This window comes from Eubalaena glacialis, chromosome 9 (assembly GCF_028564815.1).
Source record: "Eubalaena glacialis isolate mEubGla1 chromosome 9, mEubGla1.1.hap2.+ XY, whole genome shotgun sequence".
Lineage (NCBI taxonomy): Eukaryota > Metazoa > Chordata > Mammalia > Artiodactyla > Balaenidae > Eubalaena > Eubalaena glacialis.
Genome location: NC_083724.1, coordinates 1268378 through 1381815, shown reverse-complemented (window position 1 = coordinate 1381815; position 113438 = coordinate 1268378). Strand labels below are relative to the sequence as shown.

The 113438-nt window shown below is 60.2% G+C and overlaps 4 protein-coding genes across 29 annotated transcripts; 1 reads left to right on the top strand and 3 right to left on the bottom strand.

Annotated features, from left to right (window-relative positions):
• Window positions 1–11580: 11580 nt before the first annotated feature.
• Window positions 11581–12157, bottom strand: NRARP (NOTCH regulated ankyrin repeat protein). Its single transcript, XM_061200838.1, has one exon. The coding sequence runs from the start codon at window positions 12098–12100 to the stop codon at window positions 11756–11758; it is 345 nt and encodes a 114-aa protein (XP_061056821.1). The 5' UTR covers window positions 12101–12157; the 3' UTR covers window positions 11581–11755.
• A 5464-nt stretch (window positions 12158–17621) lies between these two features.
• Window positions 17622–93614, bottom strand: EXD3 (exonuclease 3'-5' domain containing 3). Of its 24 annotated transcripts, XM_061199541.1 has the most exons (26): window positions 93482–93614; window positions 78347–78460; window positions 70495–70559; window positions 66157–66330; window positions 65638–65805; window positions 60687–60740; window positions 59472–59611; window positions 53818–53915; window positions 48068–48141; window positions 47924–47962; window positions 46204–46370; window positions 45680–45803; window positions 45187–45397; window positions 44963–45072; window positions 44281–44443; window positions 44035–44201; window positions 43353–43508; window positions 34061–34114; window positions 33714–33845; window positions 31701–31873; window positions 30566–30652; window positions 25751–25823; window positions 22176–22308; window positions 20078–20171; window positions 18310–18348; window positions 17965–18011 (listed from the first exon to the last, which is right to left on the bottom strand). In XM_061199541.1, the coding sequence occupies exons 2-24, from the start codon at window positions 78438–78440 to the stop codon at window positions 20086–20088; spliced, it is 2742 nt and encodes a 913-aa protein (XP_061055524.1). In that variant the 5' UTR covers window positions 78441–78460; window positions 93482–93614; the 3' UTR covers window positions 17965–18011; window positions 18310–18348; window positions 20078–20085. The 24 variants fall into 24 exon arrangements, 22 of the variants coding, with proteins under 22 accessions (XP_061055514.1, XP_061055516.1, XP_061055517.1 ...); XM_061199531.1 differs by lacking the exon at window positions 22176–22308 and having other exon boundaries at window positions 17622–18011; XM_061199533.1 differs by lacking the exon at window positions 22176–22308 and having other exon boundaries at window positions 17622–18011; window positions 31713–31873.
• Window positions 93615–93873: 259 nt separating this feature from the next.
• NOXA1 (NADPH oxidase activator 1) lies at window positions 93874–104053 on the top strand. 3 transcript variants are annotated; one of them, XM_061200836.1, is made up of 14 exons: window positions 93874–94336; window positions 96213–96295; window positions 97160–97268; window positions 98389–98523; window positions 99322–99429; window positions 100379–100438; window positions 100694–100737; window positions 101242–101374; window positions 102642–102681; window positions 102905–102963; window positions 103205–103359; window positions 103499–103610; window positions 103702–103816; window positions 103914–104053. In XM_061200836.1, exons 1-14 carry the CDS (start codon window positions 94160–94162, stop codon window positions 104000–104002), a joined length of 1419 nt encoding a protein of 472 aa, XP_061056819.1. In that variant the 5' UTR covers window positions 93874–94159; the 3' UTR covers window positions 104003–104053. The 3 variants fall into 3 exon arrangements, with proteins under 3 accessions (XP_061056819.1, XP_061056818.1, XP_061056820.1); XM_061200835.1 differs by lacking the exon at window positions 102905–102963 and having other exon boundaries at window positions 102490–102681; XM_061200837.1 differs by lacking the exon at window positions 102905–102963 and having other exon boundaries at window positions 94251–94336; window positions 97141–97268; window positions 102490–102681.
• A 493-nt stretch (window positions 104054–104546) lies between these two features.
• On the bottom strand, window positions 104547–108881 carry ENTPD8 (ectonucleoside triphosphate diphosphohydrolase 8). The gene is made up of 10 exons (XM_061200834.1): window positions 108781–108881; window positions 107316–107459; window positions 107115–107232; window positions 106375–106525; window positions 106089–106248; window positions 105771–106001; window positions 105432–105695; window positions 105152–105262; window positions 104810–104944; window positions 104547–104735 (listed from the first exon to the last, which is right to left on the bottom strand). Exons 2-10 carry the CDS (start codon window positions 107439–107441, stop codon window positions 104547–104549), a joined length of 1485 nt encoding a protein of 494 aa, XP_061056817.1. The 5' UTR covers window positions 107442–107459; window positions 108781–108881.
• Window positions 108882–113438: the final 4557 nt, after the last annotated feature.

Genomic DNA, 113438 nt, shown 5'->3' with positions numbered 1-113438 from the left:
GAATCAGTCATACATATACATATATCCCCCTTTTTTTAGATTTCCTTCCCATTTAGGTTACCACAGAGCATTGAGTAGACTTCCCTGTGCTATACTGTAGGTTCTCATTAGTTATCTATTTTATACATAGTAGTGTATATATGTCAGTCCCAATCTCCCAATTCATCCCACTCCCCCCAGATTAATTTTTTGCATGTGGATGTCCAGTTGCTCTAGGACCAGAATCTTGTGGATTTTTTATTTCATTTGTTGAGCTTTTTTTTAATATAAATTTATTTATTTATTTTATTTTTGGCTGCGTTGGGTCTTCGTTGCTGCGTGCGGGCTTTCTCTAGTTGCGGCGAGCAGGGGCAACTCTACGTTGAGGTGCACGGGCATCTCATCACGGTGGCTTCTTTTGTTGCGGAGCACAGGCTCTAGGTGTGCGGGCTTCAGTAGTCGTGGCTCACGGGCTCTGAGCGCAGGCTCAGTAGTTGTGGCGCGCGGGCTTAGTTGCTCCGTGGCATGTGGGATCTTCCCGGACCAGGGCTCGAACCTGTGTCCCCTGAATTGGCAGGCAGATTCTTAACGACTGCGCCACCAGGGAAGCCCTGTTGTGCTTTTTAACTCCAGATTTTTCCATTTGGTTATTTTTTGTCTTGCAATTCTTTATTACAAAAACCCATTATTTTCAGTCTTGAAAGTTTTAGAACCTAAGCATCTTCTCTTTCTGAAGAATTGAAATATTTGCAGACAAATATTTGTAGAAAGTGATGGAAGTCTACAAAAATATTTTGAAAATCCAAAGGAAAAGCCTCAGACTTGCCTCTGGAAACACCGGTGGCTGAGATGAAGGATTGCACAGCAAAGTGTAGAATGCCAGACTTGGGGCCAGCTCTTGCTGCACTATCAGAATGGATGCATCTTATTACATGATACAAGAATCAATCGAAGCCAAAATGACGGAGATTGAAGTGGAACCTATGACATATCTTGATCTTCCCACAAAAGTTCTTCACACAAATCCTATCATAAAAGATTACAGAACCAGAGGAAGGTCTTAGATTGTATGGCAATGGTTATAGAAGAACTGCAATTATCAGTGGGGCAGCTGCAGGCCTTTATGGGCAAAAGTACTCAGTGCTTCCAGAAGGGGTCAGTACAGCTTGGGAAGAGAAGCATCCAACAGCCAGATCCCTCACCGGCTTCAAACTTCCGGAGCTTCAGCTGCAAGCCCGCCCACCACATGTTGCTCTGGGTCTTGTCAGTGACCTTCTGCAGCTTTTCTGTTACAAGATGCTCTAGAGGAGAGGAATGGCAGACTTCCCAGTGCCTGGTGACTACCTGGCGTCTGAGCTGGGATTCTCCACCCTCTCGCCTTTGGAGGTGACTGGGTGGCTATAGGGTTCCTTAATTTTTTTCTAGAAGTGATGGGAACTGTCGACTTAAAAAAATGCACAATGTGAGAGTTGCGAGTTAAGTTTTATTTGGGGCAAAATGAGGACTGCAGCCCGGGAGACAGCATCCCAGATCGCTCTGAGAAACTGCTCCACGGAGGCAGGGGGAAGGTCAGCATATATGTGATTTGGGTGAAGGGGGAGTGCATGCAATCAAGCGCATATTTTTTGTAGAAGGTTTCTGCTAGTCTCGTGCGGGTTACTGCCGGTCATGCAGAGCAGACGTCGCCGTGAAGGATTTTAGTGCTTGTCTAGATATGAGGAGATACAAGAATTGGGCTCATAAGATTGTCTCCTGAAAATATCCATCTATCGGAAGACCTGTTCTGCCAGTTTTACCCAGAGCCCAGAGGGCCTCAATTCAGCTCTCCACCTGAACTCCTTTCAGGGGGTGTTGAAAGTCAGCAGCTGCAGCAACACATGACTTAACCCTTGTAGAGGTAGATGGCAAGTGCCAGTGGTGAGTGCCAATTTGTAGTTGACAGAACATTGTAGGAACACTTTTCCCAGGAATGTCCAAAATGCTTGGAACTTTTTTCGGAATTAACTTCAGAACCAGTGGCCCATTCTTTTGAATATCCTTCATGGTCAGAAGTCATCATCCTGTGAAGAAGTTTTGCAGGTTTTGAAATAATCCAAAGTCACTCAGGATAAGTCTGATAACACATTTGGGCATTTCAAGTTGTAAAGTTATGGGACTAACATTCCAGTGTGTCTCAAAGGTGGTTCCAGGTAGAAGAGTTTTGCATCACTGGGGTATATGCACCACTCCACAAGATGTCCAAATTGTGGAAACGCCGTATGCTCCGTGTCCTGATGTCCACTGTGTGCTGTAGCTTTTAGTTCCAAGCTGACATTCTGAGTCCCAGACCCATGGCAGGAAGGGACCAGGTGCCCTTTTTAACTCTTCTCTGTATTTGTTAATAATCTGCATTACAAATTGCAGATTATAACTACATAGTTATAAAAACCTATTTTTATTTTAAAGAGCTTTCAAAAATTGAGATATAATTCACATACCATACAGTGTGCACAATTCAGTGGCTTTTAGTATATTCACAGAGTTGTGCAACCATCTCTATAATCTAACTTTAGAACATTTTTGTCACATCAAAAAGAAACCCTGTGCTTCCCCATTATTCTTACCAACCCCACCCCCAGCCCTAGGCGGTTCATAACTGGATCATACAATATTTGTCCTTTTGTGTCTGGCAGCTTTTACTTAACATAATATTTTCAAGGTTAATTTTCAAGTACATATCAGTATTTCATTCCTTTTTATGGCTGAATAATATTCTATTGCATATATATCCCATATTTTGTTTATATCTTCATCAGCTGATGGACATTTCGGTTGTTACTACTTTCTGGTTATTATGAATAATGTTGCTATGAACTTTTGCATGCAACTTTTTTTTTTTTTGGCCGCACTGTGCAGCACGCAGGATCTTAGTTCCCTGACCAGGGATGGAACCCACGCCCCATCCAGTGGAAGGCGAAGTCTTAACCACTGGACCGCCAGAGAAGTCCCTGCATGCAGTTTTTTGTGTGGATGTATTTTTTTTTTTAATATCTATTTATTTAGTTTGGCTGCGCTGGGTCTTAGTTGCAGCACATGGGATCTTCGTTGCAGCATGTTAAGTTGTGGCATGAGGAATCTTTAGTTGCGGTATGCATGTGGGATCTAGTTCCCTGACCAGGGATAGAACCCAGGCCCCTTGCCCTGGACCACCAGGGAAGTCCCTGGATGTATGTTCTAATATCTCTTGGGTGTACACCTAAGCTTGGAAAAGAGTAATACACATGCTGGGTTATGTGGAAACTCTATTTTTTCTTTTCCTATAAATTTATTTATTTATTTATTCATTTTTGGCTGCATTGGGTCTTCGTTGCTGCACATGGGCTTTCTCTAGTTGCGGCGAGCGGGGGCTAGTCTTCGTGAGGTGCACGGGCTTCTCACTGCAGTGGCTTCTCTTGTTGCGGAGCACGGGCTCTAGGCACACGGGCTTCAGTAGTTGTGGTGCATGGGCTTCAGTAGTTGTGGCACGCAGGCTCAGTAGTTGTGGCTTGCGGGCTCTAGAGCGCAGGCTCAGTAGTTGTGGCGCATGGGCTTAGTTGCTCCGCGGCATGTGGGATCTTCCCGGACCAGGGCTCGAACCCGTGTCCCCTGCATTGGCAGGAGGATTCTTAACCACTGCGCCACCAGGAAAGTCTCTAAAGTTTCATTTTCTAAACGTTAATTTGATAAGATGATTTTCTAAAGACACTCTGGGGTCAAAGTCCCAGTTCTTAAGGATCAGTGCCCAGGAGAAGGGAATAGAGTGTTTTGGAAATGTAAGGGGTGGGTCTGTGCCCCCTTTCCCCTGGGCTCTCTGAGGTACCCTGTGCTGCCAGCACATTTACTGAGGATAATTCTGTCGACTGAAAAACTACCAGTGGAAACTATCCTGTGTTTTGTGTGGTATCAGCCAGATTTTTCTAGTGGGGGAAAAAAAAATCAGAAAAAAAAAAGACCTACCCCTCCCCCCAAAAGTAACTGCAACAACATGGGTGAGTCTGGCACTGAGGGCCAGAAAGCCAGGAAGTACAAACCACACCAGTCCTTTTATAGATAATCCTATGACCCGTGGTGATAGAAGTGGTCGGCGGTGACCTGGGACTCGGGGGCTAGAGGAGCCAGCTGAGTCGGGGTGCGGAAGAACTTTGGGGGCTGATGGAAATGCTGTATACTTTGGTTATGGTGTAGGTTCTGTGGGCATACACACCAGTCCATACTCATCACACTCTAAATGGCTGCATTTTATTGTATATAAATTATACTGCAGTAAAGTTGATTTTTAGGAATGTGAATGATAAACCTAATGATTTTCTTTCGACCTTGATTAAAACGAAAAGAAGCCATGCCCCAAAAGACATCTTGGGACACTTGAGAAGGAGAACTTTATTGACAAAATAACCTTGAGAATTCCAAGTCCTGGTTACTTATTACTTTGCTCCGAGATAAGGGAGAGGGAGGTTGGAGAGCCGGGAACGGGGAGCAGAGGGGCAAAGGCTGCCTTTCCTCTGTACCCAGTCCTGCTCTCGCCTCGCGCAGGGAGCAGCGGTGTCCCAAGTGCTTCCTGGGCCTTCCGTTTCCTGACGGCCACACAGCAGTGCCTTGTTCACCTAACCTGCAGCATCGTTTCCCGTGGAGAATGGCTCTGGGGCTCCTAGGGCTCAGCAGCATGTCTGCTGGACCCATCACTACACAGATGGGCTGTGCTCCCCCCCTTGTGTTTCTCGTGGGGCTGTGCACATATAATCGGTCAGGCCTGGGAGGTGTAAATCTCAGCGCAAACAAGCACCCAGGAGTGCTTCCGCTTTTCATTCTGTTCAGTCCATTGCTGGACAGTTTTAATTCTTAGAAAGTTCTTCAGCACAAACCTCCAAAGTTAGAGTGTAGAGTGTATTCCCGTCAGGGAAAACAAGGCAGAGCATAAGACACAGACAACTCTGCCTGACCACACGGCCTGGATGCTGCTGTCACCTGGGCAGGAACAGACCACCCCCAAATCTGCAGCTCTTCTTCCTCTATGGCCCCATTTTAAGCTGGGCACATCACTGAATAAAGACTACATTTCCCAGCCCCCCTTGCAATGAGGTTGGGCATGTGGCTATGTTTTAGCCAATGGGATGTGAGCAGATTTGGCAAAAACAGACTTCTAGGAAGTGTCCTGGAAGGAGGGGGCCCAGGCCCTAGTTCACCTCTTCCTCCTCACTGTTGGCTGGAATGTAGACTTGATGGCTGGACATGGGCTGCCATTTTGAGCCATGTGAATGAAAGGTCCACCCAGCAGAATAACAGCCTGTATCTTAATGCCACATACCAGCCCCGGACCACCTATTCTAACTTCAGTGATGAGAAATACATTCCATCTTGTTTACATGGCTGCTGTTCTGCATATTGTCATATCTCTTTGGAAAGTTTATGGGACAATTTGGGTTGGGCTCCCTTGGGGGTTCTTGTCCATAGGGTACCAACGAGGAGGCCCACAGACAGGCAGAGGTGGATTTTATCCACCGGGGGGACACGTACTGGGGGTAAACCTGGTCTCCAGGCCCCATCTCTGAGCCAGGCAAGAGTTCAGACAGAGAGAGAATTCTTTTCCTTGCTCATGCCCAACACAGACACTTGCTGTGGAATGGGGGATGGGGTGGGGAGATGGCTGGCAGACTCTGCAATTCCAGTGGCAGCCTCATCTGACCATCAGAGCCTTGCCCGCCACCCTCTGCTGAGGCTCCAGGCTCTTCGGGGTGATCTGGAAGCACCCCACTGCTGGTCCTGATGGTTCTGACGGATGTGGTCTGTGTCTTGAAGTGAGTCACGTGGTGGCCATGTCCACAGGGCTGTGACACATCCTGTGTCCTGCTGATCATCCACTCTTTGTGACTCCGGGGCCCTGAAATGTCCTCCCTTCCCCTTTTGACCAAATGGGAGAATAGTGCGCCACGGCCAATCGCTCCATGAGCACCGTGATGGGGTCACTTCCCAGGCCCTGGTTTGGTTCACCTTCCGGGGCCTGCAGAAGCCAGGAGCCACTATGGGTTGTAAAACCAAGAATGTGGCCCGCTGGCCAGCTCTACAAAGATCAAGTCATTGGCCACTGCAGTCGCTGACCTACAGTGTACCCTGAAAGGGATTCAGGAGGAAAGACAGGATGAGGCACTTTGTGATTTGGGAAAACAGGCTAAAACAGGCCCTTAAAGAGTTAGATATATTTCAGGAAAAATTTTAATGAACCCGGATTCTTGCATCTTTCCATACCTTCTACCGAGATGTGTGCTTGGCTGCACACAACCCCTGGCCCAGACTACACAGATCCTGGCCGCTCCCCCACCTCTTCAGAGCAGCCCCTCAGACCTACTGAGACGCTGTCTCCCAGGCTACAGTCCTCGGTAAGATCCGGAATAAAACTCAGCTCACGGCTCCTACGTTGTGCATGTTTAATGTCGGTCAACAGGTTCAACACAGCTGCCCCTTCCAGGGACACGCCCACCCTGCTCCAGGGCCCTCCCTGCCGGGCAGCGGGCCTCTGTGGCCGCCCTTCCGCAAGGTGACCCCAGTTCTGGCCCTGCCCCCTCCCCCAAGCCCCACAGATTGCCGGTGTTGTCACTGTAGCCACGACCGACCAGGGTCTGCTGGACATTTTCTCCCGTGGTCGCCCGAGTGAGACCTTGGCCCACCTGACTTGCTCTCAGCCTTTCCGGCTCTTTCCTCTGCGCAGCGCGCACCTTCGCCCCGCCTCGCACGGGACGGCCACCGCGTGAAGCGGACCCAGCTTCTCGGCCCGAGCTGGGCCCGAGCGCCCCCATCCGAAGCGCCTTCGCCTCCCTAACCCTAACCCCTCGCGCCGCGGCCCCGGCGCCCCGCGGCCGACCCCCCACGGGCCCCGGCCACCTTTCAGGAGACGACGTCGCGGGCTCCAGACACGCGAGGGTGCTGCGGGGCGGCGCGACCAGTAGGCCCGGGTCCGCAGCAGGCGGCGGCGGGGGTGGGGGGTGCGGGCGTCTGCGCTCAGCGAAGGGCCGGCGGGGGGTCTCGCCGCCCGGCCCCAGGGCCCCAGGGCGCAGTGCCCGCTGCATCCGCAGGGTGGCAGCACAGCCCGCACCGCGCGGTTCAGGGCCGGCGTCCTCGCCCGGGTCCGAACCCTGCCATCGGGCGCTGCTCGCCGTGCCCGTTCGTGGGAGTCCCGCCCCAGGCGGGGGGCGTCCCGGGCTCCGAGAGCCACGTTTCGGGGGCCCTCGTCCTCATCCCTCGTCGCCCCTAGGACGCCGGGTGGGCGGCGGTCAGGGTCCCCGTGTCCAGCTCGGGCCGCCTCCGCCCCTCCCCCGTCTCGCCGAGGCCCGGGGTCCTCGGGCGCCGCCTCCGGGAGGGGGGCAGCCCGCGCCCGCCCCAGCGTCCAACCACCCAGGCCGGGGGGCTGCGGGGGTGTCCGGCCCTCCGTCTCCGGCTCAGACCCCCGCCCGCGCGGGGCGCACCCAAGCCCCACGCGCAGCGGCGTCTGGTGGGCGGGGGGGTGGGCGGCCTCCGGAACGAGCCGCCCTCCAGGCCGCGACCCCAGAACAGAGATGACAGCTGGTCTCTACTCCTCGCACCCCTCGCTCGGCGAGTGGGTGCGCGGGGCGGGGGCGGCGGGGGCGGCGCCCTTTCCCAGCGCCCGCGAGTGGCCCCCGCCGGTTCTGAATGCAGAGATCGGGCCTCTGTGAGCGCCCGTCCCTCCCCTCTCTCGGCCGGGCCCCCACTGCCGAGCCCCCGGCCTCCCGACGCTGGTTTCCCCCTGCGGGTGCCCCCACCTCGTCCCCCCTCCCCCGCCGATCCCCCGCCGCCCCCCACCCCCTTCTCATTAGCATAGCAGCTGCTCGCCGAGCGGAACCCGCTCGCAGGAAAGGGCAGAGGCCTCGAGGATGAATGGGGCCCGCGGCTTTGGAGGGGGCGAGAGAAGAAAGACCGACAGACGGACGCGCCGAGGGACAGTCCGACGTACAGCCAAGCAGAAGAATGCGCCGGGCAGAGGGAGGGGCGTGTTGGCGGCGAGCGGGGGAGCCCAGGCCTGCCGAGGCGGAGTGGTGGGGGAGGGCGGCCTCCCTGAGACCCCGGAGCCCCGGGAGGGGCTGCGCTGGAGGCCTCGGGAGGAGAGGAGCCGTCGGTGATTCCCAGACTTCCCAGGGCCTGCACCCGTAGGCTCCGCGGCCTCAGGCTTTGTTTCCCAGTTGCACGCAGCGCCGGGCCTCCTTTCCTGTCCTCAAGGCCCGGGTGGACGCCGGCCTCCTCTCCGCAGGCTCCACTGCGACGTCAGGAGGCACTCGGCCTTCCGAAGGTCAGAACTGCAGGGCCGCGTCCCTGTGCCTGTGTGCGACCGGGGCTGTGCCTCCCTGTGCTGAGCCAGGGCCTTTGAGGGACAGAACCCAGAGGGCAGCCCCTTCCCTCTCCTCCTCCTAACCCGTCTCTTTGGCCCTTCGTTCTGGCCGGCTCTGTCCTGGCTCCCACGCCTGCTGGCTTTGGACATCACTCTTTCTGGCTGACCATTTTCCTGCATTTCCTGGTCTCTCTCTGGCATCCCTTCCAACAGTAAACACTTCCTGCGTCCGGCCGGGGTCAGGTCAGAGAGATGGACAGTTGGACAGGAGCTGCCAACACTCCTGGCCGGGGGGTGGGAGGTGGGGGAGAGTGGGGCGGGCCCTGCCCTTGCCCATTTGGTCTGTCCGCTTTCTCCATGGCAGCCACTCCAGGGGTTCCCAGAGGCCCAGCCCAGAGAGGGTCAGCTGCACCTTCTTTCTCACCCTGGCCACAAAGCGGGAGCCTGCACCCTCTGCTCATTTGTTTACAGCTTTGACCCCCTCTCCTGCGCGAGTGTCTGGGGTGGGAAGTGGAGATGAGGTCTGGCCCACCTGGGGTCCAGGTAGTGCCCAGGCCTCATGCCCCAACAGCGTCCAAGTTCTAGCACCTCCTCCTTTGGGGCCAGGCGCCCCCAGCACCCTCAGCCACTCCCCCTGAAGGCTCAGGTCAGGCCTTCCCCTGGGGGCTCATTTGCATCAAATATTCCACTCACCTCTGTGACGTCTAACCAAAGGGAGCTGGTCCATCTAGTGGGCCAGCTGGGGGTCAGTAAATGCTTGTGTAACCAACTGAAAATTCACTCGGAAAATCCTCAGGGCAGAACAGAGTTGGAGATGCAAAGTAGGAACAGGGTAAGGGCAATGCGTCTGTCTTCCGGTCTTGGGACAAAATGTAGCTGCACCCCCCTGAGGGGAAGCTTATACCCTCAGGCTTCTCACAGGGGGGTCTGGAAGCTTTACAGGAGAAAGTTATCTTGTAACTCTCGAGTCCCAGTAAAGTTAAAACTTCCTTGGCCCACTGGCTCTCCCAGTCTCCTCTGGGCAGGCTACTCTTGCCCCGGGTGGATGTCCTCCCCTGCACCCCCTCCCATGCAAGCTTCCGGGGTGGACCCAGAGTCGAACTCGGGGTCTGTGCTCTGGGGGAGTGGCTGCCTCATCTCCCAGGCACCACCAGGGACCGGAGCAGAGGAAGCCTTTTACTCATCAGAAGTTCCCCAAAATTTAAAAGATACCCTTTCTGTGCAGCAGGTGGTCCAGCAAAAACGCACAGTAGCAGGGAGCGGGGAGACAAGATGGGCCTGATCCCTCCTAAGACCCTTGGCATCTCAGGCTGGCTTTGGGAGGGGGGAGGGCGGGAAGAGCTTCAAGTAGAACTTTCCACGTGGAGGCCTTTGCCAGGGAGCAGAGGAAGCGGTTCTGGGCGCCCTCAGGTGCCCCACTCCCATGGCTGGAAGAAGGCAGGCGGGCCCTCACAAGTCCTGTGCGTGGCCACTGCGGTGCCTTTGAGCTGAGCCAAGAGGCAGCTTACCAGGCTCTGTCTTCAGGTGGAAACAAGCCAAGCGCTGCACAGCCGTCACCCGCAAACAGCATGTTGCAGCCTGACCCTCATCCCGGTGCCAAGCCCAAGAAGAACCAACAAACTTTTTTTAATATAAAAAGATCAATGAAAAATTTATTTATAAATTTTTCACGCTGGGCTACAAGTCTATATCGTACACTCAGGAATGTGCTGCAGACTTCATCCAGTTAAAAGTGATCACACCGGGACCCATACACAGCTTCCATGTAAGCCTAGACTGTCTTAACATTAATTAACATAATTAAAAAAGGTATTTGCATCTAGAAAAAATATACAGAAAAACTCCTTTTGGAGTAATCTGTGCCTCAGTTTCAATGTCTGCTTGTTTCACTGACATTATCAATATATTCTTCTCACACAAAGTTTTATAAAAAGCCACAGATGACTGCCCAAATCTGACCAGCCACGCACAAAGGGCCTCCACCCACCTGTGTCCTCAAGTGCTCCCCATTTTTGCACGAAGGGTCAGCAGCACTTCTACCCAGGGGAAGCCTCATTTAAATTTGAATAATTCAGCCTCCCTTTTATTTCTCAGGATCAAAACAACAAGGGGTGTGGGGTTGCATAGAAAATTGGAACCTCTGAGACCAGGAAGGGCGCCTTTCGGGACAGAAAGTGACGCAGAAGCACCGCCTCCGTCCGAGGTCCTCGCGCGGCCCCTCCCGGCGGCCCCTCCCCCGTGGCAGGATTTTCGGATTCGAATCGGGTCCTTGAAGCTCCGGGAGGCTGAAGAGGGGCAAAGCGGCCCTTCAGCTCACTCAGCAATTAGCACAAGAGATTCACAGTCTTATAGGCATTTTATAAAAATATAAATATGGGTACAGTTGCCTTCACAACGCTGGATACAACGCCCTTTAAAATTGGGTCTATAACCAAGATTCAAAAAATACACCTAAAACTTGGCTTAAAATATGTTAATATTTTATATTGTCATAAATGTTATGACATTTAATCGTGGCAAATCCATTTACTTTTTTTAAAAAAGTGTGCAATCGACTGTTAACTATAATAGAACTCACTAGAAAAGGCTTGATCCCCACCCCCCCATCACCGCCACACCCGAGCACCCAGGCTCCCGCGGAAGCTTTGCAAACCGGCAGGCTTGGGGGATGGTGGCCTCTCACCGGACAAGGCGGAGGGAGGCCTGGGGCTTCCAAAACTCACGCGGAATTGTGTGTGTGAGTGTGAGAGAGAGGAGGGAGGGGAGGGCGGGGAGGAGGGGAGAGAGGTGAGGGAGAGAAGCCGGAGGGAGACGGAGCAGCATGGGGAAACCATCAGGCTGGGCGGTATTTCAGTGCAACCAAGAAATGACAGACTCAAGTTTTTAGTTTTAAGACTAGAAAAAAAAAATGCATCTTCCCCCCCATAACCACATTGACCACGCGAAATATTTTCCAAACAAAAAAATCAGGCGCACAAACATCACCCACAAATATGCACACACGTGATAAATAGTTTAGAACCCCGGGAAGAGCAGAGCGTCGTCTCCGTCGCGCGTCGGCCACGGGTCCTTCCACCTTCAGGAGAACGTTTTGAGCGGAGGATCCGGTGTCTCGGGATTCCGAACTTGCTGGTAGCGAGACTCAAATTTCAAAGGGGCTGGAGCCCGCGCCCTGCCCCCACCCGCGCGGCGGCGGGCGGGGCCGTGGGAAGCGCTCCGGCCGGTCCCCGGCGGCCGCGGGGGGCGCCGACCCCGGGCCGCGGGCGGGCGGGCGGGCGCGGCTCCCGTGGGCACCGACTTGCGCGCCGGACTTGTGGTGGCCGCGGGCGCCGAGGGCCGGGCGCACACCGAGGTAGTTGGAGGGAAGGTACAGCAGGGAGGACACGCGCGGGGCCCGCGCACGGGTCGGGGTCCGGGCCGGCATCACCGGCCGCTGCCCGCGTACTTGGCCTTGGTGATGAGATAGAGCACGATGTCCTGGTGGCCGCCGAACGCGGCGATGTGCAGCGCGCTCCAGCCGTCCCGGTTGGCCAGGCGGATGTCGGCGCCGAACTTGACCAGCAGCTTCACGAGCTCCAGGTTGCCGTCGATGACCGACTGGTGCAGCGCCGTCTGGCCCTCGGGCCCGAACGAGTTCACGTTGAACTCGCAGTTGGTCATGTTCTGCAGCAGCGACTGCAGCTCCTGCGTGTTGCCCTTGCGCACGGCCTCCTGGAAGATGCGCTGCGTCTGCGGCGCCGAGCAGGTGGACAGCTCGGCCTGGCTCATGCTGCCGCCGGGCGCTGGCCGCAGGCCGGGCCGGGGCTCAGCGCGGGCGGCGGCTTCGGCGCGGGCCCCCGGCTGCCTCGGGGCGCGCCGCGGCGCATGGAGGGCGCGGCGCCCCCGGGCCCCGCACGCCGCCCCTAGGCGCTCCGGGCAATGGGGGCCAGGGGCCGCCGCCGCGGGACCCCCGCCACATCCAGCCGCGCCCGGCGGGCGGGCGACGGGGGCGGGCGCTGCGCTCGCGGGGCCGGCCGGGCCGGGGCGGCGGCGCCGCGCGCTCCCGGTCCTCGCTCGCTCCGGCTGCGGCTCCCACGCGGCCCCCACGCGCCTCCCCACGCGCCACTGCACTCGCCCGCCCGCCGGCCGCGCCTCGGCGACTTTTACCTCCTTTATATTTGCATAACAATAGGGCGCCCGTGACGCGCGCGCCGGCGGCCCGCCGATTGGGCGGCGCCCGCGTGGGGGCGGTGCCGGGGCGGGGCGTGTCGGGGGCGTGTCTGGGGGTGTGCAGCGCGGCAGGGGGCGCTGGTCGCCGGCCGCACGGGGCCAGGAGCCAGGTGGCCGTGTGTGTGTGTGTGTGTGTGTGTGTGTGTGTGTGTGTGTGTGTCGGGGGGGAGTCCGCGTCTCTACCGTCGTCCCGCCCACTCTCCCTCCGGCCACCCGGGGAATTCCAAGCTCCCTCCTGAGGACAGACCAGGCCCGGCCCAGGGCCGAGCGCGACCCCGAGGGGACCCGAGGGCGGCCTCCCCTGGGTGGGTCTTCGCGGGCATTTCAGACTCGGGGGGCCTGGGTAGAGACCCCGGGTCTCGCTCTGCTCTCCTGGAGCGCTGGCCACGGACCCTCAGCGTTCCCAGCACCCCGGGCGCTCGCGGTGACGAGACCCGCCAAGCCCGGCCCCGCGGGACGCATTTCCACGAGGCTGACACCCCCACGAAGAGCTCGGGCGTGCGACCTCAGCCACGCGGGGCCCTCCCGCTCGAGGTCGGCTCCCCTGGCGGCCCGGGTCACCCCGAGTTTGCTCCCTAACTTGACTGGCATGAGGAGCCAGGCAGGGCCTGGTTTCCGCCCTGCCCGGAGAAGAAGCGGGCCTGTGGGTGAGGAGGCCCAGGGCTGGGGGCGGTTTGGCAGTGGGGCTCCTCAGCGGGGGCCTGCCTCGCTCTCCTGGGCCACTCCCATCAGCACGAACGGGACCGGTAAGGCCTGGCCAGGTGAGCAGCCCCAGGGAAGGTGCCAATGCTGCTCTGAAAGAGAACTCTGAAATGACTCATTTCCAAACAGTAAACCCATCTTTTATGGACACTAACACTGCGGCCACATTTCCTCGTTAGGATTTAACAGTCTATAGCTCTGCCGTGGTCGTTGGAAATTAAGGAGGAATGAATCTCGGAGCAGTAGGCCTGGGGCAGGCACTGGAATTCTTTCAGAGGCTGCTGGCAATTCCCGGGGGGGGGCAGCTCAGGGCCGCAGCTGGGGAGACCACCCTGTTAGGCCTTGTTTGGGGACGACCTCGGTGGGTGTCTGCCCCATGCCCCTCAGGCCTCGAGACTCACATGGGTGAGCCCTCACCTTGCTCCGTGACCTGGGAGGAGTTGCAGCCAAACCGAAGGAAACGCGGGGCAAGACCTCAGGCCTGACCCTGGCTGACTCCCTCGGGGTCCTTGCAGTGGCCAGGGAGGCCCGCCCGGGCCCCTTGCTTAGGTCTTCCTGAGGCTGGTGCTCCAGCTACTCTGCTCAGACCTGCCCCCCCCCCCCCCGCCCCCATCCCCACCCCCGCCCCCAGGAGCTCTCCACTAGGCAGGTGGGTAAGCCCGGGGCTGTGCTTGGCCTGGCCGTGGGTGTGGCTGCGGTGCTGCTGCCGTTGGGAGCCCCTCCTTTGCCCCGCTCATCCTGTGGGGGCGTGTCCCTGGGCGCGGTAAGGGGGCCTGGATTAGTGGCTGCTGAACTGACCACCTTGCGGGTGGGGTCCCTGACCACCTCCCCAGCACCAGAGTCAAGGCTCAGAGGGAGGCCCAGCCGAGGCTGTCCTGGGCTCTGTGCACCCAGGCCCACGTTCACCTCCGGGCAGGGACCCTTGGAGTGGGGAGGTGTGACCCTGTGCAAGGCCATGACCTGCTGGGCAACCCGCCCCCGCCTGCCGCTCCCTGGAACAGCATGGAGGGGAGGGAGCTCTGAGGACGTGTCTGGGGCAGGACCTCCTTCCGGTCACGTCTGTGGTTTTTGTGTATCTGCCAGGGCCTGGCTGTGCCCAGGGCCGTCCCCAGAAGGTGTTAGGTTCACAGAGAAGCCCCAGCCCAGGTGGGCTGAGGCCCCCTGGCCTGGAGAAGAGCATCTGGAGACCCCGCTGGGTCTGGGAGCAGAGCCTGGGAGAAAAGTCCCATTGACACCCCTGGCGGGCATCAGACAAAGGGCCCCTGTGAGCTCAGTGTGGGAACGCGAGGCCGCCACCTCGAGCCATGAAATCGTCGGCTCGGTGCCCCTGGCAAGGACGGTGTGGCTGGAGCGGCCACAGGAGCGTAGCATGAGGTCGCTGCCCACCCCACCCTTGCTTCGGAGCATGGGTCAGACAGGTATAGCCCCGGCTACCACCTGAGCCTCCCCCTCAACCCGCTGCGCATTTGTGGGGCTGGGGTGATGGCCACTCTGTCCATGGGGAGCCGACGGAAGGCCCGTGGCTCCTGCTGCACCGTGGCTGAGGGTGATTGTGCTCGGGGTCGCTCTGGTCCACACCCCATGTGCCAGGAGCTGCCCTGTTCAAGGACAGGACAGGGAGAGGGACATGTGGGGCATGGGCTCCAGGAAGCACTTGCTCATGTTTGCTGAAGGACATGTCCAAAAGGAGGGCGTTTGTTCCAAATGCCTTGCGGGGGGAGGGGGGCGGGGGTAGGAGGCTCATCCCTGCCAGACCCAGTCCAGGGGCTCAGAGAAGCCCCCTCCCATGTGCGTGGCATTCCTTGGTGATGTGGTCACTTCCACAAACAGGCAAGGGCTTCACTGGCTCTGAAGGAGAAGCCCTCAACCTGGATCTGGGGGGACAGACCCAACCCTGACTACAAGGCTGGACCCCTGTCCTCCTGGGAGCTGGCCCAGGGGTGCCACCCTGGAAGGCCATGGTGGGCTGGAGTCCAGGGCTGGAGAGGGCTCCCTCCTCCCTCTGGGGACCCCTTTCCTTTAGAGGCTCAGAGCAGTGGGCGGTGGGACACACCCAGGGACCCAGGCTGGGAAGGTCTGGGAGGGGTGGCCGGGAGAGGACAGTGTGGAAGGGGCAATGGCCAGAGCTGGGCCGAGGCCTGTGGCCACCTTAAAGCGCTCGGCAGGGGTGGGAGGGTGAGCGGGCAGGCGGGCAGTGGGGGCGGGGCTTCCAGCTAATTCATTAAAATGTGTCGGGGAGCGTGGGAAAGAGGAGAGTGTTTCTTCCCAGCAGCCCAGACACCTGGTAGAAGGGCCGAAAGGATAGAGATCAAATAACAAACACTCAGCCCCGGGCCAGCGGCGGCCTGAGCGGAGGAAGGACGCCCGGGGCAGGAACTGCAGCAGACAATCGCTGCAGCGGCAGGCCTGGCACCGGGGCCACAGCCCACCCTGTCGGCCTGGCGTCTGACCCCTAGCCCAGAAAGGGGCCTGAAGCGGTCACGGGGCAAGGAAGGCACTTCCCGATGGGCCAGGACCAGGGTGGGGGCTGGGGCCTAGGATGGGCTGGCAGTGAGCGAGTGAGCCCGGAGGGTCCCCGGACAGGCGCAGCCGGTCTGGGCAGCAGAGGGTTGGGGAGGCGGGAAGCCCAGCTGGATGGGGCGGGCATGGCGTGAGGACCAGGTCCCGGTCAGCTGTCCTCTCCTCTCCCTAGAGGGCTGCGCAGGGGGGAAGGGCAGAGTGGAGCTGGGGCCGGACCTGCCTGGCGGGCCTGGAAGGACACGGGCCTCGTCTCCCTGAGCCTGTGGTCCTGGCCTCTCCCTGGCTCCGGCCTCTGTCTGTCCAGGGCCGGCTGCGACACCAGGGCCTCGGGTCACAGAAGAGTCTCCAGGATGCAGCTGGGCTGGGGAGCGGGGCCGGCACCCCCGGCTGCTTCCTCTTAACCCTACGGGGGGAAGGCGTGTGGACGGGGCTGCCGTCTCAGGACAGGACGTGCGGCCGGAGGTCCCGCTCTTGGAAGCAGCACCCCAGCCGCAGAGGGTCCCCGCCCCGGTGGGGGCCCGCTCACCCTGGCACCCCTGCCCGACCCTTCGGCTCAGTGGCCTCAGGGTGGAGGAAGGCTGGGGTGGCAGAGCTGGCCCTCGCACGCAGCCCACGTCCCTGGGCTGGCCTTCCTCTCTCCATCTGTGGGGCGACGCCCTGGCCCAGCAGGCCCCTGGGTTGCTGGGGAGCTGAGTGGGTCAATGCCTGGCACCCAGCGGGGGGCTGCACCCTCAGGGGCTCAGAGGCATTGGCCACCCTCGTGTGGTCAGGAACAGAGGGACGGGGCAGAGGCCGGCATGGCACTGCCCGTGCCCCGCGGGCCTGCAGATGTGCCCCGCCCTGGGGAGAGGCGGCACCCTCCCCGGCCCCCAGGCCCCGCCACTCCGAGGCTTCCGCCTGGCTCCTCAGCAAATCTGAGCTGGTTTCCGCCCCGGGGCAGGAAGGACAGGAAAGGGATGTGAGCCGGGGTGGGTGCGCATTCCTGGGGGTGAGCCAGGAGGAGGCAGGCGAGGGCAAGACGGGTCTGTGCCCAGGCCCTCTGCTCGCAGGAGCCCCGACCCGGCTCCACCGCCCGGCCCTGTGGGCCCTCTGGGTGTTGGCACTGGCTCTGAGCCTTAGTTTCCCTTTTGGGGAGGCGGCAGCAGCTACTTCCTGCCGTTGGGAGGATGGAGGCTCAAACGCACATGTGCTCGGGGCCCTCCAACACAGTGCCGACTGCTGGTCTCTCTCACGCGAGGAGCGCCTAGGGGCGGAGTGCAGGGCCCGGGGGCGCCGCGCCCTCCATGCGCCGCAGCGCGCCCCGAGGCAGCCGGGGGCCCCGCGCCGAAGCCGCCGCCCAGCCCTGAGCCTGTGTGAAGGAAAGAGGCCCTGTGGGGACATGGCCCAGCTGGGGCCTGTTCCCTAGGAAGGCCCCCCAGGACCCCCATCCGCGCTCACTGGAGTCTGAAGTGCCAGGAGGGTCTTGAGGGCGGCCCGCCTGGGCCCTGGGCCCGCTGCGGGGAGTGAGTGGTGCAGGGGCCGGCACGTACCGCCACAGCAAAGTGGGTGGACCACGCAGCACATGGGGCCCAGCCACCCATCCTGCACCCCTCCAGCCCCCCTCCAGCCCCGCTGAGCGCCAGCAGACTTGGGGAGCCCCCCCGGTGTGGCCCTTGGGCCTTTGCCCAGGCCGTTTCCTCCTCCAGGCATGCCTCCCGAATGCCTCCTTGCTGAGCTCTGGGCAGTTCTTGGCTCAGGGTCCAAGCCTCCTGACCGCGAGGAAAGCTCTGTCTTCCCGGGATGGCTGCGAGTGGCTGAGCGCGCTCGGGGGTGTGGGGTGAAACGGTAACCAGCAGAAGGAGTCCACGGCCACCACCCGTGCAGCTTTTCCACTTTATTGCCGGCTGCCTGGGCCCCCAGGGGTGACGCAGGCCATGGGGCCAGGGGCCCAGTCCTCAGGAGGGGCTGCCGGCCGGGCTGGGGGCTCGGCTCGGCTCGCGGGAGCCGGGGACACCTTCCAGAACCTCTCGGAAGTTCTCGGCGACTCGGCCCAGGTGGGAGCCCTCCCAGAAGACTTTGCCGCAGCCCGTGCAGCAGTAGAAATGCCGCAGCCCCGGCCTCCGCAGCACGCCTGCCGGGACCCCCGACAGCTGCAGTCGGGTGCCGTTGCCCAGTGTGGCTGGCACGCGGCTCTGCAGGTCCTCCTCCTCCAGCCAGCGGCAAGAGGGGTCGTAGGTGCAGCCCCCAGGGGCCTCCTCTGGGGCTGAGCCTGGACAGGCGGAGCAGCCACCCTGAGCCCCCGCCCTTAGGCATGCGGCCCCCGCCCCACTCTCTCCAGTGGCCCCTCCTTCCGTTTCCCTAGCCACCCCACCCCCTGCCTCTCCTACCCAGGGACCTCTGGGTCACAGGTGACTGACCCCTCTCTCTTCCCAGCCCTCCCTGACACTGCCCCCCAACCCCCCAGGGCACAGGGACCATCCCCTCAGAGTGGTCCCCTCTGCCCCATCCTGGGGTGGGTCCAGATGCCAGGGCCCCTTGTGTCCTTGGTGGGTGGTCCCAGGGCTCACCTGTCTCCCGTTCATCCTCAATTTGGGCGGCCTCGTCACCTGTCAATCAAGGATGTCAGGGTCTGTTCTAAGGATGCACTGGCAGCCCCAGCGCCCACAGGGCACCTTGAAGTGCCCAGCCTTTCCCCCACCCCCAGCAGAGAGGGCAAAGGGCAGGGGGCCAAGAAGCTCTGGCGCCAGCCCAGTCCCCTCCCATGGGAACTCACACCTTGGGAGGTTCGTGGGGCTCAAAGGTCCCTGGGAACCATGTTCTGGGCGTAAGATCGGCCGATTAGGGCACTTGGGGGCCTGAGAACCGGCGGGCAGGGTGGGGCGGGGGCGGCCCCTCGGTGGCGATGAGCAGATAAGCACACTGCCAAGGAGGGAGTTTCGCAACCAGCCAGCACCAGGTCGGTGGGCGGGCAGGGGCCCAAGGGACCGCTGGAGCTCAGGGTGTGGGAGAGACCCTGGGAGGCGGCCTCCTCCTGACCCTGCAAGAGGGCCCCACCTGCACTGAGGGCACGGTGTGACGGCCAGGGACACGGCCAGGCCGGCAGCAGCCAAGGGGCCAGTGCGGGATGGAGGCGGCGATGGCCGAGGAGCCCTGGCCAGCAGGTGGGAGAAGCGTCCCCCAGGCCCGTTGACCCTCGTAATTTGCTTGGCAAACATTTCTTTGCAGATGGTTCCAGATTAACTGCAGCCAGATCTGAATGGATGAGGCGCCCACCCCAGCCCTGCCGCCCCCGTGGAGCCCAGCGAGGCCGTGACCTCTGTCTGGCCTCCCTGCTTCGCCACAGCCTGTCTGGCCCCAGCCCTTACCTGCCAGCTCGTGAGGGCGCTGCCCAGGACAAGTGTGAGCCTCCGGGTGGGGTGTCGGGGGCTCGGCGGGGCTGGAGCCCGGGGGGGGCCCCTGTGGGGGGCACTGCTCATGCCCTGCCCCTCCCCCCAGCCTCCAGCACGTCCTGGCCATGCTGTGGAGAGCTGAGAGCTGCACAGGGCCGGACGCAGGCCGTCATGACAGCTCAACCACTACGTGGGTGGCCCCAAATCTCCGAGGGAGGCGGGAAGGACAGTGAGAAGACAGCACCCTGGAGGAGCACCAGCTGTGCACAGGGGCCTGGAGGCACCCTGGCCTCAGGCTCACCCCTTCGGCTGTCCCAAGATGCCCTTCGTAGCCACCCCATCCCGCCCTCCACGGAGGGAAACTGAGGCCGGGCCCCTGAATAGGACCTGCCCTGGTGGGGGCGGACAGCGGGGCTCGCCCTCCTTCCTGTGCACCCAGGCTCACCTACGTTCAGACCGCTACTTGGCGAGGCCAGCGATGCAGCTGTACGCAGGTGAACATGTGCGCTCTGCCCGTGTGTGTTCATCTGTGTGTGCACGTGACCGAGTGTGCACGGGCACGTGTGTGAGAGCGCATGTGCCAGTGAGCGTGTGTGTGTGTCTTCACGTGCAAGATACACGTATGCGTCCGTGTGCGGGTGCGCTCCACGTATGGGGCAGGGCGATTAAGCAGGGCCCACTGCAGAGAAAGCGGGGGACACTATCCCGGGGGCCCTGAGTGCCGGAGCTTCCCAGTCTCCTGGACCAGAGGCCTGCACACCACACAGAGGGGAGCAGAGGCCACAGCCCTCGTCCTGGCCCTGAACACTGTCTGTCCACCCCCACACCCCCACCCTGGCACTGGCACCTCCCTGGCCGTCCCCGGAGGTTAGCCCTGGGAGCACCCAGCAGCTGGGCCACTGCCCACAGACTCCACGGAGCCCTCTCCTGAGCGAGGCACACTCACCTGTACCGCTAGGGCCTTCTGGGTGGCCGCTGAGCCACACAAGCTGCTTCATTACATCCTTGGAGACCTTCAGGTACTGGTGACAGTTGCAAGCCTAGGGACGGAGGCGGTGTTGAGGCTGCGGAGGTGCTCTCCGTCCCTCCAGCCCCAGCCCTGTGTTCCTTGCAGCTCTGGGTCTGCCCAGGGGGTTTCACAGAGACGCACGACACCTCCCTTCCTCTTCTTGCAAGACCATGGGGCGCACCACCTCCTGGGAGCCCTCCCTGACTGCATGGGCTCCAAGTGGGCCCTGGGCAGCCTCTTCTAATTCCTAAGATGCTAGAGGTCTCTGCCATCACCCAGCTGTCCTCCCCAAATACAGAGCCAAGCCTGGGCCCCCTGGGATGGCTCAACATTGGTGGGGGATGCAGGCCCAGCGTCAAAGGGTCAGGGTGGGCGGCCCTAGAGCTGCTTTGACCCCTCAGCCCATTTTGGGGCATGCCAGGGCCATTTCAGTGTCCACGCTTCCTAATGACGCCTGCTGCCTGCCCTGCGCCAGGGGCTGGCATGGTCTGGCGGCTACTGGGCACCGAGTGTGTGAGGGGCAGAGGAGCAAAGCCATTTCCGCTTCCACGCAGAGTCTGGGTCGAGGACACGTAGCGGGCTCAGCCCCACCGACCTTACTGTCCCCGAGGGTGGGGGTGGGGCTTGTGGGGCCCATCCTGCCCTCGCAATGTGGCCACCCTGGGGCTGCTCCAAGACAACCATTGCCTGGTGGGGTGTCAGGTCTGGACATAGGATTCCCAGAGCGAGGCAAGGAGATGGGGTGGGGGGCCCGGGCGCCCACTGAAACCCAGCTCCCAGGCGGGTACATGCAGGTATCCTGTCACGGGAGGGGGGGTGAGCCTGTCCACGGGGAGGAGGGGCCGTGATGGGTGCTCAAGCGACGGCTCCGGGCCCCCTCGTCACCTGGTGAGCCCTGTCAGTGCCCTGGATGACAGAGCACCTGGGGTGGGTAGGAGGCGGTGGCCACGGGCTCCTGGAGCCACAGGCTTGGGGCGGGGAGAGGGCTCCTGCCCTGCCCCCCCCCACACCCTCTTCCCACGGCCTTCCATCACGGAGCCTGCTTTACCTGTGGCCTCACTGCTTGGCCTCCAGCATCACAACCCGGGGTGGCAGGGGGGTGGGCAGGCGCCAGATGGCAGGGCCGCCTCTGCTGGAAGGCTGGGGGGGGCGAGGCTGATCCTCATGCAGGACCCTCCCCTGGGTCTCTCTGGGGGGCCTCCCCCCACCGACCCCGGCCAGACTGTGGGCTGGCCTCGGGCACAGGGAGACCACTGTGGGCTTTGCCCTCCTGGTTGCAGGTCCAGGGGCTCTTGGGGCAGAAGTGAGGGCAGAGCCCCGGCTGCAGGTCAGGCCCGTGGTCACTCCAGGTCCAGCTGGGGAAGAAGCTGAGAAAAGGCGGGCTGTCTAGCCTCCGGCCGCTGCCCTGGGCTGCCTGCCACAGAGGCCCAGGCTCTCCCTGTCCAGGCCACCCGAGGGGACAGCACCAGCAGGTGTGGGAGGGACGGCTCAGCGGGAGGAGGTGGGGTGGGGTCCTCTGCAAGGGGTCCGCCAGCCTTCCCAGGACCGGCGCTGTGCGCGCCTGGGCGGGGCCGCCAGCTCAGGCTGAGTCAGCGCGCGCAGACAAACGCCCGGTGCTGTTGTCCGCGAGGGCCGGCCCCACCCTCGGGAAGCACCGGCGCTGGTTTTCCCACGGCCGCTGCCCACTGTCGGGTCTTGCTGTCACCCTGGCCCCCACCCCCACTCCCGGCTGGAAAAGCCAGTTCCGGGCCACCTGCCCACCCCGTCCTGTGGTCCCCATCTGTAGGAGGGCCTGGCACCCAGGGCCCCCTGTCCACCCCACGGCCCAGCAACCCTTGCCTGACCACCTGCTGTGGGTGGCTGCGGCCCCGCCCTTGTGGGGCTCGGAGCTGAGCACACGCCCATCACCCTCCCCACGCAAAGGGGGACGGAGCCTCTGACCTCCCATTGTGGAGAAGGGGCCTCCGAGGGGCTGAGTAGCTTGCTCACGGTCACACTTGGCTGGCCAGGACCCCACACCTGGCAGGGTCCTTACCCCGCCAGCCCCCAGCCGAGGGGATGCGTGCAGGTGGTGTCTGAGCCAGGTCCACTTCCTGCAGGGGGTGTGCAGACCCCAGCCTCGGATGCCAGCAGATCTGGGCAGACGGCAGTGGGGGGCGGTGGGCGCCCTGGACAGGCGGACAGTGTGGTCTTGTTGGTCCCGCCCAGTCTCCTTGTCCCCATCCAGCCTGGGAGCCTGGGGGCAGGGCGGGCCTCCACCCCCAGAGCCTGGCTGGGTGGGAGGGGCCAGGTGAGTCGGGCAGGAGGGGCTGGGAAGGTTCCTGCCTCCCCTGTCCCGGGGGTCCACCTGCATGCCTGGTTGCCACAGCTCCCAAGGGTGCTTGGGGCCAACGTCCACCGTGCCGCCCAACCCCAGGGCGTGAGGCTGCCTCTCCGGGGCTGGGATGCCAGCCGGGACTGGCCCAGGGGCCTGGTGGTCCGCCCTCTACGGCCTGTTCCCTTCCCCCAGGCCCGAGGAGGGCAGGAAAGGCCACTTCCCTGGGAGGCGCCCCCAGCCCTTCGCTGGGCTTGGGGGGTGTGCGAGCTGGCACCCTCCGTTCCTCTAAGACTGGGACTTGGGGAGGGGGAAGCTGGAGGGCTGAGGGGTCGGTTCCCAGGTGCTGGGAGCCATGCCCATGAGCAGGCCAGCTCTCAGCTCTGAGCCCAGGAATCCCACCCCCACCCATCACTCCCCCTGGGGAGTGACTGCCACCAGCGCAGCCAGAGCTGAGCAGAGGCGAGGTCACGGGGTCTGTCCTGAACTGTGTGTCCCCAGGCACGTCTGCTCCCACCAGCCGTGGACGCACACTTGCCGTGGTCCGTGGTGTCTGCTGTGCCACCAGGTAGTGGACGGCTGGTGCACCGATGTCGGGAGTGGGGAGAGGGCTGTCACAGGCAGGCCGGACTGGGCCACAGAGTGCGGTGGGAGGGGCCTTGCACACGCTCCTGCCCAGAGCCCACCAGCCCCTCCTAGGGCTGAGAGCAGCACCGTGCTAACTGCTTATAAACACCCTTGGACCCCCATCAGCCCCGGGCCTCCCCGAGTGGGGGGCTGAGGGGGGCGCGGTGGGAGATGGGCCACACCGGGGGCTGCCAGGGCACAGAGCGTGAGAGAGGACCAGTGGTCCCTAGGGGACAGGGCGGCAGGAAGTGGCCGTTCCAGGCTGGGAGCCTAGTGGAGGGACCCAATGCTGAGGAGGACCTGGGCAAGCCTCCCTGCCCAGCCAGCAGCCGGCCTGACCATGCTCCCTGGTAGGCCAGCCGCTCTCCCTGCCCTCAGGCCCACCACCCAGTGGGATGTGAGGTACGGTCAGTCTGGTACCCAGGCCCCAGGAGACCCCACAGGCAGGGAGGAAGGGGGCTTGGGCTGAGAAGCTGTGACACGCTCTAGAGTAGTGGCCCATTTCTTGCTCATTTAGAGCAAATTTACAGCAAAGCATAAAAGAGCAGAAGAAAATAAACATCATCCCCGTATGACCACTGGGCGAGAAAAGCCAGCATGGGCTGGCGGGGTCTCCGGCACCTTCCCGTACACACCTACACTCGGCAAGTGTCTCCTACTCGTGCCAGAGGAGCTGCAGGGCACCAGTGTCAGTTCCCAGGGCCCTATGGCCCATTTGGTCCCTGCCAGGCGCCACCCCCCTGCCCCACCCCTCCCCGGCCTTGCCTGAGGTCCTGAGACCGGTGCGTCCAGAGGCCTCCCTGGGCTGGCTTGTGCACCGTGACCCCCCCAGAGCTGCCCCAACAAATGGTGCAGGGCCAGGGACAAAGGGCTGGTATGAAAGACCCCCGGCCTGGGGGCGGGCCTGACACCTCGCGACAGGCAGACAGAGGCCATGGAGGAAGCAATTAGGCGCCGCCCTGGGTCCGCTCCACACCTCACTCTCCCACGCTGTCTGGCAGCACTTTGAGGGGTCCTGGGCCAGCTGCCCCCCAAGTGCCCGGGGGGTGGGGCTGTGAGCCTCCTGGATCAAGACAGGCTGGCCTGGCCCAGGAAGGCCCTGCTGGCCCTGGCACTGGGCTGGGGGCTGGGAGCACTGTGGCCCCTCCCGTCACAGCTGAGATCCCAGGCACTTGCAGGGTTCAACCCCCCACCTGCCAGCCAGGGGCACATGCTGGGGCAGCAGGACCAGGCCCCAGGACCCCGGGGAGGTGTGTCGTTGAGATGGGGCCTGCCTGGGAAGGTTTAAAATCCCAGCCAGTGCTCTTCTGACCTGTGAAGCAGGCTTGCGCCCCTCTGTCCCCACTGCTGGAGACCTAGGATGGCAGCCCTGCAGGGGCCCCGCTCTGTGCCCGCCCTGCCCCCAGGCCCAGGAAGGTCAGTTCCCACAGGCCCGGCCCCTCCCCCACCAGGCCATGGTCCATCCCCTTTGTGGGGCCGGGACAATGTCTCCGCAGACAGAGCGGGGGATGGGCCTCTGGCGCTGTCGGCCCCCTGGGGGGTCAGGGGCCACGGGTGCTGGGGCCTGCGGTGTGTGAGAGACCCTGACAGCGCCAGGTCTGGGCACACGCGTGTGCATTGGCACTCCGCAGGCGTGTGTCTCGGAAGCACCCAGGTCCTCGGGGTGCAAGAGCACCAGCTTTGGAGCAGCTGAGTGTGTCCACGTGTGGGCGTGAGTCAGGCGTGTGAACACGGAGCCTGTGTGACCCGGCATGTCACGTGAGGACACAGGGCCTGCGTGAGTGGATGTGCCTTTGAGTGCTCGCCCAGCAGCCTGCAGTGCCCCACACGTACGGTGGGGGGGGGGGGCGATCCGGAGGTGTGTTCCTGGGGTGGGAGGAGTCCTGATGGGGAGAGTCCGCCTCTCCAAGCAGATGGGGAGGGGACAGTGGCATCTGGGACAATGGGAGGAAAGCCACGTGCCCCGGGCAGAAAGATAAGCATGGTGTCCAAGGCGCAGTCTGGACAACACAAGGCCTGACTGAGGGGCACTGCCCGGCCAGGGTCACCCCGGTTAGGGACACAGGGGAGGGTCTGAGCCCCTCCCTCAGGCTCTCTGGGGCCGGCAGGCCTACAGCCCGGGAATCAGTCACTCCCTGCCCTGTGTGCCTTGATCCTCTCAAGCCTTCACCCCCTTCTTCTTCCAACTATGCCAGCCACAGCCCAGGGCCCACTTAGAACCTGGATGTGCAGACCTCACTGCATGGCGACAGCCGGACTGACAGCCCAGCTTAGGCCATCTAAGGCCTATCAGAATGAGACCCCACGTCCAGCTCACTTGGATGGGTCGGGGCCAATGTCCACCGAGGCAGGCAGAGGGGTGTGAGCCACTGGGCCTGGACAGGTGGCCAAGTCCTCCCCTCCTCCTCGCATCCTGGACTCTGACACAGGACAGTCACAGTCCCCCTCCAGGGGGGCCAGGGAGAACGCGGACCAATATGTGAATTCCAGATAAAACATGGGATTCTGCTTTGAAGTTCGCACTTATCAGGGGTCTGTCCTGGCATTTCCCAAGTCCGGCCCCCAGCCCTCCCAGGCTCTTAGAAGGAACAGAGGCAGTGAGAGAGCTGCACCGGAGGCCCCAGACCTGCTCCCACGGCAGGGAGACCCCGACGAGGGGCAGTGCTCACCGTCTCCAGGCAGGCATGGCCAGGACCCGCTAGCTCTCTCCGTGAGGTGAGGGTGGGTGGGTGGCCACGTGCCCTGGGTTAAATCAAACAGAATCTGGGCCAGAGGATGCTCTCTGGACCCAGGCCCTGGGGTGGCTCCCCATCCCCTTTGGCCCCTCAGCACCTCCCCCTAGGCAGCACATCCCCCTTGATGCCCATCCCTGGCAAGACACTGGGCAGCACACACCCCCTATCCATGGCAAGACTCTGGGCAGCACACAGCCCCCTCTCCGTGGCCCCCAGTTAGCTGGTTTTCCCCCTCCCCCCACCAACCACACCGCCACAGCCCCAGCACCCTCCTAGGCGGCACGTACACCTCCCCTGCGGCCCCTGAGCACCCCGCTGCGAGCACATAGCACCCCTCCCTCGAGCACACCCCCAGGCGGCACACAGCCCCCGCCCAGTGGTCCCGAAGACCCCCCCAGGTGGCCATACCCCTCCACCGTCCCCGATGAGCCCGGGAGGCGCCCCCTTCCCGGGGCTCCCGGGCACCCCCAGCGCGGCAGGCGCGAGCCGTTCCCAGACGGGGGAGGGGCGCGGGCCGTGAGAACCGCCGGCGGCGGGCGCGTGGGAAAGCGGGAGGAGGGGCGGCGCGGAGGGCGGGGCGCGCCTGGGAACGGCCCCCGCCCCCGCCGGCCTTTGAAAGGGCCACTCAGGGCGCCCGGCCCAGATTCAAAAGCAAACGGCCGCCCGCCCGCCAGCCTTCCCGCGCCGGCGGGGGCGGGGGCGGAGGACCTCGGCTGCCCAGGGCCGTGTGGGAGGGGGCGGGCGCCAGCCGGCGGAGAGAGGGGTGGCAGGCTGGGGAAGTCGGGGAGGGGCCGATGCGGTACGGGCTGGGGGCAGCCCTGGTTGTCCCCCTCCCACCGACAAGTGGAGCTGGGCCCTCAAACAGCAGGTGGCAGCCCTGCAGCCTGGGGTCTGTCACCCACTCACATCAGGCCTGCACAGGGGGCCAGGGGACAGTTCCTGCCCCCGTGCTCTCAGCCCAAGGAGAGGGGGGCTCCAAAGCACTTCTCCAAAGGGTGGTGGTATTCCCGGGATTGGGCTGGGGGCCTGGAGGAAGTGACATCTAAACTGGGGCTTGGCAGGCCTGGTGGAGAGAGTGGGTGCTCAGGTGCTGCAGGAGCTGGGGTGAGATGTGGGGTCTGGTGAGGTCAGGAGGGGCCGGTGTGGACAGCAGGCTGGAATGAGTCGGGGCGCTGGCAGTGTGGAGGGGTGGGCGCGGGGCTGAGCCCAGGGGCGAGCGTCCCCCGGCCCTTCCCCCTTCCTGCACCTTCCAGGGCCACTGAGTCAGGCCAAGCAGGAGAGGGCCCCCTCTTCTACTGCCACCTGCGCCTGGCGCAGTGCGTCTGCCGAGATGGGGGGAGGAAGAAGCAGTCCCTGCCCAGCCCAGCCCCCCACTTCCCGGGGGCCCCCGCAATGCACTCTCCCCCGCCACTCCCCCAGCTCCAGGGAGGAGAGCACCGTGCCTTCTCCGGAGGCCCTGCCCTACCCCTGGCTGGCTGGGGGCACACCTAGGCCCCCACCTGCCCAGGTATCCACCGGCCATGCTGCTCCCCTGTGGAGACCCCGTATCCCTGTGGAGACCTTCGGGGTCTGTGCTGGTCCCAGACATACCCGACGATGGGCTCTCAGCAGAGCTCCACCCACAGGGGCCCTGCTCAGGGTGGCGGGTGGGCGGAGAGCGGGGCTGCCTGGGAGGGGCTGGGAAGGGGGTGCCCCCACACCCCAGCCGGTCTGACTCCGTGTGGCTGGGGAGGGGCAGGTGGCCGGGTGGGAGTGGGGGTGACACATGCCTGCTCCTGCTGCTTGCCCACCCACAGGGCACCCGCTGCACTGGCCATCGATCCAAAGGCCCCTGCCCTGTTCGGACACAGATGCAGTAGTCACTGCCTGGCAGGCCCTACTCTGTCACCCTGAGGACCCTCCCCAAACCCAATCCACGGCTACCTGGGGCCTCCTCCAACTGCAGCCCTGACCCCAAGGCTGGTGAGCCCGTCCTGCCTGCTGCATCCGGGGCTGAGGGGACAGTGGGTCTGCAGAAGCGAGGCCTGCTATCCTGGGCCAGGCCCCCTGGCTTTGGAGCTGGCAGGTACTCAAAAGGAAGAAAAGGCCACCTCCCCTGCTAGATGCCAGCCTGGCTCCTGGGCCCGGTCATCCCTGCCACCGACCCCAGCAGCGGGGCGGGGGCGGGGGCTTTCCTGGAAGGGCTGCTTGGTTTCTGCGAAAGCAGCTGTGGGCAGTGTGCGAAAGAACACACAGGCGGGGCTGCTGCCAACAAAACCTTATCTACGGACCCTGAAGTCTGCATTTCATGTGATTTAGCTCGTGGGTTGTGATGTCTGACATCTGGGGGAGGGTGCGCCTCCGGCCCTTCCGCCAGCCCCAGCCCCGGCCACGGGACCCTCGGACTGAGATGGGTGCCCTCCCCCACCCACCCCACGGGCCTGGCTGGCATCGCCTGCCCCTCGCCCGGAAGGCAGGTCATCCACGCCCCGCCCTCCCTCCCCTTTCTTCTGAGCCCACTGAGCGGCGGGTATAGAGCTGGCCTTTGACACCTCTGGCCAGTGGCTCCTGCTGGCTCCGTGGCTGGGGCTCAGAGAGTGGCACTGACGTGGGCCAGGGGGGCACAGAGCAGAGGGATGGGAGACCCCAGACTTTGTGTTTTGGGTGTCCTCTTGCTGCCCAAGGTGTCTTACTGACCTTGGGCCTGAGAGGACAGAGCCGAGGGTGCCCACACGGTCTTTGCCCCTCCCTCCAGCTCCAAGAGGCCTGTCCTCTTTGGCCTGCACCAGCTCCCCCTGAGGCGTCACACTGGCCTGGCTTGGGGCCAGCGTCTTGGCCGTGGCTGTGGACTGTTCCCTCCATCCCGTGTATCTGTGCACCAGTGTGCCCGCCGTCCCACCCTGCACTGTGACCTGTCTGGGCTACACGCCTGTCCTCTGTCAGGCGAGTCTGCGTCCTCTGAGTTCTGACTTGAAGCATCTCGGCCCTTTTAAAAAGTGAACATCCATCAACATCCAGGAGGTACGTCCTGGGGGGGGGCCCAGACCGCACATGGGAGCACCTCTTAGAAGCACACGGTGAGGACCAGGGTCCAGAGGGGAGTGGCCCTGACCGCCGGGCCCCGGGGCACCTTCCCCACAGACAGACACAAAAGGAGCAAGGAGCTGGGTGCCTGGATGGGCGCCTGGTGTGAGCTGGGCTGGGGACTCAACACACCCGACCTCCCCGGGCGCTGACCAGCAGGTCCCTTGGCCCAGGTTGTTCCCAGGGCCTCATCACACATCTCGGACCACATGGGGGCCCCTGGTAGCCCTGCGGGAGGATGAGAGTCCCACGTGGGGCAGGCATGGTGGCAGACTACCAGACAGCTGGTGCCCAGGCAGCCCTGCGTCCGTGCGCGGGTGTGGGTACGGCTGTCACGCCAGCCCAGGATCCTTCCTAAAGAAGTGGGCCACCGGGAGCAGGGGTCCCCAGGCCAGTGCAGTCCAGGTCCTCAGTTCCCCCAAGAGCCATCTGGTGGGAACCAAGGCTGGGCTCTGGATGAGACCCAGAGGGGAGGGGTGGGACCGAGAGGAAGGCCCTGCAGGCTGTGGGGAGGGCCTCCTGGGGTGATCAGCTGGGCCCACCCTGCTGTCACCTCTGGGGAGCTATGCCGAGCTTGCCGATGGGGCCGACACCCCGGCTGGCATCCTGAGTCTGGAGGCATGCTGGGCCCCAACCCCTGATGAAACCTGTCTGGTAGCTCCCGCCACCCTCGAGGCCTGGGACAGGCCCCGCCTACGGCTGCAGGAGCCAGCGGCCCAGGGTCTCTGCCTGTGCAGGGTGGGGGCCGCTCCTCCTGCAGCCTCTGTGCCTGTGTGACCCTGGGGGCACCGAGTGTGGGAACGGGGCTGGGGGCCACGGAGCACAAAGGCCGGGGAGGGGCGGGGTCAGTGGCCGCTGCGCCTCTTCCTGTCTGTTCCTACGTCTGCAGTTGGCCATCAGGGTATAGGGAGGGTCTCCATGCTCGGGGACAGGCTGGGCATGGGTGCCCCGGCCGGCCCCTGGGTCTGGGAGGGCTCCGGGGCTCCCACCACTGCAGGCCCCCAAGTTGTGGGTGTGTGCGCTGGGGGGCCGCTGGCCAGGGGTCCCCCTCGCATGCCCAGGCCCCAAGAGCCCTCTGCCCACAGCCGTTCCCGTGCCAGAAATCAGCCTGGGCGGCCTCCTCCTCCCTCTTAGGGCCCCTGCCCAGCCCTGGGGTCTCCCGGGGGGGTCTGTCAGCCTGTTCCCGGGGCCCAGCCTCCCGTAACTGCAGGCTCCTCCCCCCCCTCACCCTCCCCTTCCTGGGGACCCCTGAGCTGGCTCTGCTGAGAGCTCCCTGAGGTGGGGTGACTGTCATCCTGCAGTGGCCTCCCCTCCCGGGGCCCACTTCTAAGGGCCGACGTCAATGGGGCCACGGCCCAATCCCCACCACAGCAGAGGGGGCCGGAGGGACAGAAAAATAGACGTTATGCCCGGCCACGCCTGGGCTCCTGCTTAGGGTTTTTTTTAAACTCAAATTTCTTTGATAAGATCCTTTCCCATGGTGGACAGCGCTGGGAATGTCCTCTTGGCGGACGTTCCCGATGGACAATCCCAGGCCCAAGTCGCCAACTTCGTGGGCCATGACCCTGCCCTCTACGAGAGACCCACTGCCCCTCGCCCACTGGGCCCCGGGGTGGGCGGGCGGGCCACCTCCCTGCGACAGGGGCCTCCCCCACGTGGCCGGGCACACAGTCCCTGCAGCCTCACTTGCTCTGGCCTCGCACCCCGACGAGCAGCCCCGAGAGCGGTCCGGCAGGCTCTGGGAACGCTTCGTGTGTCAAGTGGGTTTTCCCTCTGGGAACGGCACCAAAATAGCAGAAGGAAGGAAAAGAAAATGGAAACTCAGCCTGGCGGCGGGAGCTCTCCAGGGAGGCGCCCAGCTCTGGCCTGGGTAGGGGCAGCAGAGGCTCTGAGCCAGCGTCCAGGGTGCTCGGGCCCTCGGGGGCGCAGGACAGGACCCTGCCGGCTAAGCACAGCACGGAGGCGCTCTCTGGGTCAGTGCTAAGCGTGCCGGTCCCTGCTGGCTGCTGGCCAGCGCCCTTTGATGTCCCGATGGGCTTAGGAGCCACCGTGGCCCTGGCCGTGGCCTCTCAGGGCAGAACAGGGTCTGCAGCTGCACGGAGCTACTGGTCACTGGGCCTCAGGCCATCACCTGGGGGCATCTGTGCAGCCCCTCTTCTGGGCTTCTTGGGGTCCACCTGCGAGAGGGCCACTGGTTCCCCTGGGCCGGCCCCGAGGACAGCACCGCTCTGGCGCCGGACGGCGAGTAGGCGTAGCCAGCGTGCAGGGCCGGGCGGGCAGCCGTTCCCGGCCGCTGCTCAGGCTGAGCTTCTGAGGGGAGGCCGCGAGCACCGTGGCCGAGGGGCTCTGGGGGCAGGCGGGGGGAGCACAGCCCGAGGTGCCCAGCCCGGGTGCAGACACCGCTGCAAGTCGGCAGTGGGACTCCTCTACTCACCGTGACCAGCTGCACGGCCTGAGGACCACGGTGGGAACCAGTCCACTAACCCACAGCCAGCTGGGTCCTCCCACCCTGCCCCGGAGGCTTCTGTGGTGAGCGAGGCTGGGCTCAAATTCAGAAATCCTAGCTTCTCAGGGACCCCCTTCTCTGCCCGCCTGGCCCTGCCATGCCGGCCTTTTGGGGTCCCCGTGCACAGATGTAGATGTCCCCAAACAGCTGTCTGCCCCCCAGGGAGGGTCCTGCCCTGGGGCACACCCAACCTGCCTCGCTCTGGAGCTGAGCCCCGCTGGAGGCTGCCGGACAGCCACGGGCCTCAGAGGCTCCCCGGCCCTGGGACCCCCTTCCCGACTAAGGCCCACTGGGCGCTGATGCCCAGCCTCACACCTGGGCTCCCACCTGCCGCCCGTGTGGCCGCACACACAGGTCTCTGCCTGGCGCCTTGCCCCGCTCCCGGCAGCCCCGTGTGGCCGCTGGTGTGGCCGCTTCTGCTTCTGGGCCCCGAGCCGAGGACCCTGTCTCTGTCCTCCTCGCCAGCTGGGCACGTGTGGAACGCACATCTACCACAGAAGGACAGCGCTGGGCAGGGCCCCAGCTGGGCAGTGAGCCCCTTCCCCCCGCCCCAAGAGCTTGGTGTACCCCGGCGCGCCCTCCAGACCAGATTCCCGAGAGCCCAGACCCAGCACCTGCCGGGCCGCCGGCCAGGGGCTCAGACTAGAACCTAGGATCGCAGCCACACCCTTGAATCGTATCCTGGATCCTCTGCGCCTCGCCTTCGCCCCCCCCAACAAGCTGCCGCCACCCCTTACCTGGGCAGGTACGCCACCTGCTCCAGGTCTCCTGCCTCCCCGCCCTGCGGTTAGAATGCTGCAAATCTGTCCCGCCTACTGCGGCCTCCCTGGGCCCCGCTGCCCCCTCGGGACTGTCTCCTGTCCCGGGGGCAGTGGCTGGCCCCGCCAGGGTGCGGCTCTGTCTCTTGCCTTTGCACCAGCTCCACGCCCCGCCACGGGGTCCACGCGGGGGCAGGGCAGCGGCGGGGCACATGTGGGGTGAGGGCAGCGGGGCCCCGGATGCTCTTCCCGCCAAGGGCAGCAGCCGCCCTCTGCGCCTGGCCCTCGCTGCTCCCCAGCCAGTGGCTTCCCGCGGCACGAGTGGGGTTTTCCTCCTGGCTACCCAATCTCCGTTTTCTCAAGAAGACACCAGCCGAGGCTCTGAAAAGCTCAGGAAAATGCCCCCCCAGGCCCCGCCTGACGTCCTGGGGTCTTTACAACACTTGCAGCCTTGAGCAGGGACCCGGTACCGTCCTCCCGAGCTCCAGCCCAAGGGAAAGCACTTCCCGCCGCCCGGCTTGGCCACCGTCCATCCTGGCAGGGCAGGGGCCCAGCTTCTGCACAGACAGCACCCCAGGCCAGGCGGTGGGGGTCCAAGGACCTGAAAACAGGGGCTTCCCTCCCTCCTCCCTCCCTCCTCCCTCCCTCCCACTCTGCTGGGCGCCGGCCTGGGGGGGCTGTGCAGAAGTGCGGGGCCCGGCCGGCCTCCATGTGTACCCGGATGGGGGAAGCCAGGCTGAGCTGCCACCAAACAGCTGGGCTTGGGGAGCTGCTCCCAATGCAACATCGTCATGGCCTGAACTCCGGAATATTCTGGGAATAGCCAGCGCTCTGCACGGGGACCGGCCCTGGCCCTCCCTGCCCGCCGCACCCGTGCAGACCCCAACGCCGAGGGCAGCCATGCCCCAGCCTGGCAGGGCCGGGCCCAAAGGCCGCATCACCTCCCCTCAGCCGCACAGCTCAGGACAGGGCACCCAGGCCAGCAGGGGAGGGGAGGGGTGCCCCCTCCCTGGCTCCCAGGCCCCAGATTCCTCACGGATCTTAACCTTGGGTATGGCTGCCCCGACCTGGGGATTTCCTCAGCCAGACCTTTCTAGCCGTCAGGGTGGACCCAGCAGCAATCCGTGGCTCTGGACCTCGCCCTTGGAAAACGGGATCCGCCCCAGACAGAGGCACTTTGGTGGGTTCCCTGTATTCCCTCCAGGAGCCCCGTGGGAGGCCAGCCCTGGGCCAGGAGGACATTCCCAAGCCTGAGTGGACACCCGCCCTGAGCTGCCCGTTCAGTCTCAGCTGCCCACCTTGGCCATGCGGGCCCCGATGCTCTGCCACCTCTTGGCCACAGACTGCAGTGACCGCCCCCTCCCCCCCGCCGCCAAGCTCCCCCGTGCCGTGGGCATGGGCGTCTGGGGGTGGCGGAGAGGAGAAAACGCACAGACCAGGCAGTGGCCACTGCTCACATGAGCAGAAACGCCAAGGCCATCCCGCCACCGCCAGGGCCTCGCGGGCCTCACCTGTCAGAGCCTGGGCTTCCACACTGGCCCGGGGCCGGCAAGGGGCACGCAGCACCCACCTGGCAGCGGCTGAAGATGTCCGAGTGGGTGACACGCACGTTGAAATGCCTGATCACGGCCATGGCTTGCTGCCGGGCCTTGAGGGAGCAGTCCACCGAGAGGCAGCGCCCAGCCCCAACCTGGGCCCGGAGCTGTGGACACGTGCAGCCGTCGAGTGGTGGGCCAGAACCCAGAGCCCACCCAGGCCCCGCCTTCCCAGCTCCAGGCCGAGAGCCTCCACTCTGCCCAGGGTGGGGCAGTGGTGCCACTCAGCCCCCCTCCCACCGGCCCCACGGCAAGCAGACCCTGAGGTGTGGGCGGCTCAGGAAGTCGAGGCTCAGATGTGAGTCGTCTGTGGGGTCCTCACCTTGTGGTACGGCAGCCCTGAGGTCAGGATGATCCTTCCCTCCTGCCTGGCAACCTGTGCAGGAGGAAAAACTGGCAGGTGAGGGTGTCAGGCCAGCTCCTGGGGCTGGGGCTGCTTTTGCCCCCCTTTCGCCAGCCCCCGCCTCTCCCCGCCATGCCCCAGAGCTGTCTCCGCCTGGCACCTGAGTGGCCACCAGATTCCCGCAGCCTGAGGCCGGGCATCGCCTCCTGTTATAGATTTGGTCTCAGAATCATGCAGACACGTCACAGAATTGCAAACAAAATTAAATTTAAAAAGTAATCTCTAAAAACCCAAAGATGAAACAAGTGAACCACAAAGAGAGAAACATTCCAGATGACACGAAGCCACAGTGAATCGACCATGTATCTCTAGGGCTACAGACCCAAAATGAAAAATACCCGGCAGTAATACTATTGTTGGTGATAATAACATCAACATTGTGATTCTGAAATACCTGTGTGTGAATTGTAACATAAAACAGATGGGTAATGCTGGTGTGGTGAGTATTAGGATTTTCAGCTGAGAGGAAGGAGATTTGGATTAGAATTAAGGAGATCACAAAATAAACCCCAGATCTGAATGGAAAGCTTCAGATGTATGTTATATATATATTTGATGTATGATATATATTTAAAGGTATTTCATCACTCTGCCTACCGCAAAGGCCTAGAAACAAGAACCAACCCTGCAGCCACGGGCACCCTCACCCAGACTGATTTCTAGACAGGGTCCATGCTAAAGGGAACCAGTCCTTTTTGGAGAAATAGCTGATTCTAGATCTGAGGAGCTGGAGCATCTCCTTAGATCAGAAAGCAAAGAAGTTATCAAAAAGTCTACAAGCGTCATGTCAAAAGAACTCACGATGGAAGCCCCCATATGCCACGGCGGGGTACAGTATATATCAATGAGGTGACAACTGTGACGTGTCGAGCATGGTTCCTTAAAATTCATTAGTTATCTTTGGATAGTGTGAGGGGCCAACTCACCAACGTGAGAGCTGAACAGTGAAACTCGAAAGGAAATGTAGGGGAAAGTCATGACGTATTTGGAAATGATTTCTTGGCAATGGCACCAAAAACAAAGACAACACAATTAAAAATAGATAAATTGGACTTTGTGAAAATTAAAAACTTTTGTACATCATAGGACACTGTCAAGGAAGTGAAGAGATAACCCACAGAATCGTCAAAAATATCTGCAAATCATATATCTGATCAGGGATTAACATCCAGAAAATATAAAGAACTCCTACACCTCAAAAGCAGAAAGAGCAAATAATCCACTTAAAAAATGGGCAAGGAAGGGACCTGAAAAGACATTTCTCCAAAGACACACAAATGGCCAATATGCACATGTAAAGATGCTCAACATCATCAGTCATCAGGAAAATGCGAGGCAAACCACAATGAGATACCACTTCACATCCATTAGGATGGCTTTTATTTTATTTTTATAAAGGAGAATAAGTGTTGATGAGGACGTACAGCGATTGGGAGCCCTCATGAGTTGCTGGTGGGAATGTAAAATGGCGTGGTTGCTGTGTGAAACAGTGTTGCAGTTTCTCAAAAAATTAAACACAGAATTACCATATGATCCAGCAATTCCACTTCTGGGTATAGATCCAAAAGAACTGAAAGCAGAAACCTGAACAGATACTTGTACATCAAGGTACACAGTAGTAGCACTATTCACAATAGCCAAAAAGGTGGAAGCAACCCAAGTGTCCATCATCAGATGACAAAAACAAATACACACATATATGTACAATGGAATTTATTCAGCTTCAAAAAGGAAGTAAATTCTGACACATGCTACAGCATGGATGGACTTTGAGGACATTATGCTCAGTGAAATAAGCCAGACACAAAACGACAAACATTATGTGATTCCACTTATATGAGGTCCCTAGAGGAGTCAAATTCATAGAGACAAAAAGTAAAACAGTAGTTACCAGGGGCTGTGGGAGGGGGGAAAGGAGAATGGTTGTTTAAATGCATATAGAGTTTTTGTTTGAGATGATGAAAAAGTTCTGGATATAGATAGTGGTGATGGTTGCATACATTGTGAATGCACTTAATGCCACTGAATTGTACACTTAAATATGGTTAAAATGATCAATTTTATGTTATGTATATTTTACCACAATTAGAAAAAAAAGCAATAAGCAAGTGGTTACTTTGTAGTGGTAACAAATATGTATCTATGTGATGAATAAAAAACAAAATTAAAAACAAACACACACAACTGAAGTAAATATGAGGAAAGACCCAAACAAAAGGGCAGTCAAGAGTAAAACCAGGAGTGACAAGAACGGAAGGCAGACGTCCCAACAGCAATGACAGGTGCAAGAGACAGTGGACTCTTATCAGAGTTCTGTCAAGCTATAGCTATAAACCCTGCAACATTCTTTTTCAGAAGAGAGAGGAAACAGGGTTTTCAGGGAAAAATGGCCCCAATGAAAGGTCATAGCAAAGGAAGTTCTTTTAGTGAAAAAGAGCCTGCTTTTTCTTGGAGTGCATGTGCATGTCCATACATCATAAACTCTAAAAGGGACAGAATACATAAAACAGATATAATGATGTCTAATTTTTAGAACTAAGAAAAACCACAATGTGTTAAAAATACTGGAAAATAATAGCAGGTAAAATGGAAAGCAGGCAAGAAAGCTAAATTGACCTAAAATCCCTGGATTAATTTTAACTTTAGACATTGTTAACTCAGAAATAAATGTTAAAATTTCTAGGCCAATCACTAAAAGAACAGAAATAGAATTTATAACTTTCAAACTAATAGAGGAAAAAATAGAAACAAGGGTGAAAAAGACAAAAAAATACGAGAAATAAAGGGAAAAAATATCAGAAGAAGTAGGAGAAATAGAAAACACAAATTAGTATAGTACAACTAAACACAAATTATATCAGTAATTACAATAAATGTAAATGGATTAAACTAATTGGTTGAAAAGCAAAGACTGTCAGACTAGATTTTTAAAAATCCAGCTAGAAGCAGTTTATAAGTACAGTAATACACCTAATAAGAGCAAAGAAAGGTTGAAAGCAAAAGGGTGAGAAAAGGATATACAAATACTAACCAAAGAATGCTGGAGAAATGGTACTAATATTCGTTCAAATAGACTTTACTGCGAAGGGCAGTACTAGAGCCAAAGAGGTTCACCTCATAATTGTAAAAGATTTCACTGAACAGGAAGATATAAGAATTCTAAAAGTTGTATGCATGTGCACCTAATAACAACTTTAAAACATATTAAGCAAATATTGACATGACTACAAGGAGAACTTGGTGAACCCACTGTCGAGGTCTTTGATAGAAGCAGGCAGAAAAACAACCAAACGAGATACACAAGATTTGAGCAAACATTAAGTAAGCTTGACCTATTGAGCGTGTGAGAGCAAGAGAGGGAAATGAACATGGCTGGAGGAGACTGTGTCCTTTTAAAGTCCACATGGAACATTTATAAAAAGGATCATCTGCTTGACTACAAAGCAAGTCTTCACAAATATCTAAATCAGCAGTATACAGACTACAATTCAGTTAGGTTAGAAATTGATTTTTAAAAGATAACTAAAAACCTCCCAAACCCCAAGCTTTCTGAAACTGAAAAACAGCCTTTTAAAGAACTCAAGTCAAATAAGTAATTATAACAGACGCTCAAAAATTATTAGAACTAAAAAGTAATGAAAATACTACATATCAAAACGGATGGAATGCAGTGAAAATGTACTTCAAGAAAAATTTATTGCCTTGAATGTTTACATCATAAAATTTAAAAGGCTGAAAATTAAAGAGCTGAACACTCCACTTGGAAATAACCCCAAGCAAGCAAAAGGAAGGAAACTATAAAGATAAGAAGAGAAATTAATGAGACAAAAAACACAAGAATGCAATAGAAAGGATCAACAAAGCCAAATACTAGTTATTTGAAAAGTCTTAGTAAACTGACAAACCTCTGTGAGATCAGGAAAGAGGGGGAGCACAAGTGAGCAACAATCAGTATGAAGCTGACCACCTGCAGGTACCGTGGAGCTTTCACAGAGGAGCTGGACACCACCACGTACGTGAAACACTCTGTGAAATGGGCACATCCAGAAAAAGGTACGGACTACCAAGTGACTCAAGAAGATGCAGACAACTAAGTAGTCCTAAAACTATTAAATAAGAAAGAATCAGAGACTCCTGGAAACGCCTCCCCCCCGAAACACCAGGCTGAGGAGGCCTTGCAGGAAGTCAGCCAACATTTGAGAGGATAATCCAAATGTTACTCAAAGCAGCAGAAAGCACAGAGGAGGAAAAACTCCCCAGCTTGTTTATGAGGTGGAAGAGAAGATGGTGAGGAAGAGAAGTTCTGTGTCAGACACGGTCCTGGAGGCAGACCCAGCCACGTGACATGCTGGCTAGCCTGGGTCCAGACTGAAGAGGTTCGTCACGTGCACAGGTCACAGGGACGCTCTCAATAGCTGCAGAGAAAGCATCAGGTAGAATTCAGCTTCTTTCATGATGAAACGTGCAGCGGATATGGAGCCCGGAGAGCCTCCCCGGCCTGGTGTGGGGGCCTGGCAACCACCGTGGTTCATGGAGAAACATTCCCTGTCAAGTGAGAACTGAGACAGACGGCCACGGTCACCACCTAGTCAACCCCACCTTGGAGGCCTCGACCACTGGGACAGGATAAGGGAAAGAAATAAGACCCATACAGACTGGAGAGGAAGGAATGAAACCATCCTGTTTGCAGAAGATATGTCCACCAAGAGAACCCCAAGAACTGACAGTCAATTCAGTAGAATTTAGGAGACTTTTGCAAGGTTTCCAGATGTAAGATCAATGCTCAGGCAACTAAGAACTAAAAGTCCACTGTGGTTCTGTGTATCCGCAGAAAAGAAAGCAGCACCACACATCGTGGCAACAAAGCAGAAGGTTCCTGGGGTGAAACCTCATAGACGTGGCAGGGCTTCGTGGAGAGCTTACGAAACGTGCGTGGAACCCTCGGAGAAGAGCGAGACCAACACTCACGCACAGAGGACTCGACGTGATGACACGTCGCTGTCCCCACCCTGGCTCACAGTGTCAACGAGCTCCAAGCAAAGCCCACGGAGGGGCTGTTTCCAGACCATCACGGGAAGGCGGAGGCGGAGGGGGAGCGAGGTGGGGCTCCCCCGCAGATGCCAAGATGAACGGTGAGGCCAGAGGGAGGAGGATGGAGCGGCAGCAGGGTCCCCACACCATCCCCAGGTCCGGGGACTCGCTGGGAGGACTCAGCACACAAGCAGGGAAGGACAGAAAACAGAACCAGCTTACGGAAAGCACCTGGGCGAAGCGCAGAGGAAACCACTCAAGCCCCGGAGCCTGCCTGGTGGAGTCGGCCTGTGCTGAGTGCCCCCTGCGCCGGCCACCGCAACATGCGTCACCGGGCAGATGCATTAGTGACTCAGCACCCATGGTGTGCGCTGCGGTTCAGTCACCCAGGCACCCTCTGCAACCCGGAAGGGAAGCAGGCGTCCACGCAGACCACACTGTCTGGACAGCTGGGGCACAATGAGCCCCTCCCACCATGCGGGGAAAGTTTTCCATTAGCTGTTTACCGGCCGGACCAACTGTGCCAGCGGGCCTTCCCAGGCCAGGGTCAGGCCTGCTGCTTTCCGCCCGGGGTCCCTCACAGGACAGGGGCACAAGCAGCGAACGAGCGTGTGGAAGGATGCTCAGCTTCACTGATATTCGGAGGAAGGCGAGCGAAAGTGCAGCGAGATGTGACTTCCTGCCGACAAGACTGGCGAAATGGACGGTGAAGCAGCGACTGCGAGTGTAACCTGTGTTGTCATCCAGCGGCTCACGGGATGGAGCCCCGGGTGTGGTTCTGAGCTGCCTCAGCACCGCGGCCCCAGGACTGAGGGGCTCCCTCCTGGGCCCTCCCGGCCACTGGCCAGCCCCTCGGGCTCTCCTTCTGCAGGGCCTCCACGGGGAACCCCAGCCATGTTCCGAGGAGCTTGGCCACATCACACCATGGCCCACCAGTGACCTCTTTACCCCTGGAGATGGGTCCTCAGTGCCCTAAATCTATCAGATTAGCAGATCAGTCCCAGAAACCCCAGAACCACTCAGAGACCACTTCCTGGGGACTCTTCTGGATGCACTTCTCTCCGCACGTCTGTACCCGTCGGGGTCCCCAGAGCAGGAGAACCGCCCGGAGGCACACAGATTTACGGCGAGGAGCCAGCCGAGGACGCAGGCGGCGGCGGGGGGACCGTCGGGGCAGACTCTGTGCCACTGTCCGCCGCGGACTTGCTTCTCACTCTGGCTCCTGCCAGGGCGGCGGCCCGGACTGGCCACGTGCCCCCCAGCTTCTGCCCAGGCCACGCCCGGGGAAGCCACCACTGGACGCTGGCCTCTTCCTCCATCCGGACGGGCCGAGAACCTCCCCAGACATCACGCCCCGGCTGCTCTTTGCCGGACGGCTCTTCGCTCAGCGGACTCCGTCCCCTCACACTTGACCCCAAGCAGCAGGAGGACCAGGGCGCACCTCAGTGCGGCTTGGCTGGCGCCCCGGCTCATCCTTGAAAGGTCTACTCCCCGCCAGCGTGGACACAGTGCCCGGGCCTCTGCCCTGCGTGGCAGGACCCTACCCCCTTCCCTCACCAGCAGTGCTGCCTTTCTTTAAAAAATGTTTATGAGTGTTAACGGCGCTCATCAGAGAAGACAAAACCCACAGTATAGCCCTTCTATACGAAACAGCCAGTTCATCTACTCGGGGGGTCTGTATGGGGAAACGCATGATTGGGAAAGATCCAGGGAAGAGAAAATGTAAACGGCCAAAGGGACACAGCAGCTCCCACGGCTAGAGACGTCCTCTCCAGAAAATGCCCTCAGGGCTCCAGCCGCGCCCAAGACCATCACGGGTGTGAGATGTGCGCCCAAGACCATCACGGGTGTGAGATGTGCGCACAGTCGCCCCATGGCCCAGAATGCTGCACCACTCGCGGGTGACAGTAAACCGCCCCAGCCCCGCAGGGCGGGCGCTGAGGACGAGGCCCTGGGAGCTCCGACCACAAGGCTGAGGGGACAAGTTAAAAGCCTCACGGGAGATGTGGGTAAAGTCAGTCTGTAACGCAGGGGCTCGGCTGCAGCTCCATCCCCAGGAATAAGCACCTCGGTCCCCCTCCCATAGCCCCTGGGAGGGCCCTGGGCCTGTGGCCTCATGGGCTGCGATGTTGCGGGTTCCGAGGTCCGAACCCCCGGCTGCAGCCCACCCCCTGCTCGGCTTCGCCCTCTGCTCCGTGCGGGCCATTGCGACCCCAGCACTTCCCCAGCCTCTCCGGCGGCTCCATCTCCCGCGGCGGAGGCGTCATTACAGCAGCACTGCACTCCTGGCTCCCAAATCTACTGATTTTCTAACGTGGCCACGGACACTTAAGCATGAACTCACACCCAGCTCTGTGGGGTGGGAGCGGGCGGGCCCCAGGGGCTCACGCCCAGGACCCCCGGTGCTCCAGGGCCGGCGGCCCGGCTCTGGTGACAGACCCGCTTCCAGGCTCCTTCAGTGCCGCAGGATCCAGTCCCGGGGGCTGCTGGATGGAGGTCCGTCTCCTTGCCCTGCGGCCCACACCGAATCCTTCCTGTGCTTTGAGTCTGATGATTGCCTTCCGTTTCTGCTGTCAAGGGCTCACGTGATGACACTAGCTCCACCCGTATAATCCAAAGTCCTCCCTCCGGGGCGGGCCCCTTTGAGGTCAGCTGACAAGTAAATCACACCTGCAACTCCCTTGGGCCGCATCACGTAAAACTTCAGAGGGTAACGTGGGAGTGCGGGTGCAGACTAGGGGCCAAACCCTGCCTTCCGTCTGCTGGAGACCGGGGCACTCTCGGGGCCGGTTGGGAAGGCCCCTCCTCCCTGGGTCCCGTGACCACTGACGCCTGGTCTTCGGTCCTCGAGATGCCAGGCTGGCCCTCCTAGTCTTAGCCCCCGTAAGCTAGAAACAACCCTGGTTGGGGACAGAGAGGTTTCCGACAGGGACGGCGTCCAGAGCCACCCTAGGCACGACCACATCCTCCTCCCCTGGGCACCAGGACCAGGCGTCCGGAAGAGACGGCTGTGAGGGGCCAGGGCTGGGGAGAGTGGACATCCTCGCACGGACGTGGGGGCCGGCACGGAAGGCTCACGGCTTCCCCCTGAAGCCCCGGGCAGATCCCCTCTGCTCTTCCGGCCCCAGCTTCCTCATTACTGGGGGTGGGGGCCGCCGGGAGGACCCGGCTGGCAGTGCGGAGTGTGGAGGGAAGGGCCACTGCTGACGACGCCCCACGGCTCTGCAGTCCCAGGTCCCCCGGCCAGCTTTGTGCCCCGGCCACCCACCTGGTGAGCCTGGGGACCCCTTCCAGAAGAATGTGTTCGAATTCATAAAAGAAATCACATATTAAAAGTCCACGTTATGACCTGGCCACCTCTATGCTCTTTCACAGCTGCATGAGTCACAGCAGACGAGAGTGGAGACAGCCCGAGCGTCTATCAGCGGCCGGGTGGATGGATCCACTGCGGTCCATCCAATGGAACGTTATTTGGTAGTAACAAGGAGTGAAGCGCTGACAGATGCTACAACATAGCTGAGCCCGGAAGACATCACGCTTGTGAAAGAAGTCAGGCCCGAAAGGCCACGTGCACGAGTCCATTGACATGCAGTGTCCGCAACAGGCAGCTCCCCGGAGACAGAAGCCAGGCTGCCAGGCGCTGGGGAGGGGGCGCGGGGGACAACTTCACGGGTGACGAAAGTGGTTTAAAATTGACTGTGGTGATGGCTGCACAACTCTGGGAACGTACAATTGCACACTGTAAATTGTGCGGTGCGTAAATCATATCTCAGGAAACCTGGTAGAAAACGCTTACCAGCCACGTTCTAACCCCTGTATTCTGAGAGCCCTGCTGGGGTTTCTGCAGGGCCCTGGGGGTTCGTGCCTCCAGCGGTGGTGTGAGCATCTGCTTCTTGGAGGAGGGGAGGGCCTCACGGGCACACAGCGTTTCCAGGGGCCAACCGACAGCGAGGGGGCCAGGACTACCCGGAGTCTGCCTGCGTCAGGCCCCCCCCCCCCCAGAGGATCCTCAAGGGCTCCAGGCCTGCAGACCACAGGTGCCGGAGCCATAAACGTCTCCACCCCCGCAACCGGGGGGCCCTGCCCTCTGCCCCAGTGGCGCGGGAGTCCATGCAGCTGGGGCCCTGCGGCCACCCCAGACACTGCCCCCTCTGCCAGCGGACGCGGGAGGCCTGCTCACCTCGGCGGCCCTGCGGTGGTCCTCGCCGGTGGCCAGCACCAGCACGTCGATGCCCAGACAGCGGAGGCTCCGCGCCAGCCCCTGCAGCATGCTGTCACACACCACGCGGAAGGCCCTGGCCGGGACCTCGGGGGCCGCGTCCTCACCCGCGGGCACCTGCGACACAGCCCCGCTCAGCAGCCGTGGCCCGTCTGGCCCACCCTGGACCCGGTGGGGAGCGAGGGTCCCCAGGGCCGTGAGGTCAGCTCGTCCTGAGCAATGTGTACTCAGTGCAGAAAACAGCAGAAAAGCAGCAAACATGATACCAGGTCACCCACACTGGGCCCCAAGGGGGGCCGGCACACGTCTCCTGGAGGGGTGGTCGTGTGCACGCTGGAGCAGGGCCTGGGTCCCTGGGGCACACGGGGACACGGCCAGAGGCTGCCCTAGACCTTGGCAGGGGGCACGCCAGACCTGGTGTCAGGAGACCGTTGAGACCCCTCCTCCTTTAGGAAGCTAACCCACGGCTCTGCTCTCCTTCCTTCCCGGTGGAGGGTCCAGCGTGCGGGACGCAAGCCCTCTGGACGGCTCTCCCCGACACCCCACCCCCACCCTGGTCTCCAACCCTGTAAGGTCCCAGTTCTAAGGACAAGGATCTCCCCGTAGAAATCGTGATAAAGGAGCCCTGGGGGGCTTTGCCTACCTGCTGGGGCGAGGCCGAGGCCTTCTGCAGGGGCGGCAGCTCCCCAGCCCCCGCTCTCTCACCGCGTGCCAGCCTCAGGCTCCTGGCCAGGTCCCCCGACAGGTGGAAGCGGGCAGGCTCTCTGCACAGAGCCCAGTACACCTCCAGCAGGCAGTAGGCGTCAGCGGCTGGGACGGGCAAGGTCAGCCTCAGCCTCCAGCGTGGGGACGATCGGGGGTGCGGGGCAGGGGTGCGGGGGGCGCCCACCTGCGTAGACCAGCTGCCCCTCGCCCAGCGGCCGCCGGTCCCAGTTGGAAAGCTGCTGCATCTTGTCCAGGGGCTTGCCCAGCACCTGCTGCACCAGGAGGCTGAGGCCCCGTGGCCCTGCGGCCCCCTCCACGCCTGGGGCTGGCCTGTCTGCCACCCGCATCTGCAAGACAGCACCCCCATGGGGGTGAGGGGCCCGCCCCAGAGGGAGGACGGCCACCGCACGCGCCTTGGCCGCCCCACGAGGAGCCCTGGGGCAGGCCCTGCGTCCTCCATGGCGGACGGCGCCGCAGGACGAGAGCGCTGGCGGCCAAGGCAGGCTGTGTCAGGGTCTCGGGGCCTGCCCACTGGTCAGCTCTGAGGCCAATGCCTTAAGCCCCAAGGGTGTGTGCCGAGAGCTCCTGGGGTGGGGGGTGGTAGGCAGAGCCAGGCTCGTTCTGGGGAAGCGTGGGGATGTGTGGTGACACGCCCTTCCTGGGGGACCCTGTGCCCTGGGTCCCTGGTGACCTGTGGCCAGGAAGCAGGGCCGGGGCCAGCCCAGAAGGCACAGAGAGGCCGAGGACAAGTCCTGGCCCACAGATACCCCGCAAGCCTGAGGTGAGACCCCTGCCCCGGTATCGCTGTGCAGGCGGCTCAGCACAGCAGGGAACCCCCCCCCCCCAGTATCCCCCCCAGCGCTGACCTGCCTGTGCACCTGCAGCAGGTCCACGCTGCCCTGCAGCTGCTTCTCGGCCTGGGCCAGGGCCGGGCAGGAGGCACCCAAGCTCCGCAGGTCCCCTGCCATCCCATAACCTGTGGGCGGGGGCCGTCGCTGTGATGCGCACCCAAGGAAGGGGCCTTGGCCTCACCCTGACACCCTCCCCTGGGCACGCAGGGCTGTGGCGCGGGGCCGGGGGCTGTGCTCACCCAGCTTGGTGATGGAGGGGTCCGCGAGCAGCCGGGACACCAGCCGGGAGAAGGCCTGGGGCGCCTGCCCTCCTGCCGGACTTGAGAGCCGGGGCAGGTCCAGCAGGAACACGCGGCCCTCCACGGCCACCTGCATGAGCGACGCCCGGGGCCGGCCCCCAGCGCCGAACGAGGGCCTCCACTCCAGGTCCATGCCGACCACCCGGCCGGGCTGCAGACAGAGGGGCTGGCGTGAATGGCACAGCCAAAGACAGGGAGGAGGACACGCCAACCTGCCGGGCCGCCTGAGGGCTGAGGTCCAGGGGAGGCGGCCTCTGTGGGGAGAGCTGGACCGGCCCTGCGAGCGCCCACACACAAGGGGTCGAGCGCCATGCCGATGCTCAGGACTCAGGCCCAGAGTCCTTAAGCCAGGGTGCCCAGTGTGGACAGAGCCCCAGGAAGCCTTGGTGAGCAGCCCCCGGAGCCGGCTGCCCCACGGGAGTCAGGCACCCACCTGCAGGAGCTCCTCCTGGTGCCTGGCCAGGTCCTCCCACGAGGCCAGGAAGTGGAGGTGCTCCCTGGAGATGGGCAGCTGGTAGTAATCGTCCTTCCCGTCCTCCAGAGGGGCCTCGGCCGTCCTGGGGAGGAGCAGAGCTGCAGCACCACCCCCCCCACCAGGGCACCCCACAGCACAGCCCGGCCTGGCCCCAGGGGCAGGGGAGTGCTCAGGGCCCGCGCGTGGGCCGGGGTCTACGCGGTCTGCTCCCCACGCCTCTGCCCTCGCAGACTGCAGGCGGCCGGGTCCTCAGGCCCCTGGGAGTATCTGGCCGGATGAGGGATCTGGCCACGGGGTCTCGCTGGCACCCAAGGGGCAGACCCGCCTGCCTCCCGCTGTGTCTGCATTCTGCCTGAGCCCCTGCTCGGCTCTCCCGCGCTTCTGATTCCCAAACCACCAGCACGTATGACTCGTGGTCACTTTCGAGGGCGGGGGCCCAAGGACGTCCTCCTTGTGGGCCCTCCGAGCCTGGGGACGCTCACCTCTCCTGGATCCTGAGTTGGCGGAGCTCTGCGGCCACCGAGGCTGGGAGTCGCTCCTCGGGCAGCAGGAGGTCCAGGGCACACTGGGCGACCAGGGCCGCGTCGTCGTGAGACGCCAGCAGCTGCAGCAGCTGCTCCTGTAGCCCCTGGTCCTGCCCCACCAGGCCCTGGGGGACGGGATACGGGCGGCTCGCCTGGTCTGCCCCAAGGGGGTGGGCCCATCCAGGCAGCCCCCAGACCCAGATCTGCCCCTCAGACTGGCCCTGCATCCCCCCCTCGGACCCGGCCCTGACCCCGACTCAGACCTCGTCCTGACCTCCCCCCTCAGACTGGCCCTGACCCCGACTCAGACCTCGCCCTGACCTCCCCCCTCAGACCCGGCCCTGACCCTGACTCAGACCTCGTCCTGACCTCCCCCCTCGGCCCCGGCCCTGAGCCCTGCATAAGGAGGTGGCTGCCCTCTGAAGACCAGCAGTTCCTATGACTGAGACTCCGTGGTGACCGAGCTGCTTGAACCAAGATGCTGAGGGGCCTGGACGTGTCAGAGTGAAGGGTCGCCATCCTGAGCCCACGGCCCGTCCTGCTGCCCACTCCACCTCGGCCTTGCTCCGCACGCGCAAGCCCCCGCCCAGCACTGCGGCTCTGCCCACTGGCCTGCTCCCGGGCCTGGGGCCCGCACTGCCTCCCTGCGCATGGCCTGCCCCGGCCCTCACCACCAGCATCTCCCCTGCCCCTCCTCACCCCTGCCCCTGGGCGGCCGCTGTGCCGGGGAGGGTGAGGCCACGGAACACCCCTGCACCCACTGTGCCCTCGGGGAGGCAAGGCCCGGTGCGGGAGCAAGAGGCCCACGCGGCCCACAGGGGTCCCGACGGGGGTGGGGTGCCCGCGTCCGCGAGGTCACAGGTCGCTGTGGGCCCCACCCTCCTGGGGAGCCCCTGCTGGCCGGCAGGCGGGGCCACCTCCCCACACGTCTCTGTCCCCAGCAGCCTCAGGCCGTCCGTTTCCCGCAGGCCGCGGGTTCCCACGTGGACAATACGTGGAAGCCCCTCACATTCTTCAGGATGTCCGCTGCCCTTCCGGACGGCTCGGCCTTGGCACCCAGGAGGGACCGGCCTTCCGGTCCTTGCCTGGGGGTCCGCGTTCCTCTCCGGTGACTCACCACCCCGTGCCCGGTCACTCCGGGGGCGGCTCAGCACTGCCCTCCACTGGATGCCGCGCAGGCACCAGGCCCTGCGCGTGCGCTCAGGAGGGAGGGGACCCCCCCCCCATTCCACTGACCACGGCAGAGCTCCTGTGCGCACGGCACCCGGGACCCCCAGGAGCCCACCTTCCCCCCAGGCCGATTCACCTGGGGCTGGGGACCAGCTCTACACCTGCGATGACCCCGCTCCAGCTCTGGCCTGAGGACAGAGGCTGCAGGACGACACCGTTCTCACCACTATCCTCATGGAGTCGCAGTCCGGCCCTCCGCGTCCCCACATCACCCCAAGGGGCCCCTGCCTCTTTCTCGGGGTCTTCAGGCTCACCAGGCCTCGGGGCCCAGAGCCATGGCAAGCAGGGCACCTGAGGATGGTCTAGAATGTCCCCTTGGTGAGCCTCTCCTCATCCAGCGCCTGAGAGCTCTGTTCACAGGCGGTGGAGGAGTGTCCTGGACCCCCGGCCGCTCCGACCCTGACCCACGGCGGGGGGGTCCTCGCGCACTGGGACCCTCTGAACTCACCTGCACATGCTCGGCCCAGCTCTCCCGAGATACGCTTCTCTGCAAAAGTGGACACCAGCGCAAGCCTTTCTAGCGGCAGCCCCAGGAGCACAACAGCGGGCCTCGCTCGGAGCCCCTCTCCACCCCGGGCCCCAGTCCACACACCTCTACCAGCCGCTTGTAGCACAGATACCGCAGGGCGGCCAGGCGCTGCTGGGTGACGACGTTGGGACACAGGGCTGAAAGAGAGGGCGGGCTCTGGGCAGGGCTGGGACGGAGTGAGTACGGGATGGGGCAGGGATGGGGGCTCATGCGGCTCTGCCTGTCTTCCTCCTCCCCGCTGACCCCCACCCGCCCCACGGGCGGCCTCCATTCCACCTGCATCAGAGCGGCCCTCCCAGCCCTGAAGGAGGGTGCTCCGCCCCTGTGCAGCACCCCAGAGCCCCCCGTGCACCCTCCGCCCGCACCTGCTGGGCTACCATCCTCCCTCTGGGTCGCCCGGACGCCCACCTCTCAGGGTCTTCCTGCCTTGTCTCCAGGCAGCTGGTGCCTTTGCTTCCTGGCCCCCCGAGGACGTGAATTTCCCGAGGAAGGGGTGGTCTTGCTCATGTGTTCACCAACTATGCTTACCTGTTGGCCTCACCTTCATATTCTGTTCAGAGCCCAAGGGGGCCTGCGAAGGGCACCTCCTGCCCACCCACTTGGCTGCTGCTCCTCCCCCCTGGGGCCAGCTGTCCTTGCAGCCTGGCGGTCTGGGGGGATGCTGACCACAGAGCCTGCCCACCCGCACCTCCCAGTGGGGGCCCGGCCAGGACCCCATGCTCTCGGCCAGGACCACACAGCCAGCAAAGGGAGCACCCTTGCTACAAGAACGCCGTCCGAGCACACAGCGGTCAGGGCTGCCCAGAGGCCGGGGCCTGCCAGCCGCCCCTCAGCCTTCCCTCCCGCTTCCTGCCGAGGCAGGGACGCAAGACGAGAGGGCTCCAGACCCATGGACGTGCCCCACAGGCCGCTCGGGAGCCTGGACGAGACTGCAGCAGGGAGGATGAACGAGTTACTCAGGGCAGGAGGGGACGCTCAGGACAGAGACAAAGGTGCCGAAGCTGCTGCAGAAGCAAGTCTCAGTCGGATGGAGACAGACAGAAACCAGCTTTCCTGACATTTCTACAATGCTATGCATCATTTTGCCAATGAGATACTTTGTCAAAAGCCTATGGATACAGTATCGCATTGACAGAAGGCATTCAGGCCGCAGTCTGCACTGATGGTTCATCCAAACCCAAACATAAAGGAAAAGGCGCAGGTGGGTCAGGCCCAGCCACCTGCCCGAGGCTGCAAACTGGAAACGCAACCCGAATGTGCCCTGCTGACTCCGCCCAGACACTGGGGGCTCCACCAGGACCCAGGCCTGGGGAGGGCGGGCTGGGGGAGCTCAGGGCTGAGGGGTGAGCGGGCCCCACCCTGCATCGTGTCTGACTCTGTCCTCCCAAGGAGGGCATGGGGTCAGTCCACGTGGAGGCCCACGCCGCAATGGCGGATGCCCAGCGAGGACCACGGGGGGCGTTGGTGCCCCTCCCTCGGGGGGGGCAGTTTTTAGGACGCTGGGAACGCTGGCCTGTGTTGTCTGAAATTAGGAACTGCCAGGTCTACTGAGAAGAGGCAGCCCTGCCACCATGAGGCCTCCTGGCTGGGACAGGCCCCCGGAGCCAGCTGGGGGGCTACAGAAGGGGTCTGGCAGCACATACACCCTGGAGGGGGCCGGGTGGCACCTACCTCCCCAGCAGGGCTGCCGGCCGAGGCCCCCACGGAAAGAACCTGCCGCTGCCCTCCTGTCCGCACTCCTGGCCCTCCGCACGATCAGCAGGGAAGGCCCCACCTGCCCCGCGGGCTCTGGGCACTCAACTGCTCCAGCCTCGGGCCTGGCCGAGACCTGTGGGGTGGGATGGACCCTCCCCAGGCGGGCATGCCCTGTCGTGGGAGGCACCCAGCTTAGGCCAGCCTGAGGCCGCCAAAGGCTGCTCTGGCACCAGGCCTGGCCCACCATGGCCATGACGTGGCCCCTGAAGTCAAAGAAAGGTGTGACAGGGCTGCTGGATGGTGGGCAGCCCCCCACACAGCCCGCCCACCATGCCTGGTTCTGTGGGCCTCCTGCCCACCTCCTTCCCCGGCCCTCGAGGCTCTGGTCCGGGTCCTGGGTGGGCGGGGCCCTGCCTCAACCGACCACGACCAGCCTAGCGGGAGGCCCTGGCAGCCGGGGCCTGGATGTCCCCACCTCACGTTCCCACCGGGCAACGCTCCCAGAGCTCCCTGACTGGGTGCCCAGGGCAGGTGTGCAGGTGAGCCTGGAGGCCCCTGTGCCTGGGTCGGGGGTCCCTCCGGCCCAGTCCCTTGGCTTCAGCTCAGGGCCAGGTCCCCAGCTGCACGGCGGTGGCACTGCACTCCAGTCTTCCTGGCCCCTCAGAGCCCAGCACCCCCCAGCGGTCTGTGTCGCTGGGACCTTCCTCGGAGCTCCTGAGTCTAGAACTCACCCTCTGGGTTTTAATCAGCAGCCTGAGGGGGGCTGGCTCCTTCCTGCCCAGCCAGGCCTCTGAGGTGGGCTCCTGTGCCTCGGGTGGAGTGCCACCCCCCCCCCCCAACTGCCAGCACAGCCCGTGGCCCTGGCTCCCAGGGCCCTGATGCACCTGCGCCGCTGGCCTGGGTGGTCCCACCCCTCTTGCTTCTCCCTTCCGCGCACGTGGTGCCTCCAGAGGGGCTGAATCAAAACCTCTCAGTGGGGACTTCCCTGGTGGCACAGTGGTTAAGAATCCACCTGCCAATGCAGGGGACACGGGTTCAAGCCCTGATCCGGGAAGATCCCACATGCCGCGAAGCAACTAAGCCCGTGCGCCACAGCTACTGAGCCTGCGCTCTAGAACCCGTGTGCCACAACTACTGAAGCCTGCACGTCACAACTACTGAAGCCCGTGCACCTAGAGCCTGTGCTCCACAACAAGAGAAGCCACCGCAAGAAGCCCGCGCACTGCAATGAAGAGTAGCCCCCGCTCGCTGCAACTAGAGAAACCCTGTGCGCAGCAACGAAGACCCAACCCAGCCAAAAATAAATAAATACGTAAATTCCTTTCTGGAGGCAGAAAGCTTCATCAGATGATTTCTCAAGGTTGGCAGGTGCAAAGTTAGCCTGCAAGTAAGCGAGGCAGACAAACCAGACGAGGACCAGAGACAGTGCTGAAGTTTAGATACAGACCGTAACACAGCCAGGAGCACGGTACTCAGAGACAGAAAAGACAAAATCAGAAATGTCTTCAGGCAACGGGAAGCCATACAAAGGGAAACAGCGGATCTGAAAAAGAACCAAACTATAAATTCTAGGGCTGAAAATACAACAATCGAAATAGAAATATTGGATGGATTTCATAGTATGTTGGATACAGATAAAGAGAGAACTAGTAAAGTGAAAAGGACAGCAGAAGAATTACCAGGATTAGACAACACGGAAGAAAAGGGATGAAAAGTATGTAAGAAAGGTAAAACACATGGAAGATACGGGGACTCAATATACATTCAGAGTCCCAGGAAGAGAACAGAGAGAAGACAGGGGAAGGAGGCAATATCCGAAAGAGATAATGGCCGAAAAAATTCCAGAGCAGATTGAAGACACTGATCCACAGATTCAAAAGCCCAATAAATCCCAAGCAGGACAAATAAAAAGAAATCTATAACTAGGCTCCTCACAGTGAAACCGCAGAACACCAAAAACAAAGAGAAGAGCCTAAAGGTATCCAGAGAAAAAGAGAGATTGCTTTCAAAGGGGAGAAGTTAGATCTCTTCCCAACAACACATTTCAACCCAATCAAAGGACTGACATCATACCAAGCATGGTCCCTGATCACAATGAGATTAACAGACCACACCAGAAAGATAACCAAAAATGTCATAGCTTGGGAGTTAAAAACACACTTCTAGGGACTTCCCTGGTGGTGCAATGGTTAAGACTCCTCACTCCCAACGCAGGGGGCCCGGGTTCGATCCCTGGTCAGGGAACTAGATCCCACATGCACGCCGCAACTAAGAGTTTGCATGCCACAACTAGGAGTCTGCATGCCGCAACTAAGGAGCTCTCGAGCCTCAACTAAGGAGCCCATATGCAGCAACTAAGGAGCCAGCACAACCAAAAAAAAAAAAGAAACGAAACACACTTCTAGTTAGTTCATGGGTAAAAGAAAAAAATTATAATAGAAATTTAAAGTGTCTTGAGCTGGACAATAATAAAAATAATACATATTGAAACTTGGGGAATATATTCAAGAAGAAAGAAGGCTTAAGATTCAGTTTAGTGGGCTGAGCAGGGCATACAACAGACAGGATCAAAAAAACCAAAAGCAGGGCAATGAAAGCAAAAATCAACATATGTGCTACATCAAACAAAACCTTCTGCACAGCAAGGGAACAATCAACAAAATGAAAAGGCAACCTTTGGAGTGGGAGAAAATGTTTCCAAACCACGTACAGATAAGGGGTTAATATCCAAAATACATAAAGAACTCATAAAACTTAGTAGCAAAAACCGCCAAATAATCTGAATTAAAAAATAGGCAGGGGAACTGAAGAGATGTTTTCCCAAGGAAGACACACAGATGGCCAGCCGGCACATGAAAAGATGCTCAACATCACTAATCAGGGAAATGCAAATCAAAACCACAATGAGACATCACCTCACACCTGTCAGAATGGCCGTCATCCAAAAACCAACAAATAACAAATGCTGGCGAGGGTGTGGAGAAAAGGGAACCTTAGTACATTGTTGGTGGGAACGTAAATCACTGTAGCCACTCTGGAAAACACTGTAGAGGTTCCTCAAAAAATTAAAAATGGAACTACCATACGATCCAGCAATTCCACTTCTGGGTATTTATTCAAAAGCTATGAAATCACTCTCTCAAAGAGATACCTGCACCCCTACATTCACTGCAGCATCATCCACAACAGCCCAGACACGGAAACAACCTGAGTGTTCATCGACAGATGAGTGGACAAAGAAGCTGAGGTGTAAATGTAAAATGGAACATTACTCAGCCATAAAAAAGAAGGGGTTTTAGGAATACCTTATGACAGTACATTTTGAACCGTAAGTGAAATAGACAAACTCCCTGAAAAAAACCCACAGCTAACGAATCAATAGTCATGTTTCCACAATGAAAAGCAATCCAGGTTCACAGGCCATTTCCCCTCAACTTCTCAGGAAGAAAGAATTCCAATCTTAGACAAACACCCTCAGTGAAAAGAAAGGACAGGTCGTCATCCACTGCGTGTTCAGAGGCCAGCTTAACCTCGTACACAAAGCCAGAAACAGACATTTCAGGAAGGCGAAGTCTGAATCCAGCTTCAGTTGGCAAACGAGACCTAGCAGTCTACGTAAGTGGCAACACAACCCAGCAGAGATGGGGCCATGGCAGGGATCCAAGATTCGTTTAATGTTATATAGTCAATCAACCTAATCCACCCCACGAACAGACCAAAGGGGGAAAAGCATAGCATCAGCCCAACAGGTGCAAAAAGAGTATTTGATAAAATTCCACATCCGTTCCTGACCAACACTCTCACAGACCAGGAAGTGAGAAAAATTTCCACAGTCTCATAACGTGAAGCTATAAATCACTGTCAGTAAGACTGCTCCTCTGAGAGGGTGCCCGCGATCGCCGAGGGGGAGGGGGCAGGGAGCACGGTGTAGGCGCAGCCTCGGTGGTCCTCACCCACGGGGCCCAGACTCCCAGGGGCACCCCAGGTGGGCAGATGCTGAGGGGAAGCAGGGAGGAGACGGGAAGGGAGCTGGGGGTCGGTAGACCCTGGTCCGCCTGAACCCCCGGCGGCACCAGCCCGGCACCCGCCCCAGCGCAGGGCGTGGGGGCCCCACTCACCAGGGTCCAGGCCGTGCTGCGCCAGCAGCCGCAGGACCTGCCGACCCAGCGCTCTGGGGCTCAGCCTCTCCAGCCTCAAGGTCGTCTGCGGGTACCTTCTGCAGGAGAGAGACACGGCTCGTGCCCAGCACCGCTTTCTCTCGGTTAACGCATCTCAAGATTTTAACTTTCATCAATGTCATACGCGTGCACAGTTCAAAAGCCAAGTCTTCCTCCAAGGCTCAGAGAAAGGCAGCACGTCAGCACGCCCCTCCTGCCGCCAGTCACCCGCACGACAATTCTGAGGTGGTCTACATTTGCCCCACGTTTCCAAGAACCACCTTGTATTGTGGCCTCTCGATGATTCAGTTTTAGGTGTTCTGTACGATGTCTCACCACAGAAGGCTCCTCTCTCCAAACAACAGCATCCACGGTTCCAGTTAATTGGGCACAAGCTGCTTTTACAGTATTACGACGGTGCAAATATGACTGGCGGCTAAGCCACAGCCTCCTCTTCTCTGCGGGTTAATCCTTGCTGGTCTGATCGCCTCCTTAGCCTCCTGCCCTGCGGACAGAGCCCACGTCACCCTGCGCCCCTCTCCCCGCCGCTGGCTGCTCCCAGGCCCCTGTCCATCGCCGTCCCGGTGGCCCTGCACCTCTCCTGCCCCTAGGCCAGGGCAAAGTGGCTCTGCAGGCGCCTCCCAGGGGCGAGGCGTGGACCTGGAGATGGTGCCCTAGGCCTCACACTGGACTAGGTCTGGCTGGGCTGAAGCCTGCGCCGGCACGGCTCCTGAAACCGGTCTGATTCCTGCTCTTTCTGAGGGTTTAGGGTCCTGGTCCTCGGTGTGGGTCTCTCTCCATCCACCCAGGACTGGGTCTGGAGTGAATTCCTCCATGCTTTCCCTTCTTTCTTTCTGGAATTCCCATTATTTGGATGTTGGGTCTTCTTGACAGAATCTGCCATTTTTTTAAAAAAAACTTTCCTCTCTGCTTTTCCTTCTTTGTTAATTTATTTTGTATGACGTTGGGAAGATATCTTCAAGTTTATCTTCCAAACCTTTTATTGAGACTTTCATTCTGCCATCACGTTTTTAACTGACAAGTCTGTTCTGTATTCCAAAGGCGCCCTCTGTATAGCTGTGGCATTTATTTCAGACACAGAAACTCTCTACAGGCCTCAATTACAGCTTTCGTGTTTGTTTTTAAGTGCTTTTCAGCTTCCTCTAAGCTCCAGATAGGCTGGCCGAGGTCTCAGAGCCCTGGCTGTGTTCCCCTGCTCAGGGGGCTTTTTTGGGGGATAGAAATTGACAAACTGATTCTAAAATTCATATACAAATGCAAAGGGTCCAGAATAATAAAAACAACTTTGACATAGAAGAACAGCATTGGAGGGCTAACCCCGTCTGACTCAGGACTTACTATAAGGCTACGGTAGTCAAAACATGTGCCACAAACAGAGCAGTAGAAGAGGACAGAGAGACCCACACATATACGGACACCTGACAGAGGCACAAAGGCAACTCTGTGGGAAAGGACAGTCTTTCTTTTACAACAAATGCTGCTGGAACAATTAGACATCAGCTGTTAAAACAAAAAAAAGAACTTCAATCCACACCTAGCACCCCATATGAAAATTATCCAAAAATGGCCCATAGATGGAAATGTAAAACCTAAAATTATAAAACTTCTAGAAGTAAACAGGAGAAAATGTTTGTGCCCTTGAGTTAGGCAAAGATTTCTTAGCTATGATACTAAAAGCATGATGCAAAATTTTTTTTAATTTATAAACCGGACTTCAACAAATTAAGAACTTTTGTTCTTTGAAAGATCATTAAAAGAATGAGAAGATGCACCACAGGGTGAAACGTCTGCAAATAACATGTCTGATAAGGGCCTTTAACCCAGATTATATTTCTAAATCTCTCAAAACTTAGTAATGAAAACAGTCAACCTAATTAAAATTGTGTAGGGACTTCCCTGGTGGTGCACTGGTTAAACTGCGAGCTCCCAATGCAGGGGGCCTGGGTTCGATTCCTGGTCAGGGAACTAGATCCCACATGCATGCCGCAACTAAGAGTTTGCATGCCACAACTAAGGAGCCCGCCTGCCACAAATAAGACCGGTGCAACCAAATTAAATAAGTAAATAAAATATTAAAAAAAAAAAAGAAGTGTAAAAGATGGAGCAGCTAATTCACCAAAGAAGACACACAGATGGCAAATAAGCAAATGAAAATACACTTTACATCCTTAGTCATTAGGGACTGCAAATCAAAAGCACAAGAAGATACCACTCCATGCCCATTAGAACCGCGGACGTTACAGGCTGACCAGGCCGTGGGCCAGCGAGGATGCGGGGCTGGCGATTCTCGCCTGCTGCTGGAGGGAATGGGAAACGTGCAGCCGCCCTGGAAAACAGTTTGACGGTTTCTCAAAAAATTAATCCACACTCATCACATGACCCAGGCATCACACTCTAGGGTGTTCACCCAAGAGAAATGAAGGCACACGTCCACGCAAAGCCTTGGGCACGAATGTTCACAGCAGCGGTGTGTGTAACAGACAAAACCTGGAAACACCCAAATATCCATCGATGAGTGAATGGATAAGCAAAGCATGGTGCAGCTACACATGGCAACACCACTCAGCACGAAGAAATGAAATAATGTGGATGAATCTCAGAATAATTGTGCTGGGGGACAGAAGCCATACGACATAACTCCACTTACATAATGTACTAGAAAATGAAAAGGAATCTACAGTAACACAAAGCAGATCAGCGGTCCTCAGGGGATGGCGGGGGGATGTGCTCAGTACCTGGATTGCGGTGATGGTTTCGTGGACACATACATACGTCAAAAGTTACAAAATTACACACTCCGAACACAGAGTTCATTATATAGTAATCATACTTTAAGAGAACTTAGAGAAAAATGATGCTTGCTGTAGTTTTCTTTTTATTTTCAGTACTATCCTTTAACAGATGAAGGAAGTTTCCTTATATTTGTAGTTTGCTGGGAGTTTTTATCATAAATAAGGTTTGAATTTTTAAATTTTTATATACGTTGAGATGCTTGCATAGTTTTGTTATCTAATCTGTTGACAGGGTGAATGACAATGGATTTTTAAATGTTTTACCAACCTCGCGTTCCTTAAACAAATCCCACTAGATCATGGTGTATTAACTTTTGAAAAAATAGATTTTACTTTTTTTAGGGCAGTTTTAGGTTCACAGCAAAGCTGAGCAGAGCATGGAGGTTCCCCGTGTGGTGACACACCACACACATTGTCAGCATCCCCACCAGATGGTCCACTTGCCACAGTGATCAACCCACCTGGACACGTCATCCTCACCCACAGTCCATGGTTTACCTTGGGGTCACTCTTGGTGTCGTACAGTCTATGCGTTTTGACAAATGCCTAGGTACCCACGATTACAGTCAAATACAGAGTAGTTTCACTGCCCTAAGAATCCTCGGTGCTCTCCTATTTGTTCCTCCCTCCCCATAATCCCTGATCCTTTTATTGTCTCTATAGCTTGGCCTTTTCCAGAATGTCATGTAGCTGGAATCTCACAGCAGTAGCCTTTTCAGATTGGCTTCTCTCACTTTGTAATTTGCATCTCAGTTTCCTCCCTGTCTTTTCATGGCTTGATGGCTCATGTCTTTCTAGCTCTGAATAATATTCCATTGTCTGCATGGACCACAGTTTATTTATCCATCCAACTACTGGAGGACATCTTGGTTCCTTCCAAGTTTTGGCAACTATAAATAGAATTGCTATAAACACTCAAGTGCAGGTTTTTGTGTGGACAGAGGTTTTCAATGTCTTTGGGTAAATACCAAGGAGCGCAATGGCTTGGTCATATGGCAAGAATGTGTTTAGTTTTGTAAGAAAGCACTGAACTGTCCTTCAAAGTGGCTGCACCATTTTGCATTCCCACCAGCAGTGATGAGAGTTCTTGTTGCTTTACATCCTCGCCAGCATTTGGCGATGTCAGTGTTCTGGATTCTGTCCATTCTAATAGGGGTGTCATGATATCTCATTGTTTTAATTTGCATTTCCCCAAGGACATATGATGTAGAGCACCTTTTCATGTGCTTATTTGTCATTTGTGTATCTTCTCTGGTGAGGTATCTGGATCTTTGGTCCATTTTTAAAATCAGGTTGTTGGTTTTCTTTCTTTTTTTAAAAAATTTATTTATTTAATTTATTTATTTTTGGCTGCGTTGGGTCTTCGTTACTGCGCACGGGCTTTCTCCAGTTGCCGGGAGCGGGGGCTACTCTTTGTTGTGGTGTGCGGGCTTCTCACTGGGGTGGCTTCTCTTGTTGCGGAGCGCAGGCTCTAGGTGTGCGACTTCAGTAGTTGTGGCACGTGGGCTCTGTAGTTGTGGCACGAGGGCTCAGTAGTTGTGGCTCACGGGCTCTAGAGCGCAGGCTCAGTAGTTGTGGTGCTCCGCGGCACGTGGGATCTTCCCGGACCAGGGCTCGAACCCGTGTCCCCTGCATTGGCAGGTGGATTCTTAACCACTGCGCCACCAGGGAAGTCCCACAGACTCATGTATTTTTAAAAATCCAAGGTATTATGCTCTATTACCATGTTTTTATGCTCTATTATTGTTTTCATTCTCGGTCTACTCCCCAAGGAGCCTTTGTTCCTTTCAGTGGAGAATGGTATCTAGAAACCAAGATCTGGTTGCTAGGCGTGCTCACTGCTAGGGGATGTCATTGCTTCTGAGCCCTTTCAGAGCATAGCACGAGGACATTTAAAAAAATCATTAAATATGATTTAAAAAATCATTAAATATCCACAGTTAAATCTAACTCACGGGACCCTCCCACTCTCCACCCGTGTGTCTCCCCACTTCCCTGTCCGTGCACACTCTTGTTTGCTCCACCTACATTTCTCTCTCCTTTTTAATACATAATAAAAGCAATGGCAGCAACACAATGTGTGCCCGGCCTGCTGCTTTGTCCACTTCATAGGGTGTGAAGTCACAACAGCCCTTTGAGACAGAGTTAGTCCCATTTTAGGGACGAGGAAAACACCCAGCTCCAGGGGAGGGAGGGTCCAGGGAGGCCTGCCGCCAGAGCCCAAGGCCTGACTCTCAAGTGAGATGGTCCGGGCTGCAGGGCGCATGGACAGGGCACCCAGCCCCGCTGCCTGCTGAGGGACAGGTGCCCAAGGAGCCTTGGCAGTCCCAGCGCACGTCCCCTCAGCCACCCCAGGGAGGTGGGAGGAAGCCCTTCTCCTTCCAGATGCCCATGCTCAGGGGACGCCCTGGTGTCACACGCACACACACACACGTGGGCTCCCTGTTGGCATGCTGCCTCTCCTCTGTAACTGCTGGGATAGGGTTCACAGCAGGCGCTCCGCAAAGATTTATTACATGAAGGAAGAAACGAAGGAACCAGTGAATGGATAAGAGATATGACTTCCACGACTGCGTAAGGAAGGAGTCCCCGTGGAGAATTATTTGTGTTCATCTCAGAGCATTAAACTCTCTCACCCGGTGGCTGCCAGCCCAGCCTCTTGGCTCCCGAAGCAGGCCCCTTGCCGACCTGGCCGGGGCTCACCTGGCGAGGCGGTGTGGGGTGTGGGGTGACTTTCCCACGTGCCTGCTGCCCCTGCCAAGTCCCTGCCCCCACCCCACCCTGGGCCCCCATGGGGCTCACCTGGCGACAACTCTGATGTCAAAGCTGGGCTGGCACCAGGAGTCCATGAGGGCCAGCAGCCTCTGCTGGAGGTCGGGAAAGCCATCCACGTAGCGCTCCACAAGGTCTGCCTTGTCCTGGAGGAGCAGGGGAATGCACATCTACGGGGAAACACACCTTCAGGCCGCAGCTCCACCGCACCCAAGACGCCAGACTCACTTCCAACCCAGTGCAGGCAGTGGCCAGAGCATCAGAACCAAGGGGCCTGGAGGCTGGTCCACGCGACTTGCCTCCCCCGGGGAGCTTGGGGGCCCAACCGAGTGTCTGAAGACCTCGCGAAGCCCCACGCCCGGCTCACGGCCTGCGCCCCATGCTCGGGCCCCTGCACATACACACAGGCCCCGCTGCTCCCTGGGCCCCGTCGCTGGGGGGCTCTGTGGTCACCCCATCTCCATCGGGAAGGATGAGAGGCTCCAAGAGACAAGGGGGTTCCTGGAGGGGCCCCATCGTCCCCTTGTCTTCACCGAGCGGGGTGGGGTGGGCAGAATGGAGACCAACTACCGGCCATGGCCCTGCTGGCCCAGAAATGCCCGTCATGGGCAAGATGGCACCAGCACGTGGCCTGGCGCAAGCTTACAAGACCCCCAAGCTGCCTGAGCCCTCAGGGAGGCCCCGAGGGAGCCCCTGGCCGTGGTGTTGGGCACTGGGACATACTGGCCATTCCCCTTGAAAGAACCAGGTCTCGACCAAGCCCCCTCCGAGCGGCCCCTGCAGAAGACTCCTTCTCACCTGCCTTTCTCTCCCGCACGTGGTCGCGTAGGTCAGGCTGTCTGGAGCCCAGAGTGGACGGAGGCCCATCTGCCAAACCAGGGCTCCGGGTGGGCGGTCCTTATGGGAACCCTCATTCCTGAGAACCCTTCCAGCCACCCCAGAGCAGAGAAGGAACGCTTGGTGGGCTCCTGGTGATCGGCCACTTTCTGAGCACATTACACCAATGCCTGCTGACCACGCACAGGCCCTTGCTGGCCCCTCCCTTCCCCTACTCCTGGACCCTCCTCACATGATCAGGTAGTCACACGTGACCCCTGCCCTCCAGCGCCCTGGCCCCGCCGTGTGGGGAGCAAAGCTCACGGCTCAGTGGGAGGGACCGGAGGGACCCTCCCTACACCATGTTTCTGGAGGCCTGGACCTTACTCGAGCTGGAAGCTATGCAGTTTGCATGAGAACAACCCTTACCTTCTCAACATCAAGATCTGCCTGCAGCCGCAGCTTTGTCCCCAGCACGATGGCCTGGGAAACACAGAGGGACCGGATGACACTGGGCCTGGGGGGACAGGCGGTGCCACAGGTGGGGGGCTCCCGCCCTTCTGCAACCCCCACTCCCACCCTGTCACCGCCCAGTCGCTGCAGGCACAGCCACGGGGCCGGTCCAGTTCCAGCCATGTGGCCCCGGGCCAAGCGGCCGGAAATCAGGCAGCGCTCCAGCCCACAAGCCCCCTGTGCTGAGCCAGGCCCCGCACGCGGTGGGGCGGGTGGAATGAGCCCTGTGCCCTCCAGACTGGGGTGCGGCCTGGTTGGGGCCGCAAAGTGCGTGCTGAGCCAGGTGGTCTGGGTCCTGGCTTGCCGATGAGAGGGTGGAGGACGCAGAGGGAGGGGCAGAAGCCCCCATCACCTAGCCACGGGGCCTGGACACGGCGCACACCGCTCTCCCCACGTCTGCCCTTGCTGCCCCACGCCTCCCGGGAGCATCCCCTCCCACCATTCACGGGGCCCACAGCGAGGGCGGGTGCGACTCTGTGCGCCCGGGAGGCCTGAGGGACTGCGGCAGCTCTGACACGCCTTTCCACAAGCCACACCGCGTGCCCCAGTGACTAGGAGTCGTCGGACGGGGCAGGCTCGCTCCAGGTTCACGGCAGCGGGACCGGCGTGGTCGTGCATTGGGGGCACGCAGAGAGCTGCCCCAGGAGCCACAGAGCTCCTGGCTCTGAACCCCCTCACCCCCCCCAGGCAGCCCCTCAGATGGGGCAGTGGGCACGCTGAGAGGCCTGCCCTGCGCAGGGCGCGTGACCCCCCCCCCGCCGCCCCGACTCAGCAGAGGAAACGGTGCGGCCCTGGGCGCCCGCACGTAGCGCAGACCGCTCTGCTATTAATAATTTCCATACATCGTGCTCCCATTATGAGCAAAAATAACTAGCCGGGCAGCCCGGCCCCGCCCCCTGCAGCTCACAGAAGGCCCAAAATAGCGGCCTGGGAAAGGCTGCTCCGGTGGAGGCCTGGACCGCGCGGCGGGGGCGCGGGGCTGGGGGCCTCTCCCTGCGCGGCGCTGACCCAGCGCCCCGCGGCCTGGCCGGTGTCCAGGAGCTCAGCCTCGGCCAGGCCCCAGGGGGCCCAGGGCCAGGGGAAGGGGGGTGCAGGGCTTGGGCGAGGGGGATAAAGCAGAAATGGGGGAGGGGCTGGGGCGGGGCCAGGGAAGGAGCCAGGGTTGAGGAGAGGGTGCAGGGCTTGGGGGAGGGGCCCAGGGCTGTGGGCAGGGTGCAGGTGCCACCACGTGGGGACCTTCCTGGGCACCACTCCAGCCTCACAGGATGGCTCTGACCTCTTCTGGACGGGAAACCCCCGAGAAGTTGAGGGAGATCTGGACCCTCATGCGAGAAGGCCAGAGTGCACACACTGGCGGCCTCACACACTTTATTCAGAAACTGGGGCGGTCAGAACCCTGTCCCCAGTGTCCTGCATCTGCTGGACCCTTGCCTGGCTTCCAGGCTCCTGAAGGGCCAACATCTGGACCTGGGCTTGCTCTGGCCATGCCACGGTTGGAGAAGGGGCCGTGGGAGGGACGACTGGGGGCCTGGGACCCTCCCACCCTCCAGATCAGGCCCTGGGCAGTGACCTGGGAGAGGGGAGGGGGGGGCAGCGAGGTGAGCCCCTGCTTCTCACCACTCTGCTGGGCTGTCGGCCTCCATCATCTGAGGATCCAGCTCCTCAACAGGCCCCCCACCGTGCCCCCTTCCCCCCGCCCCGTGAGGGGTGCACAGCCCTGGTCACAGGACGACGCTGTCAGAGGGTTTGGGTCCCCTTCTCTTCTGCCTGCTTCCTCCAGGGCAGCCAGCCTCTATCCAGGCCAGGCTGGAGCCTCTGTGCACCCAGGCTGCCCTCTTTTGGCCAGGCAGCCTGCGTGGACACTGAGGGGTGTGGCCAGAGCATCCAGGGTTGGAAGGCCATGGACACCCCCAGGGACAGTCTGGGAAGTGTCCTCATCCTGCCCCTGCAGCCCTGGGGGGCTCTGTGGCCTGGAGGCTGGGGGTGCAGAAGACGAGGAGGGGGCCCGTCTGGCCTCACCCGGCCACGGGAGGGCGCCCTGACTCCATCGGGGGTGGCCACGGTCACCTGGCAGCAGAACCTCCTCCTCTAGGAAGCCCCCGGCCTGGACTCCACCTTGGATCTACTGGCCTGGCTGAGAACTGGACTCTGGTCACTTCTCAGTCTGAGCTTCTGCTGAGGGGCCAGCGGGCCAGGCTGCCCACGGCTCACCACCGGTCTCGCGGCCACGTGGGGGGGCCCCGTGGGCGCAGGAAGATCGCCTGCTGGCCCAGGTCCCTGCAACTGGCTCTAGACCCAGGCCGGGGAGCAGGCCCAATGGGAGGAGGCTAGTGGCCGGGACCTGCGGATGGACACTGCCCAGGGCTGGGCCCACCTGGCACCTTGCGGGCCTCCCTGACCTCCGCCCAGGAGGCTGAGAGCCAGCCACCGAGAAGAGGGCTGCGCTGCGGCCGGTTCAGGGCGGGGCTGCAGGGACCTCTGACCAGACGGACCCCAGAGCTGCCGTTTTGGGGGAAAGTAACTAAGAAGACCAGAGGGGCTGGGGCGGTGACAGCGGGAAGAGCCCTGCACTGACGCCCGACTGCCCGCTCGGCCAGCAGGGGGGCCGGGCAGGTGCCCAGACCCGGCGGCCGGGCCCCGGGACGGCCGACGGGCCTTCCATCCTCGGCGGCTCAGCGCGGGCCTGGAGCCAAGGGGCCTTTTTTTTTTTTTTTTTTTTTTAAAGCAAAGCTATCTTTTTACCTTGATAAGCTGTTTAAAAAATGTAAATAAAATAATGCAGCAGACAAAAGTAGGCATTCACGCGGCCGGGGCCAGCCGCCGCCCTCGACATGAAATATCGCAGCGCATTAAGTCGTGAGTCCCCGCTAATCCGAGCGGACAGGCCTGAAGGCGGCCCCTCGGCGGCGCGGCGGTGGGCACTGGAGCGTGTACTGCCTGCCGGGCTGCCCCGCTCGGGGACAATGGCCTTTCTTCGCACGAGGGGCCTGTGCGGGACAAGAGCCCCCTTTGTGTGCAAGTCTTGCCTCAGAGCGCGAGGGAGGCGCATTCGGCCGCCCAGACGCTCTTTGAAAGGCCTGAGCGTAACAGGAGACGCGACACACCAGCCCGCCTTCTGCCTCGGCGCCCGTTCAGCCCCGGCCGAGCCCCGAGCAGCCGGGCGCCCGGTCCCTGCGCCGCCACCGTGGCCGCGCGGCACGTCCTCCACCTGGGCCTGGGCCGCACACCTCTGTCCCGACGGGCCTCCTCACCGGGAAGAGGGCTCCTGCCTGGGTGCCGGCCGCACCCCACGCCTGTTGGCACCCTGGCGCCAGAATCTTTGGGCCCCACGAGGCAGCGGGGGAGGTGAGCCCGGAGCGAGCCTCTGGTCCCTGGGCGCTGGACTCATCACCCAGGGGGAGGGCACCTCTGAGCCGGGCGCTCGGGGCTGCCCCACCTCCCCTGCCCTGCGAGGTCATCGTGAATCTCACCTCTCGGGGCGCGAGGAGCCCCGGGCCCCCTGCGCCTGCAGCACAGCTCAGAGCTGTGCTGACAGCGCCTCCTCACTGCTCACGCGTGGGCCCCGCCGCTCCCGACCACACCCACAGACGGTTCATCCCCGGTGAACCTGGCCAGGCCCGGGGACACTGGGCCATGACCTCAGAGCTCCCTCTTCGTCTCAGAACCTTCTGGGCTTAAATGAGAACCAGTGCTGCTCACAAAGGAGACTCAGCAAACCCACCGAGCTTCCAAAAGCCCCCAAATTCCCACCCAGAGACCTGCAGCCACTAAGCCCCACGTTCGCCCTCCTGGCCCAGCCCTTCCCACGACAAGGGAGCAAAACGCCCTCCCCCTCGGGCGGCCCCCAACCCACACGCGTCGCACACACTGGGGACTCCTGACTGACGCGGCTGAGAATCTGTGCCCCAAGCGGGCACGATGCCCCACAACTGATCTTCTGAAAACCACAGGTGTGCCGGGGCCGGTCCCCGGGGTGGGAGCCAGCAGGGCCCTCGGGACGCAGACCCTCACAGTGTCACCACCACTGGCCCGACCCAGTCCGAGGGACCCAGCGAACAGGCAGGGGTGGGCACCACCCAGAGCGCAGCCCCCGGCTCTGGGGCAGGGCCGCACGACAGGTCCGGGAGGCCGAGGGCAGCCTACAGATGCCCGGACAGGTGCTTTGTTACCGACCAGGACTAGAGCACAGTGGCCAGTCCCCCAGCCTGGCGTGGTCGTGGCTTCAGGGTCCCCCACGCAGGGAGGGTCTGTCCTCATGGAGCGGCAGCTGGGCCCCAAGGGGCCTCGGCTCCCCGACCCCAGGCCAGGCCAACATGGGACCAAGTGACCTTGGGGGGAGTCTGGGCAGGGGCGGGAGAAGAGAGAAGCGGGCCCGGGGCACAGAGACTGCGGCTAGCTTCTCCCACACCCGCACTCCTCAGCCCCCCGAGAGCAATTCTGGGAGTTAACAAAGGAAGCTGGGCCTCAGCCACGCGGGCTTCTGGGCCAGAGCTGGGCGTCCCCACGCCACTGACCGAGGGGGAGAGGCCGGCGGGCACCTGGGGAGGAAGGGCCCTGAGCGCGTGGTGCAGACCAGGCAGGGTGTGGGGGGCTGTACCCAGCCTCTTTCTCAGTCGGTCAGCGTGAGGGGCTCCCAGGGCCTCCACGCCAGGCACGAACCTGACATGGTCCCCAGGGCGGCTGGTCCCCGAAACCCTGCACACCAGACCTGAGGCCCCCTGCAAGGCCCCCCATGCTGGAGGGCGGAGGGGACACTTCTGGGCTAGGCGCCTCGAGCCCCAGCCTGGCTCCCGCCCACCCCACTGACCCACGTGGAGGCTCGGCCCGTGGACGAGAGGCCCAGAGCCACAGGGACGGTCTCACTCACTTCTTTGAACTTGCCCTCCTGGTGCAGCCGGTGGACGTGAGCCAGCAGGGGGCTCCGGTCTGCGTCCTGCAGCTGGAAGATGCTGACCAGCGGCTCCACGAGGCCGGGGGGGCTCTCGGCGAGGAGCTTGACCGCACGGGCCTGCAGCTGCTTCAGCCCTGGGCTGCCCTGGAGGCCCCAGACCCAGCTTCAGTGGAGGCGGCAGCCGGAGTCGCGGGGCCTGACGCGGGCAGGGGGTTGGTGCTTGGGCAGGCCCAGTGCGGCCAGCACCTGCAGCTCAGAGCCAGTGGGTGGACGCTGTGGGTGGGCAGGGGCTGGTGGGCAGGGGCTGGCGGGCAGGGGCACAGGCAAGGAAGCTGAGGTCGGCCCGGCGTGTGGCTCTCGGGAGGCCGAGAGCCCCCGACCACCGTGGGCAACCTCCACAGGCCGCAGGGGCCCGGCCAGGTGCGCGTGGGAACCCCGTGCCGAAGCCTGGACGGGCTGGGAAGGGGCAGGCTGTGGGCCGCGGGCAGGGCTCACCCGGGCCGGCCCCGGGCACGGCTGTGCCTGCAAGCAGCGCTTCAGCTCGCGGGCGACCCAGGCCTCCAGGGAGGGGCCCTTCCCCCGCCAGCCCCGGCTGCCATCCAGCATGTCCAGGAGGGCGGCGAGCGGGTCCTCCAGGGCGGCGAACCCCCTCTGGGCTTCCTCCCGGAGCTGTGGAGACACAAGGCCTCGCTGTGGTGAGTCCTCCTGCCGGCCTCCCCGACCCGCACGGAGCCGCCCACACCTTCCTGGTCCGCTGCACCCAGGCCGGGCACAGGGACCGTCCAGGCCAATGGTCCTGCAAAGGCTGGTGCTTGCTCCCTAAGCCAGACCCTGCGCGGAGCTCCTCTGTGCCCTGACCACCCGCGTGGCACGCATGGGACATGGCGCTGGCCCTTCAGAGACGGTGACAGGTCAGCAGGGCCCAGCAAGCAACAGGAAATGGAAAAAAGGAAAAAACCCCAACTGAAAAATGCCTTTTGTTTACTTTTCTACCTCCTGTGCTGGGAATCTCTGGGAGACACGTAAAAGCCGAAAGACAGAGACAAGAACAGGTGTGCTCCCCAACACCCACGTCCAGGGGGACAACGTGCATTTCACCACCGTCTCCAGAGCAGCTGGGCGTCCTCTGTGTGACCAGCGGGGCCCTGTGCATGGCCAGCCCGCCACGCCCTGCCCGCTCCAGTGGTTCAGGTCACTGCAGCTCCCTTGACCGAGGACCTGCTGGGGTCCGGCGCAGGGTGGAGCTGCAGGCGTCAGGTGTGAGCTCAGGGGGCCGAAGCCCTCGCACCCAAGGGCCCTGTGGAAGGGGCTGCCCTCGCTGTGGCTGTTGGAACTCACCTGAGATGGCCTCAAACAGACCCTGAGGACAGCTGTCACCCTCCAGGACGGATGGGCAAGGCCACACACACCTCTCAGGGGTCTGAAGGGCACCAGCAGGGGGCCACGGTTCCCACAGAGCCTGGGGGCCACCATCCAGCATTGCCCGAGGAGGGGGCGGGGTCTCCATCAGCACCACACCCCCTGCTTGGGAAAAGGAAAGGTCTAGAAGGACCCAGCTCTGGCCTTTGGATTTGGATTTATTTCCACGTGTGCTCAGGAGGTTGGTCCTGGGGACGCCCCTGGGGACCTGGCCCTCAGCCACCGGAGGGAAGAAGCTGCACTAAGGTGAGCTTACAATGAAAAATGACAGGACACACAAGGAACAATTCACCATGAGTGATGACCACAAGCAGGGCGATTAAAGCTCTAAGAACAAAGAATAATAAGATATCGGTTTGGGAATGAAAATAGAATATAAATATGTCTAAAATTATAAAAGAAAAGAATAATCAAAACTAAGTAAAGAATAAGACGCAAGTGGCCCTGAGTGGTAGCTGCAGCCCTGGGGTGGACCTCACGCACCAGGGTTGGGCCCCAGGGGTTTACGTCTGGCCCCGTGCTACCCCTGCCCTTGGCGTGGTGGGCTCAGCGTCCATGTCGACGATCCTCCGGACCTCTGGCTCTGAGACCCTGGCTGACCTCCTCTCTCCCTCCCTCCTGCCCTCTGGTCTCCCCTCCATCTCCAGATTCCCTGTCCTCCCCTCCATCTCCAGATTCCCTGGCCTCCCCTCCATCTCCAGATTCCCTGTCCTCCCCTCCATCTCCAGATTCCCTGTCCTGTCCTCCATCTCCAGATTCCCTGACCTGTCCTCCATCTCCAGATTCCCTGTCCTCCCTCCCCTCCATCTCCAGATTCCCTGTCCTGTCCTCCATCTCCAGATTCCCTGTCCTCCCTCCCCTCCATCTCCAGATTCCCTGTCCTGTCCTCCATCTCCAGATTCCCTGTCCTCCCTCCCCTCCATCTCCAGATTCCCTGTCCTCCCCTCCATCTCCAGATTCCCTGTCCTGTCCTCCATCTCCAGATTCCCTGTCCTCCCTCCCCTCCATCTCCGGATCCCCTGTCCTCCCCTCCGTCTCCGGATCCCGTCCTCCCCTCCGTCTCCGGATCCCCTGTCCTCCCCTCCGTCTCCGGATCCCCTGTCCTGTCCTCCGTCTCCGGATCCCCTGTCCTCCCCTCCGTCTCCGGATCCCCTGTCCTCCCCTCCGTCTCCGGATCCCCTGTCCTCCCCTCCGTCTCCGGATCCCCTGTCCTGTCCTCCGTCTCCGGATCCCCTGTCCTCCCCTCCGTCTCCGGATCCCCTGTCCTGTCCTCCGTCTCCGGATCCCCTGTCCTCCCCTCCGTCTCCGGATCCCCTGTCCTGTCCTCCGTCTCCGGATCCCCTGTCCTCCCCTCCGTCTCCGGATCCCCTGTCCTGTCCTCCGTCTCCGGATCCCCTGTCCTGTCCTCCGTCTCCGGATCCCCTGTCCTGTCCTACGTCTCCGGATTCCCTATCCTGTCCTCCGTCTCCGGATCCCCTGTCCTGTCCTCCATCTCCAGATCCCCTGTCCTGTCCGGTCCCCGAAGGCTCCACGTGTTCTGCTGGGCTCCAGCTGGTCTCATGCGGCCGCCCCCCGGGTCCCTCTGCTGCTCCCTTGGCCCCCAGGACACCCTGGCTCATCTGCACCCTCGTCCTCAGGGCTCGAGCCACCGCATCTCCATCTGCTGGGCCCTTGGTTATCACAAATGTCCGAGCTTGGACACTCGGCAGCGTGGTGCCGGCTGCTCACAGGAACCCAGGACAAGCTCTGGTGAGCAAACGTGTGTCACCTCCAGGCGGGAGCTTTCGCCAAGTAGGGAACTCAGAGCATGTATATAACTAACCACAAAACAAGCCTGTCCTGTGCAAAAATCAAAACAGATGGACCGGGCTCCTTCACAGCCAGAAACAAACAGCTAACCGACGTCAAGACACAGCCCTGTGTTTCTTTGGAAATGAACAACAGGTTAGTCGAAGGAGACACAGTGAAAATCAGAAAACAAGAAGGACGATGGACTCCTACACATCAAACCGGTGACGAACAGAACTCAGGGGGAAGGTGCGGCGTTAAATGCAGCATCGGAAACCAAGACTCCTGGAAACCGATGACTTGGGCGTCCGGCTACCTGAAGGCTGAGATCAGCCCCAGGAAAGAGGCACAAGGCCGGGGGAGGGGCAGCGCTGCCGGGAGACTCGGGGGTCAGGAACCGGGAGGGACCTCCGGCCGAAACCGTGGTGACGTGGAGGAAGCGGACGCTTCCCAGAGAAACAAATCCAGAGACAGACACTCTGCCCAGGCACAACCATTAGGGAGACGACCCCCAGGCTTCATTTGCAGGTCCCCCCTCTCCCCGCACCACCCGCGCCCTGCTGCCCCCGGGGCAGCGCCCGGCTCGTCCTCAGGCTCTGCGGGCCGCTGGCTCCTGCCTTCAGTGCACAGGGATGGAGGGTCCTCTCCAGCCCAGCTCACAAGCCGGCTCACCGTGACACCAGGGCAGAGAACACAACCTCACAACAAGCCCACTCCCAACAGGAAGGCTGAACAGCACCGCAGCCCTGTTCCCTGAGTCTCACCCTCAAGCCACAGGGCACGAAACTGGAAAATCAAAGAACGTCTGGCTTTTGCAAAAACTCTGGATTCTCCAGCTGACGGCTAGAGATGGCCGCTCGCAGGCCTAAGCGCAGGCAGTGGACGGGCCGCTAACTGCCCAAGGCCCTGCAGCTCAGCCGTGCGGGGAGCCCAGGCCTGTCCAGAGAGAAGGCCGGCTGCCGGCCCTCCTCCACCACGAAGCGCTGTGGAAGCCTGGAGCTTACCTGCTCCGGACGCCCACCCGACCAGCCTGCCCCAGGTCTGGGCGCTCTGCCCACCCTCGGCGGGCAGCTGGAGGCCAGGCTGGCACGAGAGGATGGGGCCCTCTCCCTCCAGCCACGCGTGGTCCCCGCGGCCCGTCCTCCCCAGGAGCCAGGGCAGCCTCCCTCGCCCTTTCGCTGCCTCAAGGGAGCAAAGTGCAGGGAAGGAGCGGCCGAGGGCCAGTAACTGCACCACCTCCGGGGGCCACGAGGCAGAGTTGCCCTCCTGGCACAGGCCACGGCGGGACACGGTCTGGGCAGTGGCGGCTGCCACTGCAGGACCCCCAAGTGGCCGTGGAAGACCCTGGCAGCCTCCCCGCCAGAGCTCCTCCCGCCGGACCACACGCATCCCCCCCGCTGTCCAGACGGGCTGTCCTGCTGCCCCTCTGGGAGAGGGGGCGGCGGGCGAGGCCTGGCAGGTGCCCCGCGCTGCCCGGAAGCTGACGGTGGGCACAGGCCCTCCCTGCCTGCTCTGAGCGTCCAGCAGGCCTCGTCCCACGGCTCCAATCCCAGGCATTCCCCAGAACATTCGGACACGGCAGCCTGCCGAGGCTGGCGGCCAGGTGCCCGCACCCCGAGTGCTCACCTGTCCCAGCTCCCGAGTGGACCACAGCGTCTGCAGGGTCTGCAGGAACAGGAGCGGGTCCCGGCCTGAGGGGACAAGACAAGGGCCGAGGAGGGGCTGAGAGGCAGGCGGGGGCCAAGGCCTGGGGGCTCCCGCAGACGCCGCCCAGCGCCCACGGCCCCTTGTGCCCTCTCTGCCCCTTCCTCAGGACTGTGGCCCGGCCACCCAGCAGGGCTGCTTCCCGCAGTGCCCACCGGGGTGGGCTTCCCCCGACAGCTCAGGGAGCCTGGCCTCAGATTTAAGCCACGGTGGGTTCAGAGTGGCCGTGTGAGCGGGGAAGGGGCGTCGGCCGCCGGGGCTAAGTCGGTAATACTGACCTGGCCCCCCATGGGCAAGGCCCGCCCAGCGGGGTACGCCGCCCACACACCCGTCCACTGCCCACCATGTCTGGCCTCTGGCCCCTGCCGAGGCCCCGAAGTGGTTCTGGCCCCTGTCGCCCCCGTCTCCCCTCCGCCCCGTCCCGGCCCCGGCTGAGCCCCACACAGGCTGGCCGCTCCCCAAAGCTCCCCCACCCCCATGGCCGCTGCTCCCTGAAGCCGCTGTCCCTGCTGCAGAACGGGGCGTGGAGCCATGACACAGGTGCCACTCAGCCCAGTGCTGGCCGGGACAGGGGAGTTCGGGGTCACCCTCCTGCTGGAAAAGGGTCGGCGCCCTCAGGCCAGATCCAAGGTCAGTGCCAAGGAGAGCTGGCTGGCCTGGAAAGGTCGCTGCTGCCAGCTCTTGGCTTGGGAAAGAAAGCTGTTTCTGAGGCCAGGGGACCGGGGACCCAGCTCCGAGGTGCCCATGGCCACCAGCGCCCCCTGGCTGCGGGCCCGCCCCTGGGCCTCACGCTCCCCGCACTCCAGGCGGGGCTCCCGCCTCCCCAGCGCCTCACTGCAGCCCTGCCAGCCTCAGCGGCACCTCCCCGGCCTAGCCCACTCCCCCACCCCCGCTCCCTGGCAGCCCGAGCCTTGAGGCCCAGCCCCTCCTTGCCTTGCGAGTTCTGCTTCAAAGGCCCGGGCGCTGTAACCTTTCCAGCCCCGCTGAGAAATTACAGACAAACCTTCTGGTTCTATTTTTTTTTAAACTGAATGACCACACTGTATGTATGTATGTATTTATTTACCTGGCTGCGCCGGGTCTTAGTTGCGGCATGCATGCGGGATCTAGTTCCCTGACCAGGGATCGAACCTGGGCCCCCTGCATTGGGAGCGCAGAGTCTTAGCCATCTGGTCCTTTTGTTCAGAACCGGCAGGCGCCAAGGCCCAGAGCCCAGGGAGGACGGGAAGGAAAGCAGCCAAGGGGGGTCTGGGCTCCTGGCGTGCCCCCGACCCCAGCCCAGGAGGTGGGAGAAGCCCCTGGCACTAAGCCAGGACCTCGGCCACACCTCGCACATGGTGGGGGTCAGGGTCAGGGGTCAGGACCCCAGCCATGCCCTCACATGGTGTGGGTCGGGGTCAGGGGTCAGAGTCAGGACCTGATCATCAGTGCACACACTGGGGCAGGGGAGGCCACTAACAGACTCTCCCGGCCAAATCTGGGGGATCAGGAGCCCAGGTGGCTTCACCTGCGAATCTACCCAAGAATCAGGGAGATGACGGCAACCTGCTGGCTCCATGTAGGAGGCGGGATGGAGGGGAAGGCTGGGGTCCTGAGCCACACCCTGGAGGACAGCCCCTGAGGACATGGGCTCAGGGACCCGGACAAGACACCCGTGTACACCACAGGAGGGTCCGTCCCAGAAAGCAAGGCTGGTTGGACAACTGAAGGCCCATCAGCCTGGTCTGCTAGTGAAATAAAGGACGAAAGTCACATGATGCTCTCAACAGATGCAGAAGAAGCATCTCTTAAGGGAGAGTTCTAGTTATAATTTAAGAAATAACTCAGCAAACTAGAAGAGAAGGAACTTCCTTAACCAGACAAAAGGCGTCTATAAAAAACCCTCAGCGAACACAGAACTCAATGCTGAAAGCTTTCCCCTAAGACGGAAACCCCAGGAGGATGCCCAGTGTGCATTCGACGCCAGTGCAGAGCAGCAAGGAGGAAAAATTCAGGCCATAGAACTTAGAAAGGAAAAAATAAAAGCATCAGCACTCTGATCAACCAACTCTGGTCCCTCCAGACAATGGAATGTTATTCAGCACTAAAAAGACTTGAGCCATCCAGCCATGAAAAGACAGGGAGGAAACAAATGCAAATTACTAAGTGAGAGAAGCCAATCTGAAAAGGCTGCAGACTACGTACACGGTATGATTCCAACGGTATGACGTTCTGGAAAAGGCAGAACTACGGAGTCAGTATAAAGATCAGGAGTTGCCGGGGGCTGGGGGGAGGGAGGATGAACAGGAGAGCACAGGGGGTTTTAGGGCAGTGAAACTACCCTATGAACCCTCAATAGTAGATAACATGTCACTCTGCCTTGTCCAAACCCACAGAACGTACACCACCAGGAGTGAGCCCCAAGGTAGACGACGGACTTTGGGTGATGATGGCGTGTCCAGGCAGGTCCCTCACTTGTCACAAGTGTCCCATCTGGTGGGGATGGTGATAACGGGGGAGGTGGTGCGTGTGGGAGGGGCAGGGGTAGATGGGAAATCTCCACATTCTTCTCCATTTTGCTGTGAACCGAAAACTGCTCTAAAAAATGAAGTCTTTAAAAATAAAAACAATACCCAAAAATGTCGTTATGCACTGAACAAATGATTCATTTTTTAGAAAGCAATGAAGAATCTAAAGACAACTATTAGAATTAATCAATGGACTTATTTCAGCACGGATGGTGAACACAAGGCCGGTATTAAGAAATCTATTGTCGGGACTTCCCTGGCGGTCCAGTGGTTAGGGCTCCGCGCTTCCATTGCAGGGGGCCCGGGTTCAATCCCTGGTTGGGGAACTAGGATCCCTCAAGCCACCTGGTGCGGCCAAAAAAAAAAAAAAAAAGAAAGAAGTCCACTGTTCCCTCCATAGTAGTGACAGACAGAAATGAACATTTAAAAAACATCAGGTACAGGAACATAAAAAATTTCAAATTTCTTGGGATAAATGTAACAAAAGAAGTTCATGCAAAAAATATAAAGTGTCACTGAGAGGGGCTTCCCTGGTGGCGCAGTGGTTAAGAATCCGCCTTCCAGTGCCGGGGACACGGGTTCGAGCCCTGGTCTGGGAAGATCCCACATGCCGCGGAGCAGCTAAGCCCGTGCGCCACAACTACTGAGCCTGCGCTCTGGAGCCCGCGAGCCACAACTGCTGAGCCCGCGTGCTACAACTACTGAAGCCCACGCGCCTACAGCCCATGCTCTGCAACAAGAGAAGCCACTGCAATGAGAAGCCCGCGCACCGCAACGAAGAGTAGCCCCCGCTCGCCGCAACTAGAGAAAGCCCGTGTGCAGCAACGAAGACCCAATGCAGCCAAAAATAAAATAAATTAAAAAAAAAAAATGTCACTGAGAAAAAAATTAAAAGACCTGATTAAGGAAGGGCTATACCATATAATCAGTAATGCAAAGTTGTCAATTCTCCCCAAATTAATCAGTAGATTCTATATTCTAATCCAAACAGTAGCAGTGTGAGTGGGTGCGGGGGGCCTGTCTGAACAACCGCAGGGAAACCAGAGGACCGCCCCACCCAGGCCGGAGCCACAGGGGTTAAGGCTGAGCGTGTGGCCCAGGGAGGGGGGACTTGGAGCCGGAACTGGCCTGCATGGGCCAGGGTGTGCGGCCAGTGTGGGAAACTGCATAACCTTATTGAAAACACTGGGATGTCACCCCCATCTCACACCTACAGAAAACCCACCAGGGGCTGTAGGTCTCACTGTGAAGACAGATCAACAGAGCCCCCGCAGGGCACCTGCACAATACCTTGATGACCTTGGGACACGGTTAAGTCAAGAATTCCTACCAATAGAAAGGGCCCAGCAGGCGCCAGCCAGAGGTCTCCCTCTTCCCCACTGGGCCCTGCAGACCACGCCCAGTGCGAGGAAAGTCTTACAGGGTCAGGCTGGGCCAGGCTGCTCTCCGTTCACGGCTCCCCCAGGCCCAGTGCCCTTTTGGGTCAAAGCCACAGGCCAGGCTGCACCCTCGGTCACTCACACCTTTGGCTTTCAAGCTGCTGCCGAAGCAACGGTGACCCGCCGGCCTGGCCCCCTCGCCTGACACTGCACGTGGGATGCGGGTTTGCTGTCTGTCCCCTCCTGATGCTGCCAGCTCCCGGCGGTGACCATGTCGGCCCTGTTCAAGGCCGTGGCCCAGGCCTTGAGGGACACTCTATAGTGACTGCTGGACGGTGCCAAGGCCAGACTCGCACGCGCAGACAAGGTCACCAGCTTCCGTGGCCACGGGCAGACACCAGGGAAGCCCAAGGTGGAGCTGGAGGGGCCCCGGGGCCGGTGTGAATGTGGGCCCGGGCCTGAGTGCAGCAGGGACCAAAGGCCGGCACAAGGAGGACTCATCGAGCACGGCGTGCCCGGCCCGGGGCCACCTGCCAGCCGAGCGTGGGCCAGTCCTGCTCCCTCGACTCAGGGATGCATCACAGGAGGCCGGGCTGAGCTAGGAGGGCGGGCACGGGGGCCTTCTGTCCACAGGGTGGACATCAGCCGTGGCCGCAGCCTGGCCACCGCTGCCACCTCCCCACCCTGGGCCCGGGACTGGGCCACCCTGATATCCTGGACCTGCTGGCCAGGGGTGGCCAGACGGCAGGTCAGGGGCGGCAGGGCAGGTGGCCTCTGGCCTGGTACCTGCCCCCTGACACCGCCCCAGGAGCACGTGGGTGAGGGCAGGCGGGCAGCAGTGCGTCCAGAGGACACTGAAACTCAAGCTCAAGAATCAAACTTTGGGGCTTCCCTGGTGGTACAGCGGTTAAGAATCCGCCTGCCAATGCAGGGAACACGGGTTCGAGCCCTGGTCCGGGAAGATCCCACATGCCGCGGAGCAACTAAGCCCGTGCACCACAACTACTGAGCCTGTGCGCCTAGAGCCTGTGCTCCGCAACAAGAGAAGCCACCACAATGAGAAGCCCGCGCACCACAGCGAAGAGTAACCCCCGCTCGCCGCAACTAGAGAAAGCCCACACGTGGCAACGAAGACCCAGCACAGCCAAAGATACATAAATAAATAAATTAAAAAAAAAAAAAAAGCACTGCTAAAGACAGAAGAATAGAGAGAAAGGCAACGGGCCCCAGACAAGCGGTTCATCTCTCAGGATCCCAGATTCTGCGGGTCAGGAATTTAGACGGGCTCCTCCCCAGGGCCTCAGGCACACACCTGAGCCCGGCTCCCAGGGCGAGGCCTCGGGAAGCGCCCCTCAAGGGCGGAAGCAGACCCCACCCTGTGGGAGGGCGTTGCGAGCCCGCAGCCCTGCCTGACACTGGGATGAGATGGCGTCAGATGCCTCTTTGTCCAACCATAACTGTAATGAAATCCAGTAAAAACAACTATCGATTTCTGTAGAAGCAAACAAGTTATTCTGACGTCTATATGGAAAATAAACAAGACACGAGAGAAAAGCAACGAGAGGTTTAGTCCTGTCAGGTGCAGCAGGTCATAAAACCACCGCCATCAAACAGCGTGATGCAGGCAGGCGAACAGAGCAGAAAGCCGGGGAGACTCCAAACACGGGGAGCTCAGTGTTGCTGGGTGTCCAAATGGTCCTCTAGGATGGAATGGACCCACTCCTCATCTCTCACAGCAAAATAAATTCCACTGGATCAAAGACTAAAAAGGATCACAGCTAACGCCTCCACAGCACACATGCCAGCAGTCTTTCATTCACAGGTGGATCTAAGTATAGGGCGACAACTATTTTTCCCAGGTAAGGAAACAGAGAGGTATGTAACTTGCCCATGGTCACACAGCCAGGAAGGTGGGTGCTGTGTTGCCTGTTTTCACAGCCTCCCTCAGGTCACAGCCCAAGGATGGTTCCACAGCTCCCAGGGGCTGGGGGGCCCCCCACCCCAGCCCTAACACAGGGAGGGCCAGGCCTGGAGGTTCCGGGTACTGCACGAGCCTGTGAGGGGCGGCGGGGAGGGGACCGGGCTTCCTGGAGGGTCGCGCCTGCCCCTCCCTCCATGCTGAGAAGTGAATCAGCTCTGTCTGCCTGACTTTCGAATTTCCCAAGGAAGGGGGATACACTGCTGCCCGAGATCCTGGGACCTGCTGGACTTCAGCATGCAGCTTTTCTGATTCAGCTACACTTGCTCACCCAAAGGCCACGATTTCAGGAGAAAAACAATTTTTGACCCCAGCTGACCTCTCAGTTGGGGAATGTTTTCTTGTTCCCAGGGGAGGGGAGGACGGGAGGGAAGTGCCGCAGGTGTTCAACGGCCTGTCCCTTGCCCTCTCGCCCCCAGCATCAGGACAGGCGGGGGAGGGTGGCATCCAGATGGTCCAGGACAAGCCCAGGCCCTGGGGTGTCAGAGTCCGGGGGCTACAGAGAGGAGGGTCCTGCTCTTGGCAAAACCAGCAGAGGCGCCAGAAGCATCCTGGGGGAGGTACCCAGACCCCGGTGGAGAGATGCCCACTGAAGAGGGCTTCCCTGGCCTGAGGTCACTCACAACAGAAGGCCAGGGGCTGTGTCTGATGGGGGGCTGTGTCTGATCCCCAGTCACAGCAGGGTGGTGTCAGGGCCTGAAGACTCCGCACATTGGGGACAGGTGGGGAAAAGCACGGTCTGAAGGTCTGGGGAATTTTGAGCAGAAAACGAGTCCATTGTGGGCGGCTGAGGGTGCCTGGGCGCCCCCCTGGAGACTCTGCTTGGAGCAGGCTGTGTGCACCTGCGGAGGACCCCACAGGAGATGGGGGGCCGACTCCACGAGCCTCTCAGGACCCTGGGGTGGGTGAGCAGAGGTTGGGAAGAGGCCCCAGGTTCCCCATCACCTGCAAGAAGGGGCAGCGCTTTGCTTACTTGCTGGGGGCTCTCTCTCCCACCCTGTGCCCACCAGAGGACCCCAGCCCGGCACAGGGACGGCCCCCCGGGATGCCAGGGGCCAGCAGGGAGGGGCGCCCCACTCTCCAACCGGACACCCGATCCAGGCCTGGGAGGAGCCCCTCCGTCTCCAGCCTTGGTCTCCTCTTCCACGTCACCACCTGTCCTTGGCGGGGCAAGATCAGGCTTCACGTGGCCCCGCGTCTGCCCTGCCCACAACACTCACCGAACACAGGAGACACTCAGAAAGAAAGCCTCCCGGAGCCCACAGACACCACCGCGAGGAGTTCAGGGCTCCCGGAGGAGAAACGGAGGCCAGAGCCTCAGCTCTCTTGGGGCCAGGGACCACGTGGGATCCCGGGGCTCCCAAGCTGAAAGTGCCAGTCTGGGGGCCCTCACTCTTCAGACACCTCCCAGCCCCCTCGTCCTCTCTCCTTCTTGGCAGGACCGATAAGATGTCGTGTGTCCACACTTAGTGTGGGGCGCAGAGCCAGGCTCCAGAGAGAACCCCGCCGTTCCCACCAGCTCCCTGCACCCACACTTCAGTGTGGGCTCCCTGAAGTGTCCGTCCAGTCATGGCCAACCCTCGGTGTCAGACATCAAGCAAGTGGCCAGCAGGCGGTCCACAGCAGGACCACGAGGCCACATTTCCCAGGGCCAAGGGAGGTGCCCGCCCGCAGCCCTCAGGACAGGAAGGCCGTGGTAGCAGCCACCTGCCTGCTCCCGTCCACAACTGAGGCCGCTCCACACGTCCCAGGCCCCCGGAAAGCCACATCGCCTGGACGCCTCCCACCTGGGGTCCCTGCCCGGTGCACATGCATTCACCTGTACACAGACCCCCCCCCACACCCACCCCATGCCCAGCGCTGACAAGGGCAGCCAGGCTGGACCTGGGCCGTGAGGGGTACAGACTCACCCATGGGGACACACTTGCCACCGGCTGGGTCACCAGCAGTGTCACCGGCAGCAGGCTCTCCGGCGGGGTCTCCGGCGGGATCTCCAGGGTCCATCCTCAGGGAAAGGCAGGGAGCTGCTCAAGGGACCAGCGGAGAGGGACAGTTAGGCTGCAGGCTCCACACAGAAGGGAACGGGCCCTGACGGGCAGCCATGCAGGGCCCACTTCTGTGCTTGCGGGGGGTGGGGGGGGGTTCAGGCGGCCTCGGCTTCCCCGGCTGGACCCGGGACACTTAGCACTAACCTCAGGGGTGGACCCACCGTGAGGACCCCTGAGCCAGCCCACACGGGCACACCCAGCTCTAAATCATCCAGGCTGGCAACAAAGTGGTACCATTCCCAGGCGGCCAACAGGCTCCTGCCAATGTGTATTTTATACAGGACGCTTTTCCACATTTACAGAGATGGTCTAGTTTTTCCTCATTCGTGGTGTGATTTATGTCACGGTGACACACGGCACCTCCTGCGTAAACCTGAGTCCTGACACAGGCCTGGAGGGGAGAGCCCTTGGAGCTTTCTCCTCCCCAACTCCCACAAGCTTTTAGCTATTCTTTTGGACGTTTACATTCACATTTCTCACTAACACGCTGATACGGTTGTTTCCTGAGCGTCCAGTCTTACACCTGACTGACCAAGCTCAAGGTGAGAATTCACTGTCATGCCCCAGCCCCCCAAACCCCGAAAGCCCCTGAAACAGCTCTCCGAGCGTCTTCTGCTGACACACTATTTGCAGGAGACAGGAGCATAGCAGGGCTGAGCTGGGGTGAACTCTGGATACTTTCCTGCCTTGTTCAGTTTGCTCCAAACTTGTGCTCCGGCCATGCAGACTGACTGGTGTCGGGCCGGCCCTCCCACTGCAGACAACGTCCACCAGACATGCTTTAGGCGGCCGACTTTTGGACAATAGGCTGTGCACCACGGGTGATGCCCTGGGTGGGCGGGCCCAGGGATGGGCTGGCTCCCAGCTGGGGGCGACCTCCCAGCTAGGACCATGACCTGGAACCTGGTGAGCAGGGCACCCCTCCGGTGGAGGAGGAGGCAGTGCATCTGTGGGCCGGGGCACCAGCTGGAGGGGTCATTCGGGGCCAGAAGTGCAGGTGAGCGATGCAGGATCCCCAGGGCTCCCAGAGGCAGCTGTCCCCAGGCCGAGAGTTCGACAGGGGCACTAACAGTCAAGCAATGCTGCACACTCTGGGCTCCAGCCCAGCGACCCTGGCGAGTGAGCCCCGCCCTAGACCAACTGCCAAAATCTAAAACCAAGCCCCAATAAAATCCATGGAACAGGGCTTCCCTAGTGGCACAGTGGTTAAGAATCTGCCTGCCAATGCAGGGAGCACGGGTTCAAGCCCTGGTCTGGGAAGATCCCACATGCCGCGGAGCAGCTAAGCCCGTGTGCCACAACTACTGAGCCTGCGCACCACAACTACTGAGCCCACGTGCCACAACTACTGAAACCTGCGCGCCTAGAGCCCGTGCTCCGCAACAAGAGAAGCCACTGCGATGAGAAGCCCGCGCACTGCAAGGAAGAGTAGCCCCTGCTCGCCGCAACTAGAGAAAGCCCGCGCGCAGCAACGAAGACCCAATGCAGCCAAAAAAAAAAAAGAAATAAAAAAATCCACGGAACACTTTGTACCTTGAGTCCCACCAAGATAAAGATCCACCCTAACAAAATGTCAAGCCATGCCCCCCCAGTTCAAGGTAATCAGCTAGAAATTAACTGTTTACTAGAACAAAGTTCAACATTCTTCAGTGGAAGGTAACAATCCAGAGTCTCTACAATGTAACATTTACAATGTTCAGTACATAATATAAAAATCACAAGGCCTGCAAATAAGAGGAAAATATGACCCACGCTCAAGGGGAAAAAAATACGGAAAAGCACATAATGGAAAGCAACTCCAAGGCAGCTCAGAGGTTGAATTTAGCAAAGACTTTAACACAACTATTGTAACTGTTCAAAGAATGAGTGAAAAACATGTTCAAAAAGTTAAAGGAAAATATGGTCTTAAATGAGTAAACAGAGAGGTACAAATGGAAATTCCATGAAACTACATAAGAGAACCAAATGGCAGTTCTCCAATAAAAAGTATAACTGAAATGCAAAATCCACTGATTGGGTTTGACCGCAGATTGGAGATGGCAGATTACAGAGTCAGTGAATCTGAAGACAGATCAACAGAAATTATCCTGTCTAAAGAACAGGGGGAAAGATTAAAGAAAAAATAACACGACTTATTCCCTGCTTGATTTCCTGCAAGGCCATCATTAACAGGACTCTGACAGCATCATAACACCTCCCCAGGACGTTCAGACAAGCCTGGAAGTCTGTCACTTGTTCCCAGAGACATCCCTTCTCAAGTCTCTGCCCTCCTGTCTCAATCTGGATGGCTGCTCTCTAGCCCGGCGGCACAGCTGCTGCCCTAGGACTCCCTCCCCGTCTTCTCTCCTGGTGCATCCTGCATTTCCTGATTTCTAAGCCTTCATCTTTCTCAGTTTTCCTCCTGGTTCTAGAGGAACACATTCTCCACGAGCTTCCTGAGAAGAACTGCAAGGGAGGGACATTTAACCGGTCTTTGGTTGTCTGGAAATGTCTTCACTGGGCACTAAGCCTTGGCTGGAAGGCTGGCTGTGCACGGGCTGCAGGTGAGAGGCCGTCCCCAGGTATGTGATGGTGATGGTCCTTCCAGCTCCTGACGTTGGTGCGGAGAGCTCTGAACCACCTGACTCCCGACCGTAGGTAGGACGCTGCTCTTCTCCTCCTGGGGGACCTTCCCCTGACATCATCCAGGGTGTCAGCAGGACGGACGGACGGGGCAGGATCCACTAGGCATGCTCACGTCCTTCAGTCCTGGGAAACGTCCTCATGTTTTCCTGGATTATGTCCTGGCCTCCCTGTTGTCCATTCTCTCCTCCTGGAATTCCTCTGACTTGGATGCTAGGCTTCCTGTAAGAACCTCTAATTTTCTTATCTTTCCTCTTCTCTGCCTCTGGGGGAGATTTCCTGAACTTTATTTTGCAACCCTTTCATTAATTATTCATTTCCACTATCAAAATTTTAATAATAGCCAAGGGTTCTTTCCCCTGAGGACCTGGTGGCTTCCAGACGTGTCGTCTGTCGCTATCGATGCCCTCCCTCCTGTTCGCAGTCAGTCCCTTTCTCCTCCGGAGTCTGGGGGCTGCTGCTCACCCTGGAGAGGGGGCCCTGGACGGCTGCTTGGGAACCTGGGGCGGGGGGCACCTGGGAAGAGCCTCACTGTGGGTAACAGGGGCCTGGAAGACCAGTCTGTCCGTCTGTCGGGAAGGAATCCTCCCTTCGCCACCTGGGGTCTCAGTCCCCACCCCACGCAGACCTCCACTAGGCCGTTTCCAGCCTGGAGCCTCCCCGGCTCTGCAGCCAGGCTCGGCCAGCCCTCAGCCGTGGGCTCTGCTTTCCCAGCCTGCAAGGCCCCTCTTCCCTCCTCTCTGCCCTCAAGCACGTTTGCTTTTCTAATGTCTTTACTGTCATTATAATGGACCTCAAGTGGGGCAGGTAATCCGGCCCCTGTGCACAGGCACCCCGCCCCTTGCCCGGACCTAACCCCAGACGCTCCTTCCCACCTCCCACCCCAAGTCTGACCCAACCTCGGGGGGCCTGCCACTCCAGGAGGCTGGGGTCTCTAAACAGAGACCCATCCCCACCGCACACCCTCTTTGGGTGGCCGGGGGGCGCCCCGTCCTCCCAGCTGCCGAGTTCCCGCCGGGGAAGGGAGTGCAGCGCCCCGAGCTGGTCTCTGGGCCCTTCTGCTGGCGGTGCTGTCCCAGGGCGCGTGACCGCAGCTGTCCCGTCCACACCGAGGCCCCAGCCAGGGCGCTCCGCAGGGAGGAGCGCCTTGTTTGCGCGCCTGTCCCGCACGTAGCGGAGGTGCCGCTCACGCCCCTCACGGCCACTGCCCCGTGAAGCCCGGCCGGTCACGGTCTCTGACGGGTCCAATGTCTGTCCCTCTTCTGCAGGCCCTTTCCTGGGGGTCCCGGAGCAGCAGTGGGCGCTGAGGGGTGGTCCAACTCCACGGCCCGCTGACGGGCCTTGTGACCACCCCCCGCATCTCCGGGGCCCATCTGGCCGGGGCGGGGGGTGACCCTTGGGCCGGCCAGAGGGTCCCCAGCAGGGGGAGCTGGAAATGGCCCAGGCCCCGTGGGCCCCTCCCCGGGGAGGCGCCGGGAGCCCGGCCTGTTTCTTCCCCTGTCTTCCTGCCCTTCAGCCCAACAGTCAGGCCTCACCCAGGCCCAGTCCCCGTGGGGTCAGCTCACAGCATCACTGAGGCCTCAGCAAGGCTGAGCGCTCGTCCGGCTGGGCTGGCTCCACGGGGTCAACACCGTTGCTGGCCGTCTCTGGAGCCCCTGACCATTCACGGCACACAGCCGTGTCCAGAACCATCCAACCACCACCCAGCCCGCCAAACAAGCAGCAAACCCCGGGGCAGCGAGCTCCTGGCGGGGCTGGGGCCTGCATCCCTGCGCGAGGCCGGGGTAGGGGCCAGGGCTCTCCCGGGTGCAGCGTTCTGTCGGCACCCTTTCCCGTCTCCCACCCGAGAACACGGGGCCAAGCACCCACCTCCCACGCGAGGGGTTAAGAGCAATTGGGTTGTTTAAATAAACCCCAAACCGGCGCGGGGGGCTTCTGAAAGGGTCTCCTGCCCACAGCCCTCCTCGTTCCTCCCAGCACAGAGCGGCCCGAGGGACATTCCTCCTTGAGAAGACGGAGCCTTTATTTCGGCACTGAAGACCGGCAGCAGTGCGGGGTGAACGTCCTGCCCACCCCGCTGCGTCAGGCCCCCGCAGGAGGAGCCCCAGCCCAGCAGTGAGCCCATCCCTGGCGGTCAGGCTCTTTCCCCCTGAGCCGGTCAGGTTGCTGTCCCTGAGCTCACGGCCCTGATGGCCTCCTTCCCGCTGCAGCCGTCCACTTTGCTGGTCAGCCCAGGAAGGGGGCAAATGACCCAGTGGCTCTTTTATGGGAGGGTGTTTTTTTCTAATCCTCTCAATTAGGGGAAATCCCTACAATCTCAAGATCTGCTGCAGGCGTATTTCCACCTCCCTGTTGGCACCACTTTCCCCCTTTCTCTCAGGGGCACAGTGGCCAGCGCCTGGCCACTCGGAGGCAGGTGATTGGCTGGGGTCTCAGGCCGGCCCCAGGTCAGGTGGACAGAGCCAGACCCTCCTTGGGAAAGGACTGAGGCCATCGAAACTCAGCTCTGGTCTGTCCCTGAGCCCTGGAATCTGAAACCAATCGACAACGAGCGGCAGCAGCTAAGCCCAATGTGCTTCTGAGATTGAAAACTGCTGACAACGACCAAGTTCAAGTTCACCCCACTGCAGACTTTAAAAATTGACCTCACTTTAAAAAGAAAAAAGTCTGCCTGGAGTCCAAACGGTCTTTAGCTGGGATTGTGGTGCGGGGTCTGCAGCGCATGCCGAGGCGAACAGGCCTTCCCAGGGACAGGAGTTCCCGGAGGCCCCGCGGTGAGCACCACCTGGCAGTTTTCGAACTTTCTTTAAATCAGAGTCACCCAATACAACTCGTTTAGCGTTGTGACTTTTGCTGAAAGGGGCTAAGCTCAGCCAAATCCCTGCAAGGAGCCCTGGCACACGACCAGATCTCCACTCACCCCAGAGGCTCCTGCTTCCCCAGCTCCACTCCCTACCTGAGCGGGGAGCCCCCAGCCCAGCAGCAAACCCACCTAGAAACAGACTCAAACCCAAGGAAGGGCGCAGGGGAGTTTCCAGAGAGACACACCTTGCAGGTCAGATTGCTTCCTCCTGAGAGCTGGGACCTGCCTGGGAGCCTCCCCGGGCGTCTACCTAAAAGCCTACCTGTAAACCTATCTGGGCGTCTACCTGAGAGCTACCTGGAACTCTACCTGAGAGCTACCTGGGCGCCTACCTGAGAGCTACCTGGGACCCTACCTGAGAGCTACTTAGGAACCTACCTGAGAGATACCTGGGAGATGGCCTGGCCTGCTACAGGTTCTGGGGCGGTCAGGGTCCCCAGATGTGCCTGCCCCATGTCCACCAGCCTCCTGCTTGGCACACTGACCAACCTGGCCCAAGGCAGATGCCTCCTGGATGCCCCCCCTTCAGCCAGGCCCAAGGGGATCCAGCAGGCCCAGTAGGGGAAAGGGGACACCTCAGCAGGGCCACCCTCCCAGGGATGCTGCTGCCTCCAGACAGAGTGCCCCCCACGTCCACCACAGCCCAGCCCCACCAAGAAGTAGAAGGGGAGTACAGAGTGGGTGCTCGTGGGCACGTCCCCCCACCCGGCCTGACTGTGCCCAGAGACCCCTCATGTCCAAAGGAGGCCAAGCCAGGCAGGATCCCAGCTTGCTCATGAGCCGGGCTGGGGGCATGTTCTTTAGGCCGGTCGCCCCTTCTCAAAGCAGCTTTGTGAGCGGGCGGGACAGGGGCAGCAAAGCCTGAGACCCCGCAGGAGCCCAGAGGACGTGGGAAGGGCAGCGAGGAGTGGACGATTCACTGTTCCTGACCCGAAGCTGCCCTTCAAACAGCCCAGAAAGGAGAGCTGAAGGACCCCACAAAGAATCACATTGCTGGCCCAGGCCCGTGCCTCTCATCCATCTGTCCACCTGCCCACCTGGCGCAGAAGAGCACAGAACACGATGCATTCTCTCCGCACCACAGGGAGTGACAGAGCGACCTTTAGAGAGGTCAGCACAGCATTCTGGTTTGGGCGCCAGATCATGCTTCCTTTGTCATTTTTCTGTGTCGTTTTCCACAACTATGGGGGCGCTGGCTGCGTGTCCCCCAGGTATTCCCTCTGCCCTCCATCGCGGGGCAGGTGGGGTGGTGGAGGGTGATAAGGGCGGCCTCCCGGCCCCATTTCCCCACCTGCTGTAAGCGCAGAACGCACACGGGGTGATAGCAGAAAGGGTCTCAGTACTGACTTCTGTGTATCCAGTACATGTCGGAATAGTAACATGTTGCGTATGCCAGGGTTAAATAAAATATATCACTAAAGTTAATTTCGCCTCTTTCTTTCTATAGAAGATTTAAAACCACACGTGTGGCTCACGTATTTCTGCTGGACAGACTGGTCTTGACTGAGAAAAGCAGCTGACCACATAGGAGAGCGGCCCTGCAGGCGGCCAGACGCCTCCCCACTGCAATCCCGGGCCCTCGGGGCAGGACGAGGGGACACCGGACCCCCAGCCGCCACTCCCCACAACAGCTACGGGGAGACTTAACCTGCTGCCCCCAATCCCAAATGCAGAGCCACCCAGGATCCCCAGAGACATGGGGGTGCAAAGCCTGGGCCCTGCAGATGTGGCCACTCAGGCCACTTCAGTTAAATAACAGCGCTAACTTGAAAGCCATTCCAACTGAATTAAACTTTTGTGCGTACATCTCAGTGACTTTTTAAAGTTTTATTGAGGTGTAATTCACATACCATGGAATTGACCCTTTTAAAGTATACAATTCAGTGTTTCTAGTATATTCAGGCACGTGCAACCATCACTCCTAATCCAGAGCCTGTCATCACCCCAAAAGATTGCCCGTCCCCGCCAGCAGTCACCCACCCTGGCCCCCCGACCTCCTGTACCCATGACCCTGTTCCTGTCCCTGTGGCTTTGCCTGTTCAGGACGCTTCGTGCACATGGAGCCATAATATACGTCCTTTCTTGTCTGGCTCCTTCCACTCAACACGATGTTTCCGAGGTTCATCCGCACTGCGGCATCTCAGCTGGGTAACGTGCCACGGTGTGGACCCGGCCGCGGGCACGTCTGTGGGCAGGGAGCGCCGGGCCGGACGCGGCTGGTGTTTAACTCTCGGGGAACCCGCGGACTCTTCCAGGGCAGCTGCCTCGGGAAACTACTCCCCACCCCCCCAAGTTCTCGCCAACACTGGTCGATCTCTCTTCTTAGTCCCTCCATCCCAGAGGTGTGATTTTTAACTTACTGATTTGACTTAACGATTGTTCCTTTAAAAATTAAGGTCGCCAACTTTAAACACCAAGGGTCACTGCGATGGTGTCACACTGAGTCGAGTTTCTCCTGCAGCACAAAGGAACCAGCCCTGGGAGTCTCGGCCAGAAGGCTCTTCGGGACCCTTTCTCACCGGATGCCAGACTGCAGTGGGGGCAGGGGGTAGAGGTCAGGGGTCACCGGCCCCACCGTTCGGGTGGGCTTTCCTGCTTCCTGCCTGCTCTGAGGGCCTCCTGACGACCAAAAATGAGGTAGAAATCGGGGGAATGACGAATGGCTACTTAAAAACCACATTTTACATTAAATATTTAACGTCACGGGGACAAGTCCTCCCAGTGTGTCACGAAGCTGTGTGTCACCAAAGCGGCCGCGTCGGAACAAAGGCCCGTGGGCCTCAACCCACTTGGCACCGGGGGGCACCCGCCAGTCCTCTGGGTTTTCTCTTTTACTTTTTGTGTTTTCTAAATATTATACAATGAACACACTCCGCTTTGTATTCACGAAAAAAAGGAAATCAAACCACAGATGTTATTCTTAAAAGTTAAAATAAACTACAATGGAATCTTAGCTTTACAGGGGATGCCAGCCGCCCGCCCGCCCAGATGCCCGGCGGTCTGAGCTGCAGAGCCGGCCGCTTGTGTCACTGGCTGTCCGTGACCACCAGACACATCTGCTGTCTCAAGTGGCGGCCAATGGTCCTGACTCAGGGTCCTGGGGCTGCAGCCAGGACTGGTGGGGAGCCCGGGGGCCCACGTCCCAGACGGCAGGAACTTCTGAGCCTACCTGCTCTCTGCTCATTGCCTGCTCCAGTCTCCTGCTTCCCCCAGGCCCGTTCTGATAGGAGGCCTCGATTTCTTGAGGAGGTTTTCACATTTATTACCATAACATCAGGGCGTTCGGTGTAAATCTTGTTTCCGTGTGTGGTTCTCGCCTTTCATGAATGTTCAGCAAGTTTTTACTTCTCTTTTGTTTTCCCTTAATTAGTCTTATCAAAAGTTTATTTCATCGGTATTTTCAAAGAACTAGATTTTGGGGAATTCCCTGGCGGTACAGTGGTTAGGACTCGTTGCTTTCACTGCCGAGGCCTGGGATGGATCCCTGGTCAGGGAACTAAGATCCCACAAGCCGCTCGGTGTGGCCAAAAAAAAAAAAACAAAAACAAAAACACAAAGAACTGGTTTTTGGTTTTGTACCTCCTGATTTAATTATTTAATTAAGCTTTCTCTCTTTTTTTTGAGTTATATATATATTTTTTCAGATTCTTTTCTATTACAGGTTATTATAAGATATTGAATATAGTTCCCTGTGTTATACAGTAGGGCCTTGTTGGTTATCTATTTTAAATATTGTCGTGTGTATACGTTAATCCGAAACCCCTAATGTATCCCTCCCCCCCACCTCTCCCCTTTGGTAAACACAAGTTTGTTTTCTGTGTCTGTGAGTCTGTTTCTGTTTTGTAAATGAGATCATTTGCATCCTTCAGATTCCACATGTAAGTGAGACCATATGATATGTCTTTCTGCCTGACTTACTTCACTTAGCGTGATCATCTCTAGGTCCATCCATGTTGCTGCAAATGGCATGATTTCCTTCTAAGCTTTTCTCTTTATTAACTCCCTCTACTTCCTTTTGTTTCTTGGTTTTGACTTTGGGGGCACGGTTTCCCTCCCCACTGCAGACGAATGCCTTCTGGTTAAACGCAGGCTTCTTGGACCTGCCTTTTTGTCGTGATAGCCCAGACGTCCCTCTTCCCTCCGGCTGGCCCTCCTTCCTTGGGAGGTGGAAGCCCCCCCTGAGGACTGGCCCTTCGCCCCTGGAATTCGGGAGCCGCAGCGCTCGCTGGCTCCTGCGATTACTCCACACGACGAGCTCTCCTTCACAAGCTCTGGTTCTGTATTACAGGCTCATTGCTGCCGGTTTGCTCGAAGCTTCTAGCGTTCTGGCTTCTCCTTGCTCGGGGACAGGCCCTGGCCCGCAGGGTAGCCATCCCAGGGCAGGACGCCGGTGGCTGTGCGGGGGGCCTGCGAGTGGACATTAGCTCAGGGACCAGCAGCACAGTCTCTGCTCTGAAACTGCGGGGGGTCTCCGTCCGCGAAAGCAGAGACGGGTGACCAGCTGCTTCCAGGTCCAATGCACCCAGACACCCAGCCCCCCGTAGCATGCAGCCCTTCGCCACGGGATCCTACAGGACAGAACTGAACGCTCCTGTTTTACATTCTCCTTTCGACTCTGACCCTCCAAGGAGATTCATCTGGAGCCACTTGCTGTGTGCGTGGCTTCCCTGGAGTGCGGGGTGCCCTGGCTGCAGGGGCCCCTGCTCTTGTCCGAATGCCGCCCTTCCTTGTCATTCGTGCTTTTCTTCTTTAAGACCTCTTGGCGGTGGCGGGGACAGGGTCCTCGGCGAACGTGTTCACGTCGGCAGCCTGTAAACACCTGAAGCGGTGGGTCTGATGACCCACCCAATGCCCCGGCTGAGCCCCGGGGAGAAGCGTGGTCACCGAGCTCTGAGTTGGGAGGCTCTCCGTGGCCTTGTGCGATGGACACAGCCCGGGGGTACCCAGACCCACACGGCTGGCCTCGGACACCAAGTGCCCCTATCACATCCGAGCCTGTTTTTATTTCCTGAGAGAAAAATCTTATGTGGCATTTTGTTTTTTCCTGGAAGTGCCCATTGTTTAAAAAGCAAACAAAAATTCTTTGTACTGGGCGAAAATCAATTCCCAAGTACCCAATTCCTGCCCATCTGATTGACATCTGTGCTCCAGAACCAACCAGTTACTGAACTCTTCTGGAAGTAAGTTGCAGCGCCAAGCTGGCCACTGAGTCTTGTCCTCACTCAGGACACGGCCCCTGCGCCCGCCTCTACTGACTTACGAATCGCGGGATCCGACCAATCTCAGCAGCTCCGCCCCCGCGGAGGAGGAGCCTGGGAAGTTCTCACCGGCGGCAGCGCTGAACAGCGTCCTGACAAAGGCCCGCTCGGGGCTCTCCGGGCCACAGCCGCTCCAGGCACCTCCACAACTACTGGGCAATAGTTTATTCATTTATTTTATTTTTGGCCGCGTGGGGTCCTCCTTGTGGCGCGCAAGCTTCTCTCTAGTTGTGGTCCGTGGACTCTGTAGTTGCAGCCGCACGAGCTCAGTAGTTGTGGCTCGCAGGCTCTAGAGCACAGGCTCAGTAGTTGTGGTGCACGGGCTTAGTTGCTCCGCAGCACGTGGGATCTTAGTTCCCCCACCAGGGCTCGAACCCATGTCCCCTGTATTGGAAGGCAGATTCTTTACCACTGGACCACCGGGGAAGTCCCCTGGGGAATAGATTTTTAGCTCAGATACAAGGAAGTTTTTCTGAACAACCTCTAAAGTATTGAATTTTAGAGCTGGAAGAATCTTAGAGGTCATTTAATCACTCCAATTTTCAGGCTATCTGTAATATAGAAAAACTTGTAATTGAAATCTTCTTAAGGATGTTTAAAAATTAAACATCTACAGATAACTGTAGATATACATATACTTGCAAGAAATAATAATAGAAGTCCCATATACCCATACACACATACCCCAAATCACAACCAGGACCTTGTGTTGATTCAGTCGAGAACCAGAACGCTCCAGCCCCATGGAGCCCTCCTGTTGCCCTTTCACAGCTGCCCCACAGTCGTTGATCTGTTAGTGACCCATCTGCTAGTGACTCCCGACAACGCTGATCTGATCTCCATTCACGTCATTTGTCATTTCAAGCAAGTTGCATAGATGGAACCACACAGTCTGGCCTTTCGGGGTCTGTGTTCACTCGGCACACTCCCTTGAGATGCACACAAGTCGCTGTGTGTGCCCAGCGCTCATCCTTTTTGCTGAGTGGGCTCCCTCGGTGTGGACGCACAGTCTGTTTGACCAGCACCCCCTGAAGGGCATCTAGGCTGTTTCCAGTTTTGGGCTATTAGGAGCAGAGCCGCAATAGTAATCCGTGTACACTGGCAGGCACAGGGATGGTACTTTTTTCATCTTTTTATTATGGAGATAGAAAAGTTGAAGAGTAGTGGGCACAGAGAACAGCCAGAGAGTAATTCAAACAACGGGACCCCGGGTGGTGAGTGCACAGAGGCAGGGCCCCAGGACAGAGCCAGAGGAGGTGGAAGAGGCGGCCGGGCTGGGGGTGGAGCACAGGAGACCCAGAGGTGGTGTGTCCCAGAGGCCAGGCACCGATGGGCGGACGAGCCACAAGGAGGCCACCAGAAACCCTGACAAGTGCTTGGGTGGAACCCTGGTGGGAAGGCCGCCTGGAGCAGGATTAAGAGTAAAAAGCACGATGGGAAAACAGTCAAAAAGCTACACACAGTGACCACCTGACCCAGCTCCCAAGAGAATGGAAAACACACGGCCACACAAACACGTGCACACAAGTGTGATTCACAAGAGCCAAACAGTGGAAGCAGCCCGAATGCCCATCAGGGATCAACGAAATCGGTCCATCCACACAACAGCATGTAACTCAGCCTTAAAAGGGATGAAGAACTGCCACACACTACAACGTGGATGATCCTCAAAACCATGATGCTGAGGAGAGAAGCCAGACACACATCTACACGCTTTACGATTCCACTCATACGAATTGTCCAAAAGACGCGAATCCACAGAGACTGGACCACCAGTTGCCCGGGGCTGGGGGAGGCGTGACAGGGAGTGACTGCAGCGGGGGATGAGTTAGTGGTGATGGCTGCACAACTCTGTCAATGTGACAAAAACACTGAACCGTACACTTTAAAAATGCACTTTATGATATGTGAATCATACCCTAGTTTCTAAAAAGCACCCAGCAAAGGTAACAGAGACGCTGAGTACTGGCAATTCTTTCAAGGAGTCTTGCTGCAAAGGGGAACAAAGAAATGGTGTGGGCGCAGGAGGGGAGTGTTTTGTTCAAGGTGCGAAGACAAACATCTGTTTCGAGGGGGGAAATGATACCTAGACGGAGCACCCCAGGGAGATATGTGGGGATGAGGAGGGGGCAGCGCCAGGCCCACGTGGGCCCCGCGGGAGCAGGCGCGTTCCCAGGGAGGAGGCGGGGACCCCCTTCCAGCTGCTGCTTTTCCTCCGGGAGCCAGGGGGCCGGGTCCTGGGCTGGGAGGCAGGATGGGGCAGAGGTGGGGCCGGAGGAGAGGATGAGGAAGGAGCTGGGCCGGGGGAGGAGCAAGTGCCCGCACGGGGCCCGCGTGACCCCCCTGAGGCTCACGGTCCAGGGGGACAGACCAGTCGGCGAGGCCAAGCTCCTCCAGCCTGAAGGGACTGGGGACCAGAGGCCCCGGTGGGCGGGGCTCGTCAGGTGGAGGGCGTAAGCTGCAAGGACAGACGGGGCGGGGGTGAGGGCTGCAGCGACGGAGAGCCCCAGGTGCGAGGGAGGCGGGAATCCTGAGGCCGGACCGGGCAGGGCTGCGGGGAGGCTGGGGGGCGGGAGGTTTGGTGAGAGGAAGGGAGCGTCCACACGGGAACTCGGGGAGGAGGGAGCATGTGTGTGGTGCGGGCCCTGCCCACCTCCAGGCCAGCAGTTTGGGAACCTCAGAGCCCACACCGGTGAGGAAGCAGGGTCCTCGGGGGCACAGCGGCCCAGGACACCTTTTGAGCACTTCTCAAGCATCATGGCAGGCCCTTCTCACAGCACCCCTGCTGGGTCGTCCTCATCGTCCCTGGTCCTCAGGTAAGGCACAGGGAGCTGGCCCAGGGGCACACAGGGAGGAGACTCAGCCATAACTGAGCAGAGTCACAGGCCCAACTGAGGAAGGAGGAGTCCAGTGTCAGAGGCAGCTGGGTCTCTGTGTTAACCGCTGGGCTCCGGGCTCTGACACCTCCCGAGACACAAGCCTCCCCTGGACCCTGGAGGGTGCTCTCTTGAGTACGGAAAAGGGCAGAGCCCATCTACGGGAGTGTTTCTAGGGTTGGGTGCTGTGACGGTTAATTTTATGTGTCAACGTGACAAAGCCATGGTGCCCAGATATTTGGTCAAATACAGTCACATGTTGCTGTGAAAGTATTTTTCAGATGAAATTAACCTTTAAAACAGTAGACAAAACAACACTGGTAAAGCAGAGACTCTCCACGATGTGGGTGGGCCTTGTCTAATCAGTTGAGGGCCTTAAGAGAAAAGACTGAGGTCCCCTGAGGAACAGGGATGTCTGCCTCTAGACTCGAGCAGCAGCGTCAACTCTTCCCTGGGTCCCCGGCCTGTCACCGCCCCCGCTCCCCGGGCTGAGGACCTTCTGGTGTTCACGGTGTGAAACTGAATGAAGGGAACCTCATTAAAATGGAGTCGGGAAGGCTGGAAGGGGGAGCTCTCACACACCACCACTCCTCGTGTCTGCAGACCCCAAACAGGCAGAGACGTACTTCACATCGACCCAGAGGAAAAGGCAGGTTTTCTCCCCGCTGGCAGCAGCCCAGCCAGTGGGAAGCATCGCCACCCTGAACCCCGTTTCCTCCAATGGGCTCTCCTTGCAAGCGGCCCCTCCCAACTTCCTCCTTTTTCTCTATCAAGTAACGTTCCTCTCCTTTATTAGCTGGTCTTGCCTATGGTTTTCGCTGTAGCCCTCTTGTCCTGAGTTGCAATTCTCTGCTGTTCCTGAATAAACCCATTTTGCTGATAAAATAACTGGCTGTTTTATCTTTAAGGTCAACCAGAGACTTGAGGGGGGCGGGGTACACAGCAGCTCTATGCTTGGCGTCCAGGGTCTCCCGGGCCGCACCACGTGGGGCCCACCTGCCCACACAGGGGCAGCGCCAGCCACGGGAGGTGGGGGCTGGACCAGTCCTGCCGGCTGAGGGAACGACGGAGAGGGGAAGGGTCTCCCTGGGCGGAAGGACGCCCTGACGGACGTCCCCAGAGGGTCGCTGGGGAGGACCACGACTTGCTTCCTCACGTGAGCCTCGGGCCTCCCCTCCGGCTCCGACCCGAGGTCCTAGACTGGCTGTGCCCAGCGCGGGTGACCCGCCCCCGGGGCCCTCCCAGCTGTGCCCATGTCCAGCACCGGCCGCGGGCGCGGGAGGCCCCAGGGGCACCAACTGTGGCCAGTGCTCGACCCAGGACGTGCTCCACGGCCCCCGCCCCTCGCACGCTCGGCCCGCGCCCCGGGGTCACTTACCTGAGTCGGCGGGGTCCGCCCGGAACCTTGGCCCGGCCGCGGCCACGGCGTCAGCAGCGGGCCCGGACGGCTTTCCGCAGCGCACCGAGGCCGACGAGGCCTGGCGAGCTGTGAGCGGCGAGCCGGGAAGCGCGAGCTGGCGGACCTCCAGGCGGAAGTCCAGAGGGGCGGGGCTGACTCGGGGGGAGGAGCCGGACCTCTGCTTGGGGGCGTGGTTAGTCCGGAGGGGCGGGGCTGGGTCCTGGGAGGAGCCGGGAGGCTGGCTAGGGTCTCGGTCAGGCCGGTGGGGCGGGGCGGGGCCGGCTTGGGAGGGCCTCCAGGCCGCAGTTTGGGGGCGTGGTCAGTCCGGGGGCGGGGCTGACGGGGGTGGGGCCGCTCTGCCGCCAGGGGGCGCCGTGGGCCGCAGGAGGCCTGGTGCACCTGGCGCACCCCGGCCCGCCCCGCCCCTCACCAAGTACCTGGCGCCGGTGTCAGTCCCCGACCCTCCCGTCCTCCTCGGAGGGCCCCCGCTGCTCCACGCCGGTCTCCGGATCCCGGGGCCCCTGCTCCGCGGTCCTCGGCCCCCAGCCACCCCACCGGGCCCGTGACGGGACTCCCAACGCCGCCGGCCGCGCCCGCCGCCCTCCGGCCAGGAATCTCCGACTTCCGCCGTGGGGCCGGGCTGGTGTCCACCTCGTCATGCCCTCGCTCGGGGACCTGGTGCGCGACTGGCACCGGGGCGCGCAGGCTGTGGCGCGTGGGGACTGGGACTGCGCCCTGCGCCTCTTCTCGAGCGTCCCGGAGCCGCCCGCCAGGATGAGCTTCAACGTGGGCTGCGTGCACCTGCTAGCCGGGGACCCGGAGGCCGCGCTGCGGGTGAGCCAGGGGCCCGACAGCCTGCGCCCCCAGGATTGGTCGCAGAGACCCCACCCCTGGGGGACGCTGCTCTCTGGCCCTGGGGGGGGGTCGATGAGGGGTGGGATAAAGTCCCAGCTGCAGGGGTGAGCCCAGGACCCCTGCCCTTCCTCCCTGATGGCCACCTGAAGATGTCTCCCCAGGTCCGCCTCAGTGAACACCTAAGCAGGGGAGTCCTGTGTGGGCAGGGGACCCCAGCGGAGCTGAGTCAGGGCCGGGATGGGGGCGCAGGGCTCTGGCACTGCCTCCACTGTGTGGTGACCACGTGCCAGGCTCTGTAGTTTTGGGGAACGGCCGGGATGAACACTGGCTCAGGTGCTCTTGGCCGAGGTGCTAATATACCTGCAAACAGGCTCGAAGCTGGATGGGGCTGGGAAGGGGCACCCAGGGTGTAGGGTTTGGGCTGGGCCTTCTGCAGACACCTGCGGTGATGGCCAGGAGACAGGGTCTCTGGTTGCTGCCCAAACCCCAGATCTGAGCGCTCACCCGTCTCCCACCCACTCCCCAAAGCAGAACCAAGATCTGGGGGTACACATGGGCGCACACACACACGTGCCTCCGCCGAGGGGCCAGCCAGGCCACTCTCTGCCCTTCAAGCCCCCAGGTTTATCACGGTGGTGCACGTTCCACGGGTGACAACAAAAAGCCAGCAGCACCCCGAATCCCCCTCAGAAAGAGCCAGGTTCCCGCGTTGTTCAGGCCATCAGTGACAGCTACCGAAAACGTGTTCAAGGGACCTGCCCTGTCATTCTTCACATCTGTGTATGAATCTACAGTTATCTCAGCAACAATGTCAGTGTTAAAATGTTATCCAACAAGGGGGGTGCGATCACTGGACACCATGGAATCAGCGGTGTGAGGCCAATCCAGTCACCACTTCCTCTGAACCGTGATTTAACCAGAGAGAGGGGACAAAAGTTCTGCGCAGAGGGGTGTGAGTGTTAAATTCTCCTCCACCCTAACTGGAGACAGAGTAGCAGAGGCATGTTTGTTGGAAATTTTTTTAAAAGCAGATGGAACGGCTACAATGAATAAAACTAGTTGTCTCTGAGGACCTGGGCAGGGTGAGAATGGTGTAGCTGGGAATGCAATCTGTTGGTAGGAGCCCTACAGAAGCTTCGATTTGGCTGCTCTGTGTGGCAGGACAACAAACGGGTTTCCCTAGTGCTGAGTGGCCACATCGATACTGTGTGCGGACCCTCAACCTCGGGTCAAACTCAGTTCAACAAGCCCCCCACTTGGCCATGACACCAATCCAGTTACCTGTATTTAACTTGATAGCTGCTGTATGCCCTTCTCTTGCTTGTGTTTAACTGGTGGCTGCTGTCCTCCTTAGGAACAGATGATGTCATTTCTGAGTCTAGTTTCAGGAAGAGCTGTGTTTTACACACATATTAAGACTTTTGTGTTGTTGTTCTTTCTGATTCTAATAGATGAGAAGTGTGTCAATTTGTACAAACTACCAAAACTAGGATTTAAAAAAGACAAAAATCTTGCATAACTCCCTCCCCCGAAGGTAACTACGATTAACGTGATGGAGTGTTTCCTTGTCCTCATGGTAAACAAGTTGGTTTATGCTGCCACCGAACTGCCCCTGAGCGCGTCGCAGGGCACCTCGGGAGCCCAGGCGGGTTTGGGTTGTGGCCGTGACGCGTGCGCCCAGCCTCGGACTCAGAGGCCCCCCGGGTGGGCGCGGGAGACCTTCTCCTGCAGGTGGCCATGATGGGGGCCAACAGGATTCCTTGACCCATTGCTGGACGTCCGCCTGGACCGTATCTGTGACACGGGAGTGATGGGGTTACAGACCTGGGGGTTCCATGGGCAGTTTTGTCCCCAGGCATTTGACCAGGCAGTGACCAAGGATGCCTGCATGGCTGTTGGCTTCTTCCAGCGAGGAGTGGCCAACTTCCAGCTGGAGAGGTGAGCACAGAAGTGCCCTGTTCTTTCTCTGATGGCCCTTTGGCTCTGCAGAGCCCTTTCCTGTGTTCCTCTCTGCCCACGGGTCACCTCCTCTCACCGACCCCTCCTGGGCGGCCCCAGGGGAGCCCAGGACCAGGATGCTGTGGTCGTGTGGCGGCGGAAGCAGGGTAGGGCCGCACCTTGACCCTTGGCTCTTTGCGGGGTTCGGGGGATCACAGAGTGCTTGTGCCGGCTTCCCCTCCTTTGCTCCTACATCCCTGCTGTAGCCGGGACAGCGCGATTATACCCGTTCTGCCAACGTGGAAACCGAGGGCAGGGCTGGAGGAGTGGTGCGTCCCAGGACATGGAGGTGATGGGGGTCCTCCCTAGCCACCCGGCCCTCGGCGCCGGGCCCTTCCCAGAGAAGGGATCCGGGCTGCAGGACAGACCTGGCCCCCACAGAAGGTCCCACTGGGGGCAGGTGGGCTCTGGGGGCGACCTCCTCTTCTCATCGACCCAGGAGCCTTCCTGGGGGCGATGGGGATTCTGGTGGGGGCTGGGGAGCTTCCAGCGGGGCTCTGCCTGGGGAGGCCCGTGGGGCAGGGCCCGAGAAGCAGGCAGGACACGCCCAGGGCACTCTGCACACCGAGGTTTGGGAGCGGGTCTGGGGTACGGGCAGGGGAGCGAGGCGCCCAGAGGACAGAGCTGGAGCCCCACGTGCTGCTCAGCCTGTCTGTGTGTGGACCCCCTGTGTTGAGACCTGGGTGACCACCACGGCCTCCACCACTGCAGCAGGAGCTGGGGCAGCGTGGGGCTGGGCGAAGCTCCACCCCTTGCCCTCTGGCCGCTGAGGGCCTCCACGCCAGGCTCCCCTGCCGCCCACAGGTTCCGGGAGGCCCTGTCCGACTTCCAGCGGACCCTGGCACAGCTGAGGGACAACGCCGCCATCGACTACACCCAGCTGGGCCTGCGGTTCAAGCTGCAGGCCTGGGAGGTGGGCGTGCGGGGAGCGGGACGTGGCTGGGCGCTGGGGGTGCTGTCTGCGGGCAGGCGGCCCAGGTGGTCCTTCCAGGCCGCTCGTCCTGAAGACCCCATCCTCTGGGTCCCGCTGTCTTGTCACTGTCACAGCTGGGGCCGTGTTGACTCAGGTGCTCCCTCTGGCCAGAGGGGCCCCCACATCCCACCGGGGGGCGCAGGGGAGGGTCAGAGGTCAGCGAGAGGTGACAGGCGGGGGAGGGGGGCTGGGCCGAAGCAGGCCTGGCTGTGGGCCCCTGGCGTCCCCGCCCTGGGGTCCTCGCTTGGCGCCGTTCCTGGCCTCCTGGGGCGGGGTGGGCACTGACGGAGGGGCTTGGGAGGAGCACCCATGCTCCTAGCGCTCCCGGACACGTGCTGCCTCGGAGCCCCTAGGAACCACTCGTGTCCCACTAAGCCAGCCGCGGGGGAAGTCCCGCCGGGGTGGCCCCAGCCCAGGGCACTGTGTGCAAGGCGGGCTGTGGGAGTCGGCCGGCTGTGGCCCCAGCAGGCCATGTGACAGCAGCTCTGGGAGCGCGGTGTCCCTGCAGACTGCGGGGACAGAGCCTGCCGTGGGCGAGCACTCCCCACCCTCAGCTTCCGGGAGCCCTGGGCGACTTCGCTGCTGTCCCCAGCACATCCGGCCCAAAGCGTCCTTCCACACGGGGGGAGGGGCGGGGCGGGGCGGAGAGAGGCCTTCCTCAGACAGCACCCCAGACTCTTGGGGGTTCAGTAAGCAGGGCAGCACGGGGAGGAAGGGGTCAGGCCAAATGCAGGACGGGGCTGCAAAGGCCGAGAGGCTGCTTCCAGAGGTGGGAGGTCCGCCTGACCTTCAGAGCAGAGAAGCAGGGAGGGCTGATCCGCTCCGGCTGGGGGTCTGGAGAATGAGGCCTGCCGGGCAGAGCCGGCCCAAGGGCAGAGCCAGGCGGGCTCCACGTCTGCTGGGCACCCGGAAGAACCCTGGGCAGCTGTGTCTGGGAAGCACAGTGGCTGGACCAGGGGCAGGGCCAGGTGTGGGACCAGGCGGTGGGGCTGGGGGCAGAGCTGGTGGGGGTGGGGCTGGGGGGGTCCTGGGCCTGCCGTCACCCCCGCCTCACTCTCAGGTGCTCTTCAGTGTGGCTGCAGTGCAGAGCCAGCTGGGGCTCTGGGCGGAGGCCACCCGCAGCCTAGAGGAAGCCATCTCCAAGGGGCCGGAAGGGGCCCGCGATGACCTGGACATCGCCCTGGGCCAAGTGCAGGTGAGGGGTAGGTGAGGGGCAGGTGGGAGGCAGGTGAGGGGCAGGTGAGGGGTAGGTGAGGGGTAGGTGAAGGGAAGGTGAGGGGCAGGTGAGGGGGCAGGTGAGGGGAGGTGAGGGGGCAGGTGAGGGGCAGGTGAGGGGGCAGGTGGGGGGCAGGTGAGGGGGCAGGTGAGGGGAGGTGAGGGGGCAGGTGAGGGGAAGGTGGGCAGGTGAGGGGGCAGGTGAGGGGCAGGTGAGGGGGCAGGTGAGGGGCAGGTGAGGGGGCAGGTGGGAGGCAGGTGAGGGGAGGTGAGGGGCAGGTGAGGGCAGGTGAGGGGGCAGGTGGGGGGCAGGTGAGGAGAGGTGAGGGCAGGTGAGGGGAGGTGAGGGGCAGGTGAGGGGAGGTGAGGGGCAGGTGAGGGCAGGTGAGGGGGCAGGTGAGGGGCAGGTGAGGGGGCAGGTGGGGGGCAGGTGAGGGGCAAGTGAGGGGCGGGGAGGGGGCAGGTGAAGGCAGGTGAGGGGCCGGTGAAGGGGCAGGTGAGGGCAGGTGAGCAGAGCCAGACTCCTAAACTGACTCAGGTGGCTTGCCAGGCCCATAGCCTGCAGTTTGGGGCTCACATCTGTCCCGCCCCCAAAACTGACTATATGAGCTGAAGAAACTTCTAGAGGGAGGCGGCCTGTGTGCCCAGGTGTGGGCTGGGCTTCCCATGCGCTATGGGAAGTAGGTGACGGGGCCAAGCCGTCCCTTCTGCTGTGAGGTTCCTGCAGCCGCAGGCCTGGCCCAGCGCTCAGGTGTGCATTGTCCGGATCCCCCTCCAGAAACAGGTCCCCCTGCAGCCTCGGCAGGTCCCCAGGGGTGAGGTCTTCCGGCCGCACAGGCGGCACCTGGCGCACCTGGAGCCCGTGGATTTCCTGGGCAAGGCCAAGGTAAGGGAGGGGCAGCTTCTCGCTTCTCAGGCCCCAGGGGCTCAGGGGCCAGCAGCACCCAGCAGGCCGCAGAGCGGCGGGCAGCCAGGCCCCTGCTGAGCTCACACCGTGTCCCAAGCTTCCGGGATGAGTTCACAGGGACACCCGGGGTCATCAAGGCCTTGGTGGGTGGACAGAGGACACAAGGCTCCCGGGGTGGGCAGCAGTGTCTCCAAATGGGGTCACAGATCTGGGTCTTGGAACCTGGCGGTGGAGCCCACCAGAAGCTGCTGAGGACCCCCAAGGTGGTGCCGGCCCTGCCTGCCTCCACCCTCGACTCGCTCTTCTGGCCTCAGCCTCTCCTGGGTTCTGTGTTTCTGTGTCCTCCCTGCATCTCTGCCTCAGAGAGCAAGACCCTGGGGAGGACCGAGGCAGGCTGGCCTGGGCCACCTCTGCCCACCCTGGGTCAGGGCAGAGCAGCAGCAAGATCGCAGGATAATGGGGAGTAACTCACCCCAAAGGTGGGGCGGTAACCGGGGAAATGAGGACTCCCTGTGCACAAAGGAAGATCCACTCTGGTTTCCAGCTGGTGGCCCTCAGCCAGGCCTGACACCCCCCGGTCACCCGAGGGCTAGGTGCTGCGTGTCTTTGCTGGAGGGCTGCGTGGAGGAGGGGGCTCTGAGCTGCATTAATCCATCAACTTGGAGTCCTGTTATCACAGGAGATGACTGCTTCTAAGAAACAAGAATATTTTAAAAGTTGTACGAAAAATAAGTTAAAATGATCAGCACAGATGTCTTCCTTCTTCAAACATATTTTTCCCACCTCCCTGCCCCCACCACGGTGGTCCAACGTCTTTGGGCCGGGCTTGGGCAGCACCCCCCGGGCAGATGGGAGACTTCGGGGTTCAGAATGGGCAGCGAGGGCTGGGCACCCCTGACTCGGCCAGCCCCTTGCTGTCCCTCCCCAGGTGGTGGCCTCCGCCATCCCTGACGGCCCGCACGAGGACGCCCGGCCTCAGCAGCCACAGGTGGGTGGGCAGCCTTCCAGCCACCTGATTTCTCCTCTGACGTTTTGCAGGTGGGGCCTTCCAGACCCATTACTCTTAAGGATGCCTTAAACCCTCCCCGCAGGCTTCTCAACGTCCTTCTGATCTAAACGTGGCGGGGCGGGGGGGGCGTCCCATCCCGGGAGAGAGCCAGTGAAAACTGTGCAGCCTTGCCCCCCAGCCCCTGACGCTCCATGGGGTCTGCATCCTGAGGAGGGGGTCACTGTGTGCCCACAGGCTCTCTACGCACGTGGTGAAGCCAGGCCTGGGGCTGCCGAACGGTAGGGAGGGGCTGTGGCCCCCCACTCTTCCCCTGTCGGCAGAGGCCCTGCGAGGCCTGCCTTCCGGCCCGAGGCTAGAGCCCCTTTGCAGACCCAGTGTGGCCGCTCCGGGCCAGGGGCCAGGGGGGCTGTGTCCCCTTTCTGGATTGGCTGGAGCCCCGGTGCAGGGAGGGGGGTCCCGCCTTGCTCAGCCCTCCCTGTGCCCGCATTTGTCCTGAGCCTGTTCTGCTCCTGGGGAAAGAGCCTGCCTGCCCCTCACTGAAGCTCTGCTCAGGCCTGGGGGTGGGTGCCAGAGGCGCCGGGGTGGGGAGCAGGCTGGGCTGCAGGCCGACGGGAGCAGCCCTGCCGGCCCCGCCAGATGCAGCCTCACAGGTGGCGGTCCGACTGGGGAGCTCCTCGTTTCCAGCTCAGGGCTCTCCTAGGCCCACCTTTCACGGAGGACCTCGACCTCTGTGCTGGCTGGGTGAGGCCTGAGAACGAGGACCCCCTCCCCCTTCCCTCCAGGGCCCGTGACACAGGCCCCTCCGGACCTGGTACCCGCTGTGGCCCCAGGACGCCCCTTGATGCGGAGATGGAGGTCAGCTCTGGCCAGGCTGGGCGGGCTGACCATGGCACACTGGTCACCAATGATGAGCAGGTGGGTGAGCCCGGGCAGGGCAGGCAGGGGCCACAGTATTTGGAGGACCCCCGCCCCAGGCTGAGCTTCGGGACCAGCCACAGCTGGGCCCTGCAAGGGTCTCAGGGCAGGGCAGGTGGCCTCATCACCTGCTGGGGGATAGAGATTTGGCTTCCTCAGGCAGGCCAGGGACTTGGCGGGAGCCAGCCACAGTGACCGGACGCCATGGGTCAGGGACACACTGCTGCTCACGTGTGCATAGACAGGAGCCCGGGTGTTTGCTCCCCACCCTGGGCCCGGGAGGGGCCTGCAGCCCGTGCGTCATAGCCATGAGGCTCCCACCCCTCAGCTGGGGCCCCCGGCCTTCCTTCTTGGACACGGGACTCCCCGAGATGCCCCAGGCACTGGGTGAGGCTGAGGAAGGGAGGGGCACAGGATTCTCCTGGGCAGGTGTGCTGGGCAGGTGTGCCGGCAGGGGTGTGCAGCCGGCACCAGGAGCCGGGAGGCCGCCCAGCACAGAGAAGGTGGTTAAATTTCACATTCAATTTATCAAAGGACTCAGTTTAAAATGAGACGGTCACTTCACTTCCTCTTTCACTGCTGTCCAGCTAACTCGGTGGACAGATCGGTGCCCTTGAAAGCCATCCATCACAGCTGTGCTTGATGAAACCCCGTGGCCCTAAGTTCACATGCTGGGTGTTCGAGCACTTGACCCTCCTGACAATGGGCGGCAGCTTCCTAATTGCTTTCAACAGCTGACAAATCTGATAAAAATCTAAACACTCCATTTACAAACTTAGTCCAACTTTCACATCCCACCTGAAATCAGGATCTGAGTCAGCTGGTCGGTGTGGCCAGGACTGGGGCCCTCGGGGGTTTCTGCTGCCCCTCAGCACACCCACTGCTTAGGGTCCCAACACAGGGTGAAGTCCAGCGGGTCCCTGGCTTCGGTTCCCAGCCCCCAGGGTCACCGGGAACCCCAGCTGGAGCTGCCACCTCCTGGTGGGCCAGGGGAAGACGGATTGGAGCCCACAGTGCCAGGTGGCCTGTCTGTAGTCTCCAGGCCTATAGGGACCTGGTTCATGCCGCAAATTCACCTCCAACGCCGTTAGATTTGTGGCTTCCTGCCTGGCCAGGCTGTCTTGCAGGCCATGCCCCTCACCACTGGCTCTGCTCGGACAGTGTCTGGGCACCGCCCCCGACGAGCTCCAGGCCCAGGGAAAGCTACGTCCACCCTCAGGGCCCCACCCCAGCCCGGCAGAGCCCCAGCCTGTGGCTTTCCTTGCAGAGGCCCCACGTGGAGCAAGTTGGCCAGCAGGTCCCTCCAGGTGAGGCCCCCTGAGCAGCTGGTGGTGGGAGGGAGGGTACTTTGTGGAGGGAGCCCCAGGCAGGTATCAGGGCGGGGCTGGGAGCAGCCTCTTTGTCCTCCAAGGAGGAAGCTGGTGGCCTTGGGGCTCCCGGTGGGCACGTGGTGCCAGCATCTCTACTCCAACATGTTCTACTTTGGGGGTCGGTAGCCACCTGAGTCCCTGACTCCTCCCCGTCCCGCAGGGCTGCTGGTGGCTGGGGGGCTGGGCCCTGGCTCCTCTGAGGATCCTGCAGGTGCTGGGGTAAGAGGCACTGGCTCTCATGTCACCCTCCACCCCCCAGGGATGTGGGGCTCCAAGGCCAGACCCCATCCTCCGAATGCCTCTAGGGACCCCAGCTAAAGAAGCCTCACAAGTCCAGAGCCCCAGCCCCCTCCTACCCTCTCAGTCCCTGCCCTGCCCCCTGGCCCGAAGCCCACCCTGGCAGTCCTGGGCACACAGATCTGGGGCCTTGGAGACCAACCACCTTTCTGCCTGGACCCAGGGCGTGGCTGCAGGGGGCCCCGAGTCCTTGGTGACCGTCACAGTGCGGTGCACCTTCACCCTGGCCCTGAGGGCCCCAAGAGGAGCTGACCTGTCCAGCCTGCGGGCCCTCATGAGCCAGGCCCTCCCTCCCCAGGCCCAGAGTGGGCAGCTCAGGTGAGCTGGAAAGCCGGTGGGAGGCCTCCAAGCTGGGCACCTATTAGTCCCGGCCCTGGGAGAGGCTTTTGAGGTCAGAGGTCAGCACCCTCCCTAAAGCCCCTGCCCGCGCTGCCCACTCTGAGGCATCTCTTTGCAGTTACCGAGACCCTAGTGACAGCGGGGGCTGGGTGCCCCTCACCGGGGAGGAGGCACTGCAGAGGGCCTGGCAGAGGGCTGCCGGCCCTGGGGAGCTGCGGCTACAGTGCCAGGTGAGCCGGGGCGGGGGGGCGGCCCGGGGCGGGGGTGTCCAGCCCTTCTCCCCATGCCGAGCTTACCCTACAGCCCTCCCCGCTGCCGCAGGGAGTGGGCGGCCGGCCTGTCCTCTACCAGGTGGTGGCCCGGCACGGCTACTCCGCCCAGGGGCCCGAGGACCTGGCCCTGCAGCCGGGAGACACCGTGGATGTCCTGTGCGAAGGTAGAGCTGGCACTGCCCCCCCATCGCCCTGCCGGGGGCCCCGGGGCAAACGCGGTGTCTGCGAGCAGATGTGGTGATGCCCTGACGCCCCCTGCAGTGGACCAGGCGTGGCTGGAGGGCCACTGTGACGGCCGCATCGGTATCTTCCCCAAGTGCTTCGTGGTCCTGGCCATCCGGCGCACATGAGGAGCTTGGCGCTAAGAAGTCCGTGGCAAGGAGGGTTTAATAAAGGCGATCTGCCCCCACCAAGGTGTGGTCCGTGTTCTGGGCTTGGCCACTGAGGGCCTGACTGAGGCTTCTGAGGCTGTGGGGTGGCTGCTCCGGGAAAAGCCCGCAGAGCCTGGACATTGGCTCTGCCAGCTCCTGGAGAGGCCAGGGCCCGCTGCCAGCCCCTCCCAAAGAGCCGGGCCCCCTCTACCTCCAGCAGTCACCCCCACTCCCCGGCTCAGCCTGGCCCTGCACCTGTAGGTCTGCAGTCAGACAGCCCTGAGGGCTGCAGGGGTCGCGATGGCCCAGCCTTCGTGCCACACGGGAAACACGCTGGGGCGCTGGGACCTGAAGGCCATGGTCGGGGCCACGGCACAGCCTCCATGGCCAGAATGACCCCAAGGGCAAAAGGGGGCCATGTGACCATGGGGCCAGAGCCCACAGGGCAAGCCTTGGGGGTCAGGGCTCAGGAAGGCTCCGGCCAGCTCAGGCCTCTGCCTTCCAGCACCAGCTGGCAGCTGGCCTAGTCCCGGCGCCAGAGCTGCACCGCAGTGGCCCCGAGAATGGCCGTGAGGGTCAGCACCAAAAAGACGACTCCGGCCACCCAGACGCCATAGCTCTGTGCCCGCCACTGGGCGGGCGCCTCGGCTGGGATCAAGCTGGTCAGGTTTAGCATGTAGCCGAGCGTCCAGCCGATGTCGGTGCCACCGGCCTGCGGGCCACACGGCCGGTCAGGCTGTGGGCGGCGGCCCGAAGCCCCAACCCCCTCTCGCCCTGCGCCGTCACCTGCTTGCGGAACTCGATGCCGCCCCAGGTCTCCTGGCTGAACCCGTAGCCCTCCAGCAGGAGCGTGAGGATGTACAGGCCCGAGGCACAGTAGTCGCGCAGCCAGCGGTCCTGCCCGGGCGAGCTCGCCTCCACCTGGGGGCCCGGGAGGCCAGGAGCCCCGTGAGGCCTCACCTCCTGGGCCCCCAAGGCTGGTCCCCCTCGGAGACGTGACCCTGAGTCTCCTGCCTGGAGCCCCCCAGCCCCCGGCCGCACTGCCTGGGACGGGGTCCCTGCTCGGTGGAGTCTGCAGCCCAGGGAGCTGGGGCCCAGCTGGGGGGCGGGCGGCCCACATCCACCCACCAGCTTCCAGGGCCTCTGGCAGAACTCCCAGACGGTGGCGTTGGCCGTGGCCAGCGGCGGCCTGGACGTGAGGTTCAGGAAGTGGAACGTGTGGTAGAAGTTGGAGAAGGCCTGGGGGAGGGGGGTGAATTGCCCGGGCAGGGCGCAAGGCAGGGGGGCCCAGGATGAGCCGGGTTCCGCCCCTCCCCACCCCACCCCACCCCACCCCACCTGGGGTCCCAGGCTCCCCAAGGGCCCCCGAGGGGAAGCTGGGCCCCGAGGGCAGGCCGCGGGGGCTCACGTAGAACTGGCCCCGCACGGGGGGCTGGTAGACCCTGTCGAAGGCGCAGTCTCCTCGGCCGTCGCCGCTGGAGGAGTTGAAGAGACCCCGGATGGCGGCGACACAGGCCCCGGGGTTCCCCGTCCCCTCCACGGTGAGGTTCTGGCCGAGGTCTCGGGGGGGCGCGGCCTGGACGCAGGGCGACCCGTACAGGGGGGCCAGGGCCAGCGTGCCCCGGTAGCCGCTGTGGTAGCAGGGGTGACGCACCAGGAGGCCCGGGCTGCTCTGTGGGGAGGGTGGGGGCATCTCTGAGCACCCGCCTGGCAGGGTGCCCCGCCCTCCTCCCGCAGAGCAGCCCACCTGCACCAGCCCGGCCAGGAGCCGGTTCAGCATCTGGTCGCGCCCGAAGCAGAGGTAGCTGTGGGTGTAGACACTGTGTTCTGTGCCATAGAGGCGGAAGGTGGCCTGGGTGGTCTTGTCCAGGATGGGGCCTCCAGGCACAAAGGTGATCTGGGTGGAGGCCCCACCCATGTCCAGGGCGCCCACCAACGTCCCCTCCAGAGGCCGGATCCATTCTCCGGAGAAGGAGTACTGGCCACAGACAGGGGGCACTGAGTCCTGGGGCCGGCCATGATGACCCCCCCCGCCCCCGTCCCACCCTGGGGCCGTCTGTGGCACCTTCACCAGCAGGCCCAGGACGTAGTTGATGGTGACCCAACCTAAGGCCCCTTCGTCCTGCCCAGCCAGGAGCTCAGCACCCCAGAAGTCCACGGGAGACCGGCTCAGGACCCGGTTGACTGCTGCGAAGACGTCCTCCGCCTGAGAGCTGTTCTTCTGGCTGCACGGAGAGGACAGGGACGCTGGAGGTGGCAGGAGCCACCCCTCCTCCATCGCGCCTGAGCAGGGACCACAGCTCTCACACTGCACCCCAGGGACGTGTGCGGGCCCACGCCAGCCCCCGCACCTGAGCAGCCTCATGCCAGCCGTGGCCCCCAGGAACATGGGCGTTTGCTGATGCTTGGCCTTTGGGATCAGTGCCAGCGCCTCCTCCAGGCAGCCCTGCAGGCTCTCGCCAGCCTGTGCAGGGTCGGAGGCGTAGGAAGAGATGCCAGGCCCTGAAACACAACACTACAGGACAAGGCTCCAGGCCCCGAAGGAAGCTGAGCTGAAACGGCCTGTGGGAGGTTGAAAAGTAGCCCCCAAAGATGCGTCCACATCCTCACCCTCGGAGCCTGCAAATGGGACCGTATTTGGAAAAAGGGTCTTTGCAGATGTCCTTGAGTTAGGGATCTTAAGATGAGATCGTCCTGGATTCCCCGGGTGGGCCCTAAAACCAACGACTGGCACCCTTACAGGAGACAGAAGAGGGAGATTTGAGACACACAGGGGAGAGGCCACGTGAAGCCCGAGGGAGAGGTTGGAGGGATGCCACGTCTGGAGCCCCAGGAGCTGGAAGAGTTTGTTTCGGATCTCTGCAGGCTCAGGCAGGACAGATCCAGAGCCCTGGCCCAGCTCCCACTGACCAGCTGGGCCCCCTGGGGTAACTCACTGAACCTCTCTGAGCCCCTTTTCTTTAGGTTGATTTGCTACTGCCCAGCTCCAGCCTGTGCCACTTCCCAAACCTCCATCCAGCTGGAAAGCCCAGCCGGGCAGCGGCTGGCAGCTCCCAACACCCATCCACCATTGATGGAACTGCCCACTGACCTTTCACCTGGCAGGCCAGGGCCTGGCTGACCACACCTGTGTCATTCTCCTTGTTTGCCAGCCACTGATACACAAAGAGTGATGTGTGGGAGGACCCAGCGTCAAACACGATCCCGAACTGGGAGTGACACCAGGGTCAGGAGGGTGTCGGGGCCGTCACGGCCCAGCCCAGCCTCCCCTGGGTGGGGTCTGGGGGCACACCTTGGTGTCTGCGGGCAGGAGGATGTTGGTGGTCTCCACCAGGAAGAGAATGAGCGTGGTGAGGCCTGAGACCGCTGCAGCCCCCAGCAGGGCTGTGAAGACCCGTTCCTTCCATGTCAGCCCCATGGGGGGGGGGACTGGCACCTGTGGGGTGGGCAGCAGTGAGCACCCAGACTCTGCTGGCTGCAGGTGCCGCTGCCCTGGAGAGGCCCTCGGTCCTCCCCGGGGCTCAGACAGCCCATGCCGGCTGGGTTGATGGGCAGGACTAAAGACCACGCTGGAGAGCCGGGCTACGCATGGTGTCACGGCGTCACAGGGGCCGGTAGGGGCCGGGCACCGGGACGCCCTGTCTGGCGACAGGCTAGGCTGCAACACACAGCAATGCGGAGGTCCCGGAGACCCCCCTTCTAGTGCCACACCGGGGCCCAGCGGAGCTACCCGCATGTGCTCTGGCAGCCCCACCCCCCGCACCCTCCCAGGACCCCAGCTCCCCTCCCGTGCCCCGAAGGATAAGGAGCCCCAGCTCCACAGTGAACTCTGGGAACCCAGGGCCCCGCCTCTCCCATCGACCTGGCTCCTCCCTGCAGCCCTCACCCCAGGCCTCTCCCAGGACAGTTTTCTAAGAGCCCTGAGGTCGGGCCTGAACCCGGTGGGGACGGGTGACCGACTGCCAGGGGTCTAATCGTTGCCAAGCAGGTCAGCGGGGGCCCGGGAAGCACGCTTTCTCTACCGAAGGACCTGAAGGCCGAGGGGTTCTGAACAGATTCATCTGGTTTCTGTTTAAAAACCCAGCCTCGGGCTTCTCTGATCTGAAACTTTTCACGTGGCCCCATGACGGTCCCTCGCAGCCGGCCCAGGCTGACCCAGGAATGTGGTTTGCACGGGGCCGCGGCACCAGCTCAGTGGCTGAGGCCTCTGCAGGGCCCTCTCCAGCCCCCAAACGTCCCTGAGCAGGGGCCCACGCACACGAGGTCACCAGGGGCCTCGGCCAGTTGCCACCACTGTCCAAAGGAAATGGTCTGAGGTCTGCAGAGCTTTGAGTCTCATGGACTTTGTGCAGCATCAGGATCCCCGCAGGAATGCGGCTGTTCCCAGGGGGCGTCCACCTCCCAGGGTGAATGCAGGGCCCTGGGCTCCAGGCGGCCCGTCTGCGTCCTGATCCCATTTTAAGGAGGGAAGAGCGAGGCTCAGAGAGGACGGGCGACCTGCTCGAGCCGCCATCAGGCCGGACGGGACCCAGCCTGTGTCCCCAAACGCACCCTGGCCACAGGCCGCCTCACAGAGACAGACAAGTTACAGGCAGGGCCAGGGACACCGGTACCCCACCTCATACCCCCTCCCGGGCGTGTAGCACCCTGAGCCCCCAGCCTGAGCCCCCAGTGGGCGGGCAGAGAGGCTGGGTAGACTCCACACAGAGCACGCCCCCAGGGCCGGTTGGCACCCCCAGACCAACACGGCCCCTCACCTGGGCTGGTGGATGAACAGCGGCAGCGACGTGGAAGCCGGCCCGGCTGTCGTCTCTCAGGCACCGGCCAGGTACCGGCCCGCCTCTGCCCGCCACCCGACGCCGGTCACCGCTCCCCTGAGCCCGAGTCTGCTGTCAGGCAGGTGACAGCCGCTGCTGCCTGCCCCCACCTGGGGTCACCAGCCCCGCCCAGGGTGGTCCCCTCCGGAGGCTGCTCAGACTTTGCCCTCCGACCCCGCCCTTCCCCAGCGGGAGGACGGTGCCCGCGCTCAGGCGAAGGGCAGGTCAGCGGAGTCAGGTGACTGGAAAGGGCCCAAGGCCGAGGGCTTGGCCAGAGCAAAGGCCCGGAGTCAGGGCCAGCTGTGGTCCCACGAGGAGGGCGAGAGTCAGCCCCAGTCGAGTGGTTTGGTGGTTTGCAGGCGTGCGGTGAAATTGCCCCTTTTTGTGCACATGGGTCTATTTGTGTGACCCCGGCCGCCACAACCAGAACCGCCCAGCCCGGCCCCACCCCCCCACCCCACTGGCTCTCCTCGCTGAGGTTCTGTCCTCGGGAGGGGGTCTCAGAGATGGATTGAGCCTGGCTTCTTCCCCTCAGCTTGAGGCCTGAGGCCCGGCGTCTCCCCCGTGCCCACGCGGAGACCGGCTGCTCTGATGAACCGTTTGCTGAACCCCCGGTGCTGGAGGCATCGGGGTTCCCGCTCTCCGACTGTGAAAAGCTGCCGTGGACATTCAGGCACGAGGCTTCGCTGGACCCGTGCTTTCGCTCCCACCCCGGAGACAGACTGCTGGGTTTAACTCGATGCAAAACTGCGCAGATGTTCTCTAGCGTGAGAGAGCCGGTGTCTCTGCGTCCTTTCCAGTGTCCGCGTCACAACTTTTCATTTCAGCCGATCTGACCGATGCACAGTCCAGCCTCACTGTGGCTTCAGTTTGCACCAAGGGCTGAGGACGCTGAGCGTCTCCCCATGTGCTTTTTGCACACGTGTATCCTCTCTGGTCAAGTGTCACATCTTTTGGTTGGATCGTTTGACTTCTTCCTGCTGAGTTTGGAGAATTCTTTATATATTCTAGGTGCAGCCCCTTCTCCTGTATGAGGTTTGCAAATATTTTCTCTCAGTCCGTATCTTATCTGAACAGTGTATTTCACAGAGCAAATTTTAAAATTCTTGATGAAGTCAAATTTATCAGTGTGTTTTTTTGTGGATGGTTTTTTTGTGTTGTTACTAAGAACTTTTTGCCTAACCCCTGGTCATGAAGAATTCTTTCTCCTCAAGTCTCCTAGTTTCATGATGTAACTTGATCTATGACCCATTTTGAATTATTCTTTGTAAGACGTGTGGCTTGGTCAAGTCCACCTCCTCTGCATGTGGACGGCCGAGGCACCGGCACCGGGTGTTGAAAAGACCATCCTTTCTAAAGAAGATGTGGTACATATATACAATGGAATATGACTCAGCCATCAAAAAAGAAGGAAATAATGCCATTGGCAGCAACATGGATGGACCTAGAGATTATCATACTGAGCGAAGTAAGTCAGAAAGAGAAAGACAAATACCGTATGATATCACTTACATGTGGAATCTAAAATATGATACAAACCAACCTATCTATGAAACAGAAACTGACTCACAGACATAGAGAACAGACTTGTGGTTGCCAAGGGGGAGGGGGAGTAGGGAAGTGAAGGAATGGGAGTTTGGGGTTAGCAGATGCAAACTATTATATACAGGATGGATAAACAACAAGGTCCTACTGCATAACACAAGGAACAATATTCAATATCCTGTGATAAACCATAATGGAAAAGAATATGAAAGACAATATATATATATGTTTGTGTGTGTATATATATATATATATATATATATAAATAACTGAGTCACTTTGCTGTGCAGGAGAAATTAACACAACATTGTAAATCAACTATACTTCAATAAAATTAAAAAAAAAAAAGGACGGGGGCTTCCCTGGTGGCCCAGTGGTTAAGAATCTGCCTGCCAATGCAGGGGACACGGGTTCGAGCCCTGGTCCGGGAGGATCCCGCATGCCTCGGAACAACTAAGCCCGCGAGCCACAACTACTGAGCCTGCGCTCTAGAGCCCTCGAGCTACAACTACTGAAGCCTGTGTGCCTAGAGCCTGTGCTCCGCAACAAGAGAAGCCACTGCAATGAGAAGCCCGTGCACTGCAACGAAGAGTAGCCCCCGCTCGCCACAACTAGAGAAAAGCCTGTACGCAGCAATGAAGACCCCATGCAGCCAAAAAATAAATTAATTAAATTTTAAAAAAAGAAAAAAAAAGAAAGGACCATCCTTTCTCCGTGGACCCCTCTGCACCTCTGTATGATTGGCCATATTTGTGAGGGCCCATTTCTGGACATTCTATTGTATCTCTTGTCCCCAATTCTGTCTTGATTATGCAGCCACATAGTAAGTCTTTTTTTTTTTTTTAAGATGTGGGTATTTTAAAATAAATTTATTTATTTACTTATTTAGTTTTGGCTGTGTTGGGTCTTCGTTGCTGCGCGCGGGCTTTCTCTAGTTGCGGCGAGCGGGGGCTACTCTTCATTGTGGTGCGCGGGCTTCTCATTGCGGTGGCTTCTCTTGTTGCCAAGCACGGGCTCTAGAGCGCAGGCTCAGTAGTTGTGGAGAACGGCCTTAGTTGCTCTGTGGCATGTGGGATCTTCCCGGACCAGGGCTCAAACCCGTGTCTCCTGCATTGGCAGGCGGATTCCTAACTACTGCGCCGCCAGGGAAGTCCCCATGTAGTAAACCTTAATATTGGGCAGTACGAGTCCTTCAATCTTCTTTTTCAAAATTGTTTTAGCTATTCTAGTTCCTATGCCCTTCCATATAAATTTTATAGTCAGTCCCTCTTTATGTACAAAAAAATTCTCCTGAAACTTTTATTGGCGTTATATAATCACTTTGTGGAGAATTGATATCTTTACAATTTTGAGTCTTCCAATCCATGAACACAATTTCTCTTCTCTCTAGTTAGTGTTTAGGTCTTAAAATTTTTTTCGTCAGCATTTTTCTAGTGTTCAGAACAATGATCCAGTACATGTTTTGTTAGATTTATACCTACGTATTTCATTTTTGTGGGGAGCTATTGTAAATGGTACTTTTAAAAATTCAGTTCTCAATTGTTCATTGGCGGTAAGTAGATGCAACTGGTCTTTGTGGTTGACCTTGTACCCACCACGTGCTAAGCCCACCTATTAGCCCCAGGAGTTTGTGTAGATTCCCTGGAGTTTCTGACGCGGACAGTCGTGTGGTCTCTAAACACGACAGCGGCATCTCCTCCTCTCGTGTGTGCCTCTTCTTCCTCTTTCTCACCTACTGCCCTGGCCAAGACTCCCAGGTGCATGAAGTAGGGCGATGACTGCACACCCGAGCCTTGTTCCCAGCCTGAACTGTCGTCCACCATGAAGCACAGTGTTAGTTGTTGGTGTTATGCGGATGCCCTTTGCCAGGGTGCGGAAGTTCCCTTCTAGTTTGCTAGAGTTTTCGTCACGAATGAGCGCTGTATTTCGTCATGTGCTTTGTCTTCATCCATTAATATGTTCATGTGATTTTTCTTCTTTGGACACGCAGTGTGGTGATATACACTGATTGATTTTCCTGAATACTGAACCAGCCATACATTCTCAGGATAAACTTCACTTTGTTGTGGTGCATTGTTTTCTTTATATATCACTGGATTTTATTTGTTGACACAGTCAGGTCTCATTATTTGTGGATTTTGTGTTTGCAATTTTGCCTACTAACCTCAAAAGTTTCTTGTAATCCCCAAATCAATACTTGCAGCGCTTCCGTGGTCATCTGTGGACATGAACAGAGCAGCAAAAAGTTTGAGTGACTTGATGTGCATGTCCTCAGCTGAGGTTGAACAAGGCGACACTGCCTTCTTGTTTCAGCTCTTGCTGTAAACAAGCGTCCTTTTCACGGTCTGTTTCGTGCCATGTTTTTTGTGCTTTTGTGCTTTCAGGAACCTGAGCCTCTACCTCCCCTGGGGAGCAGTGGTTCGGTGTTGGCTAACTTGGAGTTTGCAGTGACTTCATAGAACAGAACTACTTCAGAGAATAAGAATAATTGTATCTGTTGAGGGTTTTTGCAGCTATGTTCACAAGGGTTTGTTGTTTTCTTTTTAGTGCTGGTTTCAGTACTGGGGTGATGCTGGACTGGTAAACGAGTTGGGAAGTTGTCCTTCCCCTTTTATTTCCTGGAAGGGATTTGTAGACTTTGTATTTCTTCTTTAAATGTTTAGTATAATTTGCCAGTGAAACTATGAGACTTTCTTTTTCAGAAGATATTTAACTATAGATTGAATTTCTTTAGTAGTGATAGGGCTAGTCAAGCTATCTAGTTCATGCTGAGTGAGTTTTGGTAGCTTGTGGCTTTTGAGGACTTGGTCCATGTCACTCCAGCTATTGAATTTATGTCAACAGAGTTATTCAGAGCATTCCTTTCCTATCCTTTTGTGATGTCTGTAGTGACAGACCTCTTTCGTTCCTGATACTGGTAATTTGTGTCTGCACTTTTTTTTTTTTTGCCAGTGTTGCTAGAGGTTTATCAATTTTATTGATCATTCCAAAGAATCAGCTTTTTCACAATTTTTTTTCTATTGTTTTTTGGTTTCCACATTCTTCTGATTTTT

Coding starts and splice junctions, on each gene's coding strand:
- NOXA1 (XM_061200835.1), top strand. CDS start 94,160: ATGCCCTCGCTCGGGGACCTGGTGCGCGACTGGCACCGGGGCGCGCAG. Junction 96,296..97,159: donor GCCAACTTCCAGCTGGAGAG/GTGAGCACAGAA, acceptor TGCCGCCCACAG/GTTCCGGGAGGCCCTGTCCG. Junction 100,439..100,693: donor CCCGGCCTCAGCAGCCACAG/GTGGGTGGGCAG, acceptor GTGTGCCCACAG/GCTCTCTACGCACGTGGTGA.
- EXD3 (XM_061199531.1), bottom strand. CDS start 78,440: ATGGACCCTGGAGATCCCGCCGGAGACCCCGCCGGAGAGCCTGCTGCC. Junction 43,509..44,034: donor CCTCGGCCTCGCCCCAGCAG/GTAGGCAAAGCC, acceptor GCTGTGTCGCAG/GTGCCCGCGGGTGAGGACGC. Junction 30,653..31,700: donor GGCGGCAGGTGGGAGCCCAG/GTGTGAGGCTGG, acceptor TGCCGTTCCCAG/AGGGAAAACCCACTTGACAC.
- ENTPD8 (XM_061200834.1), bottom strand. CDS start 107,441: ATGGGGCTGACATGGAAGGAACGGGTCTTCACAGCCCTGCTGGGGGCT. Junction 106,526..107,114: donor CCTGGCCTGCCAGGTGAAAG/GTCAGTGGGCAG, acceptor GTTGTGTTTCAG/GGCCTGGCATCTCTTCCTAC. Junction 106,249..106,374: donor GCTGGCATGAGGCTGCTCAG/GTGCGGGGGCTG, acceptor CTCTCCGTGCAG/CCAGAAGAACAGCTCTCAGG.
- NRARP (XM_061200838.1), bottom strand. CDS start 12,100: ATGAGCCAGGCCGAGCTGTCCACCTGCTCGGCGCCGCAGACGCAGCGC.